Source organism: Ochotona princeps, chromosome 7 (genome assembly GCF_030435755.1).
Source record: "Ochotona princeps isolate mOchPri1 chromosome 7, mOchPri1.hap1, whole genome shotgun sequence".
Taxonomy (NCBI): Eukaryota; Metazoa; Chordata; class Mammalia; order Lagomorpha; family Ochotonidae; genus Ochotona; species Ochotona princeps.
In genome coordinates this window covers 45,050,379-45,194,557 of record NC_080838.1, presented here as the reverse complement: position 1 = coordinate 45,194,557, position 144,179 = coordinate 45,050,379, and the positions used below count along the sequence as shown (strand labels likewise).

The window sequence follows — 144,179 nt, the reverse complement described above, 5'->3', positions numbered from 1 at the left end:
GCGTTAGGTGGCTGTTGTATTTACAGGCTTTAGGAAGTGGTATCCGTATGTGCAGGCCAGGGCCGACCTGCCGTGGGGGCAGCTGAGGTCAGCAGCAGGTGCAGCAAGGATGCCTCAGCCCGAACGCGTGCCAAGGCTGCCCTGTGGGGTCCAGTCTTTGAAAAGGACGGTTAATGAGCATCTGTAACACTGTCTACTCAGGGTTCTTGTTTTATACAAAACAAAACAAATAATACAGTCTTCGCATCTAGAGGTTATGAATCTGCACAAGGCATCCAATATTAGGAAGGACTTCGTTGGGTTGGGAGCATTTCCAGTGTCAGGGAGGCCTTCGGAAACCATGCATGGCGAGTAAGCTGGCAGACGTGCAGCTTGTATTGGGGACATTAAAGCCTATTAGAATGTGTGCTACTAGATTCAGTGGCAGGATGATTTTAGAACAGTGTTTTGTGTACTTGAAGATCCCTATGGTCAACAAATATTTAATCCCTGTTAAAGACAATGAACAGATCTAAAAACACTTTAAGATCTTCCGGGCCCAGCGTGGTCATGTGACAGAAGATCTTCCTCTCTGTCTCTCCTTCTCTCTATATATCTGCCTTTCCAATAAAAATAACTAAATCTTTACAAAAAAAACTTTCATTCAATGATTCACTCCCCAAGTGAGCGCAACAGCCGGAGCTGAGCTGTTCTGAAGCCAGGAGCCAGGAGCTTCTTTCACATCTCCCATGTGGATGCAGGGTCCCAAGGCTTTGGGCCGTCCTTGATTGCATTCCCAGGCCACAAGCAGGGAGCTGACTGGGAAGCGGGGCTACCAGGATTAGAACTGGCACCTATATGGGATTCTGGCAGGCACGTATAAGGCTAGGACTTTAGCTGCTAGGCCACCATGCCAGGCCCATTTCCATCTTAAAAATATACAATAGGTTTTTCTTTGAAGAGATGTTTAGTGTGAGGACTGATTGTCACAAGTGACAGCTGTTCTGTAACAGGCCTGGTTCATAGTGTGTGCATGCCATCGCTGTTCCTGACACAGGAGTCTCCTGTGGTGACTGCTTTGTGAGACTGGTGCCACGGTTGCAGGGTCTCCTGGAGTGCTAAGGAGAAGTCCCTGGGAGTCTCCCCTCGGAATACATAGCCTTCCTAGTCACGGTGGACTTTCTTGAATGAGCTGCTTGTGAAATTGACAGGTAGACTTTTGAAATACAAACCAGTAGGGTAACGCTTTACCAGTGAGTTGAAAAGCACAGGAGGCCTAAAAATGTTTTTCTTCTGTGGAAATGAGACTGAAAAGGTTCTATAGCTCACAATGTTGGCTATATTTCCTTCCTTTTTTAGGCTTTTTTTTTTTTGTTTTTTTCTAAAGCAGTGAACGCTCTCACGATGACTACATCTTATAAATCCATCCAGGTTTTTTCATTACCATACAGTTCTTAAGTGTATTTCTTATCAGGAACAACTTATTTCTGTTTATATCTTCTTTTGAAGAGTCAGCCTTCTAAGATGGGTTAGTCAGCTCTTTGGAAGTATAGTGTATTCTAATACTTGACCTTTGAAAAACCTTTCCCCATCGTCATATAAACTTTAAAATAGAACAGGAGCAACAGACACCTCTGCACTCTGGAGTCGGGGAGCAGGGTGTTTGTGGATGTACAGTGTAGTTAGGAATGTTGCCAGTTTGAATTAGTTTGCTTCTTTTAAAGATGAAGCAACCCCTGGACAGACTTCAATATCTTTTGCAGAGTAACACAGACGTGTCAGAACTGACCGTGTAATGTTATTAACATTGTCCATCCAGAAGCAAGAATTATCCATCTGAAACAAGAATTCAGAAGTGGGACAGAATTGGAAAACAGGCATGTACTGGAAGTAACCACAGTGTCTGCCAGCCAGGGACTAGATAAACACATCATGATATATTCATAATACAGTACTGGTCTGTAGTAGCAAGAAACCAAAGACTGATCTGCTAAATAAATCTCAGAAGCTTTATGCTTAATGGAAGAAGCTTTCATGACCAAGGTCAATAGTGAGAGAGGAATAGTTTAGAAAGGGTCAGGAAAATACTTTGTAATTATTACTTTTATATTTAAAGATTTATTTATTTTGGGCTCTGGTGCGGTAGCGTAGTGGCTGAAGTCCCCACCTTGCACGAGCTGGGATCCCATATGGGCGCTAGTTCTAAACCCAGAGGCCCCGCTTCCCATCCAGCTTCCTGCCTATGGCCTGGGAAAGCAGTCGAGGACGGCCCAAAGCCTTGGAACCCTGCACACAAATGGGAGACCTGGAAGAAGTTCTTGGCTCTTGGCTTCAGGTCAGCTCAGATCTGGCCGTTGCGGCTCACTTGGGGAGTGAATCATCGCATGGAAGATCTTCCTCTCTTTCTCTCCTCTCTGTATATCTGACTTTCCAATAAAAAATAAGTCTTCTTTTAAAAGATGTATTTATTTTTTATTTGAAGGTCAGATTTACAGAGAAGAAAGATAGAAAGATCTTCCATTCCTTGGCTCACTCTGCAAATGAGACACAATGCCAGAGCAGAGTGGCGCTGAGCTAATTGGAAGCTGGGAGTCAGGAGCTTCTTTCCTTGTGGGTGCAGGGTCCCAAGGCTTTGGGCCATCCTCTGCTGCTCTTCCAGGCCTCAAGCAGGGAGCTGGATGCATAAGGAGAGGACTTCAACCACTAGGCCACCACGCCCGGCCCTTACCAGCTATATTTAAAAGCCTCTGTAATTAAGGAATGATTAGCCTTTGCAGTAAACAGTTTGGGTCTATTTATTTAAACTTTTTCTTATATAAGTACTTTGCAATTTAAAACTCAAGTATTGAGTCCCTACTATGTGTCAGCTAATGTTACAGATACCCAAGCTGATTCATAATGGTGAATAGAAAAAGAGATATTTTTGCAAGTTGGTCATGAATACTATTTCATTGACCCATCGGTCCTGAATGCAGTTGATGCTGGGTTTTAGGTGATGATGGTAAAGCCACCCATTGAAAATACCTGACTTTCATGTTTTCAGCAGCTGAGAAATAGAACTTTTGCATCTTAACTGTAGATGGTACATAAGAAAATAGGATATGAAATTAACAGCAAAGACATTTTAAATATTGTTTTTGTGGTGTTATTATACATATTCTTAAAAACATTTTCTGAAGATTTATTTTTTATTGAAAAGGCAGATATACAGAAAGAAAGATGCAGACAGGAGAATCTTCCATCTGCTATTTTACTCCACAAGTGGCCACAACTGCTGGAGCTGAGCTAATCTGAAGCCAGGAACTTCTTCCAAGTCTCCCACGTGGGTGCAGGGTCCCAAGGCTTTGGGCTGTCCTTGACTGTTTTCCCAGGCCACAAGCAGGCAGCTGGATGGGAAGCAGGGCTGCCAGGATACGAACTGGCACCCTTAGGGGATCCTGGCACAGGCAAGGCGAGGACTTTAGCCACTAGGCTACCATGCCATACCCCCTTTTTAAAATCTTGAAAAATTTGCTTTCATCTTCATGTATTGGTCCACTCCCAACTGCTTGCAGCAGTAAGGTTTAGGGAGAGAGAAACTAACTCCAGATTTTCCATGACAATAACTCAAATACCTGAGCCTTCACCTGCAACCTCCAGGGTGTGTCTGTTAGCAGGAAACTGAATTCAGAGTGGAGGAGCTGGGACTTGAACCTGGCATTCTGGTGTCGGGTGTGAGTGTCCCAAGAGATCATTTGGTCTCAGTGTCAAATACCCACTATGTAATCTTTAGCTAAATTGTCCAAATTGTATAAAATAGAATTCCTCCTTGACATCCATGTGTGTCCATGTGTACTTTAAATTTTTTTTACAGAGACTAATGCTGTAGTGGAGCACATCAGGCTGCTACCTGCAGCCACAGTATCCCATCTGGGCCCAGGTTCAAGTGCCCTAGCTGGTCCACTGTCAGTCCAGCTCCCTGCTTATGGTCTGGGAAAACAGCAAAGGATGGCCCAAGTGCTTGGCCCTGCACCTGTGCGGGAGACTCGGGAAGCTCCTGGTTGCAGAAAGCCCTGGCTCTGACCATTGGCACCATATGAAGAGTGAATGAGTGGCTTGAAGATCTCTCTCCCTCTCTGTAAAACTCAGCCTTGAAATTAAAAAAAAAAAAATCTGCTTTTACGTTTATTGTTGGAGTTTTATACATATTTTTCAATGATTCATTTTTTTTTTTAGTGGGAAAACAGAGTGAGTGCTTCTGGTTCACTCCTCAAATGCCTTGGAGCTGGGCATGCATTCCAGGTTTAGCTCTGAGTAGCAGGAATGCAGTTACTGGGAACCTAATTACCTGAGCCCTCACTGTTGCCTGCCTCCCTGCCTGCCTGCCTCCCTGTCTGCCTGCCAGGGTCTATAAGCTGGGAACTGCCACCAGCAACTGTTATAGGAGTTGGTGTCTCAACTGTTTATATGTCTTGATGAAGAATAGCTAGCTGATGGTTGTGGTTAGACTATTTCATGGTGTAGAAAATTGAATCGGCCGTCTCATAAATCCATTTGTTTTAAGGAGTTTTTATTGGAAAGTCAGATATACAGAGAGGAAGAGACAGAAAGAAAGAACTTGCATCCACTGATTCACTCCTCAAGTGGTTACAGTGGCTGCAATGGCTGGAACTGAACGGATCCGAAGCCAGGAGCTTCTTTCAGGTCCTCCATGCAGGTGCAGGGTCCCAAGGCTTTGGGCTGTCTTCTACTGCTTTTCCAGGCCAGAAGCAGGGAGCTAGACAGAAAGTAGGGACTCTGGGTTTGGAAGTGGCACTCATATGGGATCCCGGCATGTGCAAGACAAGGACTTTAGCCACTAGGCTACCACGCTGGGCCCTTAAGGAGATTTTTTTAAAAATGTTTTCTAACCTTTCAGATAATGTTAAAATTTCGTCCTACTCTAAGTTTAAGGTCCTGGTTTTAACCTGGCCCAGCTTGGCCATTCTGGTCATTTGGGGAGTGAATCAGCAGATGGAAGACATGTCTGTGGGGGTGAGTGTGTGTGTGTGTGTGTGTGTGTGTGTGTCTGTCTAACTCTTTCACGTAAATAATCTTAACAACACCAACTCAGGTGGTAATTCACTTACTAACTTAAATATAAAAGGGTTGGTGTCAAGGTCCCAAGTATGTGGGCCACCCCTGCTGCTTCTGGGAGAGTTGGACTGATAGTAGAGCAGCAGCCAGGAGTCAAACCAGCAGTCTTATGGGATGCTGGCATTGCATGCAGTAGCTTAACACACTACACCACAACACTAGCTGCGTGTAGCCTTATCTTTCAAAGACTTGTTTAGGTGCTGTATTTGGCTCATTTGAGCAAAAGTTAATCACTTCTTGCTGTGTGTTGCTTACATATGATTGCTGTGCTGCATTATTCTGTAATCTGTGGGTCTGTATTCTTTGTGATAGGGGTTTTTGTAGCTTTTGTACCAGTCACATCAATCGGCTTGTGTCATGGAGATTTTATAGTCTTTGAAGGCACTGAAGTTTTTCTTAATGATTTTTAAAGTCTTCCTGTATCTGGACTTACGTCTTTATCATTCATGAACCATGAACAAAGGTGAGTCTACATTTCAAAGGAGTTATCTCAAATGTCAGTTTAATGGAGGCCAAACAATTCATCTGAAATTTACTGAAGTCTTAGTTCATGTAGGCCTTTGTGAGCGGGATGGGCATTGGCCCTTTTCATCAGCGAGGGAGGAAGTATGTCCCCGCTGCCTCATGGTGCAGTACAATAGCTTGCTTCTGAATGGCGCTCTGCAGATTTTACCCAGAGGCTTCCTGCTTGGGTCACTTACTCCTCTAAGAGGCTTATGGTGTTGAAAGGTTTTTTGCATGTGTTCTTTATGACTTGGAACTTTTAGTTAAGTCTTTGGCTGTATAACTTCTCTTCATTCTTTTGGTCTCAACTTAAAAGGTGGGGTTTTTTTGTTTTGTTTTGTTTAAGAAACATTCCCTGATCCTTTTACCTAGCTTAGCATCCAACCTACTGTACCTTACTAGGTTAATAATTTTTTTTTTTCTTACACCAATGTCTTTATTTCCTTCAAAGGAGACTGTGTAGTTACCTTTGTTTGCTTGTTCCTGCCTGGCTCTTCTAACACGTGTGCCTTAAGGCAGCATGCACGTCGCTGTCTGCCCGGCTCCCTGTCTGTTGGACATGTCTGGAGTTGGATGATTACTCAAAAATATTGTTGAGCAAATAGGAGTAAATGATTGCAATTCCTGTTTTATGGATAAAACAAACCTGACTCCTCAGGATATGAGAAGTTGGATTTATACCACAGATAAACTGGAAATTACCTGTTCACTGAAACCCTTTTGTGTGCCAGGCACTGCACCTTGGGTACATGGAGACAAATAAGATAGCAGCACGAACATGTGTAGAATAATCATTCTGAGCATGGTACATGTTCTTGAAACAATAATAAAAATTTGCTGTGTGAATATACATCACTTTATATATTGTTGCAATTACTAGATAATATTTTCCCTCCAAAGTAACTGATAGTTCAACACATATCAGACGACAGGTTGATAGAGGGGCTGGCATAGTGTTTTAGTCGGTAAAGGTGCACTCGGAACTCTGGCATCACATATGGACACTGGTGGGCCCAGCACGATAGTGTAGCGGTTAAAGGCCTCCCCTTGAATGCGCCGGGATCCCATATGGGGCTAGTTCTAATCCCGGCAGCGCCGCTTCCCATCCAGTTCCCTGCTTGTGGCCTGGAAAAGCAGTTGAGGATGACCCAAAGCCTTGGGACACTGCACCTGTGTGGGAGACCTGGAAGAAGTTCCTGGCTCCTGGCTTCGGATTGGCTTAGCTCCAGCCGTTGCAGCTGCTTGGGGAGTGCATCATCGGAAGGAAGATCTTCCTCTCTTTCTCTCCAATAAAAATAAATCTTTTTGTTTTTTTATTGTATCTGACTTTCCAATAAAAATAAATATAAATATTTACTAAAAAAAAAATATGGATACTGGTTCCTATCCCAGCCTCTCCCCTTCCGATCCCGTTCCTTGGTAATGCACCTTGGAACATAGCAGAAGATGGCCCATGTTTTTTGGCTCCTCCTTCTCATGTGGGAAACTTGAATGGAGTACTCAGCTTTGGCCTGACCCAACACTGGCTGGTGGGGAGTGAACTAGTGGATAGAAGATATCTCCAAGTCTCTCCCTTTCTCTAACCTCAGCTTTCAGAGGACAAAGACATCTTTTTAAGAAAGTCAAAATGTTTCCTAAGCCTCATAAAATATATCACACATGGGATTATACTGATAATTACGGTGAGCATAGTTCTTAAAAGTAACAACAAACACAAACATACCTATTGAGGACGATGAGATAGGATGTTTGAAATAGAATTTCTTTCTGAGAATTTAGTTTTCTACTTTTTTATGTGTCAGGTTAGCTTGTAAGGTAAGGTGGCTGTGGGCTGAGCTTGCTTAGTTTCATAGAGCAAATAAATATGAAATTAATACATGAAATAAAATGAAAATAAGCTTGCGAATAAACATGAGTGTGCCTTTTTTACCACAGCTTACAGATCCTGACACGACTTCGTATGTTTAGTTTCAGAATGGCTTCGGCTGCTGCCTTTCCTTGGGGTACTTGCACTACTTGGCTACCTTGCAGTTCGGCCATTTTTTCCTAAGAAAAAACAACAGAAGGACAGCTTGATTAATCTCAAAATACAAAAGGAAAATCCGAAAGTGGTGAATGAAATAAACATTGAAGATCTGTGCCTAACGAAGGCAGCTTACTGTCGATGCTGGCGTTCTAAGACGGTAAGGATTCTGTTTCTATGTACACTAACATGCTATGCAGTTATATTCGCTTCCGCATTAATTCCGCAGCTGGAGGGTTCTGGGAGATGATGTTTTCATATTGTTCATACTGTTCTTTTTTTGGAAGTTCATGTGCCTGAGTTAGTTTGCATTTTGTGATTGATACCACGTCCCTACAATGTGATTGAGGTAGCAAGGAAGGCTGGAGACAGATGTTCTCACCCTGCTCAGCGTTTGTCTCAAGTAACGTGTGTTTTAAGATGTGCTTATTTTTTGAGAGAGGGTGTAAAGTTGAGTGGAAAAGGGCTGAAGCTATCAAATCAATGAACAGTGTTCAATCTGATACTTGACTTTGGGCAAGCTGAGTAGTTGCCAGTGTGGGCTGATCCTGTTACTTAATTTTTAATCTCTAATCTTCAGGTTTTTGTTTTTAATCTGCTACTGTATCAACAATGCAGATATTCTTGGGGTCTTGGGTGAGTTGAGCAATGTAAAATGCCTTGCACAATGGGAGCTAGTAAGTGGTGGCATCATTAGAACTGATTTTTAGGGAGAAAGGAGCCCAAAGAGCAGAGTGCTTACTGGAGGTAGTTGAGGAAGTCTCTGTGTTACATTGATTATACCTTGAAGCTGTAATAGGAAATTTAGAACCATTATATTACAAATGGTGGGATCTTAGAAAACCATTACAAATCGTATTGTTAAAGAATATCTAATGACCTGAGAAATTCTGATGTTGTAAAAGAAAGAAAAGCATGTTATAGTATGAGATATTAGTTTTAAAACATGAATGCATGAAATACATGAGGAAAACACAACAAAATGTTGATTGATGTATATCTGGATGGGTTATAAGTGACATTTTAAATTTTTCCAAAACTGTTAGAATATCAATTTTATAGTAGGAAAATTTAAAATAATCAATGGTTTACATTCCATTGTTTTTACAACCAAACAGGCTGAAATGTATGTAAAAGTAATCCAGAATCGAGACTAGTAACTTTTCATGATTTCTTTTTAACTTATTTTAGTCATTCATATGGAATCATCAATGTTTTTACTTAAAATCTAAGCCAAATAGTAAATTAACTTTGAATTGTTACATTTGTTGTGGTATGGGAATATGGCTGGGTAAGATATGTATCTCTTATGGAGGAAGGGTTCCTGATGAATTTTTTGTAAGCACTTGATGCTTTGTGAGAGCCAAGAAATATTTCTACTTAAGTGAAACATTTTAAAGTAACACTTGCAATTCTTTTTTTTCTTTTTAGTTTCCTGCCTGTGATGGCTCACATAATAAACACAATGAATTGACAGGAGATAATGTGGGTCCACTAATACTGAAGAAGAAGGAAGTATGATAGCAATGGATTAGGATTGAAATCTGTTGTGTGCTGTTGAGTCTCACAATGGTATTTTCTCATTCTTTGTGTATAGAAGATATGAAATGGTGGTCTTAATTTTCACTGCTGGTTGAATAATTATTTCTGCCAATTATCTTGCTACACTAGTATTTATATTTGATACTCTATATTTCATTCATTTGTGTTGACATAAAATTGTCAGACCTGATTCTGACTTCCAAGAATTTATGTGTTTTTCAACAATAAAATCAACATTTCTGATCGTAATTACCTGAAAAAAATCTAAATATTGGCAGGGGGTCCAAAGCTATTTCTTTGAATATCAGTATTTTCAAAATAATGTTGCTTCAGTAATTTTTCCCTGTATTCTTTTAAATATATTATTTTTAATACTGCTTTTGTTTTGGTCATTTAAAGTGCTTATATTTTTACCTTTTGGTCTTTCACACTCCATTCTTTTTGGATTAGGTAAAGTGCTACCATTCGAATTATTTGAGTGTTCATTAAGATATATTCTGCTTTATAGAGTATTGTCTATTTAACATGAATATCCTAACTTCAAAAGAAGAAAACTGGATATAGAAAGGTCCATTATATATTTGCATTATAAAAGACTATACAAAAGGCTTATTTGTGTCTGTTAACATAGATTGTGTGTGTGCGCATTTTTATATTTTTAAATATTATTTACATAGTTGAGAGGGATTCACGCCCATGTGGGCCTCTGATTAGGGTGGGAGGTTCGGGTATGGAAGAAGGTGGGTGGAACAAATTTTTTTTTTCTCCTGTGTCTGCAGGGGAGGAGGGGCAGGAGTTACTTGTTGTTGTCTAACTACATCAGCACTTAAGGATGGCAACAGACATTTGATGGTGCCTTAGCGACCCTGATGTGGGGAAGAGTATTCTGAGGGTGTCACCTGAGTGGTTTTGGTAGTTCTTAGAAGTTGCTTCATTGCTGCAAGGTTGCGAAAATCTTTCCAAGGTCTTATTGGTTGACAAAGTCCACCTTAATGAATCCACAGACCTGGGAACATGCTGCAAAGCTTGTCCAGTAGAATTGTCCAACTTGTTCTGTTTTCCATCTTCTGATGAGGCATTCATCATCCTCTGCTGCCCTAGATGAGCTGCCTGTCATGTCCCCTGTATGCATCCAGGCATACTGTCTACCTCATAGGCATTGGCAGCTGAGGAGGCCTAGTCCTAGTACATGCATTCCAAGGTTGGGTCTCACATTTTGTGTTTTTCCTGTGGCCAGGGTCTGAGTCCAAGAGTCTAGTTGGGGAGTCCTCCAAGAAACCTCACCTGGGGTGACCTCTGACTTGATCCTTTTCTGTGCTAGCTAGTGCAAGGTCAGGTCTGATCTGTCACCTTCACCTGACAGAGTACACACTCATGAATGCAGTCTGCTTAGTTAGTTCTGCCCCAGCTCCATATACCATGCAAACTGATGGGTGCTGTGGTCCAGCCCAGCCAGCTAGCTCACCACAGACCTGGTCCTCAGGCATACCAGTGGATGCCACATCCTTGTTGGGACGACTTCCAATAACCCCCACCAGGCCTATCCGCAGTCCTGGTTTTGCAGGCAGCCTCTGCTTTTGATCTAGCCCAACCCAGCCCAATCTGCATCCCATCTGGTTCTTATGTCCACCCATGGATGCCGTGGCTTAGCTCAGCGTGACTTACTCCCAGACACAGTCCTCATGTATGCCAGCAGGAGCTACCACCTTGTCCAGCCTGGCCTGCCCCCAGTCCCAGCCCACACATATGCCAATGAGTGTTGCAGCCCATCCTGGTCTGGCCTGCTCTCAGCCCAGCTCTTGTACCAGTGGGTGCTGCTGCCTAGACTGAGAATGCCAGCCCCCAGTCCTTCACTAGTGGGTACTGTGTCCAGCTTGATTGACCCACACTCATTCCAGCTCTCATTAATGGGTACTACAGCCAGCCTGGTCAGTCTCACATCCATTCTGGCTCTCACAAGTGCCCAGTGTGAGAAACTAGCCCAATCTGGCTTAACCCCAGACTCAGCCCATATGCATGCTGATGGGTGCTAGCCTGGTCCACCCAGAACCCCAGCTCTCACATTCAGCAGTGGGAGCTGTAGCCTAGCAGGGGAGTTCCTAAAGTTCCTCTAAAGGCCTGCTCACAGCCCTAGATCCCATACTTGCTGGCAGCTTCAGTGGCCCTGCTTGGAATGGTCTTAGCTAAGTCCTGGCCTTTACATGTGCCGGCAAATGCTGCAGTCTACCCCACCCAGCCTCCTCCCTTCCCATCTACTGCAGGTATCTGGTTGGTTCCTGTCGGGTGAGTTCTGTGGTCCTTCTTGGCTCAGGCCATCACCACTCCCGGTTTTCTCCATAAAGTGGCAGGTACTGCAGTTCCATAGAGGCAAGTCCACAGTCTCTGATAGAATCTGCCACCAGAGCTAGTTCTGTTGCTTTTTGGTTGGTTCTGTGGTACAGCTCCAGCACTCAAGGGCAGGTATGGTGGCCTAGGCAAGCCGGGCATGCCCTCCAGCTCAAGCTTTTGTGTGCACCAGTGGGTTGCAGGCCTAGCCTTGGTCTCCCATGTGGGCGAATACCTTGCCCTGACCTAGACATGCTCTGTAGTTTGCTCCCTCTAAACCACTCTGTCTCAGCTCCCTCACCGATCTGTTTATGGAAGAACCCAGAAGTCCTCCCTTCGCTGTGAAACACACCCTCAGCTGCTCCCACTCCAATGCAGCCTGTGCTCCCCCACCTCCCGCCTGGGGGCTGAGGTGGCTCGCACGGTGGTCCCCACCTTCCCCATATATCTTTTCTTGCTTGCTTTTTTTTTTTTTTAAAGCAACTGTGCTGGCTTACTGGTATAGTTAATACAAATTTAGCATTAACTAGGCCCAGAATGCCCACCCACCAGTTACTGGCTGCTCTTCTCTCACTGTGTAGCACTGCCTAAGTTTCCTTGTACTTGCTAGTTTGCTTACAGCTAGGACTGTGTGTATATTTTGAGCTGTTTGACTCCGTGACAGCTGGGAGGAGGTGACAAGAATACTTGACAGCTAGATTTCTAGGCTACTACTTTTTGAAGGCCAGTTATATTTAAACATAAAGAATGTCTGAATTGCGATTTAAATGAAAAGTAGTTCAGTGTTCAAAATCATATAGGAACATTGTTCTCCGATCGTATCATCTAAACAAAACATAAAAATATTTCCAAAATAGTTTACAGGAAAATCTTTTCATAGTTTAGAATGGTGAGATTGGCAGCAATTCAGAACTGTTGAACTGGGGATAAAATAACTGTTACTTTAATAACTTTTAGATAAAGTGTTATTACAGTTGCCACCACTTGTGAAGTCTATCCTGTTTACCTTCCAGAAATAACCAAGAGCATCTGAATTGATACAGTGGAAGTAATTTAGCTCTGAGGACACATGTCTTAGATTTCTAGAACTTGAAAGCAACTACCTTGATGTTATACAGTGTCACATGTGTGTGATTGGAGGGCTGCTGCTTTTGCTTATGTGGGGACCTACTCATGTCTTACTCAGCAAATGAGTACCACCATGACATAAATAGCAGGTATACAAGCAGGCTTGAGGTATTAATGATTCATTCCTGTGGATAATTAAGCAAGTTATATTATGAAAAGCATATTACAGTCCGGCTTTGAGTTCAGTTCCTCATATGATGATTCATCACATTGCTTTTGTGTTTCGTAACCTCGTTTGCTATTAAGTGTTTGGGAAACTAAGCCAGCTGCTGATGTATAAGGTGCTGGCTTCCTCACTGTGATTCTAGCAACATGCTGTTGTAGACTGTCTTCCTCTACAAAGACAGTGCGCTCCACTGTTTTAACAGGGGCCTAAAGGAATTCTGTTGGGTATTTTGATACTTTGATACTTTGATTCTCACTGCACCCACCTAGAATTCTTGTGTGGCAGCATCAACGATCTGGAGATGATTCAGTGGGAAGTTGCTAGGGCTTGTACTTCATTCAAAAATGTGTGGTTCAGGTTTCCATCTTCAGTCAGCTAACTTTCACACAGAGTTCTGGTAAGTTTGGTTATCTGATTTCTGTTCCTGAGTTAGTCACAAGTGTGGAAAAGGTCCTGCTAGAAGCAAGAGAACAACAAAATGTGACAGCTGGCAAAAGAGGAAGGGGAAAAAAATAAAGTGAACTTTAAAAACCTGTTAGACTTGACACAGTTCCCCCCACCCCCAAGATTTGTTTTTGTTGGAAAGTCAGATTCACAGAAAGAATGAGAGACAGAAAGATCTGCTGTGTGCTGATTCACTCCTCAAGTGGCTGCAGCGGCCAGAGCTGACCCAAGCTGGAGCCGGGAGTCAGGAGCTTCTTCCGGGTCTCCCATGTGGATGCAAGGTCCTGAGACTTTGGGTCATCCTTTACTGCCTTCCCAGGCCTCAAGCAGGGAATCAGATGGTAAGTGGAGCAGCCCAGAAATTAACCAGAGTCCATATGGGAACCCAGTGCCTGTAAGGTGAGTACTTCAGCCACTAGGCTACCACACCAGGCATGAGACAGTTTTTTATATGGGATTCTGTACACAGTATGCCCTGAGGATATCAGTATAATCAAATTGTGCAAAATGATTTAGAGATGAATTTGAACTGACATAAATAGTGTGTGTTGGCTAAGTAGGAAAGATGTATCTCCATTTGATGATAGGAACTTCCAATTTAGTTCCAAGTTTAGTGCTTGAAATGGTATATCTAGGTGGCAGTTTATGCAGAGTATTATATATACCTTGACTCATCTCTTGATATTTTAAGGCTATCACAACAAGTTTTTCCATTCAACTGAAACTTTATTAACATTTACTTATTTGGGCCCAGCGCAGTGGCCTAGCGGCTAAAGTCCTGACCTTGAACAATCCAGGATCCCTTATGGACACCGGTTCTAATCCCAGCAGCCCCCCTTCCCATCCAGCTCCCTGCTTGTGGCCTGGGAAAGCAGTCAAGGACAGCCCAAAGCCTTGGGACCCTGCATCCGCATGGGAGACCTGGAGGAGGCTCCTGGCTCCTGGCTTCAAATTGGCACAGCTCTGGCCATTGCAGCTGCTTGGGGAGTGAATCATTGGATGAAAGCTCTCCCTCTCCGTCTCTCCTTCTCTCTGTATATCTGACTTTCCAATTACAAATAAATAAATCTTAAAAAAAAAAGAGGAAGTATTACAGACCACATGAGTAGCAGTTTTGTGACTGCCTTCAGGCCTCGGTGACTGTGCGGGCTCTGTGTGGCACACAGGTTCAACTGAAGATGACTCTCAGAGGCTGCTTGGTTTTAGATTTTTCTGAACTATGCTGTTTCATATGAGGCTGACCATAAGTTTGTTATGGTAATTGTACCAAAGCTCACTTTATTATATCATGTTCGGCAAGTCAGCTAGTTTTATCTTCTGCAGGAGTGCAGTCTGGTCAAGTTGTAGCAAGCATCATTTTACTACAGTATAAAAAGTAGGGCCTTTATACTAGCTGTTTGTAATTGTGCAAGTTTTCCATTAGTTGCGGTCTTGAAAGACAGTGAACAGCTGTTGACAAAGAAATCCTTCAGCCAGAGATGACGTCACGCTTTTCCCTGAAGTGCTTGATTATTTGCTTACTAAAAATTTCTGTTTTGAACCATTATGGTGAGGGATGTTCTCTTAGAACATTTGTCAAATCCCTAATTTTCCAAAATAATACATTAAAGGGGAAGTAATAAATTATATAATTATAGAGATGAACCCTGTACTAGTGAGAAAATAAAAACGTCAACAAACAGTCCACTAAAGTTTCAAGTTTTCTGTAACTTTCCATTACGATCATCATACTTTCTCTCTACTATCCACGTGAGCCAGTCCCTTCCATGCAACAAAGTGCAGAAACTGAAAACTCGCCAGGACCAAGCTTCCAGCTCCCTAGAATGATGCTGGAGACGTGACCTGTGATCTGGACGGCTCCTTGAAATTGCTGCATGCAGCATCAGGTAGTGTATCAGAAATGTGGATGAAATGTTTTTCTGGGAAAATCCTGAGTGACCAAAACTGACCCACAAGACATTTAAAATGTTGATAGTAGTCCTATTACAAAGAAGACAATGGAAAGTGGTATTTTTTTCAACTCCATCCTTTAAAAATAGAGTTACAAGAAAGATAATTCCAATATTAAGTGAATTATCTCACACTTTTGAAAAGAAAAGCTTCCCAATTAATTTCATATGGTCAATGTAGTATCACTTTCAAGCTCAATAAACACAGGAGAAACCAGAGACCTATCTCATGGGTGAAAATCCAGCAGTTGGGATAGAGAGCAAGCAATACGCTTTTAATAGAGGGATGTTATTTCACAATTCCCAGCTGTTGCAAAACCAGTTAAAGGAGACAAAACATGATCATTTTAATAGTTGGTGAGTGAAAGAGTCTTAAAAGGGCCTTTACATTTTTATTTACTTGTGAGGCGAGAGTATGGAGCTGATGGCTCCCTTGCCGACTGCCTTAGGGCCCAAGGCTGCAGCAGGGTGGTCAGTCTAGGTCTGCCATGCAGGTGGCAGGGATCCACTAACTGAGCTGTTACCTTCTGCCTTCCTTGGTGCAGAAGCAAAGCTGGAACCGGAACCTAGGCATGCCAGTATGGGATGTGGGCATCCTAAGTGGGCTGTTTTAACCACTAGGACTAGATTCTATAATTATTTGATTATTAAAGATTATGTTAGATGATTTGTGAATATAGAAAGATTAAAATGAAATAATCAAAAACAGGAAAGTGGAAAACTTTGTGGATGTGGTTATTTGCCCGGGAATTATAGAGATTAGGAAAAAGGGATTTTTGTTATGTATTTGGGAATAAATGGAAATATATGGTATTTGTTATTAAGCTGTTTGAAATGCTAATGGGGAAAAAAACCAGCAAAAATAATAAGGGTAAAATAAACTTACCAAAGAAATTAGAAGCCAGAAATAAAAGCAAGATAACCAAGACCTTTAAAGGAAAAATATTGTTACCAAAAAGCAATTTAATAAGATTTAAATACATAAACACTACTTTAAAAGTGCATCTCCTAAAATCAGAAATAAATCCAATAACATTCACTTTATATTCATCAGAGTATTTAACTACTGGATTGGGGTAGGTGTTGAGCAGTTGATCGCTGGTGTGGAAAGCTGCATCCCGTGTTGGAGTATCTACGATAGAGTGTATGCTACCAGCCCAGCATCCTGCCTGGGCAGAGCCTGGGCCTGCGATGACTCCAGCAGCTGAGTCCTTCTCACATACATGGGTGGCCTGGTTTGAGTACTTGGCTTCCAGCTTTGGCCTAGCCCTGGCCACTGGGGACTTTGGAGAGGGCACCAGTGGATGGAGGTCACTCTGTCTCAAAAATAAACAAACTTGGGACCTGGCATGATAGCCTAGTGGCTAAAGTCCTCACCTTGCATGTGCCAGAATCCCGAATGGGTGCCAGTTTATATCCTGGCGGCCCTGCTTCCCATCCAGCTCCCTACTTGTGGCCTGGGAAAGCAGTCGAGGATGGCCCAAAGCCTTGGGACCTTCACCCATGTGGGAGACGCAGAAGAGAAAGCTCCTGGCTCCTGGCTTTGGATCAGCTCAGCTCTGGCCATTGTGGCCACTTGAGGAGTGATTCAGCAAATGGAAGATCCTCCTCTTTTTGTCTCCTCCTCTCTGTGTATCTGACTTTCCAATAAAAATAAATCTTAAAAAATGGATAAACTTGGATTAAGTTATCTTAATATTCAGATAGAATTGTTAGAAAATCATAGGAAAAAAAGTGAGTTTTTTTCCTCATCAGATATCAGCAAGTATTAAAACGTTACTGGAATCAATGTAAGGAAGGAGTTGGCACTATCATGAGTGGGCTGTGCAGGCATCCCATATTGGAGCACTGGTCCTCAATGGCCTGCTTCCAAGCCAGTTCCCTGCCATGTGCCTGAGAATGGAGTGGAGGACGGTCTAAGTGCTTGGGTCCCTGTTGCCACTTGGGAGAATACCCAGCTTCAGCTGTTGGCATTAGAGGAGTGAGCTAGCAAATGGAAGATCTTGCTCTCACTCAGTCCCTCTGTGTTGCTATGCCTTTCAAATAAATAGGAAATAGGGACCAGCACTGTGGAATAGCAGGAAAGATTGCCATGTGTGGTGCATGTATCCCATGTGGGCATGAGTTTGAGTCCCTATTGCTTCATTTCCAGTCCAGCTCCTTGCTAAAATGTCTGGGACAATAGCAGAAGATGGCTCAAGTGGGTCCCTCCACTCACATGGGAGACCCAGAAGCTCCTGCTATGGACTCACCCAACTCTGGCTGTTGCAAGCCATCTGGAGAGTGAACCAGCAGACAGAAGACCTCTCACTGTGTAAACTGGCCTTTCAAGTAACTATTAACATTTTTTTTAAAAAGATTTAATCTTACTACAAAAACACAAAAGGAAAAACAATTGCATTTATTAAGCAAGCATGGTAGAAAATATACCAATACTGAAAATGTACCAATAAATGAGAGCTTGATATGTGACAAATCTGCTCCTTCGATTTACAGAGGAAAAAACTGGGTCCTCAGTTTGTACTAAAGATTTTGGTCTAAAATTATTAAGTAATACACATACACACATTATAGAAGAGAGGGAGAGAGAAATAGATGAAGATGAGAAAAATGTGGCAAAAGGCAATGTATGTGATGACATATTAAGAGATGGCAATGAAAGTTGCAAATATTCAAGTAAAAGGAAAATAAATTCCACGCATGATATGCCACTTGGAAATTATGTAGATTAAATGCACACACACAAGTTAAAATGTTACTTGGATTTGATAACACCTGGGTCACTGAGGACCTCATTCAGAGCCATTTTGGTTAAATAGGGATAAGGAATAAAACAAAATTCCTATTACAGCACAATTTCAATAGTGAAAATGCAGATAGGAGACTATAATATACTAAAATCCTAGCTACCAAATAATATCAGTAAAAAAACAGACCTTTAAAAAATAGGAGTAAAATATGATAAGCAATGTTGAGCAAGAAAGAATAAAGGGAGTCTACGTGTTTTGTAAATGAGTCAGGTTGGTCTTGGTACGTTTACCCCTCAGTTTATTTCTTCCCAAATGTGCTGAGATTAATTGGCTAAACACACACACACAACAATTAAAAAAACCCAGCAGATCCAAGCTCATTTTTACATGCCAGTCGTTTTAAACAGCCCCCCAAAACAAAGTTTTGGCCATTTAGAGCCTACCTGCTTTGTTTTTGCTGTGAATCTGTGTGCATATTGAAGATTTATTTATTTTTATTACAAAGTCAGATATACAGAGGAGGAGAGACAAAGAGGAAGATCTTCCGTCCAATGATTTACTCCCCAAGTGAGCACAACGGCCAGTGCTGTGCCGATCCGATGCCGGGAACCAGGAACCTCTTTCTGGCCTCCCACGTCGGTGCAGGGTCCCAAGGCTTTGGGCCATCCTCAGCTACTTTCCCAGGCCACAAGCAGGGAGCTGGATGGGAAGTGGAGCTGGATGGGAAGTGGAGCTGTCGGGATTAGAACCGGCGCCCATATGGGATCCCGGGGCTTTCAAGACGAGGACTTTAACTGCTAGGCCACGCCACCGGGCCCTGTGTGCATATTGAAAGCTAGCCAAACAGAGTAAGCCTTGAGCTATGAAGACCCTATGCCGCAGCTGCCCCCTAGAGATCTCTGATTGGATTCTTCACCCCCACTCTAATATTTCTCCCCAGCAGGAGGTGGGACACTGGCCTCCCACCTGTGGCTGGTAATTGCGAGAACCTTCCCACTGCAAGCCTGCCAATTGTACACCAAGGGACACTTTACGTGTGCTACTGCCACCTCGTGGTCGCAGGTCATTCCTCTACTGAAATCCTGAAATGCACCCTCTTAGGCAACTATCTAATAACATATCCTCATAAGAAGCTAGTTCAAAATTAATAGACCTGCAGAGAGTCACTGACAAATCTACAAATAGAGAGATTTTAACATTTTTAGTAACTGACTAAATGGACATGAAATTAGAAACTATAGATGGTATAGAACTGTTTCAAAAGTGCTTATTTATTTTCATGTGTTTCAAAGACAGAATAAGAGAGAGAGAAGAAGAGAGAGAGAACAAGCAGTGCTTTCCTTCTCTGGTCCTCTCTCCAAATGCCTACACAGCCAGGGCTAAGCCATGCTAAAAACAGGAGGCCGGAAGTCCAGCTGGGTCTCTCACATGGGTGGCAGGGGCCCAAGCATTTAAGCCATCATCAGTAGCTTAACAGGAAGCTGGATTAGAAGAGCAGTCGGGACCCAAACCCAGGCATTTCAATGCAGGATGTTGGCATTCCAGGAATTTGCTTAATTGGCTGTGCTGGGTGGTATAGAACTCTTTAATGAGCAATTTAAATATCTTTTTTTCATCCCAAATACACCTGAAATAATTGTTAAATTTGACCAGATATTAGACATAAAGGGTAAATATTGAATTTTTACATCAGTGTGCAGAATAAAAGTGCTATTATTAGAAACCAATAACAACAGCTCAAATAAGTCTATACATTCTAGAAATTTAAAAAGTTTTCTAAACAATTCATGGAACCAAGGAGAAATTGTAACAGCTATCAGAATACATTTCAAACTGAATGAATATATAAAGCTCATAGATATGTTGTTCTGGGAGGGATATGTACTAGAAGCAACTGACAATGATTAGAAGGATGACACCATACATTCAGGTCTTGATCAAGATCCATAGCACATAGGAGACTTGAAAAAGTTCATGGAAAAATGGAATGAAAAGATGTTTGCTTTGGTGTAAAATTATTTGAGATCCATGTGTAATTTTTCCATACTATTCATTTTCCATGACCTTTTAGAAGATCCCTAATTTGAGCTATTCTACACTTTGTCACAATACAGTTCAGAGACCCAGCTCTCTGTTCTACAGAGCATACCCTTTGTGTTTTGGGTTTGTTTGTTCCAGCGAGCCTATGAATGGTGGTCAGTAGGCTGGACGGCCTGACGAGGTACTTGCATACTCCACACTAGCAGCAGACCTGTCACATCAGCTAAGGTGGTAGGGATCCCAATATTCCGGGGAAGATTTTAGGGATTCTGGTGTCCTGTTTCATAGTCCTCCTCCACAAAAGAGGAGGCACAATGCGTCAGAGGGCTCTGGGGCTTGGAGGCAGCATCCTCCTTACTTGGGAACGCTGCTCTGATGACATATTTGCTGACTGACACAAAAGGCTTTGGCAGTAAGGGAAGCAAAGCAGATCCAGGATCCAGAGCAAGCAGTGCTGTCTTGTGGATTATGCTGAGGTATACTCAGTGGGAAAAGTCCAGGGAGTCTGTGGCAAGTCTCAAAAGGAGATTCACAGCAGTCTTGTGAGGTTCTCTAGCAAGACCATGCTGTCTGCAAATATTTATTCACTGTCTTATTCTATAGTATATTCATGTATCATAATAGCTTCTGGGTATCACTGGACCCAGGTAGAGAAATGAACTACCCACCTGTCACAGGGTTGAAGTGATCAAATGCCTAGACTGTCCTATAATGGGTTTGGTTTTCTTATACCCACCACCACATCATAAGGACATGCTGGTAAAATGGAGGTAACATACCAAGGATTGGGTGTGAGAAAGATCAAATGGTACAGGCAAGCAACATGAGCAAGTGACCCAGATTCCCATTTCATCAATAGATGAAATTTCATCCCATTGCAATAGATTCTGCCCCTCAGATTGCAATTATGGCTGCAAAGGAATTCTCATATATCCACAGAAGGATAAAAACTAATTTCTGTTCACTGAAAAGTTGTTTCACTATGTGGATAGAAGTTAAAAATAGATGGCTTCCTACCTCATTTTTCCTGGGATGGTTCAACACATTTTTTGATAAATGTGCTATATCACATTAATAGAATTTGCATGGGGCAAGTGCTGTGGCATGGCGGTTAAAGCCATATGGGTGCCACTTTGTGTCCCGGCTGTCTGACTTCTGGTCCAGCTTCCGGAAAATGATCTGGGAAAAGCAGGGGAAGATGACCCAAGTGTTTGGGACGCCTGGAGGAAGCTCCTGCTCCTTCCTTCAGCCTGGCCCAGTGCTGGCTGTGGCGGCTATCTGGGAAGTGAACCACTGAATAGAATATTTCTCTTTTTTGCTGCCTTTCCTTCTCATTCCCTAATTCTTTCAAAAAATTTAAATGCATCTTATAAAGGAAGAAAGGTACAACAATACATTAAAGTCTATAGATGATAAGCCCATGACTAACATACTCATGGGTGAAAAATGGGAACTTTTCCCTTTAGGATCAGGCAAAAGATAAGGAAAGAAGAGAAATTTCTCTTTGCAGATGACTGTTATGCAGAAAATCCTAAAGATTTCACCAGCAAGAACTGATAAACGAATTCAGTTAAGTTACAGGATACAAAGGCAACATACAAAAGCCAGTGGTATTTCTATACCCCAATAAAAACTGACAAAGAAATTAAGAAAATAATCTAATTTACAATAGCCACAATAAAATAAATTTAAATAGAATAAATTTAACCAAGCATATGAAAGATACATACTGTTTTAAAAAAATTATGTATTCGGGCCCGGAGACGTGGCCTAGTGGGTAAGGTCCTCGCCTTGAATGTGCTGGGATCCCATATGGGCGCCGGTTCTAATACCGGCAGCTCCACTTCTTCTCTATCTCTCCTCCTCTCTGTATATCTGACTTTGTAATAAAAATAAAATAAGTCTTTAAAAAATTATGTATGTATTTATTTGAAAGGCAGAGTTATAGAGACAAAGAGGAAGAGACATAAAGAGTGATCTTCCATCTGCTGGTTCACTCCACAAAGAGCTGCAACAGCTGGGTTTGGGCCAAACTGAAGTCAGGAACCAGAATCCAGGAGCATCTTCCAGGTCTCTCACATGGGTACAGGATCCCAAGAACTTGGGCCATCTTCCACTGCGTTCATAGACACATTAGCAGGGAGCTGGATCCCAAGTGAAGCAGCTGGGACTCAAACCAGCACCCATATTAGATGCTGGCATCTCAGGAAGTGGATTTACTTGCTGTGCAGAAAACTGGCCTCGAAAGACTGACATATAGACAGACAGACCAACAGAACAGAATAAAGAATCCAAAAACAAATCTTTATCTTTTATTGATTTTAGACAAAGATGCTGAGAAGACAGTATGCAGAAAGCATAGTCTCTTCAATAAATGATGTTGAGAGAATTAGGTATTCACACAGAAAAATCAAATTAGACCCTTATCTATTATATCAAAATTGACTCAAAATGAACTTTGGTCTTGAAAGTAAGACCCAGAACTGTAAATTATTGAAAGAAAACATGGAGAAAATGATCCACATGTTGGTCTGGGCACTGATTTTCTGGATATATCCCAAAGCATAAGCAAAAAGAATAAAAATAGACAAACATGATCACTTGGAACTAAAAAGTTTCAGCACAACAAAGGGAACAACCAACAGAGTGAAGGGATAACCTATGGAGTGAGAGCAAATATTGGCAAAGACTACATCTGATAAGAAATTAACAAACTATATAAAGAATCAATCCAATAGTAAGAGAACAATCCAGTTTAAAAATAGACAAAGAGGGGCTGGTGTTGTGGTGCATCTAGCTAGGCTGGTGTCTGCGATGTGGACATACCACATAAAGTATCCAGTTCAACTCCCAGCTGCCCCACTTCTAATCCAGTTCCATGCTAATGTTCCTGGGAAGGCCATATGAAGGGCAAAGTAAGACCTTGGGTTAAATCCAGGACACCCCTACTATTCCTGTGGGAGACCAAGATGGAGCCATTTAGGGAGACCACCAGTGGATAATTTCTTCTCTTGAACACTTTCTCTGATTCTGTCACTCTAACCTTCAAATAAACAATTTTAAATTAAAAAAAACTTATCAAATGTTCACATGGTATGAGGATATTTCAAAGATTAATTAGAAAGAAAAATGCACCTTTACAATGTAGAGATCTGTACTCACCACCTCAAAATGGTAATGAAAAGTAGCACCACTCAAACAGGGCATTTTAAAACTTGCCAATGTGCTGTCATCTAAAGACACAACCAAAGCAATTAGGAAAATGAACGGTAGAACTGTTTTCATCAAGGCATTGCAAGATGCAAGAACAAACGAGCGCTAGGCTCACCTCAATGACAGATACTGTAGAGCAGCCAGGGTTGTGCACGGTCAATCAACCTCTATCAGCCAGCACCACCTTCAGGTTACTGCATAACAGCTCTTAGACAATTCACATTGCATTTTTTTCTATGAGCCAGACTGTCAACTAAAACTCCTTACACTTAGGGTGCCAGACCTTGTCCATTCTAATATATGCTTGCCATGTTGAATGCTTTTTTTTTTTTGTAAAGATTTATTCATTTTACTACAGCCAGATATACACAGAGGAGGAGAAACAGAGAGGAAGATCCTCCATCCGATGATCCACTCCCCAAGTGAGCCGCAACTGGCCGATGTGCGCCGATCCGAAGCCGGGAACCCGGAACCTCTTCCAGGTCTCCCACGCGGGTGCAGTGTCCCAATGCATTGGGCCGTCCTCGACTGCTTCCCAGGCCACAAGCAGGGAGCTGGATGGGAAGTGGAGCTGCCGGGACCAGAACCGGCACCCACATGGGATCCCGGGGCTTCCAAGGCGAGGACCTTAGCCGCTAGGCCACGCCGCCGGGCCCAAATGCTTTGGTTTTAAAGTCATTCATATAACATGTTCTTGCACATTAACACAATGGATCTACATTCCCTTAGCTGTGATGCTGCACTCTTACTGTTTGCTCCATTCCATGTTGCAGGAGGTCACGCTCCTTGGCAACATCTCCATGTACAACCCTTAGTATGCAGCACAAGCCTGTTGTTAATATTCAAGATCAGGAACCTTTGAAGCGTCCACGTTTGTTTGACAGAGATATTTCCAAAGATGTGTGTTTTAGCTTGAATATTCTTCTGATTCATTAAATCTATTGTTCAAGGTTTCTGTTGCATTTTTTCACATATTGAATTCTTCATTTCTAATACTGTTTGATATCTTCTTACTGTCTCTATCTCATGGGAAAACTCATCGATGCTGTGTTTGGATTTCTTTAACTCAGGAATTTGCTTCTTACTATTTTTGAGTAATCTTATCATCATTCTTTAGAATTGCTTTTCAGGCATTTCATCTGTCGCTTCATCTTCCCATTCTAATATTGAAGTGTTGCTGTGCCCCGCTGGGTGAGTCATACTGCCTTCTTGGTTCATGTTTCTTGTATCTGCATGTTTGTTTTTATTCTTTTCTGGGACCACTTGTTGGTTTTTCTCCTCTGATGGCTTTTACGTTTGAAATATAAACCTTTTCTGGCTCAGTGCAGTGTCTGCTCCGTCAGTGGATATTCCGAAGTGTGTGCCAGGTTTGGGCAGGGAGCTCCACTCAGTGCTCAGGTGTGGTGTAAGAGTCCATGGTGACATCCACTTTACGTGGTAGATCTCTGTTATCAGCAGCAGGGTCAGCAGCTGGTGTGATCACCTTCTCTCTGGTGTGATCACCTTCTCTCTGCTCAATGCTCGGAGGTAGCCTACGGGAACCTCACAAAGGAGGTGTGGTCCTTATTTGGAGCATGGAAACCTCTGCAGTGAGCCACCCAGGCACTCTGAGGCCCGCCACTGCCCTGTATTGTGCAGTCACAGAATTCCCATAGTCATAGTGTCTAGAGCTCCTGGTCACCAGGGGTAGCAGATCCAGTCAGCCTTGCAAGACTGCTCCCTGGAGAGCGCGGAGACGCTGCCTGTCCCACTCTAGCAGTTTGAGTACAGGATCAGTGATAGACATGGGAGGGGAGCGCCTCGCAGGCTTAAGGGGGCACTCTGCCCTTTTTCAACCTTCCAGGCTAGACTCAGTCAGTGGGGACCACAGATTTATCCTCAGATAAAATGCCCTGGTCACATGCGCAAGCTGTGGCAGCCTGGATAAGATGATGCTTCCTGTCTAATTTGCCAGGAGCCTGTGTGTGTGTGTAGGGGAGGAAACAGATAATACGCTCTCGTTTCACAGGCCTAGTGGGCACCTGCTAGTACTCCAGCCTGGACTCATTTTACAAGGTTCTTTCTCAGGCAAAGGTGATAAAGTTTTTTATGAGTAGAAAATTTTACGTACTGACAGCTGCAGCATTACCTTCAAAATAATATTTTAGTATAATCAATACATAAAACCTTAAAAGTAGTACTTAAAATTCTATAAATAAATAATAAAAGGAATAGGTATAACAAGTTACTTCCTGATTAAAAATACAGTGTTTCATTCTGAAAATGATTTGTCATCTATCTCTAACTTTTTTTAAGGATTTATTATGTTTTATTTTTTATTAGAAAGGTAGGTATACACAGAGAGGGAAAGACAGAAAGAAAGATCTTCCATCCACTGGTTCACTTTTTCCAGGTCTCCCATGCTGGTGCAGAGTCCTAAGGCTTTGGGTCATCCTCTACTGCTTTTCCAGGCCACAAGCAGGGAGCTGGATGGGAAGTGGAGCAGCTGGGACATGAACCGGCACCCATAAAGGATCCCAGCAGTTTCAAGGTGAGGACTTTAGCCACTAGACTACTGTGCTAGTCCCAAATATATTTTTATTATTAGTGACAACATCGTTATGCCATCATGTAAATATTAGTCAAAATACTGTGCAGCTTAGGTTTTTGGGTTTGAGATTTGTACTAGAATAAAATAGTCAAGCTGAGGTAGTAGTGTCTATGTTAATGTTGCAAAAGTGTAAGAGAAAACGACACTAGAACAGTCAGCAGCCATTCCGTCCAACAGTTATCCAGGACCGTGGGCACTTTAGCAATTTTTGTGATACATTTTAAAAAAGATTAATTTATTTTTCTTGTTTAATTTTATGTTTATTGTATAATTATTTTATATAATTTATTGTATAATTTTTATTATACAGAAAGGAGGAGAGAGAGGAAGATCTCCCATCCACTGATTCACTCCTCACGTGTGCCACAACAGCCAAAGCTGAGCTGACCCGAAGCCAGGATCCCGGAGCCTTTTCTGGGTTTCCTACAAGGGCTCAGGGTCCCAAGGCCTTGGGCCCATTCTCTACTGATTTCTCAGGGAACTACATGTGAAGCAGGGTTGCCAGGATTAAAACCAGTGCCCATATGGGATCCTGGTTGTATGCAAGGTGAGGACTTTAGTCACTAGGCTACTGTGCTGGGCCCTTTGTGATATATTTTAAGAAAGGCCTCAGTCTTATTCAAGAATAACACAGTTTTGTTGGCCTCAAATTGCAGCTGCTTTAGGTGGCCAAGATTATGTGTAAATTTGTTTGCTGCTTTGATATTTTGATGTGTGGAAGAGGGAGAAGAGGAACTGGCCCAGTTCTTGCACTGGGCTTTTGCCACTAGGTGTGAAAAGTTTCTAAAAGACCATTCAATAACATCATTTTGACAAGCTTTTGAATGAGTCTTGTAAAGTTAAAATAAGAATCCTGGAACCAACTGAAACAATATTTTACTTGTGATGGGCTTTACATTAGTAAGATTTCATCAGCTAGACTCGAAATGATAAGAGAAAATCCCACACACATACTAATCTATTGATCTTTCATTTCTATAGGCTGTCTTTAATGCCTAGATTCTTTAATATTAACAAAAATGCAATATGGTTCCATGGTGTTTCATGTAAAAACTTCTTAACTAGTCTTCCATCTTAAGAATATTCCAGAATGACTAACCATATAAGACTAACCAGGGTTCTTTATTTCTTATTGTTTTTTAAGCTAGAGAGAGAGAGAGATAGTAAGAGATGCTCATCTTGCCCATCTGATTTACTCTCCCAACGCCCACAGCAGCTGGGAGAAAAGCCAGAAGAAGGGAACTCAATTCAGGTCTTACATTGTGTGTGGTGGGAGGCCAATGACTTGGGCCTTGGAGTGCCTTCCAGGGGCTGCATTGGCACGAAGGTGTGACGCGGAGCCACCTGACCCGGAGGCTCTGACTTGAGCCTGCTAACTGGGGTCAAGCACTCATCCTCTGTGCTTCTTCTGTTTAACCTACTTATTCCGGTTTAATTACTAAGACCAGATTTTAGAGTCTGTCTGCTTGACCCATTTAAAGGTTATTTGTTTACTCTTGTGTGTGTGTGTTTTTATGATCTTTTAAACAGAATTTCTAAAGGAATGGAGGTGTACTCCTCTTATTTTATCAGGCTCAATCTTCCAAGACTTTTATGGCTGTCATTAGGTTCATTTATTTTTCTTATGCTTAGTTTGTATCATGAAATAAAACTCAATCCGGGGCCGGCGGCATGGCCTAGCGGCTAAAGTCCTCGCCTTGAAAGCCCCGGGATCCCATATGGGCGCCGGTTCTGGTCCCGGCGGCTCCACTTCCCATCCAGCTCCCTGCTTGTGGCCTGGGAAGGCAGTTGAGGACGGCCCAATGCATTGGGACACTGCACCTGCGCGGGAGACCCGGAAGAGGTTCCGGGTTCCTGGCTTCGGATCGGCGCGCACCGGCCTGTTGCGGCTCACTTGGGGAGTGAATCATCGGACGGAGGATCTTCCTCTCTGTCTCTCCTCCTCTGTGTATATCTGGCTGTAATAAAATGAATAAATCTTAAAAAAAAAAAAAAAAAAACTCAATCCGATGGATTACTTTACATTTTCATAGGATATATACAGATTTACTTTGTTCTTAAAATATGTAAATACTGAGTGCTTCATTTAATATTGTTTTTAGTAAGTTATCTTTAGAAATAAAAACTCAGAGGAAAGTAATATATAGTCACTAAATCCTGGATTCTACATACAGTTTCCACATATTCCTACAGTTAAATATGTGTCGTGAGGTAATTCATTAAAAGAAGCAGGTCAGTGATGTAGTAAATAAACCTTTTAATGATGTGCTGCTGCTGACAAATGCAATTTTATTTTGTTTGGATCATAATGGCGTGCAAGTATTTTGGGTCCCAGTATGCCAATAAATAGAGCTCCATTAGGAGCTGTGATCAAGATGGCTAAAAATGCTACTGTCATCACATCCTTCGAATATGCTTCCAAGTGGGGTGCGGTGAGTCTTGCTGCTTCTAGAGCCAGAGGACCTAACACAGCCTGGGTTTAGAGGGAAAAATGTTAGAGTTAACATGTAAGAAAAGTAAATGGCTCTGTTAAAATAATAACAAAAAATATACAGTATGGAGCTTGTAGAAAAAAATAAGAGTAAACTTGTTGTGTAATTTTCATAATTACTTATCAGTTCTATGTTCTGCCCAAGTGACTATATCTGTGGAAATAGTGCAAGAAGGGCAATTCAGTGTTTAAATATTTTGGAGCCAATTTTACACCATCTTTCTCTTTTTCCTTTGAAACATCTGAGTGCTCATGTTGCCCTCAGAATGTAAAATGTTTCAGCTGAGCCAGTGTGTTACTTAGTTGCCTTTAAGATATACCAGGGGGTTCTTAGCAGCAATAAGACACAGAAAACCACGGTTTCTGCTATTCCCTAGGATTTGTTGCCCCTCTTATTGTTGTCCTTACTTGGAAAGTGTTGTCAAACGGGACTGATAAGAGGTTTCCTTTCTAGCAAACTGAATTCCTGCTCTGTTTTTGCTGTAACTACAAGTGATCCTGTACAAGTAACTCTATCTTTCTAATTACTTGTTCTAATGAATAACATGGGATTGCTTCAAAAAGTTCTTGGAAAATATATTTTATGAAAAAAATAGGCATGCATTTCAAAGTTTCTGCATCAAAAGTAACTTATTGTTTTGAGCATTTTTTGAAAATTTATTAATTTAATTGGAAAGGCAAATTTACAGAGCTAAGGAGAGACAAAGATCTTCCACCCGCTGGTTCATCCCCAGATGGCCCCAATAGATGGAGCTGAGCCAATCTGAAGCCAGGAGCTTCTTCTGGGTCTTCTATGCAGGTACAGAGTCCCAAGGCTTTGGGCCATTCTCTACTGCTTGCTCAGGCCACAAGCAAGGAGCTGGATGGGAAGTGGAGCAGCTGGGGCTCGCATCATCACCTATATTGGGTGCCAGCACTTGGATGTGGAGGATTTAGCCAACAGAGCCATAGTGCTGGGCCTAAGCCTTTTTTCTTTCTTTCTTTCTTTTTTTAAATAAGCCCTGTACTTGACCACACTGGATAGTTGTGAGGATTAAATAGGAGAACAGAAGAACATCTGTCCCATAGTTGGTATTCAGATAATAATGAGCTTCTCTTCTGATTCATCTTCACCTGCTGCCACTCAGGCGATAAATTCCTTTGAATTCTTTGTTTTAAAATTATCTACGGTGTCACAAATTATTGCTAGGTTTATTCTATTATTTTTATTTGCAATAACATAAGTCAAATTACTTGCTAATCTAGGTATGGACTTGTTTTAACAGTTTTAAGGATTATGTACAAACATACTTTATGGAGTTGCAAAGTGACAATGTAGTGATCAAATCCGACGTGATCGCCTAGCGGCTAAATCCCTGCCTTGCATCTTCTGGGATCCCATGTGGATGTTGGGTTCATGTCCTGGCTGCTCTATTTCCTATCCAGCTGTTTGTGGCCTGGGAAAGCAGTCGAGGATGGCCCAAAGCCTTGGGATCCTGCACCCACATGGCAGACCCAGAAGAAGCTCCTGGCTCTTTGCTTCAAATCAGATCACATCAGCTCTGGCCATTGGGACCACTTGGGGTGTGAATCAGCAGATGGAAGATCTTTCTTTCTGTGTTTCCTTCTCTCTGTATCTGCTTTTCCAGTAAAAAAAAAAAAATCTTTAAGAAAAAAATTATTCTAATATTAGAAATGATGACAAAAGAACTCCCATTTAAGATAAGTATTTATATTCCAGAGCTCTGATTAAAGGTTATTTCATGCTTTTATGACAACGTCTTATTTACTGAACACAAGGCACTATTTAGATTCTAGGGAGAAAAACATAAATCAGCCAGAAACCATTTCTAAAGAACCTTACAGATGGGTCTGGCATGATGACTCAATGGCTAAATCCTCCCCTTGCAAATGCTGGCATCCCATATGGATATTGATTCGTGTCTCAGCTACTCCACTTCCCATCCAGCTCCCTGGGAAAGCAGTAGAGGATGGCCCAAAGTGTTGGAACTCTGCATCCATGTGGGAGACCTGGAAGAGACTCCTGGCTTCAGATCAGATGAGTTCTGGCTGTCACAGCCATTTGGAGAGTGAAGTAGCAGATGGAAGAACTTTCTGTTTCTCTTTTTCCCTGTCCACCTGATCTGTCTTTCCAACCAAAATAAATACATATTTAAAAAAAGGGGGGGGGCTTATAGTTTAGAAAGAATATTGAATCTAAAAGAGCTGCCTAAAATCATTTACCTTTAAGTAATGATGTTGTTAACTGTGAAATTAATAATGATTGTATAGTTAAATGTAATTCTTCATCTGGCAGCTACCATTCTTACAGCTTCACATTTATTAACGCATTTAATTTTCCATAAGGAAGCTATCATTAGATAATAAATCATAAATGATTTCTAGCTAGTAACTGATGTTTAATATTATTTCTTTAGCTTGGAAATTAAACTATTTATCTTCATAATATCTTCCATTTTTAATACTCAAATATCTTTAAAATTTTACTTATTTATATAATGGATACACTTGAATTTATCAGTATCTTTCAGCAGCAGAGAATGGAGGAAGAGAATAAAGGTGAAAATTGAAAATATTTTGTTCATCCTTTCATTTGTCAAATTTTATGTTTTCATTGCTGTTGTGACTAATTAGTAATTAATTTTGCATTTCTTCCTAAACCATGCAACCAGTTTGATATTCAATGAACATGATAGCCTAGACCCAGGAGACAAGATCAGGCAGTAGAGGAATGATTTTGAAGGACTTGAGGAAGTATCTGCTTTTCTTTTTTCACTGCTTTATAAAAATTATTAAATAATAAAAATGGTTACAAAGGTATTATTGGAAGAAGACAAAATAGAGGAATGGACAGATACTCCTTTTGCAGATTTACTATTCCATATAGCAGAGATTAAAATTACAAAAAGCTTTTTTATTTATGGTACCTGAAGTTTAAATGAATGAAATCATGAATTGAGCACCACCATTTGCCTGAGACTGTGCTAAGCACTTTACATGTGTCATGTCATTTAGTCCTCACAACACTGCTTTTGAAGTAGATTCAATCATAGACTCACTGAAAAATGTGGGAATGGCACCACTGAGCGCTTAAGAAGAGATTTGCCTAATGTCACAGACAAGTACCATGGTTTCAGAATAGGCAGTATGGTTCTTTGGGCCTCATTTTCCAATCACGAGAAAAGAAAATTGTGTTGCATAAAAATTTATAAGCATCTGTTTTGGCATAACAGTGGATAAAATGATTCTAAAAAAATGAGGAACTATGTCACCAGGTTAAAAAGTCTAACAATTAGCAATATATTTTGGTAGAGGAGAATATTATTGGATCAAAGGATAAAACTACGAAGTTGCCCTTTTATTCATCACTTAGTAACTCATTCTTGTAGGTGTGCAATTCATATCTATTTTAGGCAACAATGCTTATTTACTCTATGTGTGCCACGTACTATATGCCAAGAACTGTTTTTCCTCTTCCTATACAGTACATTAAAGAAATTCTGAAATTGATTATTCATGGAAACATATACTTTAAAGCAACATAGATGTAGTTTTGTGGTAGAGCAAGTAGCAGGATAGAAGACATTTAAATAATTTAGTCCAGAAAAATATAAAATTATAATTTAGAGATACTTATTTTATAGCTTAGGAAAATAGGAAAAACTCATAAATTTTAAGAAGTATATAATTAAAAGTAAACTTCAAAATTTCAGAATAATTGCTTTCAAAATTCAGTTTTAAAGAAGTTACATTAGTTTTAATAATTATTATCAAACAATTTGAAAGTAAGGTCAGTAAGTCCACATTTTGTGACTGGAGTAACCATTTTCATCTAGAATTTAAAAAAATAATAAAAATTAATAGAATGATTTAATATTCTCTTACTTGGACTGTAGCTTTGGGCATCCATGATAAAGCAATAAATATTTTCTCCTTAAAACTAAAACCAGCAAAACACATCAACAGAAATGTGATTAAAATTCGAACACATAATGCCAAACTGAGGGTAGCAACACAAATGCCTGCAACAGATAAAAACAAGTATAACTAAAAAAATATTTGGGAAGAAAGCTTATGTCTAGAGATAGTTTTCTATAAATTTTGAAGACAATATAAAAAGATTTATTTATTTTGGAAGGCAGAGTTATACCATCCACTTGTTTACTCCCCAAATGTCTGCAACAGTGCTGGGCACTCTGAAGCCGGCAGCTGGGAGCTTCTTCCCATGTGGGTGCAGAGGCTCAAAGACTTGGGTCATCCTCCACTACTTTCCCAGGAATATTAGCAGAGAGCTGGATCAAAAGTGGAACAGCCAGGACTCTAACCAGCATTCTCTCTTTTTTTTTTTTTTTCTGTTTAATTTTTAATAATTTTTTTGTTATTCTTTTTTAAACTTTATTTTTGATATGTTTACATAGTTGATTAGGGTTGGAAGGGTCCAGGATTAGGGAAAAGTGGGTGAGACCATTGTTTCTATACTTTATTTTTCCTATTCCTGTATCTGGGGGAGGGGAGCAGACAAGGGGAGAAACCACACCCAGCCTTCCAATTACCTCAGTACCCAGGGATGGAGAACGGCCACCCGATGTCGTCCCAGGGTCCCCAATGTGCAGCATATTCTGAGGCTTCTGCTCATGTGTTTTGATAGTTCTGTGATGCTGTTGATCTTTCAGATTTAAGGATGAGGAAATCCTTCTAAGGTCAATTGGCTGACATGTTCCACCTCACAGTCTCCATTTGCCCAAACATTTGCTGTCAAGCTTCACTGGGGAAGTAGATCAACTTGTTCTGCCCTCCTTCCTCTGTTTATTTTATGCAAACCAATGGGTGCTGAGGCTCAGCCCAACCCTGCCCACCAAACACTTGGCCCTCATGTACATCACGGGGAGCTGTAGCCCAGTTAGAGTGACTCCCAATAACACCCACCGGGCTGGCCCCCATCCCTGGTTCTGTTTCTGTGCCTGCCAGTATGTGCAACAGACTGGCCCAGTCTGTCCCACATCCCATTCAGATCTTATACACATCATTGGGCACTGAAGTCTAACTCAGCCCAACTGATTTAACCCTCCAGCTCACACTTACGCTGTCTAGCCAGCCCTGCCCTCAGTCCTGGTTCTCATGCTCCCCAGTGGTAGTTGCAGTCCTTCAGAGAGGTGCCCACAATTTCCCTACTGGGCCCACTCTGTACCCCAGATCTTGAACTCTCAATGTGGTTCTGCAGTCTAGCTTGACAGAATTTTCCTTCCGTCCCAGCACTTGCCAGCTGATGCTACAACAAAGCCCAACCTGCACCAGTGGATATAATCAGCGCAGTTTGGCTTTTTCACTAACCCAATTCACATGCAGGCCAACAGGTGTGGTAGTCCTGCCCAGCCTGGTCTGCCCCCAGTCCCAGCTCTCACACTCACCAGCAGGAGCAGTTACCAAGCAGGGGTGTACCTACTTCTCCTCCCACCACCCTGACTCGTGCTTCGGGTCTTACATGTGCTAGTGAGTACTGCAGTGCAGTATGGCATGGCCTGCCTCACCTCAGCCTTTGTTGGCAGGTGCTGTAACCTGGCTCAGCCTGCTCTGTCCCCTGTTCCAGCTCATGCTGGTGGGTGCTACTGCCCACTCCGGCCCAGCCAGCCCCCAGTCCCAATCCTAATGTGAACTGGCTGGTGCTATGGCCCAAGCTGGTCTGTTCTGCATCCTGTCCTTGTTTTCACATCTGCTGGTGGGCATTTTGAATTGACCTAGCTTGGCTCATCGCCAGACCTGAGCTACAAGTATTCTGGTGCCTACTGTAACCTAATTTGGTCTGGGATGTTCCGTGCCTTGGTGTATATATATATATACCTTGGTATATATATATAAATATATATAAATATATATACCTTGGTATATATATATATATAAATATATATAAATATATACAAATATATTTATAATATATATATAAATATGTATATTTATATTTATATTCCGTGCCTTGGTATATATATATATATATGTATATATATATTTATTTATTTATATTTAAGGCAGATATACAGAGAAGAGGAGGGACAGAGAGAAAAATCTTCTGTCCACTGATTCACTACCCAAGTGGCTGTAACGGCTGGAGCTGAGCCAATAAAAGCCAGGAGCCAGGAACTTCTTCCAGGTCTCCCATGCGGGTGCAAGGTCCCAAAGCCTTGGGCCATCCAGGTCACAAGCAGGGAGCTGGATGGGAAGTGGGGTTGCTGGGATTATACTGGCAACCATATGGGATCCCGGCATGTTCAAGGCGAGGACTTTAACTGCTACGCTCTTGCACTGGGCCTCATGCCTTGGTTCTTGTGCTCATCTGTAGGCACTGCACCTTGACAAAGGAGTTCCCAAAGCTCCTCTATCAGGGCTCCTCCCAGTGGCAGACCTCAGGCACACTGGTGCATCCTTGGCCGAGGCTGACTTAGTCCACAATCTGTGGTCTTGCCCAACCGGCCCACACCCAATCCAGTTCTTACTGTTGGGTGTTACAGCCCAGCCATACCTGGTCACACCCAGACACAGCTCTCACATAGTTCAGTGGGAGCTGAGACCTAGCTCAGCCCAATCTACACCCACTCTCAACTAGCACTCTAATGGGATTCTGGCACTGCCCATCCCTTACCACATTGGGAGTAGCAAGGTTAAAAACCAGAATGGGGTGAAAACCAGCCAGGAAAAACCACTGTTCCTGCTAGGACAGGAGGTGAACTGAGTAGGGTTGGCTCAAGAACCCCCTGGCAAGCGCAAAATCTGGCATTGGGAGGGGTTCTGATGGAGGAGCCTGGGCAACTCCTCTGGCAGGACACAGTCCCTGCAGGTAAGCGCAAGAAGCATGATAGGAAACAGCCCAGAATAGGCCATGGAAAGTTTCCCACTGGCATACATTCAGCATGGGTCAGGAGCAGACCAGGCTGAATCAGTTCATGTCAACCACTGGCAAATCCGATCGCCAGACCAGAGTGTGGGATGGGCCGGGTTTGGTTGCGACAAAACCAGTACACATTATGGAATGCCAGGGCGTGGTTGCCTGTACTGGATATGAATGCAGCACCCATCCAGCACACTTGAGATCCAGGAAGGAAGGGGCAGAGCTGGCGGGGGGATTAAGGGGCTGGTCCCCTCGCCGGTCAGCTACTCCCACTGGAGAATGTTGGCTGGGATAGAGACAGACCCGACTAAGGAAGGCTATAACACCTGTGCGCTGCATGTGGACTAGATCAGGGCCGCAGCATCAGCTGGCAGAAGCTGGCACTGGGGACTAATTCTGTCGAGTCAAATCACAGGACCACCTAAAGAGTGCATAAACCGGGACAGAGAGACCTGGGAGGAAAAAGTGGGTTCCCCCTTCCTGGATCACTATTCCCGTGGGAGGGCATGAAAACTAGGACGGGGGCTGGGATGGCTAGATAGAGAGGCACTCAACAACATCTGTGAGGGCTGGATGGTTGAGTTGATTAGATAGAGCTAAGCTTTAATACCCATTGACAAGTACCAGAGCCAAAATGGGATGGGGGACAGACTGGTCTTCTGCTACACATACTGGCAAACCAGGGTAGGGGGCGGGCTTGGTGGGGGTTATTGTGGGTCGCCCCAACTAGGCTGCAGCTCCCACTGGTTGATGTAAGGGCCGAACCAGACTGGACTGCAACACCCATTGGTTCCAGTGCAACTCGGGACTGAAAACAGAATCAACACAGCAATTGCAACCACCAGCTGATCGGGGTGATGGACTGTGCCGGGCCCTGTGCTTGCTAGAACATATAAGAATCTGGTCTGGGAATACCTCAAAGTATCTTTGGAGATCTCCCCAATCGAACTGCTGGACTCAGAATTCTAACCAAGAAAAGGCAGAAGACAGGACCGGTCAATCATTCATCTCAGCTATATGTTGGCAGCAAATTATGGGGCAAACGGAGACTTTATAATGGACCATGTCAATCAGTGGACGACCTCATCGAGCGAAACTGGCAGCGATTCATAACTGGAGAACTATTAACACCACTTGGGCACATATCTCAGAGCATGCCCCACATCCGGGACTTGGGGTGGGCGGGAAACCGGGTGGGGCTTTACCCCTTTACCTCAGATGCATGATGGAAACAATATGGACATAATGGCATTACCCACTTTCCTATCCCCCTGAACCTTTTTTTCTTTTTTTTTTTTTCTTTTCTTCTTTTTCCTTTAACTGTAATTAACTATGTAAAGATTGTCAACAACAATACAATAAAAAGAAAAAAAAATTTTAAAAAAAATCCTAGCTTGTCTCCTGATTTTAGTTCCCTGCTAACAGGCACTCTGAGAGGCAGCAACGATGGCTTCTCTAAAAGCCACAGAGAAAACCTGGTTGAGCTCCTGGTTCCTGCTTGGCATGGCTAAGCCACAACTGTTATGACATTTGGAGAATGAACTAGCAGATGAGAGATCTCTGTCTGTGTCTCTTTCTTTCAAATAAATAAAAATTTTAAAATGCAAGACAGATGATGTTCAGTTCTGAACTAACAAATTTTAAATTTAATTTATTCAATTCTGAACAAATACACTTTCTGAAAACACTTTTAAATGAAAGTATTATTTAAAAGCTCTTGATGGTATCAAGTATTTCCATACAGAAAAGGAAAGTTAATCTCTATTTCCTGCTACCACCCAGGGAAGATATTTAAGGCTATCTTTGAAGAAAAAAAAAAAAAAAAGGGCCCGGCACCATCGCATAGCGGCTAAAGTCCTCGCCTTGAACACCCCAGGATCCCATATGGGCGCCGGTTCTAATCCCGGTGGCCCTGCTTCCCATCCAGCTCCCTGCTTGTGGCCTGGGAAAGCAGTCGAGGATGGCCCAAAGCTTTGGGACCCTGCACCCGCGTGGGAGACCTGGAAGAAGTTCCTGGCTCCTGGCTTTGATTGGCTCAGCTCCAGTCATTGTGGCCGCTTGGGTAGTGTACCATTGGATGGAAGATCTTCCTCTCTGTCCTTCCTCCTATCTGTATATCCGCCTTTACAATAAAAATAAATAAATCTTTAAAAAGAAACACGCACAGAAAAGGGAAGAGCAAATACATGTATATTACATAGCACCTATATGAGTTCTTTTTTTTTTAAAGATTTATTTATTTTTATTGCAAAGTCAGATATACAGAGAGGAGGAGAGAAAGACAGGAAGATCTTCCGTCCGATGATTCACTCCCCAAGTGAGCCGCAACGGCCGGTGCTGCGCCGATCCGAAGCTGGGAACCAGGAACCTCCTCCGGGTCTCCCACTGGCACCCATATGGGATCCTGGCACGTTCAAGGCAAGGACTTCAGCTGCTAGGCCATGCTGCCAGGCCCAATATTTGTGATTTTACTATTACTGTTCCCTAATTATTCTTACCAATCTTATTTGCTTCAAGAGTTGACATAGATATTTCTGATCCAACTAAACCAAAAAGAAGAGGTTGAAAAACATCCCATGTAGCTTTAATAAAAGTTTGGACTCTAACCTGTGGAAAATAGAAACATATTTATAATTATTGTGGCACATAATAGATAATTACATTTACAGCTTTAATTACATTTAATAAATATGCTTTCTTTTTGGAAGAAATGTTAAAACCTACTTAAAAGTGAGGAGTATAATTCTTGTTTTCATAAAAACTTGTTTATTTTTACTGGAAAGGTAGATTTACCTTTCAAACAGAGAAACACACAGTGAGATTTTTCCATCTGCTGTTTCACTCTGCAAATGGCCAAAATGGTCGCAGCTGAGCCAATCCAAGGCCAGGAGACAAGAACTTCTTCCGGCTATCCCACGTGGATGCAGGGTCGCAAGGCTTTGCACCATCCTCTGCTACTTTCCCAGTCATCATTAGCAGGGAGCTGGATGGGAAGTGGAGCAGCCAGGACATGAACCGGCACCCAAATGTGATCCTGGCGCATGCAAGGTGAGAACTTCAGCCACTAGGCTGCTGAGCTGGGCCAATTACAGTTAATCTTTAAAAGCTATTTATTCTTGTTTATTGTCTATATAATATGAAAAATAATTCTATAATTTTGGGAAAAACTGAGTTTATTTATTTTTTTCAAAATTATGTTTATCTATTTGAAGAACAGAGACAGACAGGCAATTCCTTTCAGTCACTGGTTAATTCTGCAAATACAAGAGTCTACATACACACATACAAAAGATCTTTAACCCTCAGCATTCACAAGATAAAGTTTAGAGCACTAAATATAAATACAAAATGAGCAAAAATTACCAGAGTATTAGAAGATAATATAGAAAGTATATCTTTATAAAGTTTATACTCTTATAATCTTGGATGTAGAAGTCCTTCTTAAATAGGATGTAGAATCCATGGGGCAGGCATCTAACACAGCATTTAAGACTGATTATGATGCCTGCATCCCACAGTAGGGTACCCGAATTCACTTCCCAGCTCCAGCTTTCTGAGGTTGTGGGAAGCAGCAGTGAATTAGATCAAGTAATTGGATTCCTGCCACATTCCTGGGAGATCTGGAATGAGTTCTAAGCTCCTGGCTTTGAGTTCCCATGTGCTGGGACAGCATTTGGGGGACTGATCTAACATGTGGAAGCTGCTTCTCTCTTAAGTAAGGGTGACAGAGACAATGTCTATACGTCTCCAAGTATATAAAATCTCAAGTTTAACGAAACAAACAAAACATGAAGATGCAGAACCCCAAACTAAAAGGAAAAACTGATTAAGTTTGGCAGCAGCAGACTTTAAAAAAATATTTATTTTTTTTGCAATGTTAGATACACATAGAGGAGGAGAGACAGAGAGGAAGATCTTCCATCTGATGATTCACTCCCCAAGCAGCTGCAACAGCTGGAGCTGAGCCAATCTGAAGCCAGGGGCCTAGAGTCTCTTCCAGGTCTCCCAGGCGAGTGCAGGGTCCCAACCAAGGCTTTGAGCCATCCTTTACTGCTTTTCCAGGCTACAAGCAGGGAGCTGGATGGGAAGCGGGGCTACCGGGCTAAGAACTGGTGCCCATATGGGATCCCGGTGCATGCAAGAAGGCAAGGACTTTAGCCATTATGCTATCGCACTGGGCGTAGCAGAAGATTTTATTTTTACACAAAGATGCCATAAATGAAGCAAAAGGTAAGCAAAAATTATATGCAATAAATATATAACAAAGAGTTGGAAGCCTTAACACATCAACTGTATAACAGAAACAGGTAAATAATTCAATAAAGGTGTACAAAGGATCAGTAAGTAGCAAAAAGGAACATATGAGAAGACTCTTGCTCTGCTACTAGACAGAAATGTAAACAAAAATAACAATTACATAGTTTATTGACCATCTGGTGGTTTAAAAAAAAAGAACTACTGGGCTCGGCAGCGTGGCCTAGTGGCTAAGGTCCTCGCCTTGATCCCATATGGCTGCTGGTTCTAATCCCGGCAGCTCCACTTCCTCTCTATCTCTCCTCCTCTCAGTATATCTGACTTTGTAATAAAAATAAAATAAATCTTTAAAAAAAAACAAACAAACAAACAAAAAAAATTAAAAAAAAAAAAAAAAAAAAAAAAAAGAACTACTGAGTGTATCCAACACCACTGGTGGTTTTCAGTATTTGCGTCCCTGTGGCACTGTTGGCAGGGGTATAAATAGCTAAAATATTTTGCAGTGGCAATTCTGCAGTTCTCATCAAAATTAAACCTGATCATTTTCTAACTCTAAAGTCCATTTCTGGGAGTCTAAGCTTATGGAAGCCCTCATCCAGATGCAAGAGTAGATAAAGACACATCGGCAGGACTGTTGCTGGTGGTATTGTTGGAAATACAAGAGAGTTAAACATCTGCATAGCGGATTGCTTGGATGAAATAATTGTGGGAAGCGCGTATTATATTTAGAAGTGTTGGGGGGGAAAGGACCTTTTGCATTTAATTTATATGTTTCATTCATGGATTTCTTATGTGACTAAATTGTTTTTTTTTCTATTCTTACTGTACTCTTTATTTAAAAATAAATAAAAATATATCACTGTGTTGCTTGCATTTCACAGTTCTGTTCTTGGTCCTTGGTGACTAAATTGTTAACAAGGTAATTAAATTAATAAAAGTTACATGATAATTAAGTGTAATTTGAGAAAAGGCCTGAAGTGATAAGTCAACTTCTGATTCATTATGTGTATTTATACATGTTTTCTCCAAATATTTTATTTCCTTATTGTTTCATACACTTCTTGTGGACACAATAATTGGACACAAATAATTGGGAACATCTTCTAGCTAAGATGAGGAGATCTGTTAATTATTCGCTATGGATAAAAATTCAGTAATTTTGTTACTTATTTAGGGTTTTTTGTTTTTTTTTTTTTAAAAAAAAAAAGATTTTTAAAGATTTTTTCATTATTATTGTAAAGCCGGATATACAGAGAGGAGGAGAGACAGAGAGGAAGATCTTCCATCCGATGTTTCGCTCCCCAAGTGAACGCAACAGGCCGGTGCGCGCCAATCCGATGCCAGGAACCAGGAACCTCCTCCGGGTCTCCCACGCGGGCGCAGTGTCCCAAAGCTTTGGGCTGTCCTCTCCTGCTTTCCCAGGCCACAAGCAGGGAGCTGGATGGGAAGTGGAGCTGCTGGGATTAGAACCAGCACCCATATGGGATCCCGGGGCTTTCAAGGCGAGGACTCTAGCCACTAGGCCATGCTGCCGGTCCCAACTTATTTAGTTTTAAAAATGCTTCTTCATTTTAATTTGAAAGATATATATAGAAAAAGACACATGGGAGAAATCTTTCACTGATTCACCCTCCCAAAGGGCCACAACAGCTGGGCCAGTCCTGGCTGAAGCCAGGAGCCAGGAGCTCCCTCAGGGTCTCCCAGTACCCGAGTCATAACCTGCTGCCTCCAGGGTGACCAGTAGGAAGGTGGGCCGGAAGCAGAGGTAGAGGCAGAAATCAATCCTAGCTGCTCAGCATTCGATGTCAGCCTCCCAGGTGGTAGCTCAAATAGTCGTGCCCCAACATGTTCCTATATTTTGTCTTAACAAATCATTATGTGGAGGCTAATATGTTGATTTCACAGAAGAACAAAACAGTGGTTGTCAGAGCTTGGGAAGCATGTGTGGGAGGGAAGATGGATAGAGGATGAGTACCGGTTATAGAAGTACAGTGGGATAGGAGAAATAACTTCTGGTGAGTGTTCTAAAGCATAGTAGGATAATTTTGGTTGGCAACAATTACCTGAATATTTTAAAATGGGCAGTAAAGAGGACATTGAAGAATTCCAACACAAAGAGATAGTAATTATCTGAAGGTGCTGGATGTGCCAATTACCTTGATCTCATCATTACACATGGTGTACAAATACTGAAATGCCATACTGTACTTCATAGATGTGCATAATTGGTAAGTGGTGAATAAAAATAAAATATATTTTAAAATGGTATATTAAGAATAGTCACCTTTTCTTTAGACCATGATGTCCCAGCAATGAAAGACATTGTTAGTGTGCATAATCCTCCAGTTGTATGTAAACCAATACGGTGGCTGCCTAAGACAGCAGAAATACACATACTCAAAATAAGCATTGCTCTCTTCAGTGGGAGGTTTGACTAGAATTAGACAGACATTTAGGAATTAATTTACAATAAATACAAAATTAATGACAATATCATTTACTTTTGATCCTGTGGTGTCATATTACAGAATATCATATTAAACAATGTTTAAAATGTTGATTTCCTTCCTAACCAAGTATTTTAGCAGGCTTACTAGAAAAACAACAGAACTTTTGATTATTAAAGATTCTGATATATCTGATACAAATATTAAAATGGTTATAATAAGGTAGCTGTAATTGAAGACAAAAGGAGAGACTCCTATTACCTTTAGTTTCATATAATATCCAATTAATTATTAAAACTAAAGTGTGAATGTCTCTTTAGCTAAAATAATTGTTATGGGCCAATGAGGATGGAGGTCTCAGAAATACAGGGGAATGAGCGATCCGTTAGGAAGGTTTAGGGGTAAATTTAAAGTGTTGCCTCTGTCAAAGGAGAATAGGAACCATTTATGTCAGAATGTCCAAGGGAAAGTTTTGTGGATGAAAAGATTAGGAACCATCATTAAACATCAATAAGCAATGTGTGGGGTGAAATGAAAGTGATATGCTATTTCCTATCTGCCAAATCAGGAAACAAGGCTTCAGTCAGAGCCACTGACCCGTTTCAGTCACTACAGGTTTTTTGTTTTGTTTTGTTTTCAGCAGAGTAGGCATGAGATTACTTTTTGGGAAAGGGAGTTGAATACAAAGGTTAATATTCATGGGTCTATCCAGAGTTTGGATTTTTAAATAAATATCTAATATAACACTTGTATAGGATAGGTTAGTTTTTAATTTACCTGATCTTTACTTGGAAAAAAATGAACAAAAATTCCCAGAATAGTTCCTATCAGCACACCAATAAGTACATCCCGGATGGAGGATATGATATTAAAAAGGACACCACCTGCAAAGGCACACAGTAAAGGAAACATTTCAGAGGGAATCATTTTCACATATATTACACATCAGAAAAACATATCTAAATGATTCATGAAGACAGATAAGCATTTTACCAAACAAATATGATAATGAAGCTCTAATAGTGATGTATATATGAAAAGATGTGGCTCTACTAGGAAATTAAATATGTACTTACAAAGAATGTAATATGGATTCAGAAATTTCCATTGTCTAAAGGCCAAAAAGGTAAAGGACTAGTGAGCTACAACATGGTTCCCTTCTATAATCAAACCTGCAGGATCAGGTGGAGCACAGGAATAGAGAACAAGTAACCAAGGAGCCCTTGTACCACTTAGCAGATGGCCAATATGATTCCAGTAATGGTTCTTCTCTGATGTTCTGCTATGAAACAGAACAAACAGTTTAAAAGTAAAAATAACAATTTAGCAACGACATAAACAATTTCGTTCCTGGGATCAGCTCTTGCAATATGTGAATCAACTGAATTTTCAGTATATTTTGTATCCATGGAAATTATATATGTATATTTCATCATAATAAGTAAAAACCAAAATAAACAATGAGAAAACTGGTCCTGTCTCAAAAAAATCTTCCATTCTGTTCTTGTATTGGACTCAGTAAACTATGTAAATATATATCTTTGAAAATTTTTGTATTAAAAATAATAGGGGCCCGGCGGCGTGGTCTAGTGGCTAAAGTCCTCACCTTGAACACACCGGGATCCCATGTGGTTGCCGGTTCTAATCCCGGCAGTTCCACTTCCCATCCAGCTCCCTGCTTGTGGCCTGGGAAAGCAGTTGAGGAGGGCCCAAAGCTTTGGGGCCCTGCACCTGCGTGAGAGACCTGGAAAGAAGTTCCTGGTACATGGCTTCGGATCAGGGCCGGCCGTTGCGCTCACTTGGGGAGCGAATCATCGGACAGAAGATCTTCCTCTCTGTCTCTCCTCTCTGTATATCTGACTTTGTAATAAAAATAAATAAATCTTTAAAAAAAATAAGAGTCCAGTGCTGTGGCACAGCAAGATAGGCCACTGCCTGAGACACAAGCATTCCATACTGGCGCTGATTTTACTCTGGGTTGCTTGACTTCCTGCTAATGGCCTGGCAAAGCTGAAGACATGGCCCAAGAGCTTGGGCCTCTGCCACGTCCACCCAAGTGGGAAATCCAGATACAGCTCCTGACTTTGGCCTGGCCCAGCCTCAACCATTGTGAACATTTTGGGAGTCAACCAACAAATGGAAGATCTCTTTCTCTCTATCTTGCTCTGTTTTCTATCTGTAACTCTTCCTTCAAACAAATCTTAAAAAAATTCAACAAAAATAATGACATCAGCAAATGATAGAACAGGAAGTGCCAACCTTATATGTTCCACAAAGATGCTCTTTGAACAGACAAAGAAAAAACCTTTATGGAACTCCAAAAACCAATTAAAAAGTTTCAGTAAATCAGACAAATGCAACATATAAAGCAGTGGTATGGAAACAGAAAAACTGCTGCTTTATATCCATAATAGCTCTTTACTAAGTGGCACATGTTAGCAGGACTGTGAAAAAACACCCAGCTCTGATTTCTCTATCAGGAGGGAAAGAGAAGAGTAGAATATTTTTGGAAAGGTTTCCTGGGGGGTACTGCTCTTTGCTTCCCTTGGCTCCCAATTTGTGTGTTTTAGATGCTTGAGAACAAAAGTCACAAGAAACACGGTACAGAACTACAATCAAACACTAGAGGGAGCAAGAACTCCAGAAGAAGAAACTGGCAAATCTAAAGTCAGAATGGAGGGCTTGGTGCGATGATGGAAGAGTGGCTAAATCCCCACCTTGCACATGGGAGGATCCCATATGGGCACCAGTTTGTGTTCTGGCTGCCTCACTTCCCATCCAGCTCCCTGTTTGTGGCCTGGGAAAGCAGTAGAGGATGGCCCATGTGCTTAGGCCATTAAACCCATGTGGGAGACTTGGAAGAAGCTCCTGGCTTCAGATCAGATCAGCTCAGCTCTGGCCATTGCAGCCACTAGGCAGTGAATCAGCAGACAGGATGATCTTTCTCTCTGTCTCTCCATCTCTCTGTAAATCTGCCTTTCCAATAAAAAGAAATAAAATCTTAGAAAAAAATGTCAGAATTGATGCAGGCCCAGAAGTTTAAGAGCTCTTAGAATCCATTGCCAAGATTATTGGTGAAACTCTTCTACATGGAGCAGTCAATACAGACTGGGAAAGGGGGCAGTCAATCCAAACGCCCTAATCCCTACAGCAATACCAAACAAGACATACGCAGATATGGACAAGTAGGGTCAAAGCAAATAAACTAAATACATCTCCAGAAACTGATCTCAAAGAAACAGAAAGCTATGAATTACATGGCAAAGAATAAAAAGTAACTGTCTTAAAGAAGCTCAATGATAAAATGGGATAAACAACTAAGGGAATCAGGAAGCAAGGTATGAACAAAATGAGGCTATCAAGAAGAGACAGATACTAGAAAAAGGGGGCTGGTATTGTGGCACAGTAGGTTAAGCAACCGTTTACTCATCCTGTATGAGTATTGGTTTGAATCATGGCAGCTCTACTTCCAATTCAGTTTCCTACCAATGCACCTGAGAAAGCGGTGAAAGATGTTCCATGTGCTTAGATTCCTGCCGTCCACATGAGAGACCTGGATGAAGTTCTTGGCTCCTGGCTTTGATCTGGCCAAGCTCTACTATTTTGGCCATTTAGGGAGTGAATCAACAGATGGATACTCACTCCCTTGTTCCCTCTCTCTTCATAGGTAAGCCTTTAAAATAAATAATAATTTTTTGAAGAAAATTAAAAATTATAAAAAGAACCACCCAGACACTCTGGAACTGAGAATACTGTAACTGAATTTTAAAAAATCCACTAGACTGGATCTATAGTAGCCTGCATAAAGCAGAATAAAGAATCTGTGAAGATGAAGACAGGCCATTTGAAATTATTAAGTCAGAGGTGCAAAAAAAAAATAAATGAATGAATGAAAGAGCTTTCAAGCCATCAAGTAGACTAATTTGCACATTATGGAATTTCTAGAAGGAGGAGATATAAAAGGGCAGAGAATCAGTAGAAGAAACAGCTAAAATTTTCTCAAATTTGAGGAAGGAAAAATGACTGTACAAATTCAACAAGGTCGAAGAATTTCAACAAACCCAAAGAGACCCTCAGTGAGACATACTGTACTCAAACTATCAAAAAAAAAAAAAAAAGAAAGAAAGAAAAAAAACACCCAACCAACCAACCAAACAAAAAAAATAAAAAAGCCCCAAAACCAGAATCTTGGAAACAGCAAGAAAAAGCATCTAGTTACATCTAAGGGAGCTGCTGTAAGATTAGGGACCTTGTCAGATGCTGATACCTGTTCAATATTGAACATACCCAGATGCACATGAAAGACACGACAGCCATCCTATTGAGGCCAACAGAGGCCACGGAGTGCCTTATCAGAAGATGGAAAGCAGAAGAGGTTAAACAGCTCTCCTGGCCTGTGGATACACCAAGGTAGATCTGGTCTGCTAATAGTCCTTAGAAAGATTTTCTCAAGTAAGGTGCAATAATGTCTCAGAACTTTCAGGATCATTCAAGCAGCACCCATGGAACATTCTTCCCCATACTGGGGTATTTAAGGTGACATCAAATGAATATTCTCCACCCATGGATACTGATGTCATTTAACAGCAAGGAGCAAGGTGACTGTCTTCTCCCCCAATTCCCAACAGACATAAGAGGAAGAAAAAGAAAAAAAAAACCCGAAACATGCACCTCATTCACCTTCCTCCATACCATGACTTTCCCCATAAAAAATAAAAACTTAAAAAAAGATTATCAGTGAAATTCTAATTACAAGGTTTATAAAGCCAGAGATAGGTAGGATGGAGTACTGAAGTGCTGAAAGAAAAAGGCTTACCAACACAGAAGAGTATACCTAACAAAATGATTAAAATCAGAAACAAACAGAGATGTCCCCAGGTAAGTAAAGTCGAGAGAACACATTACCACCAGATCTTCCTTACAGGAACTATTAGGGAGAACACTTCAGGCAGAGATGAAAAAGGTGTAATAAAATAAAACAGAGGCATATAAACTTGCACATTTAGAAAATGTGTAATTAAAAGGCAGAGTGACAAGAGCTCTATTGTTTGCTAGTTCAACACCCAAACACCTGCAACCGCGGAGCTCAACCAAGTCAAAACCAGCTGGATGGATCAGCAGGGCAGCAGATGGGACCCATACAAGACACTCTGATTTGGTATGCAGATAACCCAAGTTGTGCCACAATGCTCACCCCTAAACTTCCATGTTAAAGGTAAATACAGGGGCTGTGCTGTGGCAGAGTGAGCTAAGTTGTTGCCTGCAGTACTGGCATTACTTATGGGCAGTGGTTGTCTCAGCTGCTCTAACTCCCTTCTAGTCCACTGCTAATGTCCTGGGAAAGCAGTGGAGGAGGGACCAAGTCCTTGGGTCCCTGTAATCATGTGGAAACTCAGATGAAGCTCTAGGCAGTGACTTCAGCCTGGCCCAGCCTCAGCCACTGCAGCCATTTTGAGGGGTGAACCAGTGAATGGAAGACCTCTCTCCTCTCTGTCTTTCCCTGTGTAATTTGCTTTTCAAATAAATCTAAAAAAATAAAGATTTACAAAAGATAAGTATATAGACAAATACAGAATCCTGTAATACTGTAATAACAGTGTGTAAGTAATTTTAAATTCAAATATGGGATTAAATATGAAACTTAGAAATAATTCCATTAAACTATATGAATGGATATATAATAAAAATAATGTAATTTATGACATCAGCAACATAAAGTATGGAGAAAGAGATGTAGAGAGGTAAAGTTTTTAGCTCCTCTGTCAGGATGCAGTTGCTGCAGGTGAGTGTAAGCACTGAGTTTGGGAGCAGCCCAGGCCAGGGCCATTATAATACTTGCTGGCATACATGAGGGCAGGCCAGGCTGGGTCAGTTCATAGCACTCACTAGCAGATGTGAAAACCAGGAAAGGGTGCAGGACAAGCCAAGGTGGGTCACAACATCACCCAGTCACAGTAGGGTTGGCACTGTGGGCAAGGCTACAGTACCTGCAGCAGGAGCTGGAACTTGGGGCAGGCTGAGTATAGCTAATCTGTAGCATATGCCAGAATGATGAGGTGAGGCGGGTCACACCAGATTGAGCTGTGGCACGCATCAGCACATGCAAGACTCCTGGGGAGGGGCAAGACTTGTAGCGGGGCTGTGGTGGGCTTCTCTGTTGGCCCACTGCTTTGACTGGTAAGCACGAGAGCTTGAGACCAAGGGCAGACCAGACTGGGCAGGGATACAACATCTGTTCACCTGAATATGAGCTGAGTTTGGGGATTGCCAGTCTGGGCTAACTGACTTTATCTGCTGGCACATGCATGAGCCAGACTAAGTGCAGGTTGGTTGGGTTCTGCCGCAGTATCAGCTAGCAAGCGTTGGGATTAGGGGCAAACTCTGTCAGGCTAGACAGCAGTAGCATCTGCAAAGTACAAGATCTGGGACTGGAAGTGGGCCTATTAGAGAAACTTTGGGTACACCTCTGATGGGCTGCAGCTCCCACTGGTGAGCATGAGAACCAGGGCTAGTGGCAGGCTTGGCTAGACAGGTAGCAATTCCTGCTGGCATAAGTGTGAACTGGATAATGGGGTGAGTCACGCTGAGCAAGGCTACAGCATCCATTGGTGTGTACAAAAACCAAATAGGATGAGGGACAGACTGGACCGCTCTGTTGCACATACCAGCATAAACAGGAACCGGGGCTGGGGGTGGACCTAGTGGGTGTTACTGGGGAATCTCCAACTAGGTTGCAGCTCCTACTGGTGTACATGAGGGTTGAGTGTGTGGTGGGTAGGGTTTGGCTGAACTGCAGCATCCATTGGTTTGCAAATGAGATGGAGTTGGAAAAAGAACTGGACAGATGATGGAATCTTCCAGTGTGTGCGTAGACTAATGCAGGTGACAGACTGAGCTGGACCCTGCATAAGCTGGCACATACAGGAGCAAGATCTGGGGTCACCTCAGACAGGGATTTTTGAGGACCCTCCCAGCTGTACTACCAGCTCAAAACTCTGACCACAGGGAAAATCACAGGTTCTGTGGTCTGATGGTGAAGTGCACATGTCAGAACTGGGCCTCCTCAGTAGCTGAAGCCTGTGCAGTGGATGGACATGACAGCTCACTGAGTCCTGTAGAGGATGTTTAGTACTGCGCAAAGGATGGAGGGCAGAATAAAGTGGACAACTCTTCTGGCCAAGCTTTGATAGCTAGCATCTGGGCTAGACTCTGAAGAGGACTATGTCACCCAATTGACATTGGAGGAATTTCCTTAATCTTGGAGCCACAGCACCTCAGAACTATTGAAACCGTTCAAACAGTACTAGTGGAACTTGCTCCACCAGGGGGATCCTGGAAGGACAACGAGTGGTTGTCCTACATCCCTGGATACAGACGTGGTTAGGCTGCTGGGAACAGTGCTATCTCTTCTCTCCCCTTCCTCCAGACACAGGAAGAAAAAAAATTTGGAAGCTCCCCAAAAGTTTTATATGGAACTGAAGTTACCTGTTTAAAGTAGGTTGCCATAACTATAAGATGCTCACAAAAAAACAGATCTTAGAAGATACATAAATGAAAATGAAAAGGGAATCAAAGCACACCATTAAAACCCAATCAACAGGGGCCCGGCGGTGTGGCCTAGCAGCTAAAGTCCTCGCCTTGAACGCGCCGGGATCTAATGGCGCGGTTCTAATCCCAGCAGCTCCACTTCCCATCCAGTTCCCTACTTGTGGCCTGGGAAAGCAGTGGAGGATGGCCCAATGCTTTGGGATCCTGCCCCCGTGTGGGAGACCTGGAGGAGGTTCCTGGTTCCCGGCTTCGGATAGGCGCAGCACCGGCCGTTGCAGTCACTTGGGGAGTGAATCATTGGACGGAAGATCTTCCTATCTCTCTAGCTCTCTGTATATCTGACTTTGTAATAAAAATAAAATAAATCTTTAAAAAAAACCTAATCAACAAAACACAAAGAGAGGCAGCAAGAGACAAAAAGAAACAAAAAGAGTCTGAAGACACAGAAAACAATAAACAATGTGACAATAGTTGGTCTCTAACAGTTAATCCTTCAAAGGTTTATTTATTTTTATTGGAAAGGCAGAGTCACAAAGAAGCAAAACAGATTAAGATTTTCTGTCCTGTTTATTCCCCAAATGACTGCAATGGTTGAGCTGAGCTGATCTGAAGCCAGGATCCAGGAACTTCTTCTGGGTTCCCACATGAATCCAGTGTCCCAAGGATTTGGGCCATCCTCTGCTGCTCTCCCAGGCCATAAGCAGGGAACTGGATTGCAAGGAACATGAATGGCACCCATATAGGATGCTGGTGCTTCAAAGTGGAAGATTAGCCTGCTGAGCCATGGCGCTAAGCCCAAATGTTGATTAATTCTTCAATCAAAAGATTTGTTGAATGAATTAAAAATGAAAGCTCCAATTATACAACATCTGTAAGAGACACACTTTAGCTATAGGGATACATATAGGCTGAAAGTGAAAGAACAGAAAAATGTATTCTACATAAATGTTGATCAGAAGACAGTGGGTGCAGCTGTATTTACAACAGATAAAATAGACTTTAAGTCAAATACTGTCACAGAGAGAAGAGCCTTATATAATGACAGAAGGCCTAATCTATCAGGAAAGTAGAATTGTGGCACAGTGGGCAAAGCTGTTATCTGTGATGCTAGCATAGAATATGATCAGTGAATTGAGTCCCAACTGCTCCACGTCTGATCCAGTTCCCTGCTAATGGAAATGGAAAGCTCTAAGCTTGCCCTTGAGCTAGATTAAGCTCCTAACTCCTTGCTTTGGCCTGGCCTAGCCCTACCTATTGCCAGCCACTTGGGGAGTAAACTAGTGAATGAAAGATCTCTCTCCATCTAACTCTGATGTCTAAATAAATAAATATTTAAAAGTTATAAAATTATAAATACATATTTGAAGTAAACATTGACAAAATTGATGGAAGAAATAGACAGCAATGCCCTTATAGTAGGAAGCTTCAACACTCACTTGCAATAACAAAATAACCACATAGACACTTAGCTAGAAAAACAGAGGACTTGAAACATGCACCAACTGGACCTGACATGTCTAGAACACTTCACCCTATAGCAGAAAAATATACTTTCTTCTTAAGTGCATAAAAAAAACCTCCGCAAGGACACATTATATGTTAGCTCACAAGACATAACACATTTAAGAAGACTGAAGTCCTATCAAGCATTGTTTCTGGCAAAATAGAATGAAACTAGAAATACACAACAGGAAAGCAGGAAAAGTAATGCATGTATGGAAATTAAATGTACAGTACTAAGCCACAAAGTGGTTATAGACGAAACCCCAAGGATATCAGAAAATGTTTTGATACAAAGAAAAATGAAATTATACTAAAACTCATGGGTTACAGTGGAAACAATACTAAAAGGAAGTACATAGGGATTTAAAAACCAACATTAAAAATATGTCAAATCAATAACCTAACTTTATATCTCAAAGAACTAGAAAAAGAATAAACTCAACATTATGTTAGCAGAAAAGATGAAGTAACATATACTAAGGAAGAAAGAAACAAATAGAGATTAGAAAAAAGCAAATTAAGAATTCTTTGAAAGTTCAGTAGCTGATAAATCCTTGGCTAGACTACCTAAGAAAGCTATTATAGTTAAAAAAAATAAAAAATGAAAGAAGAGACATATGGAATGTCATAGGAATTAAAGCATTATAACAGCCTAGCATGAATAAATTACACCTTGAAAAATGTGTAATCTAGGAAAAGTGAACAAATTCTTGGTAAATAAAATCTGTCGTGAGAAAATATGGCAAATGTTCAATGAACTAATACAAGTCTTTCTTTAAATTTTTGAAAACTGAAGAAAAACATTTTAAAATTACTTTTATAGACTAGTATTACTCTAAAACTAAAGCCAAGTATACTACAAGAAAATTATAGATCAGTATCTTGATAATTATGCAAGACTCCTCAACACAATGCCAGCAAATTGAATTCAACAGTGCATAAAAAGGATGATACACTATGGCAAAAGTGAGATCTATTCCTGGAATTCAAAGGGATCAAAAATTATTCAATGTAACACAGCAAACTAACAACATGAAGGAAAACAAAATACCCAACCATTGCATTTGTTATGAAAAAGAACTACACAGATCAAACACCTTTTCATGAAAAATAATTCAACAAACTAATAATAGGAGCAAATTGTTTAAACACTAGATATCAGTTTGTATTTCATACATTAACAATGTGAAAACAGAGGACACAATAAATCAGGGGGCTCAAATACAATCCCTTTGAAAATGCACAATTATAGCAGAGAAGAAAGAAATAAAAAAGTGATTGAAAAAGCTTATGAGAACTCTGGAAAAGCATGAAGAGAGAAAATTCAGAAAAGAGTTAATAGAATTTAGGAGAACGCCAAAGGGTTAGGAAATATATTCAGAGATAACAGAAAGATACAACTATTCAGAAAGAGCAAGGCCAAAGTCAATCAGTCAGATTCAACACAACCAACACTAACCACAAAACATATTATAATCAAACTTTACATATTTAGAAACTAATATTTTTCTAAGTAATCAGATATAATAAACAACTCATAAAAGGGTCCCAATTTTACTGGCTTTGGACTTATCAGCAACCTTAAAGGAAAGGAAGGAGTGGGAAAAGATTTTCACAATACTGAAGGACAAAAATTGCTAGCCAAGTATACTGGTAAAGCCAGTCAATTTTCTCAAAGAAAGACAGATATACCTAGAGAAAGAAACACTAAGAGAATTCTATAACCCCAGACCCATCATACAAGAAATGCTAATGTGGCTCTCTAGCCGTCAGGGATATACAAATGAAAACCACATTGAGGTTCCACCTAACTCCAATGAGGTTGGCCTACATGTAGAACTCTAGCTGGCGTGGATGAGGGGAGAAAGGTACCCACCTTTACAGTTGGTGGGAGTGTAGGCTAGTAAAACTATAGGAGTTAGTATGGAGAGTGCTCAGAGAACTGCAAACAAAGCAGCCATATGACCCAGCTATCCCGCTGCTAGGAATATAGCTGAAGGAAATGAAATCTGCAAATGAAAAGGGCATATGTAATCTTATAATCATAGCAACACAATCTACAATAGCAAAGATATGAAAACAACACAGATGCCTGTCCAAAGAGGACTGGATAAAGAAAATGTGGTACATCTACTCCATGGAATACTATTCAGCCATTAAAAAGAATGAAATTATACCATTTGCAACTAGATGTTCCCAACTAGAGACCATTATGCTCAGTGAAAAAAGTCAACCTCAAAAGGACAAATATCATATGTTCTCTCTGACATGAGGCAACCTTCATGCAAATTATAAGATCAACAGCCCTTTCCATACTGTTTTTGCTGAATCCCATGTGTGTTTTGGTAATTTTGTTTTTATTTTCACTTATTCAAAATAGTTTCTTTTCTCATTAAATTCTTCACAGACTTATAAATCATAGAGTAGCAACATTTTCTCCAAGAAGGGTATTTTTTTTTCCATTTCTTCATTGACACATTGGTTATTCCATAGCATGTTATTTAACTCCATGATGTTGTAAATTTTTCAAACTTTATTCTTGTCGTTGATTTTGTTTTCAGGTTTTTTCATTTAAGGGAATGTATATTAACTGTGTAACAGAGACTACCATATCCATAAGTGAAGAAACAATGCAGTATGCATTTCTACATCCAAATTGAAGATGGATTCCAAATGAAATTGTTGGATATATCTTGACAATAGGATGTTGGACTATCTAGCAATCTTTACCAGCAATGTCAGGATACATTTAAATAGCAGAATTATGGACTTATGACAGCTTATGAAGGACTATGCTATTGTAATAATATGGGGGAAATCAGTAAGGGGCAGGAAATTTGGGGAGAGGGTAACAGAAATCCCAGAGCCTATAGAATTGAATCATAAAATCAACACTAAAATAGGAGAGAGAGAGAAAAAGAGAGAGAGAAAATGCTAAAGTAGTTCTGGTGCAATAGCCTAGTCACTAAATCCTTGCCTTGCATCTGCCAGGATCCTACTTGGGCGCTGATTCATTACCTGGATGCTCCACTTCTCATCCAGCTCCCTGCTTGTGGCCTGGGAAAGCAGTAGAGGATGGCCCAAAGCCTTGGGATCCTGCAGTCTTGTGGGAGACCTGGAAGAAGCTCCTGGCTCCTGGTTTCAGATTATCTCAGCTCTGGCCTTTGCAGCCACTTCTCTATGGATCTCCTTTCTGTACATCTGCCTTTCCAACAATAAAACAACTCTTAAAAATGCTAAAGAAAGTTCTTTATGCTGAAGAACAGACACTATGGGCCAGCATGATGGCTCAAATGGCTAATCCTCCACCTGCAAGTACCAACATCTTGGCTGCTCCACTTCTGATCCAACTCCCTGAATATAGCTTGGGAAAGCAGCACAGGATGGCCCAAGTCCTTTGGACCCTGAACCCACATGGGAGACACAGAAGAAGCCCCTGTCCCCTGTCTTGGGCTTCAGATTGGCTCAGCTTTGATTGTTGAGGTCATCTGGGGAGTGAACCAGCAGAAGAGAAGACCTTTCTCTCTCTGTCTCTCCTTATCTCTGTAATCTGCATTTCCAATACAAATAAATAAATCTTAAAAAAGCAAAAGTTAAGAAATGTTAAGACATAGGTAATGTAGAAAGAGGTAAAAAGGGACATAAAAATCCAAAATGTTGTCAATAATAGAGTGGAAGTAAGACTTTGTTATAGGTTTTTTCCCCTATAATTATAATCAATGCCAATTTGTTTTAAATTTTCAATTGCCTATTATAACAAAAAGCTGTTTTTGGTAAGCCTTATGGCAAACACAAAATTGATTTTTTTAAGCACCTGATGCTATGAAGGTCCTTTTAAATACTGCTTTTGCTACATCTCATGGGTTTTGATACTTTTGTTTTTATATTCATTTCTTCATACAATTTTTTTTCTTATTAATTTCTTCAGTGACACATCGGTCATATGGTAGCATCGTTTTTTTTTTTCAAGAAGTTTTTTGATTTTCTTTTTCATTTTTTCAGTGACATATTGGTAATTCTGTAGCAAGTTATTTAACTTCATGTTGCTGTAAATTTTCTATTTTTGTTCCTGTTTTGTTTCATGGCTTTTCATTTACAGGATATATAGTAACTGTGTAATACAGAGTATCATACCCAGATGTGAAGATACAATGCAGTATGCCTGGCTACATCCAAAGGTGGATTTCCTATGAAACTGTTACATATAAACTGCTGTTTACAGCCTTCTACTGAAATTTTTGATTAAAAAAAATCCCAAACAGCATTAGTAGATAAACAGTAATAATATGGATATCTAAATTATTTGAAATATATGAGCATTAAGGTTAAATAGTTGGTGTTAGTATTAGTTTCTTAATTTGTTCAACTTGTTTCCCTACTCTAGAATGAACTTTTCATGATGAATAAGAATGTTAAACTAAATGAAGAAGCAAAGTCAGAAACCTTGTTTAAAAACCTGACAAAAAGGCCATGAATGGAATGGTAGCTGAATTTTTTATGTACCTGGAGAGAAGACTATGCTCAGGCACGTGTTGAATCCAGTGATGGCCAAGATGTCATCCAAGCTGCTCGCAGCTACCAGGAGGGTAGGGATGCCTTTCTCAACACCATATCCATTTTCCTGCAGAAGCAGCATGGAAGGAACAACAACAGCAGGAGAGACCGCACCTAGCACAAAGCTGAAAGAAAGATGTGGAAAGCCAATTGGAAAACACCCTTTTACCAATGAGTGTTTCTTTGTAAACTGTACAATAAATACATTTATGTTTACACTAATTTCCTGTGCAAAGATTTGCTCTGAGTACATGCCATCTAATGGTGCTAAAACTTTCCAGGCATTCTTTAGTACTGGCTAAAATTTTACAAATATATGGTTCAGGATGTTAGGCTGAACACAACTGCAGCCTCTTTCACTGTCCTGAAATCCTTTAACATAAAGGGTGTAACAATACTACAAAAAGTAGTAAACTAAATACATAACAAAAAAGGGAAGCTTCAATGGAGTAGAAACAGGTAGATCATAGGAATACAAGAGGAAAACAGTCTAGTATTGGAAAAAGAACCATAAGTCAAAATGCATGTAAGTAAAGTTCACTACAAAAGATATGGTATATTCCTGAAAGTGCTCAAAGCTTAGTATTCATGGATGCTGGGAGCAAGAAAACCAAACCGGTGACTACTGGGAGGGCCAGTGTTAAACCGGCCACACATCTGTTCACTGCCGCCATGTTGGTGGGTGGAGTCCAGGTAAGTCTGAGCAGTGGCACAGGTATCTGGATCCCCCAGACACATGACTGTGGCTAGGGGCACCCGTGCCAGCCCAGGCTTTTTTCTGGGGATCCTAGCTACCCATCCACTACTGCTAGGCAGGAGGAGGGTCCTGGGTTTGTGGCTGGCCATAGTGTCTACTGGTACTGGGCTTTGCCCGCTGGCCACCTGGTGCTGAGCTCTGGGTTCTTGGGGGTATGGGAATTACTGCCTAGGGACATTTATGGATAAGGCCATGGTACATGTAGGTGAGGAACGAATCCTGAGGGACACCCAATGACAGGGCCACTGTACTTGCAGGTAAGCAAGGGGACTGAGACCTGGTGGTTGGAGGGGAGAGACCTGAAGATCTTTATGCAAGAGCCCACATGGAAGTCCTGGGTTGGGATTGTTAGCATGGAACATGGTTAACCACCACACACCAGCGCACATGCAAGCTATGGCTGGGGGCTTGTTGGGCAAGGCTAGATTCCAATGCATGATAGTGAATGTTGGATCAGGGGATGGGTCACATTAGACTGGTTGACAACAACCAGCATGCAAGAGAATCAGGTCTGGACTTGGATTCTGTGGGGGATGTATGGGCCCAAACAAAGAGAAATACAAGTCTCGCTGATTAGCTTGGGAGTTGGGACGGTGATGGGCTGAGCTAGGTGTGTCCACGGAACTCACTGATGCTCACTGATGCTCACTAGTACTGGGGCCTGGAACAAGTGGGGCAGGTCCTGGCTGCAGCACCTGCATGAGCACTCTAAAACAGGGTATGGGGCAGGCCAGGATGCACCAACTCATATAAAGGCCAGGGTAGATGGGGCAGGCCATGTTGCGTAAGGGCAAAGCACCTGCTAGCATGCATGAGATCTGGGAGTCTTGGAGTGGCCTAATGGGTAATAGCTACTGCTGATGAGTACATGGTCCAGGCCTGGGTGTTGGGCAGGCTGGGCAGGATAGCTCATCTGTCAGCAAGTGTGGGAGTTGGTTTTGGAAGGGGGTGGACTGAGTGGGGTCAAGCAAATCTTAGCCCTCTGGCAAGTGTAGAAACCAGGATGGAGTGTAGGTCATGCTGGGCTAGGCTGCCACACCTACTGGTCTGCATGAGCCAGGGATGACAGCAAATTGAGCAGAGCCAGGTTGTAGCATCTGCCAGAGAGAGCTGGGACTGGGAGCCAGCTGCACCAGGCCTGGTTGCAACATCTGAAGACAAAGGCCAAAACAGGGAGAGACCATGCCAAGCTGGTCAGGGCAACCACTGGCACACATGAGATCTGTGGCTGGGATCAAGCCTAGGTGGCGAGCTAAGGGGACACTCTGGCTGGACTGTGGTTCCCACTGGTGAATGCAGGGGCCAGAATGGGGGCTGCGGTCTGGTCTGGACATGGCTGCAGTGTCCTTCAGCATGGGTGTGGACTGGGTCTGGTGTGCAAGACTGGGCTAGTCTCCAGCACCCATTGAAGCTCATGAGAATTGGAGCCATTGGAGATAGGTGTAGGATGGCCTGTGCTAGGTCTCTGTCCCTGCTGAGCCATGTGCGGGCTGTGTCTGTGTATAGACCAGGCTTGGCTGGGCTGTAGCGTCCAACAGTAAGAACCAAAATGGGTGAAGGCTGGTCAGGAAAGGCCACTGTTCCTGCTAGGACAGGAGGTGGACTAAATAGGGCTGGCCCATGGACCCACTGGTGTGCGCGAGATCTGGCATTGGGAGGGGTTCTGATGGAGGAGCTTGGGGAACTCCTTTGTTGGGACACAGTTCCTGTAGGTGAACATAACAACCAAGAAAGAGAGTGGCCCAGACCAGGCAGCGAGTGGTACCTATGGGCTTACCTTTGGTTCAGGTCAGGGGTGAGCCAGTCTGGACCAGTTCATATCACCTGCTGGCAAATCTGAGCACCAGAATGGTGTGTGGGTGATGCCAGGTCAGGCTGCAATACCAGCCAGTTCACATTAGGGCCAGGACTGGGAGCTGGTTGGGCTAACTAGGCTGTAGGCCCCATCAGCGTGAGCTGGAACTGGGAGTGGGCTGTGTTGGGCCAGGCTACAGCAACCCACTGGCAAATGCCGAGGTGAGGTGGGCCAGACTTGGGGGAGAGTGGGTGAACCCAGTAGGAGGGCTGGCAGGGAACTCCCCTGCTTGGCCACTATTCTCACTGGTGAGTATGAGAGCTGGGATTGGGGGTAGACCAGGACGAGCAGAGCTGCAACACTTGCTGGCCTCCTTGTAAGCTGGACTGAGGACAAGTCAGGCTGGGTGGACTGTACCTACCGGTACATGCAAAAGCCAGAGGGGTGATGGTTGGTTGAGCTTTGCTGCAGCATCAGCTAGCAGATGTTGGCACAGGTGGGAAACTCTGTTGAGCTTAACTGCAGTACCACCTGGAGAGTGCAAGATCCGGGAGTGGGAACAGACCCAGTAGGGAAACAGTGGGCACCTCCATTTTGGGTGCCACCCCCACTGGTATGAGAACCAGGACTGGAACAGGCATGGCTAGACAGAGAGTGGCACCATCAGCACATGTGTGGGCTAGATAGTGGGGCTGGCTGGGTTGGGATAGTGGGGCTGGTTGGGTTGAACTATGCTTCTGTCCACTGAATATATATAAGAGCTGAACGGGATGTGAGAAAGACAGGACCAGTCTGCTGTACATACTGGCAAGCACAGGAACCAGGGCAGGAGGTGGGCCTGGTGCGGATTATTGTGGGTTGCTCTGACTAGGCTTCAGTTCTCAGTCGTTTGCCAAGTGGATCCTGGTGGGCAGGATCGGGATGGACTGTTAACACCCATTAGTTTGGGTAGAAGACAGGGCTGCAGACAACTGACCCAGCAATTAACAACTATCAGTGTGCACAGGCCAGTTTGGGTGATGGATTGTGGCAGACCCTGTATTGTCATACACACTTAAGAATCAGGTCTGGGATCACCTCAGATGAAGTTTATTTGGGAATCCCCCCAATTGAACCGTTGGACTCAAAACTCCGACTATGGAGGAAATTGCAGGTTCCATGGTCTGACCATGGAATGCATGTATCAGAGCTGGGCCTCCTTAGTGGCTTGGACAGAGCATATCCAGATGCATATGGAGGATATGGTAGCACAGTGGAGCCTGCAGAGAACACCTGGTACCATAACAGAGGATGGAGACAGAACAAATTGATTAACTACTGCAGTCAAGCGTTGCCCGTGAATGTCTGGGCAAGTGGAGACTCCAACATCGACTATGTCAGCCAATGGAGTCTGGAGAGATTTCATCGTGATTGGAGTGGCAAGATGGACAGCAATACAGAACTGTTGATCTAACAAAACCACTTGAGCAGAACCCTCGGTGCATGCCCCACATCAGGGACTCAGGGATGTTTGGGAGGCTGGGTGTGGCTTCTCCCCTTGTCTTTCCCCTTCCCCCAGATACAGGAATGAAAGAAGAGAATGTAAAAACAATGCTATCATCCACTTTCCTCCAGCCCTTGACCCTACACACTCAAATCAAATATGTAAAAATTATCAAAAACTAAAAAAAAAAAAAAAAATCCAGGCAGGACAAGAAGTAAAAACAAAAAACAAACAAACAGACAGGAAAACCAAAAACAGCCACACAAATCTACATGACATACTACTAATTATCTCTTGAATAAGTCAAAAGGTATAGAAGTGTCTGTACAAAATCAGGAAAAATCAATAATATCTCTTAATTTACAGATAAAGAAGAAAATTCCTAGGAATAGTTGATAATACATACAAGGAACGGAAAAACTACTGCTATGGCCACCATCTGTTGGCATTTCTTATCAAGAACTTTGCCTCAATTCTTTCACATTTACTTTTATTTAAACATTTTAGTATTTTAAAAATATTTATTTTTACTGCAAAGTCAAATATACAGAGAGCAGGAGAGACAGAGAGGAAGATCTTCTGTCTGATGATTCACTCCCTAAGTAGCCACAATGGCTGGAACTAAGCCAATCCTAAGCCAGGAGCCTGGAGCCTCCTCTGCATCTCCCATGCAGGTGCAGGGTCCCAAGACTTTGGGCTGTCCTCTACTGCTTTCCCAAGAGGGAGCTGGATGGAAAGTGGGGATGCTGGGATTAGAACCAGTGCCCATATGGGATCCTGGTGTGTTCCAGGTGAAGACTTGAGCCGCTAGGCTACCGCGCCTGGCCCAAAATTTCAGTATTTTTATATTAGTCTTAATTAAAGACAGGGTAAGAGACAATGAAAACTCTTCCATCTTCTGATTCATTCCCCACATGCTGAAATAGCCAGGGATATACCAGGCCAAAATCAGGGGCCTTAACTCCATCTAGGTCTCCCATATGGTGTGGCAAGGATTCAGGTATGTGGTCCATCTACCACTGCCTTCCCAGGTACATTAGCAGGAGCTGGATCAGAAAAAGAGCAGCCAGGACTAAAACTTTTGCTCCAAGGTGGGACGCTGGCAATGAAGCGTAACCTGTGCCACAACATTGGCGCCCTCTAACACGTTTACTTTTTTTTTTTTTTGAAAGGCAGATTTACAGATGGAAGGAGAGACAGAAAGAGAAAGATCTTCCATCTGCTGGTTCACTCCCTAAATGGTTGCAACAGCCAGAGCTAAGCTGACCTGAAGCCAGGATCCAAGAGTTTCTTCTGGGTCTCCTACCCAGGTACAGGGTCCCAAGGTTTTGGATCATGCTCCAGTGCCCTTCTAGGCCCTAGCAGAGGGCTAGATCAAAAGTGGAACAGCCAGGACATGAACAGGCACTTGTATGGGATGTGGCACTTGCAGGCTAAAGACTAGCCAGTTGAGCCGTCACGCTGCCCCCCCCCCCCATGTTTACCTCTTTTGAAATGTTCTCTGGGTAAAGATGGTCTTGCTGACTCCACCATAACTCACGGACCAGGTCAGAGAACATACCCTTCTTCATAGCTGTCACCTACTGACACCTGTAGGACTCTAAGAGCTTTGCCCTGCTGGTAAGAGTCTTCCTGGGATCCTGGAGAGGTTTCTCCTTACTCTGTTCCTTCAGATCACTTCTGTCAGCGACTGATGATGAAAATCTAAGAGTTCAATTCATTTTTTTCTGGATATACAACCTCTATTGTACAATATATGTTTTGAATTTCCCTGTGAGTTCAAGAACAGACCAGACTTTCTTGAAACTACTTGTTTTTCTAGTTCAGTGGTTGCTGAAATCTGTTGCACATTGGGATTGCCTACCATATTATTTATTTATTCTTTTCCACCCAGCAAATCACCTCCCAAGATAGGATCTTTTAAAAAAAGTTTTAAAAAAGATTAATTTATTTTTATTGGAAAGACAGATATACAGAAAGGAGAGACAGAGAGGAAGATCTTCCGTCTGATGGTTCACTCCCCAAGCAGCCGCAATGGCTGGAACTGAGCTGATCCGAAGGCAGGAGCCTGGAGCTCTTCTGGGTCTCCCACACAGGTGCAGGGTCCCAAAGCTTTGGGCCACCCTCGACTGCTTTCCCAGGTCACAGGCAGTGAGCTGGATGGGAAGCGGGGCTACCGGGCTAAGAACTGGCGCCCATATGGGATCCTGGAGTTCAAGGCGAGGACCTTAAACACTATGCTACTGCACCGGGCCCATGTCTTTTTAAATTTTTAAATTTTCTTTTTAATTTTGTTTATATAGTTGGGAGGAATGCACACCCAAGTAGGCCTCTGATTAGGGTGGGGAGAATCAAGGTATGGAGGAAGGTGGGTGGGATAAATGTTTCAATTTTTTCTCCTGTGTCTGCATGGCAGGGAGTGGAGGTGGCCACACCTCATTGCCAAACTGTATCAACACTCGTGGATGGGACATGGTCATTGGAAGATGTCTTAGAGATCCTGGTGTGGGGAGGAGACAGTGTTATGAGGGTGTTACCTGAATATTTTGATAGTTATAAGAAGTTATGAAATGTTGTTGGCTTCATTGCACCAGGGTTAAGAAAGTCTTTCCAAGGTCTATTGACTGACAAAGTCCACCTTAGCATATCCACAAACCCAGCAACATCCTGTAAAACTTGGCCAGAATTGTCCAACCTATTCTGCTGTCCATGGTCTGACGAGGCACTCTACATCCTCTGCTGGCCTAGATTAGCTGGCTGTCATGTCCCCTGTGTGCATCTAGGCATACTGTCCACTGCATAGGCATCAGAAACTGAGGAGGCCCACTCCTGACACATGCACTCCAAGGTGAGATCATACATACTGTGATTTTCCCTGTGGTCAGCATTTGGGTCTAGTGATCTAGTTGGAGAGTCCCCCAACCTCACCTGGGGTGACCTCAGACCTGACTCTTGTGCGCACTAGTCAGTGCAGGGTCAGGACTGGTCTGTCACCTCATTAGACAAGGTTTACACTAGTGGATGCAGGTTGCCTAGTCAGTTCCACCTCCAGCCTCATCTCTCATGTGAACTGATGAGTGATACGGCCTAGTCCAGCCTAGTCCACCATAGGCCCACTCTTCATGCACACCAGTGGGTGCTATGGCCTAATTGCAGCTATTGGTTGACTTCAGTCTCTAGCCACAGCGGCTTCTCTGCAGGACTTTGGCAGGGAGTGACAGCTAGCTTTCCACAAGCCATCAAAAAGAAGGCAAGAGAACATGCAAGACAGCACCACACTCTTCTTGTAGGCTAACCTTGCAGTGACATCCTATTTGAGCATCAGAAGCAGCACAATGAGTCTAGCCCACCCTCAAGAACAAGGAGCAGAAGGCAGATGCCACTGATGCTTAGAGACTTAGAGGCTTAGTAAGTGTGCCTGCTCCCTATACTAAAACATTCTGAACTAGTAAGTCTGGAGTGTAATCTGAAAGTTGGGTAACTTTTTTGGAGTTGCAGTAAAAGATACATAATATAAAAGTTGCTTGTTCAGCTATTTTTCAGTATATACTCAGCAGTGCTAACTATATTACATTGTTGTACAAGAGATTGGCAGAACTTTTTCACCTTGTATGTTCCACATCCATCAAGCAATTCCCCTATTTTCTTTAGTTACAAAACCATGATAAGTTATGTTATGATTCTGATTACTCTAAGCCATTCATAGAACTGGAGCCACACAGTATTTGTCCTTTTGTATTTAGCTCATTTCCATCAGCGTCATGTTGTAAGGTGCATATTCACGCTGCAGCATATTTCAGGATTTCTGTTTTTAATTTTGTTTGTAGGATTTCTCTTTTTTTGTTTTCTAATTTTGTTTTTAGGATTTCTCTTTTCATATGGCTGAATCATGGTCCACTGATGCTCATGTTGATGGTTTTCATCCTTTTATTACTGTGAATCATTCTGCAATAACATGTGTGCAAATATTTTTTAAAGAAATTACTTTCAAATTATTTTGAATATATACCCAGAAGTGGGATTCATGGACCATGTGCTAATTCTATTTTAGTTTATGAGGAACCCCAAAACTATTTGCCTTCAATATTTTACATTTCTACAAATAGTGTCCATGGGTTTCATATTCTCCATATCTTAGGCAACACTTGCTATTTTGTGTAAGTTGGCTAGCCTAATGGATGTGAGGTGGTATATCAATGTTTGTTTTTTAATAAACTTTTATTTCACTATTTTTAATTTTTCTATTTTCAGTTTTATTTTACAATTTTATTTTATTATTTTACTTGAGAGGCAGAAAGAGACAGAGATGGGAGTCATCTGCTGGGTCACTCTTCAAATGGCTGCAACAGCTGAGGTTAAGCCAGGCTAAATTTGGAAACTAGTAACTCAAGGCAGGTCTCCCATGTGGGTTGAGAGACCAAAGTTGTGCCTTCACTGGGGTTAAATTATGTTAGTAAACCATTCTACTTGAATATTTTACTAGTTTAGTAGTTTATGTTTAGTTACAACTAACATTTATTAAATTGTACTATTTGCAAACATTCAAAGCTTCAAAAGATTTGTCATATAAAGACCCATTTCATGAAACATAAAAAATGATAAGCAAACTAAAATAATTGCAGAAAGGACAAAAAAAAGATATAATGGAAAAATTGAAGCTAAGTAATAAATGCTAGATTTAAATTGAACAGTACTGATAATTATGTTAAATATAAGTGGCTTAGATATTCTAATTAAAAGAACTTGTCAGACTTAATAAGAAAGCCTAATCACATACTGGCTATAAGAATTTTAAACATATAAATACAAATCATATTTTTAGGTAAAATCATTTAGTAATTGGAAATTAAGCTAAAAATAGAACTTTAGACAACTTAAGAAACAAAGAATTCAAAGGAATATATATACGATAACAAAACAAACTCTGACAATTGTAAAATATTAATGAGATAAATTATAAAAAATGTGAATAAGTTGATAGATCAAATCATGGTCAGAAATGGTAAAACTCAATATTATGTGTCAATTATTTCTGAATATATCTATAGATTTAACCTAAAAACAATAAAAACCCATGAGGGGGATTTTGTCTTTTATCTTGGTAAAAAAAAGCATATGTACAGAAATAAATTTATTTTACTATGGATTTACATATAATATGGGGGTCCTTCAAAAAGTTCACGGATATTGTATATTATGAAAAACTCATGCAGATTTAAAAATTTTCTTGCATCAAAGTAAACTTACATTTTAATTTCATTTTCACAAATGTCTTTAAGTTCCCTGTACATATGTTTGTGGAAGTCCAGAATGTTATTTTTAAATACCTACAATGCATGAAAATGATGACTTGTCACTTTGGGGAGGGAACAGGCAGTAGGATTTGAAGATACAGTCAAAGGACATTTCACTTTTTTATTTCCTAAAATGTATTTGTTTGAAAGGTAGAGTTACAGAGAGAGGGAGGGGGAGGGAGGAAGAGAGAGAGAGAGGGGAAAAGAGAAAGAGAGAGAGAGAAACAAAGAGAGAGAAAATCTTCCATCCACTGGTTCACTTCCCAAATGGCTGCACTGGCCATAACTTGACTGTCCTAAACCAGGAGCCGGGAGTTTCTTATGGGTCTACCATGTGCGTGGCAGGAAATCTAGGACCTGGGCCATCTTCTATTGCCTTTCATGGCACATTAACAGGGAACTAAATCTGAAGTGTAATAGCAGGGCGTTGAACTGGTATCCATGTGAATTCCAGCACTGCTGGTGGAAGCTTAAACCACTAAGTCACAGAGCTGGCCTGGGCACTTCACTTTTACCTATAAAGGCCTGATTTCATAATAAAATTAATTTTAAAAATCTATTGGATTTGGCATTAAGTATGCGATAGGTGACCTTTGCCATAAGTTTCACTGGAATGGATATTTTCAGGCAGAAGTTACTAAATTAAAAATGAAGAGGAATCAGGATATATAGAAATAATTAAACTCATTTTGAGGAACCTGGATGTAAGAGAATTGGATGGTGGGTAAAGACAGATGGGCAGTGAATCCAGGAAAAGAGTTTTCACTTTTGTTTTTAAACAGAAGTATTTTACTTAATGTATTTAACAAATAAATTAAGCTTTAATTAATTAATTAACATATATTAGATTATATGCATTATTTAATAAATACATTAAATCTTTCTCACAGGGTATATGAGGAAGAGGCCATTGACAGGTTACAATATACAGCTATATTACTAATATGACAATATACTAATGAAGCGAATTTTCTTAGCACTATACATTTAGGGACCATGACTGCTTGTCAAAGATATGACAGATTTTAGATATTGCTCTTTACCTTTGATTCAGTGATATCCATGACTCTGCTAATGTAAAAACAATTTTAACAAAGAGTTTGTCTATGTAATATTTGAATAGTTCCATACTTTAAATTAGAATCCTTGACTGAATATTTTCATAAGTAAAAATGAGAAAAGTTTACCCTAATAGAAATCCCCACTCCCAGGGAAATTTCATAATGAGGCGGGCAAAAACAGCAGCTGAACAGGCCTCCATGATACACGGACCCACAGACAGTCTCAGACAAACTCCCTTCAAATTCTTCAAAGCCTGAAATACAAAAAATTTCACATTTCAATAGATTTTACAATGGCCAACAAGAAAACTTCTTAAGCAAATATGGAATATAGACTCTTTCTTGAGAAATAGGCTTTTGCTAAACTAAATCTCATTGGGCTGGGCTGTCCCTTGATCTTGAACTTAATTCTCAAACATGGTTTGATTATAAACACTTAATTTGTTTTATTCATTAATTACATTGTATTACATGACACAATTTCATAGGTACTGGGATTCTCCCCCCGTCACCCCAAACCCTTCCCCCATGGTGAATTCCTTCACCTTGATGCATAACCACAGCTCAGGTTCCGTTGGGATTCCTTAATTACAAGCTCACACCATACAGAGTCCAGCATCCCACTGTCCAGTCAAGTTCAATGGCCTCTTAGGGAGGCCCACTCAGGTTTGAAGGCAGAGCCAGCAGAGCGTCACCTTGATCAATTAGAAGCTCCAACATATTCCAGAACTTACTGGCCGGGCGGCCGGCAGGCACAGCCTGGTGCCAAATGGTGCACTGGCCGCCCGGGAGCCGCTCACCCCATGTACGTACGTATGTGGTGGTAAGCTTGGCTGTGCTAGGCTGGAATCGTGGTGGGGGACCTGAGCCCTCCGGGCAGCATGGCTGCCCCGGGGAATAAACACTTAATTTAATTATTTTAAAGATTCACTTTGGGGTTAGCACTGTGGTATAGAAGATTAAAGCTTTCTCTGCAGTGATGGCAACCTGCCTGAGCACCAATTCAAATTCGGGCTGTTCCACTTCTGACCAGCTTCCTGCTAATGTGTCAAGGAAAGCAGATGGCCCGAGTGCTTTGGCCTCCATACCCACAGGAGAGAAGCAGAACAAGTTCCTGGCTCTTGGCTTCAGACTGGCTCAGTTCTGTGGGTGTGGGTGCTGGCATAGCTATCTATATCAGCCTCTTTCAAATGGACTTTACTACTATTATGTCATGGAATTGGCCTTCTATTGGTCTCTTATGTTCTCTCAATTTATAGACATTAAAAGAAAGGACTTCCTGCTTATGTTTGTGCATCATCTGGCCACTATTGGGCTTTTCACCTTCTCCTATATCAACAACATGGTCCGGGTGGGAACTCTGGTCATGTGTCTGCATGATGCCTCAGACTTCTTGATGGAGCCAGCTAAGCTGGCAAATTATGCCAAGTATCAGTGGCTGTGTGACACCCTCTTCGTGATCTTTGGTGCTGTTTTTGTGGTCACTCGTCTAGCAATCTATCCAGTCTGGATTCTGAACACGACCCTCTTTGAGAGTTGGGAGATGTTCGGGCCCTATCCTTCCTGGTGGCTCTTCAATGGCCTTCTCCTGGTCCTACAGGTTCTGCATATCGTCTGGTCCTACCTAATTGCACGAATTGCTTTCAAAGCCTTTATCCGAGGAAAGGTGTCCAAGGATGACCACAGTGACGTGGAGAGCAGCTCCGAAGAGGAGGACGTGACCACACGCACAAAGGGCCCCTGTGGCAGCAGCTCCAGCAACGGGGCCAACTGTGTGAGCAGTCACATGGGAGGCAGCCACTGGGCTGAAGAGTAAAGTGGCTGGTATGGGTGCTCGAGCACACGTGGACTAGGTAGGCCACCAGCAGCCCACACTGTTGGGGCCTCCCCACATCTGCACTCCTGTGGGACTGCAAGGCACTGAGGAGAATCAAACAAGCAAATATTTTCACTTTTTTTTTTAAATGACTGCCATTTTGTATTTAATAGCCTTCAGGTCCTTAAATAATGTTATTTGCTCTGTGTGTGTGTGTGTGAGTGTGTGTGCGTGTGTGTGTGTGAGAGAGAGAGAGAGAGATCATCTGAGTTGACACAGTTTGGGACTGGGGCCACTAGGCCTTACCTGGTCTTCTCTGACCACCTCTGAAATTGCGCTGGCCCGGGACTGTCCCCCTCACTGCCCTGGGCTCTTGAGAGCCTCTGGACTGCCAGAATGGAGCCGTCAAGTTCAGTCCCAGGTTTCTGCACTGTTCTTCTCTTGGAGCTGGAATCTCTTGCATTGATGAAGTTGTGTAGAAACAGAGAGCCATGGGTGGACAGCCAGGACTGCTGTAGCCTCCAGCCAGATCCCCTTCCTACCACCTGATGCTGACAGGGACGGCCACCAGCTCCCTGCTCTTTGCTCAACGGTACGCAGGGAGGGGTGGAGAGGGGAGCTGAGGGCTGCGGGACAGCAGCCGTCGGAGGAGCCGCTCTTGGTTGGATGTTGATGTTTACTCTTCCCACAGGAGAGAACCAGAACAAGTTCCTGGCTCTTGGCTTCAGACTGGCTCAGTTCTTGTTACTGTGGCCATCTGAGGAGCGAACCAGTGGATGAACGGTCTGTCTCTGACTCTCAAACTCTCTGACTCTCTCTCTCTCCGCCCCCCCCTACTGTCTTTCTCTCCCTCTAACTCTTCCTTTCAAATAGATACTCATTTCTTCGTGATTAAATAATTATGTCTACATTCCCTAATTTTCCTAATACATGATAATGTTCTGTAGATTTTTCTCCTATTAGTTAACTTTTGGAAATGGACTGTTTGGTTAGCTTAATAAACAGCAAATATCAGTGTGCTAAGAAGAAAATCACTTAAAATATGCACAATTGGAAACAGTGTGTTAACCTAGTGGCTAAATCCGCGGCTTGTATCTGCCAGGATGCCATATAAATTCCGTTTGTGTCCTGGCTGCTCCACTTCCCATCCAGCTCCCTGCTTGTGACCTGGGAAAGTAGTCAAAAGTGGTCCAAAGCCTTGGGACCCTGCACCAGCGTGGAAGACCCAAAAGAAACTCCTGGTTCCTGGCTTCGGATCAGCTCAGATCTGGCCTTTGTGGCCACTTGGGGATTAAACCAGTGTACAGAAACTCTTTCTCTGTATATCTACCTTTCCAATAAAACTAAAACAACAAAACAATAAAACCACATACAATGAACTTAAAAAGGGGGAGTTCTTCCATTTTTTTCAAGGCTCAAATTTTCTACTCAAAAATATAATAATTTATCACTTGGTATGATTATTTATGCTTTTGAGATTGTATTTCCATTAAGTTCATACACTTGCCACTTTTATTTGGATAGCTCTAACATTTATGAACAATTATCTTGAAACTCAGATTTATGATACCTAGATTGTGATATTTCAAAACACTGTTCAAAGATAATCAAGATCATGGATGAAGAAAAAGTAATGAAACAAAAATGTTTGAAATTCTTAATTACCCTAAATATTAAGAAAAAAAATGCCTCTTCCAGGGAGAACTAAATATTTAACTGAAAAGTACTCTATAAAACAGTATCCCAGGGCCTGGCATGGCAGCCTAGTGGTTAAAGTCCTCGCCTTCTGTACGCTGGGATCCCATATAGGTGCAGGTTCTAATCCCGGTAGCTCCGCTTCTCATCCAGCTCCATGCTTGTGGCCTGGGAAAGCAGTCAAGGATGGCCCAAAGCCTTGGGACCCTGCACCAGCGTGGAAGGCCCAAAAGAAGCTCCTGGCTCCTGGCTTCGGATCAGCTCAGGTCTGACTGTTGCGGCTGCTTCGGGAGTGAATCATTGGACAGAAGATCTCCCTTTTTGTCTCTCTTCCTCCTGTATGTCTGACTTTCCAATAAAAATAAACATTTTTTAAAAAAGGAATATCCCAATAATAAAGACATTATTAGAGACATTTGTGTTTGGACAGCAGTTTTTCAGAAATAATCTTGGTGGCCAGTGTTGTAGTGTATTGTGCTAGGCTGCTTCCTGTAATGCTGGCATCCCATATATATGCTAGTTCAAGTTCCAGTTGCTCCACTTTCTATCAAGCTTCCTGCTACTTGCCTAAGAAAAATAGCAGAAGATAGCCCAAGTGCTTGTGCCCCTGTACCATGTGAAAGACGAGCATGAAGCTCCTGGCTCCTGACTTTGGCTGGGCCACCCCTGGCCACTGTAGCTCTTTCAGGAGTGAACCACTGGATGAAAGATCTCTCTGTCTCTTTCAAATGAGGAAATAAATTCTTTTTTTTAAAAAAAAGATGAGTTCAAGTAAAGACCTTCCTTCACACTAATTGCTCTTCATATCAGTAGTAAAATGGCTAGAAATAAAACTAAGGTACAATAGTTCTGAAAAGTTCTTTTCCTTAATATATTTTGCCTATAGATTTCAACTAGAATGGTTATAATAAAAATTCTGTCTCTTTTCCCACCTCCTAATATTTGAAATAACTTTACTCAAGTTACAATTGGCAATATACCTGTGGATCGAGTCCAAGCCCAGCTCGTATTAGGATAATGGTAAGGGCAGTGTTTCTTAAAGTTGAAGACCATGTGGTATGAATGCGGACATGCTTACTGATGAATGGAACATTTCTGATGAGAAAACCAGCCAATAGCATCCCTTAAAAGAAAGAAGGCAAAATATGACTGACTTAGTTCATTTTTGCAAGAAAAAAAAAATCTTTAATTTTTTTTCTCTTTCAACATTCTTTCTCTCATTGCTTTGGAAAAAGACAGATTTATATGAAAGTAGAGGAGATGAAATGAATAAGGATTGGATATAGAAATAACAAATGTAGGACCCGGCACGATAACTTGGCTGAATCTTCATCCTGCATGGGATGGGATTCCCCTATGGGCGCAGGTTCTAATCCCGGTGGCCCCGCTTCCCATCCAGCTCCCTGCTTTTGGCCCAGGGAAGTAGTCAAGGATGGCCCAAAGCCCTGGGACCCTGCACCCACATGGGAGACTGGAAAGGAACCCCTGGCTTCAAACTGGCTCAGTTCTGGCCATTGCGGTCACTAGGCAGTGAATTAGTAGACGGGAAGATCTTTCTCTCTGTTTCTCCTTCTCTCTGTAAATCTGCCTTTCCAATAAAAATAAATAAATCTTTAAAAAAATTCTAAATTGAAATCTAAATCTAAGCACAGAATGGGCAAGGATGGGAAGGAGAGAATGAGCTGGAGTGGCCAGGTCACTGAACTTCCCCTCCCTTTGCCACAGTAAGGCACGGGCAGGTTTTAGGCAGCAAGTGGCCTATTGAGCCTTACATTTTCTTTGTGATTACCTCATCAGTTAAATATAACACTTGAGACAGACCAGATATAATGTTCTGCCATAGTCAATTCAAAAGCTAGAAACAGGCTAAGCTGCAGCAAATGCGGAAATTTGGAGAAGAGGAAAAAGATTTGATAAATACTTAGGAGCTGCTCCTAGCAGGATATTATGGACACAAAAAGAACGTTAGAAATAACAGAGATTATTGTTACTGACTGTATATTGGATAATTTAAATGTATTTTTATTTAGAAGATATGCGGCACTACTTCTCACAAAAATTTTTCTACTAATTTTCCTTTGTTTAGTGAACACCTACGGAATAGCAGTGATGAAGAAATAGGTTATAATGTTGGTGAGGCATGTGGTGTATCCATGAATATACACAGTGGAGATGTGCAAACAATTCAGGCTTCTAAAAATTTGACTCTTGTAATTGTATTTTAGCTTATATACAAAGCCTTTTGCAATTCTTTTCCAGATTATACTTAAAATCAAGAAAAACATCCTAATAAATGATACAGCAAAAAGAATCATACATTGAAGATATACAAATAATTGCAAAAATAGATTTGGAAAAAAATTTGAAAAAAAAAAACCCACAAATATAAGAGTCCTCTTGGGGTGAGTATTGTGGCACGGCAAGCGGAGTCAGTGTCCACGGTGCCAGCATCCTATGGCAGCACTGGTTTGAGCCCCAGCTGCTTCACTTCCATTTTACCTGCCCACTGATCCACCAGAGAAAGAGGTAGAAGATGGTCCAAGCTTCTGGGCCCCTACCACCCTGTGGAGTTCCAGGCTCATGCTGCAGCCATTGAGACAATGAATCAGTGAAGGGAAGATCTCTGTCTACACACACACACACACACACACACACACACACACACACACATACACACATACACTGAATGCACAAAGAAGTTATATAAATCACATAACAAAATATTCTAAATTATATCCAGTCCAACTAGAAAAATTTCCACAATTTACACACAGTAACAAAGAGAACTATGTACTTACCAAGAAGAGGTGGGAGTGGAGGCACTGAACGTATTCTAATAAGTTGTAAAAGTTTTCCCCCAATAACAGCACTATAAAAAATAACTAACAGTCCAAATAAACTTCCACCAGGGAGTACTAAAGAGCCTATGAGTGACCAAGATATACACCATATCATAAAAAGTAGAACTCCTGAAACAGAAAACAAAGGTATTTATTATATCAACATATACACATAGTAATGTATGTTATATATTTATATATTAATTGCCAGCGCTATATAATGTACATAGTATAGACTAACATTGCTTACTCATGTGGCTGAAGACATATCTGCTTAACATATTTCAAGTTTCCTGTAAATTCACTGAAATTTTTAAACAAAGCACATTAAGAAAATTGTGTAAAAGAATATATATTCATTCTTTAAAGTGGTAATATTTCGCAATGCCAACATTGTGGTATAGCACGTATAGCTGCTGCCTATAGTGCTAGCATCTCATATGGGCTCTTATTCATGTTCCGGCTATTCCACTTCATCCTGCTAATGGCCTGGGAATATCAGTGGAAATGACCCAAGTGTTTGGACCCCTGCTACCCATATGGAAATCTGGATGAAGCTTCTGGCTCATGGCTTTGGCCTGGCCTATCCCTAGCTGTGGCAGTTGTATGGGAAGTGAATCAGCAGAAAGAGCATCTTTCTCTCTAGCCATTTCCCTAGTTGGGCATTTCAGGGGTGAACCAGCACACAGCAGATCCCTCTATCTGTTGCCTTTCAGAAAAGTATTTTATGCCTTGAATTGTAATTGCCAATATTGATTTGTTTAGGACTTTGAGTTTGAAAACAAGAACTAAACTATCTTGGAAAATACAAATATTTCCTAACAGTCACCAACAGTTTGCATGATGCCTTGGTCTGATGCATTAACCTACATTCAAGCAATTTAAGGTTTTCTATATTTTTAAATTCATTAATTAAAAACACAGATTTCATGAATTTTATAGAAACCAAAAACCACAGTGATATTTTCCTTTTTTCCTCCTGCCCTTTTTCTTCCTTTTTTTTTAAACTTATTTTTATTATAAATGCAGATTTACAGAAAGGAGAGACACAGATAACGATCTTCCGCCTACTGTTTCACTCCCCAGGTGGCCACAGCAGGTAGAGCTGAGCTGATCGGAAGCCAGGAGCTACAAGCTTCTTCAGGGTCTCCCATGTGGGTGCAAGGTCTCCCATGTGGGTGCAAGGTCCCAAGGACTTTTGCTGCTTTCCCAGGTCCACAAGCAAGAAGCTGGAAGGGAAAAATGGAGAAGCTGGGATACAATCTAGTGCCCATATGGGATCCCAGCACTTGGAGGTGGAAAATTAGCCAGTTGAACCAATGAGAATGATTTCTTACTCATAATTATTATTGCCATAATATATTATTTCACATAATATAGCAAAACAATGTATATGGGACAGCTGGATTTCTTTCCTGGTATAATTTGTGAGAAGTTTCAGATTTTAAAAAACATGCACTTTTTTTTTTAAAGATTTATTTATTTTTATTGGAAAGGCGGATATACATAGAGGAGGAGAAACAGAGAGGAAGATCTTCCTTCCGATGGTTCACTCCCCAAGTGAGCCGCAACGGCTGGAGCTGAGCCAATCCGAAGGCAGGAGCCAGGAGCCCTTCCGGGTCTCCCATGCGGGTGCAGGGTCCAAAGATTTGGGCCATCCTCGACTGCTGTCCCAGGCCACAAGCAGGGAGCTAGATGGGAAGCAGGGCCGCCAGGATTAGAACCGGTGCCCATATGGGATCCCGGGGTGTTCAAGGCAAGGACCTTAACCACTGTGCCACCGTGCCGGGCCCAAACATGCACATTTTTTAAAAAGAATTTTAAATTTTTATTGAAGGATTTATAGAAACAAGGACAGACAGAAAGATCTTCCATCCACTGGTTTACTACAAATGGCCATAACACCCAGAGTAAAGCTGATCCAAAGCCAACAGCCAGGAGCTTCTTCTAGGTTTCCCATGTGGGTGGAGGGACCCAAGGACTTAAACCATCTTCTGCTTACTTCCTAGGCCATACGCAGGAACTGGATCGGAACTGGAGGAGCCAGGACATGAGCCGAGTGCCCTTATGGGATGTCAGCACTGTAAGGTGGAGGATTAGTCTGTTAAGCCACTTTTCTGACCTCCAAAGCACATATACCTCTCTTTTACGCTTAAGACAAAGCTGGGGCCCAGCGCAGTAGTCTAGTAGCTAAAATTCTTGCCTTGCAACTTCTGAGATCCCTTATGGGTGCCAGTTCATGTTCTGGCTGCTCCACTTCCCATCTAGCTCCTAGCTTGTGGCCTGGGAAAGCAGTCAAGGATGGCCCAAAGTCTTGGGACCCAGCACCCACATGGGAGACCTGGAAGTAGCTCCAGGCTCCTGGCTTCGGATTGGCTCAGCTCCCTGCTTGTGGCCACTTGGGGAGTGAACCAGTAGATGAAAGACCTTGCTCTCTGTCTCTTTCTGTAAATCTGTCATTCTAACAAACAAACAAACAAAAAACACAAAGCTACAGGGTCTGCCACAATAGCCTAGTTGCTAAATTCCCGCCTTGACATGCCAGGATCCTATATGGGTACCAGTTTGTGTCCTGGCTGCTCCGCTTCCCATCCAGCTCCCTGTTTATGGCCTGGGAAAGTAGAGAACAGCCCAAAGCCTTGGGACACTGTACCCACATGGGAGCCCTGGAAGAGGTTCCTGGCTCCTGGTTTCAGATCAGCTTAGGTCTGGCCATTTCAGCCACTTGAGGAGTGAATAAGCAGGCAGAAGATCCTTCTCTGTATTTCTCTCTGCATTTCTGCTTTCAAAAAAAAAAAGAAAAAAAGACAAAGCTACAAAAATTTGTTAAAACAGATGCTCTAAAACTTTCATTTGCTCTTTAACATTTATTGATATGGTTACCTTTCTAGTTTAATTTTAAGTGCACTCTTTATAAAAAATATTTATTGATTTTTTACAATTGAAAATTCAGATATACAGAGGGGAGGAGAGACAGGAAGATCTTCCATCCATTGATTCACTTCCCAAGTGGCCACAACGGCCGGAGCTGAGCCCATCTCGAGCCAGGAGCCAGGAGCCTCTTCCAGGTCTCCCATGCAAAATCAGGGTTCCAAGTCTTTGAGCCATCCTTTACTGCTTTTCTAGGCCACAGGCAGGGAGCTGGATGGGAAGTGGGGCCCCAGCATACAAACTGGCACCCATATGGGATCCTGGAGTGTACCAGGTGAGCACTTTAGCTGCTTGGCTACTGTGCCAGGCTGAAGTGCGTTCTTATTCTTTTTATCAAAAATTCTTTAAAGTATAATGCTATGAAATGCATTATAAAGAGCAATTACATAACTAGTTCTACTTTTGACAGGTGAAGCCATTGAGGAAACACATTTAGTTGAAGGGACAACTTTCTGCAATAAAAAGAGCAATATGAAGTGGATGTGTAGGGGTGAAACACTCCCCTGGGTCACTGGGTTACACACAACATTTTGAACTCTTTCCACCAGTGACTTGCTTTTTGCCACACTGAACAGTAAGCAGGCAGCCTGATCAGTGAGCACATCATAGCTACTGAGCAATGAACTAGTAGGTAGAAATCCTTTGTCTCAGAAGGGAAAAAATACATTCCTCTCTGGAATAAATAATGCTTTTCACTTGTTCTTCCCAGTAGTAAATAGGTGGGTCAAGACCTTCTAAAAGGCAAGGCTGTCAGTCCATTTCTCTCCTTTCCTCTTGGGGAACTCAAGTTGATTATGCTAGGATTTGTGAAAATTCTTTTAGTTAAGAGGGTGCTCAAAGTCTACCTCAAAAAATATCTTTCCAAGTAGCTTACTTATTAGGAAATGTCTTTGGGGAACTCACATCTTCAGTTTTGTAAGTAGACCTGTGCTTCAGGAAGAATTGGGCCTTATCTGGCTCATAGAAGCAATTTCTCTATGGTTTATAACTCAGAAAAAATGGGGCTTTTTTGTTTTAATAGACCTTATTTTTAGAACAATTTCAGAAAGTAAATAGAGATCCCACGTATTCCTGGTCCCAGGCACACATGCGTTCACTATCAATATTTTGCACTAGAATAGTATATTTGACACGACTGACACTTCATGATCACACAAAGTCTATAACTGGTATCAGGGCTCACTCTTGTTTGGTATATTGTACAGGTTTTGACAAATAAGTGATAGGCATTCACCATTATAGTAGCATACAGGATGGTTTTACTACCCTAACAAAGCTCTGGACTCCAACAATATTGTTCCCTCTCACTCAACCTCATCTTTTTCCTGAGTCTATCATTTTGAGTTTTACAGATGTCATTAGTTGAAATCACACAGAATGTAGCCTTTCCAGAATGGCTTCTTTCACTTTGGAATGTGCATTTCAGTTTACCCCAAGATTTAGTGTTTTAAATTTTGGTTTTATGGTAGGGATTTGGTCACCTTTGCCGTTTTAATTTGCAGTTCCATAATGACACAATGTTGGACATCTTTACATGCGCTCACTTGCCATTCGCATATCTTATTTTGCAAGCTGCCTGTTTCCGTGCCTTATTAAGTGGAGTGTCTTCTTATTGATGAGATTTAAGTGCTCACTGTGTACAAAAACTAATCAATTTTGTTTGTTTGAAAGTCAAAGAGACCAAGGTAAATCTCCATCCACTGTTTTGCTTCCCAAATGCAGCTAGAGAGGCACAGGCCCAAGCATAATCCAAAACTCCAGCCAGGAGTCCCAAGCATAATCCAAACCATCCAGGTTCGTGGCAGGGACTCAGAGTACTTGACTCATCACATGCGTCCCAAAGTGCGGATGAAGCTGGAACTGAAAGCAAACCTAGAACTTGAACCACAGAAATCTGGTATGGAATGCGGGAATCCTAAGAAGCTGTGTCAAATGCCTGACCCCCCCTTAGGTATTTTATATGGTAGTCTTTATCACAAATGTCTTTTTAAAATATTTTCTCCTACTCTGTGGTTTGTCCTTACTGGTATATTCCACAGAGAAGTTTCTAACATATTGAAGCTCAGCTTATCAATTATCACTTTATTTTTAAATTATTATTTCATGGAGTGTGTTTGGTGTTGTTCTAGTCACTGCCACACCCAAGATCATCTACATTTTATCCTATGTTACTTTATGTTAATCTGTGGCTTTCACACTCTACATTCAGGTCTACTATCCACTTTGAGTAAAGTTAATTTCTTTAAACTTTAATTTAAAAAATTCTTTTTTATACTGAGTAAATTTTTGTGGCAGGTGTAGCTTTTTCCTTTTTTTTTTTTTTTTAAGATTTATTCATTTTATTACATCCAGATACACACAGAGGAGGAGAGACAGCGAGGAAGATCTTCCGTCCAATGATTCACTCCCCAAGTGAGCCGCATCGGGCCGGTGCTGTGCCGATCCGAAGCCGGGAACCTGGAAACTCCTCCGGGTCTCCCACGCGGGTGCAGTGTCCCATAGCTTTGGGCCGTCCTCGAATGCTTTCCCAGGCCACAAGCAGGGAGCTGGATGGGAAGTGGAGCTGCCGGGATTAGAACCGGCGCCCATATGGGATCCCGGGGCTTTCAAGGCGAGGACTTTAGCCGCTAGGCCACGCCGCCGGGCCCTTTTTTTCCTTTTAAATGTGAATGTTCATTTGTTCCAGCACCATCTGTTGAGAGACCATCTTTTGCTCCATTTTACTGCCTTTACCCTTATATCAAAGATCAGTGATGACACTGTATTTATGTACGTCTTTCTGGGCACCTATTCTGTTCCACGGATCTATTTGTACAGTCTTTCCCCAACGTCAGCTTTGATGACTATAACTTTATGGTAGGCCTTGAAGTTGAATAAGTCAGTTCTGTTTGTTCTTCAAAATTCCATTAGCTTCAGGATCTTTTGCCTGCCTACACTAACTTTAGGAGCAGTCTGTTGATATCCATAAGGAAAAACTCAGCGGTATTTTTATTGGAGTTGCTTTGATCTATTGATCATGGTAGGAAGACAATATCTATTTAAATTTTTGATTCCTTATTTAAGCAGAGGTTTATAATTTTCTTATGTATATGTATATGTGTATATATGTAAATATATATATATATATTTCATTTTGGGTGGTACCAGTATAAATGGTGTTGTTCTTAATTTCAAATTACAGATATTCACCAATATATATGAAAAAATAACTTATCCACCAACCTTTTGTCCTAACACATTACCTTTCTTTGATTCTTCTATTACACCCTCTATGAAAAGTTTTATTTTTCCCTTCCTAATATGTCTTTTTGTTTCTCTCCTCTGATTTATTTTATTGGACATAGTGAGTACAGTGTTGAAACAGAGTGGTAGCCTTGCACCTGATCTTAAAGGCAAATTTTTGTATATCTCTAGTCTTCCCATTTAGAAAGTTTTTTTTTTTAAGATTTATTTTATTTGAAGGGCGGGTTTACAGAGCAAAGAGACAGAGAGAAAGATTGTCCATCCATTGGTTCACTTCCCAGATGGGTGTAACAGTTAGAGTTTAGCGAATCCCAAAGTGAAGAGCCAGGAGCTTCTTCCGGGTCTCAAGTGTTCTTATTCTTTCTCTCCTCATAACTTGTTCTCTTTTCATAATGATCTGTTTTTACATCCCAAAGTTTTGATAAGTTTTCATTGAACTAAAAATATTCTTCTCATAAGATTTCTTTGAACCAGTGTTATTTAGAAGTATATTTCATTTTTTAATTATTTTTATTGGAAAGTTGGATATACAGAGAGGAAAAGAGACAGAGTGGAAGATCTTCCATCTGTTGATTCATTCCCCAAGTGGCCACAACGGCCTGAGCCAATCCAATCCGATGCCAGGAGCCTCTTCTGGGTCTCCCACGTGGGTGCAGGGTCCCAAGGCTTTGGTCCATTCTCAACTGCTTTCCCAGACCACCTGCAGGGAGCTGGATGGGAAGTGGGACCACCGGGATTAGAACTGGCACCCATATAGGATCCCTGTGTGTGCAAGATGACGATTTTAGGCAGCAAACTGTGCCGGGACCAGTACATTTCATGTTTTTTTTTTTTTTTTTAAGATGTATTCATGGAGAAAGAGAGAGAGAGAGAAATGGAGATACTTTTATTCTGCTGGTTCCATTCTCCAGATGGCCTTAAAAGCCAGGGTTAGGGGGAGAGGTGGGGGGATTCCCAGAGCCTATGAAACTGTCACATAATGCAAAATAATTAATAAAAAAAAAAAGCCAGGGTTAGGACAGGCCAAAGCAGGAGCCAGAGCTTCATTCAGGGCTCCCATGTGGTGGCAGGGACCCAAGAACTTGAGGCATCTCCTGATGCTTTTACCAGGCATTAACAGGGAACTTGATCAGAGATGGCACATCCAGGATTCAAACTGGCACCCAAATGGGAAGTCAGCACTGCAGGAGGCAGCTTTACCCACTATGCCACAATGCCAGTCCCTATTTTGGTACTTTTCAGACTTTGTTATTAATTTCTCATTTAAACTACTCGTCATTTCAGAGTTCAATTTGTGATTTCTATTTTAAATTCATCCAGATACATTTGTTGATTCAGAATATGGTCTAGCTTGGTGAATGTTTTATGTGAGCTTGGAAGAATCTGTATTTGGCCATTGTTGGATGAAGTATTCTATAAATGTCAATTGTATCCAGATGACTGATGGGGCTGCTGAGATCAACCATGCTTTTACTGAAACTGTCAGCTAGATCTGTTTATTACGTTAGAGATTGAGGTTTCCAACTTGGAAAGCAGAGTTTTTAAATACCTATTTTCATTGGAAAGGCAGTGCTACAGAGACAGAGAGAGAGAGAGAGAGAGAGAGACCTTTCATCTGTTGGTTCACTCCTCAAATGGTTGCAATGGCCTGAGCTGGGATGGTCTGAAGCCAACAGCCAGGAGCTTCTTTAGGCCTCCTGTGTGGGTGAAGGGGTCCAAAGGCTTGGACTAACCTCTGTTTCTCAGGTCATAAGTAGGGAGCTGTATCAGAAATGGAGCGGCTGGGACTTGAACTGACATCCGTATGAGATAGTGGCGTTTCAGGTAGAGGCTTAGCTTGCTATATCACCATACTGGCCCCTATAATGACGCTCTTAATCCCTAGTAACTTTCAAGGTTCAGAAATCTACTCTGAAATTAACATAACTATTTTACATTTTTTAAATTAATATTAGAATGGCATATCTTTCGCCATTCCTTTTCTTAATCAATGTGTAATTCACTTAACCTATAATTAGATATTGGTTTTTGTTTTGCTAGGACATATATTTGATTTTCTAAAGTTTGAGTAGTACATTCCTACAAGTAGATCATTTATTTGTTTTATATTTATCCTACTGGGTGTGTTTCTGAGTTCCTGAACTTCTGATGTGGTATCTGACATTAATTTAATCAGTAATACCTCAAAAAATACTTGAGGTTTATTTCTGTTTTTCTTCCCCTTCAGGTTTTCCCAGTTTGTGTATGTTCTACCTTTTGCAGCTGTCCCACAGTTTTGGGATATTTTTATTAATTTCTCATCTTTTTTTTCTCTCATTGCTATTCCCATCTGGAAGTTGCTTTTGACTTACTGTTAATCTTGAGACATTTTCAGCTGCATGCCTTCCATTAATGAAATCCAAATACATCTGTCATTTCTATGTTTTTTACTTTTAGTATTTTTCATCCTATAACTTCTCTCTATGCATAATACCAATATAGTTTCATATGTTGTCTACTTTATTGGCTTAGCATATCAAATATAATGTGATAATTTTAACATACATACTCTGTTCATTCTAACACCCCTGACATTATGTGAGTTTTTCCCTTTTAATTTATCTTTTAAAGTTTAATTGAATAGTGACATAACACATTGAGTAAAATGGATTTTGCGGGCCCGACGGCATGGCCTAGCGGCTAAAGTCCTCGCCTTGAAAGCCCCGGGAACCCATATGGGTGCCGGTTCTAATCCCGGCAGCTCCACTTCCCATCCAGCTCCCTGCTTGTGGCCTGGGAAAGCAGTTCAGGACGGCCCAATGCATTAGGACCCTGCACCCGTGTGGGAGACCTGGAAGAGGTTCCAGGTTCCCGGCTTTGGATCGGCAAAGCACCGGCCGTTGCGGCTCACTTGGGGAGTGAATCATCGGACGGAAGATCTTCCTCTCTGTCTCTCCTCCTCTCTGTATATCTGACTGTAATAAAATAAATAAATCTTTAAAAAAATGGACTTTGCTTAATAGACTTTTAGTAATGTGGCTTAAGGGAGAGGGGTAGAGGGATATTCTACAGCTCTTGAATAGGTCTGTGCCACATGTATGTGAAACTCATAGCCATTTCACTTAGTTGGTACAGGATGGTCAGAGTGGGCTAGAGGTAATTCTCTACTCCTGTGTGGAAGACTAGAGGGGGACTGGAGTTAGGTATTTCCCTTCTCCTAGGCTGATCAGGTTCTGATAAAAATTTTTATAAGTTAGAGCCTCTTCAGAGATGACCTTGTGAAGCACAGATCACTGTGCTTTCACAGTGACTGTTGCTCTCCTTCTGCAGGTTGGCTGCAGGGGTTAAAACACCAAAGTGTGGACCTCTCCCAGCCCGAAACAGGCTCTCCTCCGCAGTTTACCAGTTCTCAGATTTGTTCATACAGAGCTTTAGCTTACTTGTAAATTACAACTCAGATTTTCCTACTCAGTCATTCACTCCCATAGGAGTTTTTGATCCTGTACCTGAGGACTCTCTGTGTCCACCCACTTGTTTTCCAAGTTTTAGGAGTGTCTTTTGCCCTAACAGAAGTTTCTCTTAAGGATTAAGAAGTGTTCCATTTCCAGCCTTTGTTGTTGAACAGTAATGTCTCCTGAGTTCTTTACATGTAGAACCAGAAACCAGAAGTCTCTAGAATATAATTTTAGAATCCTAAATTCCCTGTATACTGTTAACTTAAGCTGACATTACATTTTGAGAAGTTTTGCTCCATTAAATATCAATAAAATAATGGTGAGATAATTTGAAAAATCATAGTTGGTTGTATAACAAAGCTTTTCTTTGTTTAAAGAAAAAATTTCAAGAAAAAATTAGTTCTTTGGCTGGAAGTCAACTAAAAAGAAAAATAATACGAATAATGGCTTAAAATCTGACTCTACCATCCTTTTCTTTCTAAGTAGGCATACCATTCCCCAACTTAGGCACAGATATAATATAATCAAATGTGTTGAGAGGGACCCAGCATGGTAGCCTAGCAGCTAAAGTCCTCGTCTTGCACATACTAGGATCCCATATGGGTGCCGGTTCTAATCCTGGTGGCCCCGTTTCTCTTCTGGCTCCATCCTTGTGGCCTGGGAAAGTAGTAAAGGATGGTCCAAAGCCTTGGGATTTTGTACCCGCGTGGAAGGCCTGGAAGAGGCCCCAGGCTCCTGGCTCCTGACTTCGGACTGGATTGGCTCTGGCCATTGCTGCTGCTTGGGGAGTGAATCAATGGATGGAAGATCTTCCTCCTATCTCTCCTCTCTGTATGTCTGACTTTCCAATAAAAATAAAATAAAAATCTTAAAAAAATGTGTTGAGAGATTGATTGTTGTGTGCAGGTGAAAGTTAAGATTTCGGGCCCGGTGGCGTGGCCCAGCGGCTAAAGTCCTTGCCTTGAACGCCCCAGGATCCCATATGGGCGCCGGTTCTAATCCTGGCAGCTCCACTTCCCATCCAGCTCCCTGCCTGTAGCCTGGGAGAGCAGTTGAGGATGGCCCAAAGCTTTGGGACCCTGTACCCGTGTGGGAGACCTGGAAGAGGTTCCTGGTTCCCGGCTTCGGATCGGTGCGCATCGGCCCGTTGCGGCTCACTTGGGGAGTGAATCATTGGACGGAAGATCTTCCTCTCTGTCTCTCCTCCTCTCTGTATATCTGGCTTTCCAATAATAATAAATCTTAAAAAAAAAAAAAAAAGAAAGTTAAGATTTCTAATTCAAAATTGTATCTAGAGTGGTAATGATGAACAGTATTCATAACAGAGAAATGTCTGTTTAATTTTACTTAAAGGCAGTTATATATCACTTATTCCAGGATGAACAGAGCGGGGTTCCAAACAGTGACATGTTCTAAGCTCATCTAGAGATTACGATTCTATACTTGCATATACATGAGCCAGTGTGAACGGAACACATGTTGTGTGTATGAAAGACACAAAACCTCCTGAATCAAATACGGGACATATGAAAATCTCCATTTCCAATAAGTTTCTCTAAAACTGCAAAACTGAAAATGAAAGGAAACAAAAGGGGAAACAAGCGAAGTTTTAAAACTGATGTCTGTAACTTCTCATTTATTTTCTGAATGTCAGTCAGCTGGACGTTAGGGGAAAACTTTTGGTGACCAATACATATCTTCCTCATCCACAGGCTCCAGCCCTACTCCTGACAACTGCTCTACAGAAACCACCCACTAAGTAGACAGGAACAAGAGAACATACATGTAAGACCCAAATGTAGAAAGTCTTTTTACAAAGAAATCTAACCTTTCATGCAAGATGAGAATCATTGGAGTTCACAGAAAAGTTTGATTGAGGGTCTTCAAAATAGTATTTTTTTAAAAAGGATTTATTTAGTTATTTGAAAGAGTTATAGGGAAATGGAAGAGAATAAGAGAGGGACAGGTGAGAGAGGGAGAGAGGAAGGGAGAGGGGGAGCGAAGGAGAGGGAAATGAGAGGGAGAGAGGAAAAGTGGGAAGAAGGGAGAGACAAGGAGAGATCTTCAGTCTGTCGGTTCATCTCCCAGCCAAGATGGCCACAATGGCCAGTGCTGGGCCAGGCTAAAATCTAGAACCAGGAGCTAGAAGCTACATCTAGATCTCCCCTGTGGGTAGCAGGGGTCCAAACACTTGGACGATCAACCTTCACCCAATATGAGACGTTGGCATCACAGGCAGTGGCCTTATCTACTATGTCACAATGCTGGTCCCTCAAAATAGTATTTCACATTAACTAGAAAGTAGTCTTGATTGTTGAAAAGTCAGTGAATAAAACTAGCTTTCAGAATTGAAGTTAGCAAGAAAAAACTGATAAAATGTAATTAAAATATAACTATCCTTTTTGTTTTTTAGAAAACGTGTTACTTCCTTCATCATATTTAGTTTTTGTTCTCTATAAGCTTGAAACTTCTGGAGGTCAAAATCTCTTTACTTTCTTAAATTTAATCAAATACAATAATTATTTCTAAAAAAAGAAAATGTTAAAAAAGTTTTGTGACAATGAAAGGCTTTAAAACTTGAGGCCTAATTTTAAAAGAACTTTCATATGATCAGGTGGATAATGTTCTTCCTAGCTAACTTAAAAGTAAGTGTCAGAGTGGGCTGCAATAAAATCTTTATAATTTATGCTGCTTCTAATCTCAAACATTTAACATAAAAAGGCATGAAAAAGGCTAAAATATTTTAAGGATTGCTACTTTTGATTTTGAAAAACTCAAGAGAATATTTTGTCCATATAGAGCTCCATATAAATATGCTATTTCACATACCATTTGTAATAATTTTATTCAGTCTTCCTTGTGGAGGACAACAGGGGCATATTCTCGTTTTTTTCTGTGGTTTTGTTTCTTCTTTTCCTGACAGGTAGTTTTCTTCATATACATTAGTAATCTGAAGTACAACAAGGAGATATTTCAACAGGCATATTTTCCATATGATTTTAAGAGTATATTAAGCCACTAAATTCCATAACTAAACGTAGGTAGTTGCTGCTAACATGGAGGATTTTGCATTCATGACCTGTATATGAATCTGTGACAGCAGCTCAGTTTACATCTCCCCTTGATTTAGCATTTTATAGACTGGAGTTCCCACCATTTTCATTTAAAAAGCTTTGAAAAGCTCACAGAAAAAGGAACTGGGAACTGAGGGGTCATTTTGGCCCACATGCATGGTGGGAGCTGGCCTGTGAGCCCCAGCAGAAGTCAGGTGCGGCTCAAATCTGGTGGCCCATGGCACCAATGGTGCCAGGCTAGGCCCCCAGGCCATCAGCCGTGCCCTTTGGGAGTCCAGGGGTGTGGGCTTGCAAGGGAACCTGGGGACTTACGTCCAGATGAGAAATGACCTCTGAAGGACTTGCATCAACAAGGCTATTGTGCTTGCAGAACTGTGCCCCGTCAGTGGCTGAGAAGGAGCAATGGATGACATACCCAAATGCACATGGAGGATATGGTAGTCCACTGGGGCCTGCAGAGGACCCTATGATACCATAGCAGAGGATGCAGGGCACGTTGCCCAGGGAAAAGGGTAAGAGGATGTGTGGGAGGGAGGACCACTGAGGGAGTATGTTGCAGGTGAGGAATGACTACTAAGGGACTTTCATCGACAAGGTCACTAAACTTGCATGTAAGTAAGGGAACTGAGACTGAGTGGTTTGGAGGAGGGAATTGGAGGACCTCTAAGGGTCTGACTGATGCACCAGCTCAAATGGGAAACCTGAGCTGTGCTAGTTAGCACTGATCATGGCCAACTACTACTCACTGGGACACACTAAAGCTGTGGCTGAGGGCCTACCTTGTTGGCTAGTATCTGATACTGAGAGTCAGAACAGAGGATAATGTTAGGTTGGATCATGACACTAACCGGAAGCAGGCTAATAAGGTCTGGGGGCAGATTCCATGGGGGCTATATGGGTCCACCCATGTGGAACTGCATTCTCTGCTGATTTGCTTAAAAGCTGGGGCTAGTGACGGGCTGAGCTAGGCATGTCCATGGAACCTTCCAACACTCATGGGTACAGGGGTTGGGATCAGGCTGTGCTGGTCCAGGCTGCAGCACCCACAGGCATACCCAAGGATGGGTTGTGGTGCGGCCCAGGCCGCAACATCCACCAGTTCCTACATGGGCTGGAATGCAGTGGAGGCTATGCCAAGTAAGGGCTTAACATCCATTGGCACATGTGTGATTTGGGTCTGTGCGTGGACCTGAAGCAGGCACTTGGGAAACTCCTCTGGTGTGCCACTGCTCCCAGTGGTGAGCATGGGATTCAGGGCAAGGCCAAACCTAAGTACATTGGCATGGGCAGGAGCCAGGCTGCAGTGTGAGTCATGGCAAGCTAGGCTATCACAACTGCTGGTTTGTGTGAGCCAGGGAAGGCAGCAGACTGAGCAGGGTTAGGCTGCAATACCTGCCAGTGAGGGTTGGGACTGGGGGCAGGCTGGGACAGGTCAGGCTGAAACATTTGATGGCATGGGCCAAGACAGGGGATGGGCTATGCTGAGCTGGGCCACAACAACCACTGGCATGTGCAAGATCTGTGGCTGGGAACAGGTCTGGTTGGGCAGATAGGGAGATGCCTCAGCTGGATTGTGGTTCCCACTGGTGAGCAAGAGAGTCAGAAGAGGGGTGGTGATCTGGGCTGGACATGGCTGCAGTGTCCCTCAGCATGGTTGTGCACTGGGTAGGGGTTGCGCCAGACTGGGCTAGACTCTGGCACCCAATGGAGTGGTCAGAGTCAGGGTAGGTGTAGGATGGACTGGACTAGGTCTTGGCTCTCACTGAACCATGTGAGGTGTCTGGGCATGGACCATGTGTGGCTGGGCTGTATCACTCAACAGTAAGAACTGGAATGGTGTGGGCCAGAGGGCAAGGCCACTGTTCCCACAGGATAGGAGGTGGACTAAGTCTGGGCCAAGGACTCGCCAGTGTGCTTGAGATCCACTACTGGAAGGAGACCTGCTAGAGGAGCTTGAGGAACTACTCTGTGAGGATGCAGTTCTTGCAGATGAGTGCAAGAACCAATGCTGGAAGCAGCCCAGACCAAGCCAAGTTACAATACCCGGCAGCATATATGCAACTCTAACAACAAAAATCTGATTTAACCCCTGGAAGAGGTTATCTTCAAATCTTGTGCCTTCACACCAGTATTTTGAGTGTACTGATAATATTTTCAGCACAGTGGGAGACAGAAAATCATACTGACATAGCAAATAATAATAATAGACTGGAGTCCATGGACAGATTAAGGCAGGGGAAAGCTAACTGTAACTAGTGTGATAAAGAAACCATAGCAGCTGATGGCTAGCAGTGAATTCACCCTCCAAGGTCAAAGTTTTTCATACCTGATCATCACTAAGATGTTGGATCTCTGGTTTAGAGACTTCTGAATATTGTGTCACTGTATAAAAGGGCTAAAGAAAAAATGGCAAGTTTTATTAGAGGAAGTAAAAGATAATATAAAGATTTCAAGTTTTATTTCACAATTCATAGTAAGCTGACACATACTAAAATGAATTTTTCACAGGTGAATAAAATAACTTTAGGCAATACTGAATATTTAAGCACTTTAAAAAAGAACTTATTTTGCTCTTAAGAATTATAAATATCAATTTTATAAAAATAGGCAATTTGGATTTCTAAATATGAGCAATTAATATTAAAACTAGAACAAAGCTTTGCTAAGTTAATTTAAACATGAAAATAAAAAACTTAAGTTTCCTCAAAATACACAGAACATTTTAATAAATTTGGACTAGTCTTCACATCTATTAGTTTAAATGCCTGAGTTTTTTTCCTAGACACATCAAGAATAAGCATATTTTGTGGATTTATAACAGCTGACCACAAAGCTCCAAATACCGTGCATTCAACCCTTTCACCTCTGTTCCTTGTGCTCATTTCCCAGAACTCACTAAAACTAGCTATTTCATACTACTACTTTACATAATTAAGACATATAAAAGAAACGTAACTAATAGCAAATGTTACAAATAACATTTAGGATCAGACAGTTTTAATTTTCTCTGTCTCTCATCTGCTGGTTCACTCTCCAGATGCCACCAAGGGCCATGACTGTGCCCGACTGAAGCTAGGGGCAAGAGAACTCACTCTCAGCTTCCCACGTGAGTGGCAGAATCATCACATGCTGACACTCATACTCTCCTGGCACTTGGATACAGAAAGTGGATTTGTCTTGATTGGTGTCTTAACCACTAGTTCAAGTGTCCACTCACAGACCCACTTTTATATGAGATAAAACAGTTTCCAGATTTTTACCTCACTGGATACAATTGTTTCAAAGTCTTTATCCTCTGAAGTTTGACTTTCTGATTCTGTGGCATGCATGCTAAGATCTAGAAGGAAACAATTTCAAAGTTAAAAAAAAAAAAAGGGCGGTAAATGCACATGAAAATAAATACGGTTAGGTGACCTTAATTTTAAATTGATTTTATCCTAAATTTTTATCACAGATAAGTCTGATAAGGTTACAGAAAGCATAGCTTCAGATATTCATTTAAAAGCTATTAACCCAGGGCCTGGCACAATGGATCAAGGCTAAATCCTCGCCTTGACCCAGAAGAAGCTCCTGGCTCCTGGCTTTGGACTGGCTCAGCTCCAGCTATTATGGTCATTTGGAGAGCGAAACAGTGGATAGGAGATCTCTCTGTGGTGCCCACCTCTCTGTAACTCTGCCTTTCAAATAAATAAACATATCTTTCAAAAAAAATGTTTAGAAACCATATCAACAAAGTACAGAAAATCTGTCACCTCAATAGATGCAGAAAAATCATTAAATAAAATTCAGCAATCACTTACTTCATGAGAAAAAGCTCTCAACAAATTAAATATAGAAGATCTATATAACAACAAAATAGAGGTAGGTGGTCCATGAGAAACTACAGCCAAGACGTTAAATACTGAAGAGCTGAAAGTGCTTCCTCTAAGATCTTTAATAACATATGAATGTCCATTTCCACCATTTAAAAAAATTTATTTTTTATTTGAAAGAGGTACAGAGAGAGAGAGAGAGAGAGACAGACAGACAGACAGACAGACAGGCAGAGGTCTTCTACCCACTCCCTAAATAGCCACAATAGCCAGAGACGAGCTGGTCCAAAGCTGGGAGTTAAGCACTTCTGGGTCTCCCAACATGGGTTTGGGAGCCTAAGGCCTAGAACCTCCACTGCTTTCCCAGGATATTTGTAGGAAGGTGGATTGGAAGTGGAGCAGCCAGGACTAGATTCAGTGCCTCTATGGGAGGTAGTACTGGAGGTGGAGTACTATTCTAGGCAACCACTCCTATTACATGTGGTAATGGAGTTTTATCCTGAGCAATAATTAAGGGGGAAAAAGCATTCAAACAGGAAGAGTGAAAGTAAAATTGCATTTATTTACAAATGTCATAACTATATATATAGGACATCTTTTTTAAAAACATTAATGGTACAATTCCACAGGGTCTTGGATTCCCTCCCTCCTCCCTTCCTGCCAATTCCCACCCCGAATGATTTTCCTCATATTATTACAACAGTATAGTCCTTGATAAGGAGTCATAATTCCATCCGTCTGTTATTTAAGTGTGCTCTAACATTGCTGGTGCAGGCAATGTCAGACAGTCCAGCATCCTATTGTCTAGATATGCTCAACAGTTTCTTTGGGAGTCTATCTTTGATGTTGAAGTAGGGATGCATATTGCATTGTATCTTCACATCTGAATATGATAGTCTATATTACGTCATCATTACACACTCCCTTAAATGAGAAGCCATGAAATAAAGTCAACAACAGGTATTAAGTTAAAACAACAACAACAACAACAAACTACAGCACCATGGAATCAAAAACCACACCACTGTATAACCAATGCATGGGTGATACAAAAAAAAAAAAAACACAAAGCCTCTTGGGTAAAATGATGCTACCATGTGATCCATGAGACAGCGATGAATTCAACAAGAGAAAAGAACTATTTGGAAGAAACGAAAATGAAATAAAAACATCAACACACATGAGATGCAGCAAAAATAGTATGAAAAGGGTTACTGAACTTATAATTTACATGATGGCTTCCTTATATTAGAAAGAACATATGGTATTTCTCTTTTTGTGATTGACTTATTTCACTGAGCATAATGGTTTCTAGTTGGGATCATCTAGTTGCAAATGGTATAATTTCATTCTTTTTACTGGATGAGTAATATTCCATGGAGTAGATGTAGCACAGTTTTTTTACCCACTCCTCTGAGATGGGCATCTGGATTGTTCTCACGTCTTTGCTATTGTAGGTTGTGCTACTGTAAATATAGGATTACAGAGCTCCGTTTTATATGCAGTTTTCATTTCCTTCGGGTATATTCCCAGGAGTGGGATAGCTGGGTCATATGGCAGGTTTATTTGCAATTTTCTAAGCACTCTCGATTCTGAATTCCATAGTAGTTGCACTAGCCTGCACTCCCACCAGCAGTGAAGGAGGGTAACTTTCTCCTGACACTCACACCAGTACCTGCTATTTGTAGAGTTCTGAATGTGGGCAACCTCACTGGAGTTTGGTGGAACCTCAATGTGGTTTTCATTTGTATCTCCCTAATGCCTAGGGAGCCTGAATACCTTTTCGTATGTCTGTTAGCCATTTGAGTATTTGAGTCTGTTCTTTTGAAAAATGTCTGTTTGTTTCCCTTGCCCTTTTTTGTTTACAGGTTTTTTTTTTTAACTGTCCCTGGGTTTCTGAAGCTCTTTTGTAAATCCTGGATATTAGTCTCCTATCACTAATAGTGTCCAAGAGGTTTTAGGACATAAAAGCAACATGCAAAAATCAGCTGTGTTTATTTTAAAAAATATTTACTTATTATTTGAAACGCAGAGATAAAGAGAGAAAGAGGAAGACAGAGTGCTCTTCCTTCCCCTGGTTCACTCCACAAACAACCACAATGGCCAGAGCTGAGCCAATCTGAAGCCAGAAGCCAGGAGGTTCTTCTGGATCTCCCATGTGGTATTGTGGTCCAAGCACTTGCATCATCTTTAACTGCTTTCCTAGGTGCATTAGCTGGGAGCTAGATCAGAAGCGCAACAGGAAAATCTCAAAACAACAGCTATATAGGTACAGCTTTACCTGCTATGCCATGGTGCTGGCCCTAGTTGTGTTGTTGAAAAAGAAAGCAAACTATATATTATATTCATAATAGCTGCCCAGGAAATACAAAACAATCTAGGAAATTCTAACCGTGGATGTAAATGATATCTTTACTGAAAATCACAAAAATACTGACAGAAGATGGAAAAATAGGAGATCTCCCATGTTCAGATATTGTCAGAATGTCTGTACTACTACCCAAAGCAATTTTTTAAAAGATTTATTTATTTTTATTGGAAAGGCAGACATACAGAGAGAGGGAGAGACAGAGAGGAAGATCTTTTCTCCAATGGTTCACTCCCCAAGAGGCCACAACGGCCAGAGCTAAGCCAATCTGAAGCCAAGAACCAGGAACTTCCTCCAGGTCTCCCACACGGGTGCAGTGTCCCAAAGCTTTTGGCCATCCTTGACTGCTTTTCCAGGCCACAGGCAAGGAGCTGATGGGAGGTGGGGCTGCTGGGAGTAGAACCAGTGCCGATGTGGGATCCTGGTGTGTTCAAGGCGAGGACTTTAGCTGCTAGGCTATTGAGCCGGGCCCCATCCAAAGCAATTAACAAATCAAGTGCAATCAAAATGTCAATGAAATTATTCACAGAAACAGAAATAATAGAATTTATATAGCAAAATACCTAAAATTGCTACCCAGGTTTCAGCCAGTTGGTCCTGGAGGTATCACAATACTTTATCTCAAAATCTATTATATAAAGCTACAGTAAACAAAATAGCATGAAACTGGCATAAACAGACTATAGGTTAACAGGTAAAAAAACTACAGAGAATTCTGAAATAAATCCAAGCATCTACAGAAATTTATTTTTGAAAAAGGCCAAAAACATTTGTTGGAGAAAGTATAGCCTCTGTAATAAATGAGCAGGGAAACCTGGATATCCATGGGCAGAATTAAAGCTGAACTAAATTGCTCACAAAGTAGATACAAATCAAGTGAAAAGGGATTAAAGAGCTAAATGTAAGACTTGAAATTAAGAAATTACTAGAAGAAAACAGGACAACATTTAACAGCATTGGTATGGGTAATGATTTTTAAAATAAGATTCCCAAAGCTCAGGAAACAAAAGCAAGAAATAGATACATGTGATAACATAGGACTAAAATGCCTCTGCACAGCAAAGGGAATAATCACCGAAGTGAAGAGATAACTTACAGAATGGGATAAAATACGTGCCAACCACTAATCTGACTAGGGATTTTTAACCAGAATATACTAGCAACACCACAAACTCAACTATGCAACAAATAAACAAAAATCTGGGGCTGACGTTGTGGCATAGTAAGCCAGTCCTTCACTTGTGGAGCCAACATGCACATGGGCACTGATTAGAGTCTCAGGGGCTGTACATGTGTGTTGGTTCATATCCTGCTGGCTCCACTTCCCACCCAGCTCCCTGCTTGTGGCCTGGGAAAGCAGTTGAGGATGGCCCAAAGCCTTAGGAACCTGTACCTGCATGGGAGACCTGGAGGAGGCCCCTGGCTCCAAAGTTCAGACTGGCACAGCTTTGGCTATTATGACCATTTGTTCAGTGAACCAGCCGATGTGAAGGTTCTCTCTTCCATCCTCTTCTTTCCCCCCCCTTTTTTAAGATTTATTTATTTTATTACAAAATCAGTTATACAGAGAGGAGGAGAGACAGAGAGGAAGATCTTCCATCCGATGGTTCACTCCCCAAGTGACCGCAACGGCCGGTGCTCGCTGATCTGAAGCCAGGAACCAGGAACCTCTTCCAGGTCTCCCACACGGGTGCAGGGTCCCAAAGCTTTGGGCCGTACTCAACTGCTTTCCCAGGCCACAAACAGGGAGCTGGATGGGAAGTAGGGGTGCTCTGTTTAGAACCGGCGCCCATATGGGATCCTGGGGCATTCAAGGCAAGGACTTTAGCCACTGGGCCACAGCCTCCGGGCCATCCTTTCCCCTTCTTGATCTTATCTATAACCCTTTCAAGTAAAATAAAAACATCTCAAACAACAAAACAACATGATTTATAAATTATAAAGATTTGAATATATAATTTCTAAAATAAGATAAAAAATGGCCAAGAAGTATATGGGAAAAATGCTCAACATCACTAATTATTTGGGAAATGCAAGTGAAAACCACGATAACATATCATCTCACTTTAGTCAGAATGGTTACTATCAAAAAGGCAAACAAAGAAGTTCTGGTGAGGATGCAGAGAAAGGGGAAATCTCACATACTTGACAATGATGGCGATTCCTCACAAGACTAAAACTATAACACAGTGATCCCTCCTCTGCTTAGATCTTTGAGGGAAATGGAATTATCAAAGGATTGCCTGTACCCCCGTGTTTTTTTTGAAGCACTATTTACAATTGCCAAAAAACCTAATATACCAAGTGTCCATCAGCAGATGAATGGAAAAGGAAAATGTGATATATTCAAAATAAAATATTATACAGAATGAAAAACAAATGATATCCCAGAGTTCTAAGATTACAAACACAAAAGCATAGTATTTGGATCACTGCACCTGACCACTGTACACCATATGCACGTATCACATTGTCTTATAGTTCCCTCTAAATATGTCCTATCACTAGGTATCAAGTAAAATTTTAAAAGATAAAATGAAATCTGATGGATCAATCATATTAATACCTCCTTCGGGCCTGGCGGCATGGCCTAGCGGCTAAAGTCCTCGCCTTGAAAGCCCCAGGATCCCATATGGGTGCCGGTTCTAATCCCGGCAGCTCCACTTCCCATCCAGCTCCCTGCTTATGGCCTGGGAAAGCAGTCCAGGACGGCCCAAAGCTTTGGGACACTGCACCCGTGTGGGAGACCCGGAAGAGGTTCCAGGTTCCCGGCTTCGGATCGGCTCAGCACTGGCCCGTTGCGGCTCACTTGGGGAGTGAATCATTAGACGGAAGATCTTCCTCTCTGTCTCTCCTCCTCTCTGTATATCTGACTGTAATGAAATAAATAAATCTTTAAAAAAAAAATACCTCCTTCTATATTACTGATATAGGCTATCTTTTTATAAGGTCCACTTGGAAGCTTTGTAGATCCAATACTTAAAGGTATCTGTTAAAAGTTTTCTTTAGAATAAGAATGGACATCTGGGAACTTTGTTTACTTTCTATTTTTTAAAGATTTATTTCTTTTTATTTGAAAGGCAGATTTACAGAGAGGATAGACAGAGTCAGGTCTTCCATCACTCCCCAAATGGCTGCCATAGCATGAGCTGAGCTGTTTCGAAGCTAGGTTCTTCCGGGTCACTCACATGGGTACAGGGGCCCTCGGGCTTGAGCCACCCTCTGTCGCTTTCCCGGACATGTTATCAAGGAGTTGGATTAGAAGTGGAGCAGCCAAGTCACGAACTAGCACCCATATGGGACGCCAGCACTAGCAGATAGAAAAAAATTAGCCTGTTGAGCCACAGCAATGCCTCTCCCCTCTGGTAACTTTTATTTTAAAATATTTGTTATTTCCATTTTTTTCTGTAATTTCTGCTGGCCGTTAAGTGTAGATTTATTTTTAAAAATATTTTTCTCTCAATTTTTGAGTTGTTGAGGATAAAGTTTTCAATTTACCATACCTCACAGTGTTCCAAATATTTTTAAAGAGTAAGCATTTTTAAAAATAAAAAAAATTTAAATATTTTTATTTGTTCAAAAGGCAGAGAAATAATCAAGACAGAGAGAGAACTTCTATTGCTGGTTTATTCTTTAAATGTTAACAGCTGCTGTTAGGCCAGGCGGAATGCAGGAGACGAGAACTCAATCCAAGTTTTCCATGTGGATGGCAAGGACCCAGGTAAGTGGACCTGAGTAACTTGTTGCTGCACAGGGTGCAGTATCACGTAGCTGGATGTGCGAGTGGAGCCACATCATTTGAGCCTAAGGATTCTGATGTGGGATGCTGATGTCACAAGAAGTGTCTTATCTACTGTACCAAACATTTCTGCTGATAATAAGTTTTTAACATGAAAAGACATGAAAAGAAATGTTAACATTTGAGTATCTAGTATATGTGAAGTATGTTGTATTTACAGTCTTATTTCAATGAAATAAAATATTACTATGTACAATCCTATAAGGAATAACTATGATTTTATTAAAGCAGAAAATAGCATTTGTTCTTAAAATCTGACTTTAAAAATTAGATATAAAGTGCTTCCAACTGGAATTCCATTTTAATTAGTGTGATGGTCAAAACTGCTACCGTATTTTAGAGTGACTGCCTTGTCATTAGCTCTTGGATCAGGGGAGTGCTAGTAAGCTCCAAGAACAAGGAGGGGATAAGTCAGTCACATAAACTGTGTCAAGTTCTGACGAGATAGGCTGAAGTTTAGAACGAAAATGAGCTCTAGTGCATGTGAGTTGGGAGTTCAGGACATAAAGTTATTAATAATCCAATCAATTAATTTTTTGAATATGACAAAACAGAAATAAAGACTTCTGCTTGCATAAAGCTTATATTCTTGTTGGATGGAGGGAGACTAACAATATTTTTAGGCTGTGATAAGTACTAACAAAAATAAATGAGGACATCACACAGTGATCAAGGTGACATCTGGACTGCGCCTGAAATGAGAAGCTGTGAGTCATACAAGGCAGATGAGTGAGACAGCAGGCATTTATATAACACCAAGTACCATACAAGCAGAGCTATCTAAAAACCAGGCAGCCTATTTTGAGATCTACAAACATGCAATTATTAGGAGGGCAGGGCAGGAAATCCAGGCCAGCAGAATATACATTATAATTTCAAAGAAAACCTAGGTAAGGAATCTCTAAAATAAATGTATAGGTTAGCAGCTAGAAGAGAAGTTTCTTATTGAGTCACACAATCTTTGTGACTTGTAGTCACTCAGGTCTTAGTAAGTTTTATTCCTGGCAACTAAAAGCAAGAACTTTGAAACTGAGGTAAAATGCATTCCATTGTCCCATTTATGGCTTTGTAACTGTGGGAAGTGATTTAACTTCATAGACCTCAAGCTACTTATCTAAAAATAATAATAAGCATTTACTTTATGATTAACATGATTAAAGATACAACAGCTGAGCTATGTATGCTAAGCATTTAACACAAATTATATAATTAAATTCTTGGAACTCTGAAATATTTAATGTTAATATCCTTATTTTTATAGAAGTTAAAACTGAGATACAGGAAAGTTACATAATTTTCTATCACTATTCTTCCCTCATTCTCTTCCATGTTGTCATTGAACCGATCCAGGGAATTTTTAATTTCAGATATTATATTTTTATTTCAATATTATGCTGTTTCTTAAAGTTCCTATTTTCTGCTATACATTATTTTTTTAAAAAGATTTATTTATTTTTATTGGAAAGTCTTATAGACACAGAGGAGCAGAGAAAGAAAGGAAGATTTCCGTCCGATGATTCACTCCCCAAGTGGCAGCAATGGCTAGAGCTGAGCCAATCCTAAGCCAGGAGCCAGGAGCCAGGAGCCACTTCTGAATCTCTCACGGAGGTGCAGGGTCCAAAGGCTTTGGACCATCTTCAACTGTATTCCCAGGACACAGGCAGATAGCTGGGTGGGAAGTGGGGCTGCTGGGATTAGAACTGGCGTTCATATGGGATTCCGGCACATGCAAGGTGAGGACTCTAGCTACTAGGCTACCATGCCAGGCCCTATAAATGAGTATCTTATCTTTCTTAACATCATGCTTACATTTTTTTTATTACATTTGATTTTATAACACAGTTTCATATGCTCTGGGATTCCCCCAACCCCTCCCTGTACGCCCCCCACGGTGAATTCCTCCACCTCATTGTTGCAGTATTACAGTTCAAATCCAATCATAATTCTTTCTTTGCAAGCAGTATTTTGATTAGTGTCTAGCCTCTTATTGTCCAGATAAATTCAACAGTTTCCTTGGGGAGACCATCTCTGGTCTGAAGGCAGAGCTGGCAGAATATCATCCCGACCAATTAAAAGCCAGAACATAACATCAACAACTGTTTACCCCCTTATGGAGTTAAATGACATGGTACTGAGTGACCAATATGTTACAAAATGCAAGTTCTTAACCACATCCTGTGACTACTTCATTGACATTTCAATTTTAGTTTATACACAACTGGCTGCTATACACCTTAAAATGGCTATAGGGTACTATTCAGCTGTCTCGTGTCTATTATCATTTTAGTATTTAGTAGTTTATAGTGTTGAAGCATAATTTTTACTGAACTTGGTGGATTTTGGTATAGTCCATGTTGGCTTACAACTCTAAAAAGGCATATGTCAACAGTTGAGCTGCAGAACAGTTTTAGGAGGGGTGTGCAGAGAGATCTTCAATACCTTAGTGAGGAATAACTTAAGTTCGTGTCCTACCTAGTAAGGTATATGTGAGTCCAGGCTAACCATTTCCTGTTTAGTACTAAGCTTTCCTTGTTGTTCTCTATCTAATCTAATTTTTTGGGGGAGTGGCTTCGGAGCGACCCTGATGGTCATTGCAAGAGAGGATGGGCATACAAAGTTGGAACTAAGTAAGGACCAGAGAAAGCTCCTCTCCCGATTCTAGAAGAAAGAGTACTGTTCTGTTTCTGAGGACTGCTCAGGGCTCCTGGCTGTTGTTTCGATGACATTGGCTCCTGCAGGGTTTGGGCCTCTTCCATCCCATGTGGGATATCTAAACAGGAGTGGATGACTTCAGAGTTCTCGGCCTCCAAAGGCACTCCAATTCCCTGTGGCCTCCTTGGAGGTTGGGATATAGTCCTTGGGGCCCTTACTGATAGTCCTTGGTGGGGATCCAGGAATCTCCAGGGTTGGGATACAAGCCTCCTCCTGTTCCCCTGCTCCACTCTGGACCACTCCCCTGCTCTGTGCACATGACTTCCTGTTAAGAGACTGTCAATCCTGCTTATTTTTACCACATGAAACAGTTGTAGTGGCTTCTTTAAAGTCTGACAGTTCCAACATCCATGTCATCTTGGGTTCACATCTGATCATTTTCTTTTTCATTAGGCAATCATTTCCTAGGTTCTTTATATATCTACTGCTTGAAGTATATTCCAGGCATTTTATTGTCTGGGATCTGGATCTTGTTGAAATTCTCTAAAGACTATATAAAATTTTTGCTTCAACAGGTAGTCAGCTTGCTTGGGTATGGCAGTTATCAGTTCTCTGCTCTCTGTGGACATTCGTTCCAGTCTCAGCTGTTTTCAAAGCCTTTGCTGTGCTGCTTCGGGCTAAACTCATGCAAGCACAACTGGGGGTGACTCAAGGGGTGGGCTCATACAGAGACTTGAGGAAAGCCCCCTTCTCCACCTTTCCCCTCTCCTGAAGGAGTCCCCAACTCCCACACCCACCACAGCACACAGACTGCTTCTCCTTCATGGCTTGCTTTCTTGGTTTTCCTCTGAATTTTAACTGCCCATAATGCCATAGATAGAGCTTCTCCATGAGGGAAAGCCCTAAAATGGGAGAAACAAAAAACCAAAACCTACCATTAGGAAGATTTCTGCTACTGTTTTTGTTCCACTGCACAGGTCTTCAAACCACAAAAATAGGCTTTCTACTATGGTTTTGGTCCGCGAATTGCCCTGGCACAACTTCAGGAATGGGTCCTGCCTTCAGGTGACAGTCTTGGAGTAAGAAAAATTCACCTAAAGTAGTTTGATTTTCCTTCACAATTCATCTGCTTTTGTTTGTTTTTCGGTGACCTAAGGTGGTTGCTATTTACATTTTATCCAAAGGTTCAGGTTGTAAGCGGCATTAAGGATCAGCTGTGGTGAGCCTATTCCATCGAGGATGGAAGCAGAAGCCCGTCGGCTCAATGAGAAGAGGGACTATAATTGGAATTACTTGATCTACATAGTGCCCAGCACATGATAGGCACTAGGTACATAATTGTAGAATAAATACTAATAGAACTGAGAATTTTTAAATGCCAGATGCACATAATAATTCAGTCATTTCTGCCTTATTAATAAAAAAGATATCTGGGGTAGAAGAATAACAGATTTCAAACCCCAAAAGAGTTTAAGGAAAACAAATTTGAAGAAAAAAAAAATCAGAATAACATATCTAACAATTGTGTGTAAAAGCAATCCAGGAATCAACAAAGTTTCCTAGAAAAAAATGTCTGCTTCCACAAAATAAAAACCCCAAAAGCAGAAATTTTTGAAGAATTAGGATTAGGCTTGCTTATGATTTTGGCACAACTTTAAAAGCAGGAAACTGAAGAGGAAAACCAGCAGTCTAAGTAACCAGATGAAGAGCAGTTTCAGTATTCACACTTTGCTTCTGCTTCCACTGTCCCCCATTCCCTCTTTTTTAATACCATGATTGGCCCCTTTCTTTGCTCTATAAAGCTCTTACTGCTATTTTTCTTTGGATTTATCTTTTCCCCTGGAAATCCTTTTTTTAATCATCAACATTTAAAATGTTTATTTCCTTAATATAATTTTTATAATCTAAAATGTCATATAAGCACCACGCTAACCGATTGTGCCACTGGAGCCCCAAATTTTTGTAATCTAAAATGCAAAGTAAGGACTTGCATGGTAGGTGGGCTACTGCTGCCTGCAACCCAGCATCCTATATGTGCACCGGCATGAGTTCCTGCTGTTCCACTTCTGATCCAGCTTCCTAATATGTCTGGGAAAGCAGTGGAGGATGGCTCCTGTTCTTGGCTCCTGCACTCAGGTGAGAGGCCTGGATGTAGTTCCAGGCCCTTGGCTTTGGCTTGGCTCACCTTTGGCCACTATGGCCACTTGGGAAGTGAAGCAGCAGATGGAAGATCTCTTTCTCCTTTCTGTAACTCTTTCAAATACATAAACCTTTAAAAAGACAAACTAATTTTATTTTTAAACATTACTATTATTATTATTTAGGAATTTGATCTCTTGAGGAAACACTATCTTGCCAACTGCGCAACTGTTTAAGGTAATTTTGATGTAAACAAAAGCCTACCTGATTAATTCAGATGCAACTCCTGCAATCCCAGAGTACAAGGTTTCTAGGGACTGAGTTTTGCTAGGATTTCTCACATTGCATGTTTGGATGGCTAGCAAAATGGAAAGAGGGCTTAGAAATCAGACACATACTAACTATATGACTTTGGGTAAATGATACATCATTCATATCCTGTGTACCGTAGTACTGTAGGCTTTTCTCAGAGCTCAGAAAAACAAGCTGAAATTGGAGACATGCCTACCAATTATAACTATACTGGCTAAGCTTATGGGAAATCATGACATACCTTTGTTTACTTTTTTAAAGATTTGTTTATTTTTATTGGAAAGGCGGATATACAGAGAGGAGGAGAGACAGAGAGGAAGATCTTCCATCCGATGATTCACTCTCCCTGAGTGACCGCAATGGCTGGAGCTGAGCTGATCCAAAGCCAGGAGCCTGGAGCCTCTTCCGGGTCTCCCACATGGGTGCAGGGTCCCAAAGCTTTGGCCCGTCCTGGACTGCTTTCCCAGGCCATAAGCAGGGAGCTGGATGGGAAGCGGTGCTGCTGGGATTAGAACCGGCGCCCATATGGGATCCTGGCACTTCCAAGGCGAGGACTTTAACCACTATGCTATCGCGCTGGGCCCTGTTTACTAAAAAAAAAAAAAAAAAGGAATTCTAGGACGCAGCACAGTGTCTTAGTGGCTAAAGTCCTGACCTTGCATGCACCGGGATCTCATATGGGTGCCAGTTCTAATCCCAGTGGTCCTGCTTCATATCCAGCTCCCAGCTTATGGCCTGGGAAAGCAGTCGCAGACGGTCCAAAGCCTTGGGTCCCTGCACCTAGATGAGAGACCCAGATGAAGCTCCTGGTTCCTGGCTTTGGATCAGCTCAGATCTGGCTATTGCGGCTGTTTGGGGGAGTGAATCAGCAGACAGAAGATCTTTCTCTCTGTTTCTCCTCCTTTCTGTACATCAGACTTTCCAATAAAAATAAATAAAAATCTTTTTAAAAAATAAAAAAGGAATTCCATATTAGCATGCCATTTTGTACTATAATGTTTTACAGTTTTGATCACCACAGTTTTAAAAATTTTACATAAAATTTATACAGGTACAAGCTTCTTAATCTTTTTGGGGGGTGGAAGGATGGGGCAGAGTATAAATATATACATATCTTGCTATTATAGGGACTGATATTTATACAACTTACAGCAGAGGCTATGATACTCAAACTTTTTATTAGAAATATGCAGTGTTATTACCATGCTGCTAGGCTTTGCTTTCAAAACAGTAGAAAATTATGATGACTTCAGAAGTCCTACTTTTATGATTAGAATATCTATTAGACTATATTAAATATGGATACAGTGTAGCATTGTAGACAGAACTAAACAACCTAAATTATCTGCTTTTCACTTGCTACATAATGCTGAGTAGATTTTTTTTTGCCATTTTACATCTATGTATCTCAATTCCCCATCTATAAAATGAAGCAGAGATGGGGAATGTTAGATGCCCTTAGGACTATCTCAGTTTTAAGTCTGCAATTTTTTTATTCAGTGAACCTATTAGGAAAAACAAGGTGAAAGAATAATAATGCCAGCTACTTGAGAATTTTGTTTCCTAGACAAATACCATACGTGTACATCAGTTCATATAAACAGCTCCTTGTCTTTCCAGGGTGTGATCATGCACACGCCCAAAGGGTTATCCTTTGGTTCAATGTTGCACAAGAGTGACACCTAGTGGTACACCATAGGGTAATCATTAAGCAAAAATATGACCATCTCGGATTTCCAAAATGTGGACAATTCATTGTGTGGCTTAGCTAAATACTCTGAAAACATCCCTCACTTCTCCACTCTTCAGATTTTAAGAAATGCCAATTAAATTTAACATAGCATTGATAATTAAGAACTGAAATTTCCTTCAAAACCCATAACGTACAAAATTCGATGTAAGTTATTCTCAATGAAAGTGCAAACCTTTGGAATTCTGGTATTTTTTTTAAAGATTTTTTTTTAAAAGATTTATTCATTTTATTACAGCCAGATATACACAGAGGAGGAGAGACAGAGAGGAAGATCTTCCATCCGATGATTCACTCCCCAAGTGAGCGCAACAACTGGTGCTGAGCCAATCCGAAGCTGGGAACCAGGAACCTCTTCCAGGTCTCCCACGCGGGTGCAGGGTCCCAATGCATTGGGCCGTCCTCGACTGCTTTCCCAGGCCACAAGCAGGGAGCTGGATGGGAAGTGGAGCTGCCAGGATTAGAACCGGCGCCCATATGGGATCCCGGGGCTTTCAAGACGAGGACTTTAGCCGCTAGGCCACGCCGCCAGGCCCAGAATTCTGGTATGTTTTAATATTTAGTCTGTACCCTTAGCTATTGCACATCACTGACAAATAATTGTCATTTAAATATGTTTACACAAATCTCTGAACTATTGTTGCCTTTCAAAGGACACTTCTGAGGTTTGATCAAGGACCATCCAAAAAGAACAGGCACAGTACAAGACTTCTGAACTAATGAATTTATAAATCTATCTCCATAAAAAATTACCCTTTATAAAAAGCATTCAAACTAGCTTAGCTTTTTAAAAGATAAATATTAGCTGGCATTATTATTTAATCAGGGCAATACAAAACTGGGATAAGCTACTACTATTACAATTTAAATTTACTGTCACTGTCAAAAATTTCTATGCAGGTCAAGTTTTCCTTTACCCAAATAACTATTCATTTATCCAAAATACTTGGGGCTAGAAGTATTTCAAATTTTAGATTTTTCAGAGTTTATAGTATTCCCATATTCATAACCAGATAAGTTGGAAAGGACATCCAAGCCTAAGCACTAAATTCATTTATGTCTCAGGTGTGTCATATACACTTAGCTAAAAGTAATTGTATACAATATTTTTAGTGCACCTGCATCTTGATTGATTTGTCACATGAGATTAGAACGTTTAAGATTTTTGGAATACTGAAGACTATAAGTTTTGGATTTTCTGATTAGGGATGCTCAACCTGCAGTATCTAGCATTTGTCCTCATCAGATATTAACTTGAATTTTACCAGGTTCCCAGCCCTTGTTACCACAATAAAATGATAAAGTTCCTGTCATGTGCTGTTTTAACAAAATACCACTGATTGAGTGATTTTATAACAAACTGAAATTTATTTCTTGCAGTTCTAGAAAATAGAGGGTACAAATTCAAGACACTGGCATCAGGGACGTCCTACTACAGCTCCCACAGTGAGGAATGTTGTGTTCTCTTACAGTTGAAGGCATAGGGAAAGAGAGAAACGAAGAGGCAGAACTACTTTTATAAAGACATTAATTTCATCCACAAAGATGGGAGGCTCATGGCTTAACCTGCTCTTCAAGGTCCCACTTCTTTTTTGTTTTTATTTTTTTTATTTTTTAAATTTTTTATTTTTTTATTTTTTTAAAGATTTATTTATTTTATTACAAAGTCAGATATACTGAGAGGAGGAGAGACAGAGAGGAAAATCTTCCATCCGCTGATTAACTCCCCAAGTGAGCTGCAACGGCCGGTAAAGTCCCACTTCTTAATATTGTTACTATGGCAATTAAACTTCAAAGTGAGTTTGAGAGAGGACATTTAAACCATAGTAATGTTGTCCTTCATTTATACTGCTACATAAAATATCTAAGAGTAGATAATCTATAAAGTACCACGATTTATTTTCTCAAGGTTCTTGGGACTAAGAAGCCCAGGATCAAAGCAAGAGCAGGTGCCTTGTCCTATGAGGTTTCTGTATCCATAATGGCCTCCAGAGGAAACAAATACTTTGTTTCACACAGCAAAGATGGAAAAACAAATAGGGGTTTAGGGGTTCATTCTAGCCCATTTATAGCAGCTTTTATAACCCACTGAGGAGGGCTACGTCCTTGCTCATGGCCTAATCATCTCCCGAAGGCTCTGCCTCTTAATACTGTTGAATTGGGGATTAAGCTTCAACAGAAGTTTTCATGGGACACAAACATTCAACCCAAAACATTCTGAATCTTGCCTCCAAAATTTTATGACCCAAAATACACACACACACACACACACACACACACACACACACACACACACACAATGCATTCACTAAGGTAGCTCTTCAAATCTTAACCTGCTCTAGCATCAACTAAAACTCTATAGAGTTCCGTCTTACACAAATCAGATATGGATGAGACTTAAGGTACTATTCATCATGAGGCAACTGCTCTCCACTGTGAGCCTATGAAATTGCTTCTAAAATACAAGGGTGGACAGAGAAGGAACAAACATTTCTACTCCAAAGGAAAGAATTAGGAAAAAAAAACCTGGGGTAGAGAGGGGCTAGATATGTGCTTCCAAGTTAAGTCCACACACTAACAAGGGAAACATGATAAATATTTAAGCTTTATATCAATCTGCTTGGATCCTGTGTCTGTCTCTCAACGCAGTAGGACAGTGGTTGAGCCAAGTTTCTTGGAAGTCTTGTTCCTACGGCTATCTTAGGCTGGCAGTGCCTGGTGGTATTTGTACTGGTCTAGGATCTTGAGGGAAGCCTTGCACCAAAGGCTGAAGTGTGGAGCTTCTCCATGGTAACCTCAACCCTACAGTCTGTTATCTATGACTTTGGATGCCACCAGAGTTTACTGCTTATGTCCCGAGGAGCAACTGGGTCCACTTCAGCCCACAGCTAGGGTGGGTAAAGAGTGCTATACAGGAAGTGTAGAGAAGAAATCAGAGACAAGTCCCATAATCCCAGTGGTATGATGGTCCTGCCTTTGAAGCCATTCTGCAACACTGGGCCTGCGAACAGAATGACAGCCTCAGAGAGCTCTGAAAAATGCCCTCAGGGGTGCTTGTCCTTGATCCTTAAGAATAGCACTGGGCATCCTTCTTGCCCTATTAAAAATTTCACTTGACTAGATCTTTGGTATCTTCACAAACTTCCTTTTCAAGTCTTTACAACAAGTCCAGAGTGATAATTTTCCAGCTCTTTAAATTCAGTTTCCTCTTGTTATACATTCCATTTTAATTCATTTTTCAATCTCACATTTTATGGTAAGCAGTCAAATGAAACCCATGAAACACCGTTAACACTCCCCTGTTGATAGCAAGCCTTACAACAAGTTTTAAAAATTCTTTATTTCCCTGATGTCTTCCTGTGAAGTTGACAAAGGCTTTTGCTCCTCTGCCGGGGAGGCATTAGTAATATTCATTGTGCCTCTGTCTCTTCTTTCGCTCTTGGCCATTGCTATTCTGGTTAGGAGATTCCTCTCCTTAGATCCCGTTTCTAAACTGTGGTGCCCATTGGTCTCCACAGGTTGAATTTACTGATTATGTTCAGTACCTGCTTCTTCATTTACATTGCCACTCCCTCCAGCAAGGTTCAGTCCCAGGCTCTTGTGCTCGGCTTCCACCATGGTTTCCACAGCCCCAACTCCTGGCTCACCATTTTCCAACCCTTGTGATCCTGTGCTGTGGTCGCACAATTGCCTGCACAGCCTTTCTTCCTCTTCTGGTTCAAGCAGTGTCCTGAATTAGGGAGACATTAGCTGTCCTAAATCACTGGATTGTCAGTGGTGCTGGTCTTGCCAGAACCTGCTGGCCATTAGGTCTAAAGGTCACCCAGACCTATTTTGAGTAAACCTGTAGGATGCCAAGTCGGTATTATTTTCCCTGTGAGATCAGTGCAATGCATTGAGCCAGAAGTGAGTTCTCTCCTGGCTCAGCATCTGTGTAACTTGCTGTTCTTTCAGCCCCATAGCCTTTTCCTCAGTACACAAAAACATGCCCGATGTGGCATTGGTGGGGGGTCTGAGTAGTGAAATCCATCCTGTTCCTGCACCTGCCTGCTTGGGCTCTGCCACTCTACATCTTCTCATGGTTGAATCAAACAAATAAGCAGGACGGGCAGTTCTAGCCTGGGTTCACCCCCTGAGCTCCCAGTGAACTCTCCTTCCCACATGGCCGCTGGTAGAGCTCTGATCATTGACCACCGCTGGGGTATGTGCTCAGTGCAACTCTGCTCTGCTCTCCCTGCTGCTTCCCCATGTCCACAGGTCTCCAGGTGTCCCTCTGCCACCGGCCTGTCCTCTCCTATTTCCTGGGATCATGGCCTCTCTGCTTCACCCTGGCCTATGAGTCTCTGTTTAAATGTGTCCTTATTCTATTATGCCATCCTGTTCTCCCTTCTTCCTGTTTTTCTTTTTCCAGATTTTATTTTCCGTAGCTCTAAGCCTAATAATTTTTCTCAATTCAGAAGTCTAACATATCCAATGCACTGAATATTGTTTTTAAGCTTAGTAAATGCACAACTGAATCCAAACTTTTTTGCAACCAAATCTATTCGTAAAAGAATTTCCTGTCTCAGAGATGAAGCCACTGTTTGCTCAGGTTAGAAACAGGTAAGCCATACTTTTGCCCTCTACTTTTCCCCTGATATACAGAAAGTTACTAACTCATGTTTAAAAAAATGTAACTAAATACTAACAAAAGAGTGTTCATCTCTCACCAGATAAATTACCATAAACCCCAGGTCAGGCAATAGGTGCTTTCCTCCCCTAAACACTGTTTTGCATACTTCTACTCTTGTTTCTCTTCAATTTAATTTCTATAAAGGAGAAAAATCTTACGTGAAAGTTTGATTATGCCACTTCTTTACCTAATATTCTTCAATTACTTTCCATATAAGTGAAATGTCAAAACTTAAACTCTGCATGTGGGACCTTGACTTGTTCAGGGTTATCTTCTTATTCTTTTTTTTTTTTTTTAATATTTATTTACTTATTTGAGGGCCAGGCACAGTAGCCTAGTGGCTAGAATCCTCCCCTTGCACGTGCTTGGATCCCATATGGGCATTGGTTCTAACCCTGGTGGCCCCACTTCTCATCCAGCTCCCTGCTTCTGGCCTGCAAAAGCAGTTGAGGACAGTCCAAAGCCTTGGGACCCTGCACCCATGTGGGAGACCTGGAAGAGGCTCCAGGCTCCTGGCTTCAGATCGTCACAGCTCCAGCTGTTGTGGCTACTTGGGAGTGAATCATCGGATGGAAGATCTTCTTCTCTGTCTCTCCTCCTCTCTGTATATCTGACTTTCCAACAAAAATAAGTAAATATTAAAGATTTATTTACTTATTTGAAAGTCAGAGTTGTTGGGGTAGGGAACAGAGGGAGAAAAACAGAGAAATTGTCCATCTGCTGGTTCACTTCCCAGATGCCCTCAGTGGTCAGGGCTGGGCTACCGTACCTGCTGGGCTACCGTACCTGCTGCTGTATATATGAGCTGGGGCTGGCTAGATCTAACCACTGTACCCACCAACACTTACAGGAACTGGTGCTAGGGGCTGACTTTGTAGGGGTTCTGGGCTGTGTTGAGCTGACAAACCCACAGATACATATAGGAAAACAGGGCAGGTGGCAGTCTGGATCAGACTGGGCTGGGAGTAGGCTGAGTAGGTGACCTGATCAGAAGTGGGCCTCCTGAAAGGCATGAATGCCTTGGACCAATGGGATCCCTGATCTCAGGGAACATTCCATGAGCATGTGGTCTGACATGTTGTAGGCCCAGGCCCCCCACACACACAGAGAGAAAGGATGAGGAGCATACCCAGATGCATAAGGACAACCAGATTCTCTAAACTTGAGTACCTCTTCAAAGGGTGGAAGAAAGGCAAGTGGCACAACATTCCGGGCCAAGTTTTGTCCACCTAGGCCTGTGGCCACTGCAGAGGACATGGACAAGCAACAGGCATTAGAATTTACACAGAGAGAACAATGAAGAGGCCCTGTAAGGACAGATGCACTGTGTCATCTCTAATACAGTGACCACTCAAGTAACTCCCCCAGGTCATTCCCCCCACCCTCCTCCCCGCCCCACCACAAACACATCTTTCTCACTCCTCCTCTCCCCTCTATCCCTCTCTATCCATACTAGGGGCCCATAGGAGTCTGTAATTCCAAACCCTTCCCTTTTGTAGTGCTGGAAAAAAAATAATAACAAAGGGTGGTCTTTGCGGCCATCACAGTGGTGTGGCAACTAATGCTGCTTCCTACAACGGCAGCATCTTAGGCGCCGGTTTGAGCCCCAGCTGTATCTCTTCCAATCCAGTTCCTTGATAATGGCCTAGGAAAGGCAGCAGAGAATGGTCCAAGTACTTAAAATAAACTCCAAATTCTAGGGATAGATCTTCCTGGCGCAATTAAAATCTACATAACGTAGTCCCAACTTCTCTCTTGACACTCATTTTTAATAACTTTTTCTATATCCCAACAGTCTTTATCAGGTTCCTTTAAAGAGCTAAACTTCTTATCTTGGGGCTTTCACAATTGAAGTTATCCCAACTTGTAAATATTTCCAGGGTTGGCTTTTTTTTTTAATCACTTCAGTCTCAGCAGCTTTTCAGAACCAATTACTCCACAGTATTCCCCTCCCCCAGCCTCACTTCACAGTAATTTACCTTGCTGCATTTACCAGTATCCAAATTCCTTCTTTGTATGTTTTTTAATATATTTTCTACCTTTTCTTACTAGAATGCTACCTTAGGGATGTTGTTGGTCTGGCTTACCACTGTGGGTATTTACAATGCCTAAAAAATGCAAGCAAAGGGATTTCTTAAAAATATTATACTGTTGCCTGTCGCTAAGTCATTTGATGTCTCTGTTGAATGCACATTTGTGAATTTAACCCTGCTAAGACATAAGTCTGGGTCCAAAGAACACAAAGCATATACTGAACTTCCTTCAAAAACATATCCATTCACTCCTTCAACAAATATTTACTGAATGTATATTATACCATTTTTCCCATACTGATCACAATGTTGAGTTTCCTCCCCAGGAAAACGGGCTTTTGTGAGACAACTTTATTTTATAGATCTGTAAAAATAACAGGAGCAGGAAAATAACATACACATCAAAAACTTTTATACACATATTACTTTACAATGCATTTGACTCTTTTCTTTAGTCTTATAATGGTTAAGAACTTATGACAAGAGCCAAGTAAAAAAACAGCATATAAACACAAGGCAACAAACATGAATGTGCCTTTAACAGGCACATGATGACTAAAAACTTGAAGAATGAATTAACTGGGTGTTGGAAGGAGTTAATTTTCACACATCTGTTGCACGAAAAGTCAGGGAGTAGGGGCGTGGAGGCGAGCACCCCTGACCACCTCCCAGTCTGATCCTGCACAGGCTCTGCACACCACCAAGGCACTGCTATGGGTGGTCCTGTAGGGCCAGCGAGGCCCCCTGCAGGATGTGTCCACTACCTCAGTGTGTGCAGCAGAATCGTCCTCTGTAGCACTGACCTAACAAGCTTGTCCGCCATGATCAACCAACAGCAGTGGGGTTCGGTGGTGAGAGCACCTCCCCAGGAGCAGCAACCCATCCCAGTCACAGGAGCCTAAGGCATGGTTCCTCTGCAGGGACGTACTGTGTGTACAGCAGCCTTTACAACTCTGGTTGTTTCCGATAGGAAAATACATATTTTTTTCCTACCTGTGATTTACCCGTCAAATGTGAGACATGGGAGGAGAAAAAGAAGAGACACGTGCTGAGAGACTCAAGAACGGAGTCAGGAAGAGGAAAGAGGCCTACGCTGGCTTCCCCCGCGCCTGGGAAAGCAAGCCTCATGTGAAGGAGGTGGAAAGGCGCTCCTGGCACTACAGAGAGGAAAAACCTGAGCGACCACGGGCCTGGAAGGCAAGAGCAATGGGCCGTAGCTACGTACCTACGATTCCTTTGGCAGCCCTCTCCTGCGTGTCCCAGGCGCCCAGCAACCGTCGCACAAAGCACGCGCCACTCCGCACGGCTTGGGGCGCGGGGTGTCGCGGTGCGGCTGGGGAGCCCCAAGCCGCGAGGGTGGTCGGGAACGGGGCGGGGGGCGCGCGGGGTGGCGCGGCCTACCCAGCAGGCACCTCTCCCGCGAGGGCTGTCGGGAACGGGGCAGTGGGCGCCCTTTCCTGCGAGGGCGGCCGGAAGTGGGAGTTGTGGGCGCCCTTTACATGGAGGGTGGTCAGGAACAGGGAATGCGGGGTGTCATGGCCCGGCCCTCAGGCGCCCTCTACCTCGGCCTTTCCTGAGAGGGCGGCCGGGAAGGGGGCGCGGGGTGCCATGGCCCGGCCCTCAGGCGCCTTCTGCTTCGAGGTCAGCCGGGAACGGGAACGGGAACGGGAACGGGAACGGGAACTCGGGGAGTCGCGGCCTACCCAGCAGGTACCTCTACCGTGAGGGCGGTTGGCCAGTGGAGGTGCGGCTGAGGTGGACGCAAGGACCGTTGATGTACTGAGGACGCTGCCTACAGGGGAGAAAGTTCTGGATCCCTGGGGTCCCTGGCATGTTTTTGATCAGTTCCATGCCTTCCTTTCATCTGCCTCTTGGGATAGTTGACCTAAAGGATTGTAGGAGTGTACAGGGGCCCCGGGTGTTTGTGCCAGGAATCCACGGCAGGGGTTGCATGTGCAGGAAGTAAATTAGACTAACTCAGATCACGTATCAGCCGAAGTGCATGGTTTAAAAAAAAAGTGGCGGCTAGCCGTGGAACATAGGCAAATTCATAATGTCCCCGACCTTGTTTGCTCAGCTAGAAAGGCTGTCGATGAGAAGTGGGAAGTGTCTGGGGGCGAGGCTGGGCACAAAGCAATGAATTTCACTCATCAGGTGCCCTCATGCTCTCGTGGGGACAGGGTGGGGACTTTCCCGTGAAACAAACAAAGAGATCCACTCTGCTTGGAGGTGGGCCCAGAGGCCTTGGGTGTTGGGTCCCGAAGGTGGCACATCAAGCTCCTCTAATGAAAGCTCCAGCTGCCCCGAATTAGACAAAAAACAATTGCTATTGGCAAAAGCCCAAACTTCTTGGAAAACAGACTGTCCTCTCCTAGTTTACTTTCCTTTGGAGATGCAGAACAATGTTTACTGCTGAACAAAGTCATGCTTTATTGCTTCAGTGTTTTCTTCCTCAAATTATTTCCTCTGCGAGGAGTGTACCCTTTCTGCTTTTCATATTGGTCACCTAGTTCTGGTTGCAGTTACAGCTCTTTGTTGGGTAGTTGAATAAGAAATTATCTTTTTATTGTTTAACACTTTCCTAACAAGTGTGGTTCCGTTTTTCAGGAAGAACTGAAAGTTATTTTCTTCCTTGTTTTAGGAGCATTCACATGATCTTTGTGATTCCAGTGCTAAGGAATCAGCTTTGTTCTTATGTGAGAAAAGCAGGTGGATTACCCAGGTTACTGCAAAGAGGAATGAATGCTAGAGCTGGGAAGGTGTCCTCCAGGGCATTGTTCTGTGCTCCATATGCACAGACTCAGAGACTCAAAATACTTAGAGCCCATCTAAGGAGAATGGGGGTGGGAAGGAGGAACACATTAACAAAAACGATTTTGCAATTCTCATTGGTCTGATGAAATAGGCTAGATTTAATAGGAAATAAACATCGCAATTCCTTGCTTTTCATTTTTCATTGCACAGGCAGGTATACAGAGAGGAGAGACAGAGAAAGATCTTTATTTGCTGGTTCACTCCCCAAGTGGCCACAAAAGCTGTGGATGAGCTGATCCGAAGACAGGAGAAAGGAGCTTCTTTCAGATCTCCCATGTGGGTGCAGAGTCCCAAGGCTTTGGGCCATCTCCACTGCTTTCCCAGGCCCGCAAGCATGGAGCGGAAATGGAAGTGGAGCAGCTGGGACACGAACTGGCACCCATATGGAATTCTGGTGGATGCAAGATAGGGAATTAGCCACTAGGCTATTACGCTGAGTTTAATTCCTTGCTTTTAAAATGACAGGAAGCAGTCCCCATCTGTTACAGAGAACTACACAAATGTCATACAGGAATGTAATGTTCTGGGGAGGGTGTTTTGCCTTAAGACGGTAACACTAGCCTCTGTGAAGCCCTCATTGCACTGCGGCACCTGTTTGTATTGCGTTTGCTCCACTTGCAATCTCTACAGATAACCCAGGAAAAGCACAAGTACTTGTGCTTTTCAAATACCTGTACTAGTACAAGTACCTGGCCCCCGGCTACTCAGGCGAGAGACCTAAAATAAGCACCTTGCTTCTGTCTTCAGCGTAGCCCAGCACTGGCCATTGAGGTCATCTGGAGGGTGAACCTAGGAATGAAAGATTCTGTGTCTCTTTGACGCTGTTTTTCAAATAAAAAAAATCTTTTAAAAATGTACAACTTTTAAACTGAGGTGTGACTAGTATATTAAATGTGAACTGTTCTACAAAGGCATCTAAGTGTTGAATGGTAGAAGGTTGTGTTGGAGGGTAAGCTAAACAATGAGAACTTGAAATTTGGAGAACAGATCTAGCTATTAAAGTCTGTTCCTGTAAACTCTGATGGTAGAAAAGATTCTGTTAAATAGGAAAGATGCCCTGGGAGTGTCGTTTTAGACTCATCCTTTCTCCAAATGCATTTACTGGTCTCAGGTGTCTCACAGTGCCTTGTATGCAAAGGTGCTCAATAAATATTTAAATTGATGAAAAAAAAGCCTACAACATTTAAAAATAATATCCATTTATTTAAGGGTAACATAATGACAATTTAACAGTGATTTACAAAATTACACAAGTACCTGATACCTTTTCTTATATAAATACTTATAGATAATTTAAAATATCTATATATATATAATATAATACAAGAACCTTAATCATGACAATTCTCCCACTATGTTAGATAGATTATAAACTATCTTCTAAATTAATGATTTCATTCTAAAATCACTCCAATAATAATTTGGCCAATGAACTATTTAGTTTTAATGCCAACCTTCTTTTCTACTTTTCTCAATATTGTTCTTTATGAATCTCAAGTACAAACTGCCTGCTATGCTCAAGGCCCACTAACCCAAATCCTCTGCCTTCGGAAAGGTCCAGTTCAACTGTTACCTTGTCTAAGTTTCATCAAGCCCCGCCCCCCCAAGAACACTTCTGGATTCATTTGGATGACAATTATTTGTACGTATTTGCTTGTAAGTTCTTGAAGTCAGGATCCATGTCTTATTCATGTTTGTATTCCCTGACAGCAGAGTTCAAGTTTCATTAAATGAGGAGCCCTTGAATATCTTGTGATTACTGTATCCCTCATATGTAGCACAGTGCCTGACACACAGGAGGTAATAAGTGCACTTTAAGTGAAGGAATGGGTGGATTTAAAAATATAAACTCCACGAAGGCATAGATTTGTCTGTTTTGTTCGTTGCAAGATCTAAATGCTACCAGATGAGTAAATGATTTGTTGCAGGCTTAGCATTCTTTATACACAACAAAGTCAGATATACAGAGAGGAGGAGAGACAGAGAGGAAGATCTTCCGTCCGATGATTCACTCCCCAAGTGAGCCGCAACGGGCCAATGCGCGCCAATACGAAGCCGGGAACCAGGAACCTCTTCCAGATCTCCCACGCGGGCACAGGGTCCCAAAGCTTTGGGCCGTCCTCCACTGCTTTCCCAGGCCACAGCAGGGAGCTGGATGGGAAATGGAGTTGCCGGGATTAGAACCAGCACCCATATGGGATCCCGGCGCGTTCAAGGCGAGGACTTTAGCCGCTAGGCCACCGCGCCGGGCCCCAAAAACTTTTATTTTGATGTAAATAATTCTGAAATCTATGCATGGTTTTGGAATAATAGACATTTTTCATGAACTTTAGGAAAATCCCTCTTATGCATGTATTTCAAAAACATTTGCAACAAAATGAAGTTACCTATAAAGTCAATCTTTCCATAAGCTTATTAAGTACCTTTATGTATCTTCACATAAGTAAAATATAATGCATTTGTGTTGTTTTTTTTTTTCAGCCAATTTATCTGATATACTCCAGCACGGCAGTAATAAAATGTAAATAATCAAAACAAAAAGGTGTTTCTATTATTTTCCATGTTGTAAATGTTTTGCAATGAAACCATATTATTTTACAACACAAACTCTGTTGTTAAAACAATGTAATAAAATAATTCTGTTTCTCTTTTTTAAAGATTTATTCATTTATTTTTTTATAGGAAAGTCAGATTTACAGAGAAGCAGAGACAGCGAGAAGGATCTCTGTCTACTGGATCACTCTCCAGGTGGCCACAAAGGCTGGAGCTGAGCTGATCGAAAGCCAGGAGCCAGGAGTTTCTTCTGGGTTTCCCACATAGGTGCACAATCCCAAGGCTTTGGGCCATCTTTGACTGCTATTTCAGGCCACAAGCATGGAGCTGGATAGGATGTAGAGCAGCCAGAATTAGAATCAGTGCCCATATGCCTGGCACTGCCAAGGCGAGAATTTAGCCACTAGGCTATGGCACCGGGCCTGATAATTCTGTTTTTTAAAACAATGTTGTGGTGTAGCAGGTAAGGCCTGTCTTGCAGGTCTTTAGGTGCTAGTTTATGTACTGGCTACTCCACCTCCAATTCATAAGCTGCTAATGCCCTGAGAAAATCAACAGAAGGTGCACCATGCCCTTGGGCCCCTGCAGTGCTTGTGGGAGAGCCTGGGTCTTCAGCCTATCCCAGCTTTGGGCTTTGTGGGCATTTGGGGGAATAAACCACAGATGGAAGATTTCTCTGTCTGTGTGCTGGTCTCTCTCTTTCTGTCTCCCTCTAACTCTTTCAAATCAACAAATCTTTTTAAAAAGAACACAGGACCAGCTTGTCTTAAAAATAAAACAATATAATGAATGAGACTATGTGCAAATGAACAGCTGAGGAAAATGTGAGGACATAAAAATACTGGAATGTGACAAAATGTAAAGAGCTAAAGCCTAAACAATCTGCCTAACAAAAAATATTTCTCAGAATGGAGACGGGTTGTGCCAATCCTAGAGAAAAAAAAAAAAGAGCATTGGTTAACAGGAGTTTTGCTGACTAAATCCTAATCATTGCTTAGCCAAAGCCTCATTTTCTCTGGGAACTGCCTACATTGTAACCCATTCCTCTACTCCCCATAGACTTCGAGGTGATCCTGCCTTGAGCTCCCTGTAATAAACACTATAGTTACTGAATAATGGCACTTGCAATTATTTATTATCTCTCTTTTAATCACCTGCTTCCTTTATCAGTTTTTAAAAATTTATTTGAAAGGTGGGATGGGGAAAGGAGAGAGAGAGAGAGAGAAAGAAAAGAGAATGAATCTTCCTTTCGCTGGTTCATTCCCCAAATGGCTGCAATGGCCAGAGTAAGCCATCTGAAACAAGACAGAGGAACTTTTCCAGGTCTCCCACAAGTGTTCAGGGGCTGAAACAAGTGGGCTACCCTCCACTGCTTTCCTAGGCTATAAGCAGGGAGCTGGACAGAAAGTTGAGCAGTGGGCCCAGCATAGTAGCCTAGCGACTGAAGTCCTCACCTTGACACACCCAGATCTCATGTGGGCACTGGTTCTAATCCTGGTGGCCCCACATCCCATCCAGCTCCCAGCTTATGGCCTGGGAAAGCAGTAGAGGACAGTGCCAAGCCTTGGGACGCTGCACCCCCGTGGGGGACTTGGAAGAGGCTCCAGGCTTCTGGCTTTGGATCGGCGCAGCTCTAGCCACTTGGGGAGTGAATCAGTGAACAGAAGATGTTCCTCTCTGTCTCTCCTCTTCTCTGTATATCTGACTTTCCAAGAAAAAATAAAAGAAAATCTTTAAAAAAAGAAAGTAGGACTGAAAGAAAGAAAGAAAGAAAGAAAGAAAGAAAGAAAGAAAGAAAGAAAGAAAGAAAGAGGAGCATCCAGGATTCAAACAGGTGCCCATAATGGATGCCAGCACCGCAGGTAGCAGCTTTATTTACTATGATACAGTACTGGTCCCTATCAAATTCTTAAGGCCAGGAACAATGTTAGTCTTGATAAAATGCCTGAGTCACCAATGGTTTGCAGCAAATACAATTGGCCCTCTGTATCTGTGGGTCCTACAACCACAGGTTCTACAATCATGGATTCAATGAATTGTGGTTTAATTATATTATGAAAAATGTTCCAGAAAGTTCCAAATAGAAAAGCTGGAATTTGTTAGTGCACTGAAGTCACACAATTGGATACTTCTGTGAAATTCAAAGAATGTACAGGTGTTTTATTAGGTATTATGAGTGATATACAGATGACTTACAGTACATGGGAGGATGTGTTTAGGTTATTTTATGTAAACACTACATGATTTTGAATGAAGGTGTTGACTATCCATGGAATGACCTTGGAACCAGTTTCCCATTGATATTGTGGGATGATTGTATTTGTTGAATGAATCTAAGTCCAGGACATGCAAATATAGAGGGAGAGATGGGCATTACATTTATGGTGCTTCCACTGATGTGCATGTAACTAGTGACGTTCAGTATGAAATCTGTAACACATTGATTCAGCCCAAATTGAAAACAAATACACTACGGGAATACATTATCACAGAACAACCACAGTGAGGCTGATACATAAAGCCTGTTTAGAAGAGGTGAAGATTAAGCCAGAGTTGAACAGAACTGCCTTGGTGGAAGAGCCCAAGATGGGAGTCTAATGCAGAGAGAAGCCTTGTGTGGGTTTTTAATATTCATGACTCATTTGTTTAATAATATTTAATAGCTACTTCAAGATTAAATTGAATTTTGAACTTTAGGCTAAAAAAATTAGATGGGATAAGACAAGTATCAATTAACACTTCAAGTACACAGATAACATAATAAAAGCCATAAGCTCTATGTGAACATGATCCTTCTCAAAACAGGGAAGAGAGGAGTAATAAAAAAAAAAAGCAGAAATGGCTTGTTAAAAAGTGGCATAAAATGTACTCCTTCCAGAGAAGCCCTTCTTTTCATGTTTTCTCTGCTTGCATGTCATAAGATTTAAGACTCCTGCCTTAGAAGTCATCTTTGGACTAAGGTATTCTTTCAATAATATGGTAACCAAACTATGGTAACATCCTACAACAATGTTATTGTCTGGCCCCTCAAATTGACTTTCTATTCCTCTCAGCAACACTGCCGCCTAGCGATGCAGCTCAGCCTCTGCACAGCTGGAACTAGAGATGGGCCCAACTTTCACTTCAGGTCCTTTAAGCTAAATTGCTTTTTATATGTTTTTCCTTGTTCCCTTCATCCAGAAAGCTAGAAGGAAGCATGGAAGGAAGTCTACTTTTCACCCACATGCTGAGCTAGGGCACAGAAGAGCTTCATGATACAAAGACTTGTTAGCATCAACCAAGCAGCTACTTTCCTTTCAAGCACTATGTTTTTTCTTTTCTATCTTCCTTCAAGCACTATATATTTTTGGCACTACAGCAGCTTGTCTAATCCTAATTAACGCAACTTTCATGAACCTGACACAGATTTGAAGATAAGCTGTCTTTTACCTAGAGAAGCCGGATATGAATCACTAGAAACAAATAAGGGCTGGATCAGGGCACTCCCACAGGGACGCTAGATTCGATGGGCCACCTGAGCACTCTGTGGTCAGCTAAGGACAGGACAAAAGCCTTTTGACTGGACAGGGCAATAAGAAGCAGTGAAAATACTTCAAGTCCTTTAAAATTTGGGGGGAACAAGTTATAATAATTCACAGTAAGGTAGTAAGGTACAAACGGAGAAGATTCACAGGGAAAGTGAGGATAAAACCAATTGTGGGGGGCGGCGATTGTGTTGGCATTGTAGTAGAGCAAGTAAAACTACTTTTTTTTTGCTATACCCGCAACCTGTCTGGGCACCAGTTCCTATTCTGGCTGCTATAATTCCAACCCAGATCCCTGCTGACGGCCTGGGAAGAGTACCAGAGGATGGCTCAAAGCCTTGGGAGCCTGTCACCCATGTGGGAGACTCAGATGAAGTTCCTGGCTCCTAGCTTCAGCCTGGCCCAGCCATCTGAGGAGGGAACCAGCAAATGGAAGATTTCTCTCTCACCCTCTGTAGAACTCTGACTTTCAAGTAAATAAATAAACAAACAAACATTCTTTTAAAAAGAAATTGATGGGGGACTGCATTATATTGTTAAAAAGACAAAACGGATGAGTAGTCAAAAACAGTTGAAGGCATCGGAGCCTATTGGATCATGAACCAAGAAAATACGAATTAACAGTCAGTCAGAGCAAGCTGTTGGCTAGCTGAAGAGGATGTTGAACTGGGTTTTCTTACAAGTTAATTTTTAAAAGATTTGCGTATTTATATTAAAAAGGCAGGTTTATGGAGAGAAGGATATTTATGGAGAGAAAAAGATGTTTTTTTAAATTTTATTTACTTTTATTGGAAAGACAGATTCACAGAGAGGAGAAACAGAAAGATCTTCCATCCACTAGTTCACTCTGGAAGTGGCTGCAACAGCCGAAGCTGAGCCTATCTGGAGCCAGGAGCTGCAAGCTTCTTCCAAGTCTCCCAAGGTCCCAAGGCTTTGGGCCATCCTCGACTGCTTTCCTAGGCCACAAGCAGGGAGCTGGAAGGGAAGTGGAACAGCCAGGACATGAACCAGCACCCATACAGGATGCTGGCACTTGAAGATAGAGGATTAGATAGATGAGCCTTGCGCCAGGCCCTACAAGTTAATTTTAAATTGTGATAGAATGTGAATGTAAATATGAGTATATCCTTAAAAACTAAGACAAGCGGTGAAAAGTATATGTGAAAAAACAAAATAGAGAGATTAAAGATACATGGATTGGAGGTACATGATAGGGGCTTATAGGTGCAAAATATAAATTCCCACATAGCAATGGGAAAGGATAAAATTGAAATAATCACACTTTTGGTTCATTATATTTTAAGCTTAAACATTATTACATATTTGAATATCCATCTTGATAGAAGCAGCCTCTGGTAGCTGCTTTCTAATCATCATGTCTGGCATTCTCTTTTCACCTCTAAGCTTGCGTAGAAGTTTCTCTTTCAGCTTCATCTCTGTTTTGATGTTCAAGTTTCTGAAGAAGTCTAGGGCCCAGCAAACCAATGAGTAGACTTCCAATTGGGGCTGTGATGAGGATGGCCAAAAAGGCCACTGTCAACACATCCATTCCATAATCTTCTAACTGTTTGTCTCCAGTTGATCTTGCTGTGTCCAAAGCCACAGATCCTATTGCAGCCTATAAAAGTTTAGAGGTAAAGTAAAAAACTTGATACAGCATGCATATATAAAATAGTGAAATAAATTGCTTGCTCATTTACCCAACCAAAGAAGTTCTGCTAGTCTTCTTCCAATGCATACTATAGGTATTTTTGATTATCTGGAAACTACCCATGTGCCTTCATGGAGACAAACTGACGATTCAAATGGACCTGTTCTCGCAGGACAGGACCATATAAATACAAAGCAAACATATTTCTGACTGCAAGGAAAATACAGACTCACAATGTCAATTAAATAACGCAAGATGTTTCTATGTTCTAAATTTCTTCTGACTTAAGATGAAACTTAGTCATTGTCTCATTATTTTATCTTTAGGAATCTGAAATTAAGACAAAAAGATTAAGTGACACTTATTGGGAGATAATAAAGTTTTAAGTGAATATGTATTCTTTTTAAAGAATATTTATTTATTTTTATTGGAAAGGCAGGCTTACAGAGAAAAGGAGAGATACAGAAACATCTTCCCTCTGCTGATTCACTCCCCAAGTTGCGCAACAACCAGAACCGAGCTGATAAGTTAGGAGCCAGAAGCCTTTTCCAGGTTTCCCCTGAGTTTGCAGGGTCCCAAGATTTTGGGCTGTCCTCGACTGCTTTCCCAGGCCATAAGCAGGGAGCTGGATGGGAAGCGGAGCAACTGGAACACAAACTAGCATCATATGGGATACTGGTGATTGGAAGTGGAGGATTAGCTATTTAAGCCATCATGTTGGGCTCATGAATCTGTATTCTTTTAGAGCCTAAATGGTCACATATGAAATTGGTGGGTACCTTTAAATCTTGAGGTTAACTTTTTGACATTTGGCTTTACCTGTGCTTTAGGAGTTGGTGAAATTTATATTTAAAATAGAAGGGTGGGGCCCGGCAGCATGGCCTAGTGGCTAAAGTCCTTGCCTTGAACGCCCCGGGATCCCATATGGGCGACGGTTCTAATCTCGGCAGCTCCACTTCCCATCCTGCTCCCTGCTTGTGGCCTGGGAAGGCAGTCGAGGACAGCCCAATGCTTTGGGACCCTACACCCGCGTGGGAGACCCGGAAGAGGTTCCAGGTTCCCGGCTTTGGATCGGCGCAGCACTGGCCGTTGCGTCACTTGGGGAGTGAATCATCGAATGGAAGATCTTCCTCTCTGTCTCTCCTCTCTGTATATCTGACTTTGTAATAAAAATAAATAAATCTTAAAAAAAAAAATAGAAGGGTGGGTGCTCAGTCTAGCTAATGGCATACTGGTATAGCATTGTAGCACAGTAGATCAAGCTGCTTCTTGCAGTGGTGGCAACCCATATGGGCATCAATTCGAGCCGGCTGCTCCACTTCCCATCTCACTCCCTGATAATGTGTCTAGGAAAGCAGTAGATGACCCAAGTGCTTTGATCCCTGTACCCATGTTGGGGAGACGCAAATGAAGTTCCAGGTTCCAGCTTCAGAGTGGCCCATCCCTGGCCATGACTGTCATTTGGGAAGTGAACCAGCAGATCTCTCTGTCTCTCTTTCCCTGTGTGTCTTACCTTCTCTGTAAGTCAACCTTTACAATAAATACACCATAAAAATAAAACAAAACAAAACAAAAAGCTACCCATGGCCCATAATGGAGTGCCTGGGTTTGACAGCTGGCTCTGACTTCTGACCAGCTGCCTTCTAATACAGACCCTGGAAGGCACAAGGCAACAGTGATGACAGGTAACAGGATTCCTGATTTCCATGTGGGAGACCTCGACTGAGTTCTGGGCTCCTAGCACTGCGACTGAGATAGCCTCAGCCATTGCATTCATCTGCGCAGTACAGCAGCACGTGGGCTCTCTCCACCTCTGCCGCTCAAATGAGTCACTTGAAATGATATCTCTTGGACAATATGTGATGGAAAATTCTCATTGTAGAGGTGAAATATAACACTACCAGTGCACACATGAGGGAAAATGTATTAATCTGGTTATCCCTTTAGTTTACTAAGCAAAACACTGTGGCCTGTCACAGTGAAACAGAGAGGAAAATATCAATGCACTTTGGATGCAATGGTAGAGGCTATTAGCTGCCATTAGTTATTTAAATGCCCTTTTTGCTTCTTTAATAAAGCTCCTGAGTTTTAGCAGCACACTGAAGTCCAGAGATCCTCTGGTGGTCTCTTTTTTTCCCAGCACCCCCCCTTTTTTCTTTACTCAAATACATAGGGAAGTGAGGGAGATAAACAGTACTTGTAATACCCCAAACAGCAATAGACACAATGATTGTACTTCCTTTCTTGCTTCCCACTGCATGAGAGGTGAAGACATCAGAGCTGGGCATGGAAGGCTCCTGCTGAGACTGTTTTTCACCCTGCCAGGTCTGGAGTGCCTATGCTAGACTGCTGATGAGAGAGAAATAAAAATCTCTCTCATTTCATCTCTGTATTTGGAGGTTCTGCGTTATTGCTGATAACCTCCTGCCAAAGTGAATTCAACATTTTATGAACTTGTGATAAGTGTTTGTGTGCATGCTAAATTGTGATTTAAAGTATACCTCTTAGAGCAGCTCATGGATAAAAAATTTTGAGCAACACTAATAGAAAGTTTATATGTGTGTGTATATGTATGTAAAGTGCTATCTTCCAGACTTCAACACTTAGAATCAAGTGTTTACACATAAGCTTTCATTATTATTTTGATATTTACTGATTGATGTTATCAAACATGGAACTGAAAACACTGTGAGATTTAAGTTATCCCATTTATTACACTGTATTTACTATCCTCAATACTCCCGTTATTTCCCCAGACAGTTGTGAAAGTATGGTGCAATAATTTTCCAGAATAATGCTCAAGGCCACAGAAAATATGGAATACAGCATAAACTTCGCTCAACACCTCCTAAATTAACAACACCTAGTTTCTCATTTCATAAACCATAAGTTTGCATATTTAGGTAATTGCAAAATAATCAGAGATAGAACACTTCAATCTCGTTTGCTGTAATTTGCCTCAAAATATACAATACAATCAGGGTTAAGCAAGTATTACCTTCGCAATGAGTCATAATCTGTACAGTTCTAATTTAATCAGCAATTTTGGGTATCCCACTAAATGCACAGTAAATAACTTCACGCACCTATGTGCAAGTGCTTTATCACTTGTTCACTGGTATATACAGATTTTGGGTCAAGTGACAGACAGCTGCCTAGAGGGTCAGCTGGTTCCCCCAACCCCCATATCCATGGAGATGTTTCAATATGCTCTGTGGATGCCTGAAACCCAGGATAGTGCTATAGCTCAAAATATACCATGTTTTTTTCCTTATTAGGTTGCGAGTTGGGAGCTTTTACTTTTTATTTGCTAAAGAAAACACTGTAGCTTCTTTTTGTTTGTTTGTTTTTGGTCATTGCCATTAACACTACCCTTCTACTTAACAGCCATTATCAAATGAAATAAGTGTTACTTAGACACAAACACTGGTGATTGAAACAGTTGATCTATTAACAGAGGTAGGTGCTGTTAAATTCTCAAAATAATTTTTCAAGAAACAGATTCTTCTCTATTATATGTATGACTCTGCTCAAGCATAATTATTAATGGCATTGACATTGAAGTATTTTCAAATATTAAGATAAATCATGGTAATTTGTTTTATTCTGTTCTTGGAAGACACTGAAAAGCGTCATCAACTCTCTCTTGGGGTGTTTCAGAGAGTGCTGGCAAAATATGAAAGCTTCCTTCCTCCTACTAGTACTTTCTAGTAAATCAGGAATTTATTGAATGGTTAGTTGTACCTGGTGTGCTAAAGAAATTGAAGCACCCCACCATATTTAAGGAACCTATATACACAAAACACAATTTTATAGAATAGTTTAGTACACATTCTCTTTATAAATTCAATTTCAATGATCAGCAGTCATTAAATTTAAATAAGCTCTTTTGTTCAATATTTTAAGGCGTCACACAGGAGCAGCAGTTAAAGTGCTAAGCATTCCTATTCATAATTACCTGGACTGTGGCCTTCGGAAGCCATGCAAAAGAAATAAATAACTTTTCTTTTATGTTAAAACCAGCAAAGCACACCATCAGAAATGTGGCCAAAATTCGTATCAAAACTGCAAAGCCCAGGGTGGCAACACAAAGCCCTGTAAAAAAAATACTCAATTTTAGAAATAGTTAAGAACGAGGAAAGCAACCACATCTCATAACTGATTCAAAATAGTATCAACAGAAATAATGACAAGATAAAAAATTAAAACATAAAAATTAGACAACAATTAAATATTTGAATTTTTACAAAGATGACTGCATGTTATCTCTTTTATGCTTTAAGGCAAGGACCATACTTTCTTCCACTTAACAGGAGTTTATTAAATGCTACAATGTATGACTAGTGTTAAGCTAAGTATGAGGTGCACTAAAATGTAAACCGTGCTGAAGAGAATGAGAACTGAAGTAGAAAAGGAGAGTGGGCAGAAGTCAAATGAAGTAAGGGGACTGCATTAAATTTCTCACATCCTATTTTAACTTTAATACATACTACTTCTCATTGTGGTAAAACGTACAGAGCATTTAGCATCTTGGCCATTTGTAAGTTCAGTAGCATTAAGTATTTTCAGACTACTGTACAAACCATCTCAGAACGTTCCATTTGCAAAGCAAAACTTCTGTTGACTATTAAACAACCACTACATGGGCCTGACGGCGTGGCCTAGTGGCTAAAGTCCTTGCCTTGAACGCCCCGGGATCCCATATGGGCGCTGGTTCTAATCCCAGCACCTCCACTTTCCATCCAGCTCCCTGCTTGTGGCCTGGTTAAGCAGTCGAAGACGGCCCAAGGCTTTGGGACCCTGCACCCATGTGGGAGACCCGGAACAGGTTCCTGGTTCCCAGCTTCGGACTGGCACAGCACCGGCCGTTGCGCTCACTTGGGGAGTGAATCATCGGATGGAAGATCTTCCTCTCTGTCTCTCCTCCTCTCTGTATATCTGACTTTGTAATAAAAATAAATAAATCTTAAAAAAAATTGTTTAAAACAACCACTACACACATCCCCCTACTGCTGTCCTGGGAACCACCATTTTACTCTCTCTCTGTCCGTACGATTATATAAGACACCTCATCTAAGTGGACTCACACAGGGTCAGCCTTTTGGCGACTGGCCTCTTTTCATAGACTCTATGTCCTCAAGGCTCATTCATGTATATTGCAGCTCATGTCAGACTGGAATAAAAATTATTTACTTATTTATGATAAGAGATTAGAGACTTAACATTCTGAAGAGAAATATTTCTGAAGGGGGATATGTAAAGATGTGGGAGAGAAAGGGAAGTGTTTGAGTATGGGATTCAGAAGGAGGCAGCACACAGAAAGGTTTCTAGTAAAGACTGAAAAATACGATGCAAGGCAAGGAAGAAATAATGAAGGTATGCAGAACATGAATTTAAGTGCAGTGCTCTAAATCAAGACAGTTTTAATATAACATTTTTAATGTATAAACAGATAAGAGAATGAATGAACACATAAATATTTTTATTCTGTGGGCACCTATCACAGAACTAATTATTTTTACAATTCTGATGCTTCATCAGTAGCAGACTTCGTGAACATTCATATCCTTGGGATTTTTTTTTTAAGAACTGACTTGTCTGCATAGAGGTACTACATAGATAACTATGTTGCTTTTCTTTACAAGGAACAATATTACAAGCACAGAATTTATTGTCTTACATGAAACAATTATTTTAAATCATCTCCTGTGAAATATTCAGATAATAATTAACTTTTTGTATCATGGAGTCAGTGGGGGGGGCACTGAACACATACGTAATAAGATATTTTAAGTGAATATAAAAAGAGTTGATCTTAGCAAAAACACCTCTTTGAAATTCTTACCAACAGTTCCTGGTTTAAGAGATGCTATAGATACTTCTGCTCCAATCAATCCAAAAAGAAGGGGCTGAAAAATATCCCAGGCAACAGCCACAATCTTTTCAACGTCTTCCTAAAAAAAACAAAATCAAGCAGACAAACAGCAAAACATACACGATTTTTAATAGATGGTATTACAACCCAAGCATCTTACTATATTAAAATTTGAGTCATTTGACTTAAGACAAGCTCTATTTTTGAGGCCTCTATATAGAAGAGATTACCTGAAACAAAGCAAAAAATTCCCTGAAGATACATAATGCACATTAGTATATTAAGTATTGGTTGCAAATGACTGTTATTTATGAAGATTCTTTTGTGGTATGTTAATTATAAAGATTCTTGCATAAATATGTACCTTATTATGCTGCAGATTAATCTACAACATGTAAGTACTACAGTACTTACTGGATAGCTTTTAAGTTGTTTCAAATTTTGCTTTATCTTTACAAAAAAAAAGTTATCTCAACTCATGCACAAAAATAAAATCCAGGAATAGTAAACCACTGAGCCAGCCAGAAATTTTTTTGTCCCCTGGCTCCAACTGTTTTTGACTGAGCTGTGCCTTTTTCAGGATTTCTTTTTGTCTGTGAGCATGAGGTCGCTAAGGAGATAGTATAAGCAAGAAGTGCTTTGCTTTTCTGGTTTCTGGAGCTACTCCCAATGGGATCCTACAGCAAGCTCTGGTGTCTTCAGGTTACCATCTCCAGTGTCAGTCTCCTACAGTGCAAGGTGGCCAGCAGCACTTGTTGGCCGGCAACTTCCCCTAGCACGCACGAACTTTTTAACCCATACCACATGTTATTCTTGTGCTGGAAGACTGACATGAAGGCTATAGTAAACTCAGGATGTCTTACAGAAATAAAAAACAAATAGTAACAATTTGAAGTTTTGTGGTATCAAATCTATTTTTGCTATAAATTTTACCTTTTGTACTTCATAATTATTTGTATCTACTTCAGTAAGTTCTTGTGATTCATTTCTGGATCGTCCATAAGAAATGATTTGAATTTTTGTAAACACCTGAGATTGCAAATGTCCTTTTCAACTCTGTTTTTGCTACATCTCAGAGGTAATGATGTTCTAGTTTTAATTGTAATTTCTCCAGAGCCACATGGGTCATGCATCAATTTCTATAAGAAGCTTTTTTATTTTATTTTTATTTGCAACACATTGGCATTTTTGTAGCATGTTTGTTAAATTTACGTTGATGAAAATTTACTCTTTTTCTCTCTGTTGTGGTCTGTGTTCACTGGCTCTGTATTTAAGGGGTTGTATAACAGAAGTGTAGCAGAGACTGACATGTTCAGATGTGGAGAAAAAGTGCAATGTGTCTCTACGCACACAGACCAAAGACAGACTCCCAGTGAAACAGTCGAACTTGTCCTAACAGTAGGAAGATGGACTGTCCGACATTGTCCATGCCCACAATGTTGGGAAACACTTCAATAACAGCAAGATGGACTTACGACTGTTCATGAAGGACATCCATTGTAATACTAGAGAGGAAATCAGTGTGAGGTGGGGGAAGGGAACTTGGGGAGGTGGACAGGAAATCCCAGTGCCTATGGAACTGTATCATAAAACAATTAAAAAAGACAAAGATCCTCACAGAAAAATGGGCAACGAAAACGCAAAATAATTCGCAAAAGGAAGACAAAAGGCAGGAAAACTCAAGATGCTGAAATTTAGTCAGCAGAGAAACACAAAGTAAAATGAAAATCTTTTTGGGGGAGAGGCAATCGCATTAGAAACATACTAAAATGTTTTAACAATATCAAGTATTTCTGAGATTGTAATGGACTTCTAATTGGTGGGACAGAAATGGACAATGCCTTTTTCATGGAAAATTTAGTAGGATCTTTTACACTGTCTAGGAATATACATTGAACACAAATAAATGGAAATTAGTCAATTTCTATCATAAATATTAAGACAACAAATATTAATAATCTTAAAACAGTAAAAATGAACAACCTTATAAAATATGGACAAAGACTTTTGAATAAATTAGTTAATCATCATATGAAAAGCTGATTACCTTCATTCAAATCAAATAGCATGTCAGGTCAATTTCAGTATTTCTAAAATGAAGATTTATATCATAGCACATTTGTAGTATTTTTTTTTTCTTTCTTGGGGCATGTACAAGAACAGCTTCTTTTACAACTAACCATGTCTTAGAGCTGGTGAATTATTATGTAAGGATATTGTATTGAAGCACTGCTTGTTTTGATAGAAAACTGGAAACAACATAAATAGTGAAAATTATACAGTGCAATACTCTGCAGCTGTTAAAATAACAGAGAAGGCGTCGTAGTAATACACCTATATTGTATTTTAAGTAAAAACATCTCATTATAAATTGGTATACAAGAGTGAAAATGATATGCAGTTGTGCATTGGGAGCATAGTTGTATATATAAAGAAAATAGACTTGAGTTAAAAATTGTGTTAATTTGATGTTAAGAAAGTATCTGGGCTGGGCCCGGCGGCGTGGCCTAGCGGATAAAGTCCTCGCCTTGAAAGCCCCGGGATCCCATATGGGCGCCGGTTCTAATCCCGGCAGCTCCACTTCCCATCCAGCTCCCTGCTTGTGGCCTGGGAAAGCAGTTGAGGACGGCCCAATGCATTGGGACCCTGCACCCACGTGGGAGACCTGGAAGAGGTTCCAGGTTCCCGGCATCGGATCGGCGCGCACCGGCCCGTTGCGGCTCACTTGGGGAGTGAAACATCGGATGGAAGATCTTCCTCTCTGTCTCTCCTCCTCTCTGTATATCCGGCTTTCCAATAATAATAAAATCTTTAAAAAAAAAAAAAGTATCTGGGAAGAAAAAAACCATATAATTAGAATAGAGTCAAAAGGAGAAAAATTTTAAATAACATTTACCTTCTGGTTCCATCTCAGGCCTGCTAGAAATGCCATGACTAATGTGCACAGTCCTCCTGATCCAGGGAAACCAAAGTACACACTGCTGAACACGGCGAACACAGAGAATCCCAAAACAAGGAATGCTCTCTTCCACACAAGGTTCTCCTTTAGTGAGAAAAAGTGATTAGCTCACTCATTTCAAATAATTGGTTTTTTTGATGCTTAACTTTTCCACATCGGGAGTTAGTGGTGAAACCATCTTTGTCACAAACATTGCTGATTTTCTTAGCCGAAGCAGAGCAAGCACATGCACAAAGGTAGCCTTCCCTTCCAGGAGTGCCGGTTCTCTCCCTGCAGCTGTCAGGCAGGAGTTGACAAAGCTCAGAGGAGGGCTTATTGGTCGGCTTTGGTGCCAGACAGACCCAGGATAAAACTTTAGCTTTGGTACGTCATTACAGACACCTCTCCCAGGTCTGTCTTCTCATCCCTGAAAGCATCACTAGCATGTTACAGAGATTTTGTTAAGGTTAATGAAAACCTCTATTAGTTTCAAGGGTTCATGTTTACTATTGCATTTGAGGCTCCTTGACTTTTCCTTCTAAATGCTTGAATACTTTAAGATGCTCTAGACTGAGTATTGTGATGGTTTTTAAAAGTTTAAGACCTTGTATATCCTTCCTTCACTTTCCTTGTCCAATTTTTAATAACTTTTTGATCATAATTAGAAAGCAGGGTTTTAAAAGTGCTTAGTTTGGAGGCAGGCAAGCTCTGGAAGTAGAGTTCATTAGTTTATGCTCAAGCTCCATTGCTTCCTAGCTACACAACCTAGTTCAAACTACTCACCCTGCCTAAGCCTCAATTTCCTTATCCTTTAAGTGGTTGTATTAATAGTATTCTCTGTATGGATTGCTAGGCGGATTACACTAGGTGCACTAGATCAGCAGCTGCCAACAGAATGTTCAGTGATAAAGAACATGTTCTGTGCCCGTACATGGAAATGTTTTATGTTTGCTGTAGGCAACTTGCAGCTGGGCACTGCCCTACTGAACAGAGCTGTGGGAGGTGATAATGCATCTAAAGTATTTACCACATCATTTAGTACACAGTAACAAACAAGACACAGCTACCATTTTTCTATTTTGATGCATAATTGAAATAATCCTTAGAACTTTAAGGCATTCATGCAATTTTCTTCAAAGTTTTTTAGAGTACAATAGAAATTCAAATCACCATATACAATGACAATTGTATATGAAATGTTACTTCCTTTTTTAAAAAAAGAGTTAATTACTTTTATTGGAAAGGCAGATTTACAGACAAGAAGGAGAGACAGAAAACCAGAGGAAGAGATCTTTCACCTACTGGCTCACTCCGCAAATGGCCAGCCAGCTGGAGTGGGGCCAATCCAAAGCCAGGAGTCTGGAGCTTCTCTTATGTGGACACCAGGGTCCAAGCACTTGGGCCACCTTTCACTATCCTCCCAGACACAACAGCACGGAGCTGGATCCGAAGTTTATTAGCTGAGACTCGACTGGTACTCAAGTGGGATGATGGCACCACAGGCACAGGCTTAACTTGTCATGCCATTGTGCTGGCTTCTAATTTCCTTAATTAAGATTCTTCTTTAGTTACATCTCCAATTCTATTAAAAACGCTCTGAGTTCTCAAAATAATTTCAATATTAGAGACAGAAGAGGTTTATGTATCTTATCTACCCTAAGAGATGCAGAAACATGAAGGCAAACAAGCAAACCTTCATCTCCATTAAGAAATCAGTGCATAAATGAAGAATTTAGATCTTGAAGTGACTATATTATATTGAGATGATAAATCTATTTTATAGCATTAGTAATTTAATATAATTTTAATACTAAAAAAGACATCCCATAAGAGCTATTACATATCCCAATTTATCTGAGAATTATAAAATTTTTAAAAACACATATCCTCATTTTTTGGAACTGATACTATTTGTCTTACAGTCAATTTGAAGTATGCATAATATAAATTAGAGGAAAAATTGCAAGATTTCATTAAAATCTTATAGATTCAATCATCTTCATAAATCTCATGGACATAACTGAGAAAGCAGTTAACAATTTAAAAATGGGAACCATTTTCTCAAACACAGCCTTCACATCCAACTTGAGGAAATATTTCAGTGACATCTCAGAGCAAACTTGCACACAGAATATTTCTTTTACCTGGTCACTGCTTGGAAAATACTGAATAAAAAATCCAAGAAGACATCCAGCTAATACACCAATGACCACTTCCAAAACTCCTCTGAGGACATTAAAAACTGTAGACCCTGAAAATACATTTCAAAAAAAAAAACTTCAGGCAAAACTCCAAGTCCAGAGGTATAATCAGCTTTACCCAACAACCATCAACGCAATGCACCTGCTACCACAGAGGACCTGCCACAGCTGTTGCCTACTTTCCACATTCTGAAATGTATGTGATTTAAAACATTTAACAAAATTGAATATGCATATTATTGGACACAAAATTAAAAACAGGCATAAGGAATGAACTATATAATTTTTTGCATGCTTACTACAATTATTTTTTAAACTTATTACAAGGTATATCATTAAATTCAAGTTACTATAGTAACTCATTTATTATCAACGTGCACAATACAGCAGATCCTTTTCCATCTTTGGTACAGTTGTTTTTAAAAAAAAAAAAAACAGCAACAATTTGGCTGCACCTCCTGAAAATTCTAATTCAGTGAATCTGGGCAGATCTGATACAGAAGTTCTAACGACAATAGAATGTACTAGCAAGATCCTCTACATTCCTCTCTACCCCTTCCCATAATCTCCACAGAGGGTGACCCCGGTCTGGACCCTCCCTCCCAGGCCCTCTGCCCTGGGTTTCCTCCTTCCATTCAATCCTGATTCTTTCAAAAATATATATATTTATTTTTATTGGAAAGACAGATTTACAGAGAGAAGGAGATATGGAAAATCTTCTGTCTGCTGGTTCACTCCCCAGGTGGCAGCAACAGCTGGAGCTGAGTTGATGCAAAACCAGGAGCCAGGAGCTCTTCCAAGTTTCCCATGTATAGGAACCCAAGGCTTTGGGCTTTCCTTGACTGCTTTCCCAGGCCATAAGCAGGGAGCAGGATCTTAGTGGAGCAGCTGGGACACGAACCAACGCCCACATGAGATCCCTGAGCATGCAAGGCGAGGATTTAGCCGCTGAGCCATCACACCCCTGACCCCAACCTCAATTCTAGCAAACTGTTATTCTGATGCTGTAGCTCCTAATCCTGCCTGCACTGGTTTCTAATCCTAAAGGTTCAGATTTAATTTGCCTTAGGCAGAGTATGCATAAACATATTTAAAAACAAAGCAAAACAAAATAAAATCTTCCCAGGCAGTTTCAGCGTGCAGCAAAAGATAAGACCTTTGGTTTAAAGGAATATACCAGGAAAGCCGTGAGAACATGAATTTGAATACAGAGTTAAGAAACAGCTGATTGATTTGACCTAACAGAAACAGGGTATCTTCATTGGCTTGTGAACAAGAAAATAATGCTATGGAAACTATTTTGAGAAGATCACTTTACCAGCGACTGGCTAGAAGGTAAACTCTGGGACAATGAGAAGAGGTGTGGTTCTAGGTGCTCACAACTAATCATAACATGGGAAAGGAACCCAGCGGCTTTCCTGGGGACCGGAGAGCATATAACATTAGCAGATGTGTTTCCACTGAGGAATCTTAAACTAGGCTTCAGCCACAATGATACAATGATACTTCTTCGATGACATAAAGTTGGAAGCTTTATTTCTCAATTTTAGACACAGAGTAAGAAGTGAACGTTAACTTGTGCTATGTCAAAGAATAATAAAAGTATCAAACTGCTTCTCCACCTTTGGGCTAAGATCTAGTGTAGTATCTGTTATAAGTTTCTGTTTTTTAGCCACTTCAAACAAGATGTCCATTCCAGACACTTATGAAACATCGCTAAGACACCCATTAAAAGCACTACTGTGACCCACAAAAGGTGACAGATGACAGAACAGGAATGGTTCCTGCTTTAGAGCCATGCTGTTCCTTTCACATGGATACTCTGTGCATTTATGCTGACTGAGAACCCTATTCACCCTTTGTGTGAAATCTAAGATTAAACATTCTCAGATCATTCCAGGCAGACGCTGTTGTCCCTATTTAGAACTTCCCAACCTCAAATCCACAGTCTGAGCTAAATTTGAGCCATCTATGGAGAAAAGGGAGTGAAGAACTTAAATTTGTCTTTCTTATTTCTTTTATTTTAAGATTTATTTTATTTTTATTGCAAAGTCAGATATACAGAGAGAAGGAGAGACAGAGAGGAAGATCTTCCATCCGATGATTCACTCCCCAACTGACCACAATGGCTGGTGCTGCGCTGACCTGAAGCCGGGAGCCTGGAGCTCTTCCAGGTCTCCCACATGGGTGCAGGGTCCCAATGCTTTTGGCTGTCCTCGACTGCTTTTCCAGGCCCCAAGCAAGGAGCTGGATGGGAAGTGGAGGTGCTGGGATTAGAACCAGAGCCCATATGGGATCCCGGTGCACTGAAGGCGAAGACTTTGGCCATCAGGCCACCGCGCCAGGCCCAGTCTTTCTTATTTCTAAATGGCATTAAGGTTACCAAGCAAATATTCCACAGCTCTTATGATTTTAAAAAATGAATTTATTCAGGGGTCTGGCGCGGTAGCCTAGTGGCCAAAGACCTCGCCTTGCACACGCCAGGATCCCATATGGGTGTCTATTCATGTCCCGGTGCCCTGCTTCTCATCCTGTTCCCTGCTTGTGGCCTGGGAAAGCAGTAGAGGATGGCCCAAAGCCTTGGGACCCTATGGGAGACCTGGAAGAGGCTCCCAGCTCCTGACTTTGGATCGGCTCAGCACCGGCCGTTGAGGCCACTTGGAGAGAGAACTGGTAAGCAGAAAATCTTCCTCTCTGTCTCTCCTTCTCTGTATATCTCACTTTCCAGTAAAAATAAATAAATCTTTCAAAAAACAGATATATTCAGGGTCCAGCGCAATGGCTCAGTGACTAAATCCTCATCTTGCGCAGGCTGGGATCTCATATGGGCGCTGGTTCATGTCTCGGCTGCTCCAGTTCCCATCCAGCTCCCTGCTGGTGGGCTGGGAATGCAGTACAGGATGACCAAGAGGCTTGGGACCCTGCACTCATGTGGGAGACCTGGAAGAGACTCCTGGCTTCTGACTTCAGATTGGCTCAGCCGTGACCATTGTGGCCACTTGGGGAGTGAACCAACAGATGAAAGAGCTTCCTCTCTCTCTCCCCTTCTCTCTGTAAATAAGCATTTCCAATAAAAATAAATAAATCTTAAAAAATAAAAGATTTATTTGAAAGTCATAGTTACAGTGAGAAAGAGAGAGGGAAAGCGAGCTCTTCCATTCGCTAGTTTTATTTCCTAAATGCTGCTGAGCCAGGCCAATACCAGAAGCCTGGAAATCTATCTGGGTCTCCTACATGGGTGGCAGGTGCCAAGCACATGGGCCATTTTCTGCTGCCTTCCCAGGCGTGTCACCAGGGAGCTGGGTCAGAAACAGAGCAGCTGAACCATGAATCAACATTCATGTGGGATGCAAACTAGTGCTTATATGGGATGTTGACATCATAGTTGGTGTCTTGCTGGATTACCATGGTTGCCCCAGTTATTCCATTTTATTATTATTATATTTTTAATGAGGAGGTCTCCCAGGGTGGGGGAGATTGCCCCTGGATCTCTGCCTGCTCAGCCTACATGGGACGTCAGAAGCATGTGGTGCACCCTGTCCCCAAGGGAACCCCCCGACAATGGTCTTGGTTCACCGAGACCTCAAACTGGCCTGATCACTGGCCATACAGGCAAGAGCGGTAGACTGCTCCTTAGATGAGCTGTGCTGGGACTTCCTTGATAAGCAAGCAGAAGAAATCGGGTGCGGTCCATGTTACCTGCCAGCTTACCTGGTATACGTGACTCACAGCCTACCTGCCAGCCGTGAGTGTTGTCCATGACCTGTGACATGACTGGAGGGTCCAGAGAAACAGACATGCCTTCCAGCCAATTCCAGTGCCGTTTTTGGGTCAGAGGACTGTTGGGAGATGTCCCTCTGCCTTCCCACCTTGCTTAATCTATATAAGTTTGTTTGTGCTTTACAGTAAGTGGATATGCTTGATCAGACTGTCTCTGCTGGTTCGTGCTGAAGAACACCGCTGCTGCCTCATTCCCTCAGTGGTTTTGGGGACCTGCTGGTCAGGAAACCCCTGAGAACTGGTTCCTGAACAGGGATCGGAAGATATCAGGCAAGCACGGATGAGGCCCCTCTCTTCCTAGTGAGAGGCGAAAGCTGCCCCTGTTGTCGGGGCCCCTCACTTTCTCATCAGGGATCCCAGCTCGCAGCACCCATCAGCTGCTCTCTCCTCGCAGGTGCCATGGCGCCAACCACACTTCCTGTGCTTCTATCATTTTCAACTGTGTCGCCAGGGTGCATGAGAACGCACGTTGTGAACTGATAAGTTTACCTGTGAAAAAGGCCATGCCTAAGCACGTGTTGAAGCCAGTGATGGCCAGGATATCATCGAAGCTGCCAGCAGCCATGAGTAAAGTGGGGACGCCCTTTTCAACGCCATAGCCTCCCTTCTGCAAAAGCAGCATGGAAGGTACCACGACAGCCGGGGAGACGGCACCTAGAACAAAACTGAGCACGTGGAACCTCAGCTCTTGCTGACAGCAGTTCACTCATTCTTTTTTTATGATAACATCTACTCTTGTCAAGATTTAAATTTCTCCACTACAGTCGTTCAAATGGCAGAGAAGCAGCAAAGCAAGAACAGATACACACACACTATTGTTCAAAGCATAACCATGGACAACTTGCTATGGAACTATTTATGTTGCCTAAAATATCTATTTATGGATAATAAAGAAAGTTCTAATGGGTTCCCAGGAAGCTGCCATTTGCGCAACAAAATGTTCGTGCTCTGAAGTCTGCAAGTTTATCAGAAACACACTAGATTGGAGTCCAATATTAGAGGCCATCTATCAGGACTTGACATGTAATGGAATAGATTTACTATGTGCCAAATATCATCCTGGGACTCTACATTCATGAACTAGTCTATTCACATGGCCCCTAACCACGGAGTGCGTTAGCAGGGGGAACCCCGTGGTAGGGGCTGACCACTGCTTCTGCGCTCCTCATTCTCTGCACACTCTGAGGTGAGACCCAGCGAGTCTTCCCCAGGCATGGAATCAGATGTAGGCAAGACAGCATGACTTCCTCTAGAGTTTGAATTGTTATAATCACTGGAAAAGCCCCTCAAAGAACACTGACTCTGTTTCAAAGTCAGACAGTGGCGATGAGGTTAGACTATCTTCTGTTTCCTGCTGTCCTTAAGGAAATGGCATTGTGACTTTTCTTGAGTGGAATCAGAGAGAGCCCTAAACACCCTTGCACATTCTCACATGACAAAGAAAAAAAAACCATTACCCCAGAATGAATCCCCACTGCCATGGCAAGCCCAGCAGGAAGTGGGCAAGAACAGCAGCCGTGCAAGCCTCCACTAGACAGGGACCCAGCGAGAGTCTTACACAAACACCTTTCAATTTCTTCAGGGCCTGAAATGCAAGAGGAAACATGCTCACACAATCCCCTGCAGGCGTGCAGATGCGCTTACTAAGGCTTTCTCTTCAGTATTCAGGTCACATCTGGGTCATGTGAGTTTCCCAGGCATTGAGTTCTACTTAACAAGCATCAACGTCCTAGAGGAGCTGTAGAGTGAGTTTACTTAGTCCTCACAGCAAGCTTGTGAGATAGGTAATATTTCTATATTTTTCTAGATATACTGATCTAAAAAGCTATACATTTAAGTCATTTGCCCAACATTATCAAACTGGTGAATGGTTGGGCCAAATGTGAACCCAGATTGGCTGCTTTCATGGTCTATGCTCATAATCCTCCTCCTAGATGACTTGGTCTCTGAGGACTGATTTACTTAGAATCTGTAAATCTGGGGTCAGGCTAGAGACTGAGAAGCTCGCTCCTCAAGAACACTCATTCTTGCATTTGAAAACAGTTGCAGGACCACCAGTGTTCTACCGCAGCAGGATATGCTCCTGCCAGCAATGCCAGAGTCCCATGCAGGCACTGGTTTGACTCCCGGATGCTCTACTGCTGATCCAACCTCCTCCAAACACATCTGCAAAAAACAGTACAGGATGGGTCCCCACTATTGACGTGAAGGCCCAGGATGGAGCTCCTGGCTCCCAGCTTTGGCCTGGCCCAGTGCTAGCCACTGTGAACATTGAGGGTAGTAAGCCAGAGATCGAAGGTCTCTGTCTGTCTATCTCTCTCTCTGTGTGGGTTTCTTTCAATATTAACAAATTACTCTTAAAAAAAAAAACCACACATACGAGAAAAAGCAATAACAAAGAATTCCTGGGATTTGTTCCATGCATTGGGCAATTTACTAAGCCAGTATAGCTAGCCCTACATACTTGTATAAGGATTTGTATGCCAAAAATATGTTTTATTTCCTACAGCTAGTATCTATAACTAGCGCATAGATCTCTCTCAGCAGAGTGTCACCAGGGAGCTGGATCAGAAACAGAGCAGCTGAACCATGAATCAACATTCATGTGGGATACAAACTAGTGCTTATATGGGATGTATACTTACTCTCTGTATACAGTGCTTACTCTCTGCTGTCCTCATACACAGTGATCCAACCTTCCTCCAAGACCCAGTGTGGAAATAGCTCCTGGGTTCCTCTGAAGCACAAGGCCTTCCTTGCATGAACTAATTTGGCTCTTTGCTTACAATATCAAGCAAAGTGTTCACAACTGTTTTCTAAAGCTAAGTATTGGGGGACCCAAATCCTCAATCTATAAGCAACAGCTTATACTCCATACCTTTGAATCCAGACCCAGGCCAGCACGAACCAGTATCACAGATAAGGCTATGCTTCTCAAAGAGGAAGACCACTTGTGTTGGATCTGCACATTGTGACTAACATCTGGGATATTTCTGATGAGAAATCCAGCAAGCAGCATGCCTGAATGAAGAAGTTAAACTTTTACAAATACAGAAAATAATAGAACAAATTGGAGGAATGAAGAAAAAACTTAAATGTATCAACATCCCCACCCCCCTAACGCGCCATGAACTTAAAAGATAGAAAGAAGCATTTGGATGGAGTCTGGTTAAATTCTACACATAAATTGTTTTACATGATGCTGGTTTAGTCATCCCTTTGCAAGCAATAGTCCCTGAAATTATCTGCTGTGATCAATTACCTAAAATATCAATAAATGATTACATACAAATGATTGGAAAGCTTTTAAAAAGTGCAATACCCAAGCCAATTTCCATACAAATTAATTCAGAGTCTCCCGAGTGGGACCTGGGCCATCTCCTTTTTGAAACATCTCCTAGCCAATGCCCACATGCAGTTATAATGATCTTGCCCTTCAAACAGTTCTTCAGTTCTACCAGTAGCAAGAAGCCACTGCAAATATACAAATAGATAACATGAGTTTCTTCAGAAAAAGAGGTGGTCTGTCAGCTTTGTATCATAGCATACAATCAATCCATTTTAGTAATAATGTAATAACCTCAACAACAAAAGCATCCATGAAAAAGAATATGAACTACATGAAATGTTTTTACTTAAAATAAAAATATATATTGAGAACAGTAGAATAAGATGTAAATAATTTTACTTCTTTTTATATTTAGCTTCCACTGTGAACCATAAATTCAAAAACAACTAAATTTGGTCTATTGTCCTCACTAAAATACACCAGTAGAAAAAATGTGTGTTTCAGTGCAAGTTAATGAATGCATATAACTGTACAGAGGTATAATTAGCTTTTGAATAAAACTGAGTAATATTTTAGAAGTAGAACATAAAATACCTTTGCGATACACTAAAATTATGTAATGCTGAATTTAAAACAATGTATTTACTTTTATTTGAAATGCAGATTTACAGAGAGAAAGAGAGAGAGAGAGAGATCTCCCAAACTCCCATCCACTGGTTCACTCTCCAATCAGCTGCAATTGCCAGAGTGGAGCTGAGCTCATCTGAAGCCAAGAGTAAGAAGCTTCTTCCAGGTCTCCTACATAGGTGCAGGGGTCCAAGGACTTGAGCCATCCCTGGCTGCTTTCCCCGGTTTTAAAAAGAGAGCTCGGTTGTAAGTGGATTAGCCAGGACATGCATCAGCACCTGTATGCAATGCCATCACCGCAGATAGATTAGTCTGAAACGCTACCTTGCCAGCTCCATAAGGTAGAATTTTAGAAGAAACATTAGATGTGATGTTTCAGGCTAATCCTCCACTTGTACAGGCAGTTCTCACTGTATTGTTTAGGCAATTCTCACTGCCTCTGGAAACACTATTTTTGGCGATGCGTTTTACATTTTAGAAATGCTCCATGTTGAGCTGGTAAATGCTTAACAAATGGCTCTCCAAAAATATGCATTTTCTATATGTACATATGTTTACTGTAAATTTCACTGATAGAGAATGTGCAGAGATTACAGATTTGTATATAACAATTTATAAATTCTATGCCCAGGAGAAACTATTGTTGCAGTTCAATCAGGATTCCAGAGACCTCAAATAAATGTCTGACAGCTTTGCAATTAGGTAAAGAAGCCACTCATCTCTGATGAGTGAGTGTAGTGTCACCATGAAGGTGGGATGATACCACGTTTATGTCTTTGTCACTGATCTGGGTTTCTTACAACAAGCCCTGTTGGCAGGATTTCTATGTTACATAGAAACTTCCACTATGGTCAATTGTGAGTTCTCAACAAGGGTTGGAAACAGAGGGGAAGCGGCACATAATTATATAATATTCCATAAATTCAGCAGCATAGATCAGGAAAATGCGGTAAAATAATGAAGAAGTTATCAGTTCTGAGTGGTGATTGCTCTTGTTACTTAATTGCAAATATATATGTATATACATCCATGTATACATACATATATGTATATAGCTACATGTATGTATATATGTGCATGTATGTGTAGGTATACATATTGCATGTGTATACATATATACATATGTGTATATATGCATGTTAAACTGTAAAATGTATAACTATAAAATATATTTACATATAAATATAAAATACATATATACACACATATATAAAATTTCCATGTTTAACAATTAGTTCACAAAACTTAAAATTCAACAAGTAGCTTTAACCTCTGCATAGTAAATATGGACTTTTCTGAGTTCTTTGTTCTCCAAAGCTATCCAAGTCCAAATCATTCTATAAAATAAATGTGAGTCACTCTTAAGGAAATAAGAGGTGTTCAGTACGTACCAAGAAGAGGGGGTAGTGGAGGCAGTGTAGGTAACTTGATGAGACTGAAGAGTTTTCCTCCAATGACTGCACAATAGAACAGGATTAAAATTCCAAACAGGTTTCCTCCAGGCAGGCATTCACTGCCTGTAATGGACCAGACCACAGCCCACAGCAGAACAATGATGGTTACTGAAACAAACCAGAACAGCCTGTTATTATCAATATGTTCTCATTTGCAGAGTTGACGAAATCTAAAATACATTTTAAAATCAACATTGGATACATATACAAGTATTTACAACCATGCATTAACTTTGAAGGAAATCAGAAGTAACAACTGGGTGATTAAGCAATTAAGAAATAGGATCCTTCCAGTTCCTTCAAACGCATATCCATGCTCTTCCAATCAAATTCCCTGCTTTCCTCCCTTTGCCAGAAGAAACCACCATCTTGATTTTTTATGATTCCCAAAGTGTTATTTCAAACATAATCTTAGCATAGTATATCAGTAGCTAATGTTACACAAGTGTTCTGTTTACATTGATCATAGGAACATAAAGATATCCAAACTCTAATCAAGTCAGCATTTCAGTGCTGCCTTGAGCATTAATTTTGTTTAGAATCACCCACTTACTTTTTGTTGTTATTCATTATGAAACCTCAAACCTTTCATCTGAGACCCTGATTCTGCTATCTGAAGTATTTCCTTTCACAAGGACACTTCTATTAGAATGTAAATAACTGGGCCTGGCGGCTAAGCCTAGCAGCTAAAGTCCTCGCCTTGAATGCCCCAGGATCCCACATGGGCGCTGGTTCTAATCCCGGCAGCTCCACTTCCCATCCAGCTCCCTGCTTGTGGCCTGGGAAAGCAGTTGAGGATGGCCCAGAGCTTTGGGACCCTGCACCCGCGTGGGAGACCCGGAAGAGGTTCCTGGTTCCCAGCATCAGATTGGCGCGCACCGGCCCGTTGCGGCTCACTTGGGGAGTGAACCATCGGATGGAAGATCTTCCTCTCTGTCTCTCCTCCTCTCTCTATATCCGGCTTTCCAATAATAATAATAAAATCTTTAAAAAAAAATAACTGTGTTCACTTTTGCTTTTCAAATAGCTTTGTCTTCACTTGTTATTGCTTAATGCCATAAAAATATTAAAGTGCCAGGAAAACATATGGACAAAAATGCAAATTCCATGTTACATTGTCACAAATTACCACGGCAAACAAGCAAATCTGTGGTGTAGAAACACAATGTATCAAAGTCGTTATATTTCTCATGAGGATCTGCTGCAGTAAATTCTTTCTTTTACTGCCTCAAAGTATCCTTATTCTCATTCTTAAAAGATAGTTTTCCTGGGTGTACCTCAGGTTTACCTCAGATTCTAGTTTGAGATTTCTTTTCCCTCAGTTTCTTGAAAATTATTCTTTGGTTTCTGGGTTTCTTGCATTAATGAACTCCTTTTCTGTGACTGCTTTAAGACCTCTTTTTTAGTTATAGAATGGCATATTTAGGTGTGGCTTCCTTGTAGTTTGCCTAAGACTTATGTTTATGGCCTCCATGCTTATGGCCTGGGAAAGCGGTGGAGGGTGATCCAAGGCCTTAGGCCCCTGCGCCTACACGGGAGAGCAAGGAATGCCTTGCTACTGCTTCGGACTGGCCCAATCAGCTGTTTTGGTCATCTGGGGAGTAAGGCAAGGCATGGAAGATCTCTCTCTGTCTCTCCCATTCTCTAACTCTGCCTTTGCAATAAAAAAAAAAAAAACTTTAAAAAAACAAACGTTCATAAAGTTTTTCTAAGTTGTATTTATGTCACTAATTTATTTTCTATCTATGATTTTGGAAAATCATGCTTTTACATCTAAGAGTTGCTTGTTAAGAATGCATCCATGTAAGAATACACACAGGAAGAAATAAAGGATAAAAGGAATCTTGTAAACCTAAGGAACAGAATTAACTTTAGAAAATCAAGCAGAAAAATCATGTATTGTGAATGAAATAAATTTTTCAGGCAGTTTTATAAAATAAGGATCATAAATGTTTAAAAAACAGATCTCAGAATCACATCATTCATTTTACCCTTTCCTTACATTAACCTGTCTCCTGTTTTAAATCCATTTTTATTAGAAAGGCAGATTTACAGAAAGAAGGAAAGACAGAGGGAAAGATCTTCCATCCATTGGTTCATTCCCCAAGTAGCTGCAATGACCAGAGCTGAGTTGATCCAAAGCCAGGATTCAGGAGCTTCTTCCAGGTCTCTCACGTGGGTGTAGGGTGCCAAGGCTTTGGGTTATCCTTAACTGCTTTCCCAGGCCACAAGCAGGAAGTGGGATTGGAAGTGGAGCAGCTGGGATATGAACCAGTGCCCATATGAGATCCGAGCACATGCAAGGTGAGACCACTGAGCCATCACACCAGGCCTGATTTGTATCATTCTTTGTAAATATTTTAACTAGAAATGTGCCATATTTTAATGGGAAAAGTTTTAAAAAATAACATAAAGGATAAAAAAGCATTATATTATCAGTAGCTTTATCAGTTAGTGCATATTTTGAAACATGATGCTCTCTGGATACTGATTTCATTTTCTGTAAATAAAGATGGATTTCATGAAAACACATCTAGAGCCTAAAGCACCACATATACATATTATATTTGGCTTTCATTGCCTCGGATAAAAATGACAAAAAATATATTTCATAGTTTACAAATTAAGTATTATTAGGACTAAGTTATATTTTTCAGTATGCATAACATAACAAAAATACTTCAAAATGTTTGTGGAAATGGAATGAAAATTTATCTTTTTTGACTCCAAAAAACCTGAAATCCATTCATATGAAATGTATTCACAAATTCAGTAGAAAAAATGCATTATGAAAAGAAATATGTGAACTAAAAAAACCACTTTTTTGCATAAAGATAAACTAATCTTTTCATTCCTTTTTCCATGAGCTTTTTTTTTTTTTTTTAAAGACTTTATTATTATTGGAAAGCCGGATATAGAGAGAGGAGGAGAGACAGAGAGGAAGATCTTCCATCCGATGTTTCACTCCCCAAGTGAGCCGCAACGGGCCGGTATGCGCCGATCCGAAGCCGGGACCAGGAACCTCTTCCGGGTCTCCCATGCGGGTGCAGTGTCCCAATGCATTGGGCCGTCCTCAACTGCTTTCCCAGGCCACAAGCAGGGAGCTGGATGGGAAGTGGAGCTGCCGGGATTAGAACCAGCGCCCATGTGGGATCCTGGGGCATTCAAGGCGAGGACTTTAGCTGCTAGGCCACGCCACCGGGCCCTTCCATGAGCTTTTTGAGGTACCATCCAGATATTGATTTCAATGACATTGTGATTCCTCAATATAAACTGGTAATTTGTCTTCAGTTTTGTCAGTTTAGACAATTCTTCAACCGCTTTGCTACAGTTGCAATATCACTTTAGATGTTGGATGCCCCTCAGAGGCTCCTGTGCTAAAGATTCACATCTTTTCAGTGGTACTAAGAGGGTGGAACGGAATCTACTTTAATATTAAGGAGTGAAGTCTTTGTTTGGGTTGTTAGGGGAGGGCTCCATCCTAGCGACATTAAGGGAAGAGACAGACACATATGTGATGCTCCAAGCCACTTGGGGACTCTCAGCAAGAACAGCCACGGCAGACACCCATGCAATGGGTGCCTCATCTTAGGCTTGCTTCTCCAAAGCTATAAGCTAAATCAGCCTCTTTCTTCTATAACATTCAGCTTCCGCAGGTACTTCACTACAGTGATGGAAAGCCGGCTGATACACCCTTTTTCCTAATACACTGTACGTTCTCCACCATACCCTGCTTACACATTTCCTTTCTGAGCAACAAGCAGCATTACTGCAGCAGAAAAAACTAATCACAGAATAACATTTCGTTAACCAAATCCATTCTTAGAAGACATAAATATCCCTATCCTAACAATATTCAAAATAGTGCTGGCATAAACTACCAAAGAAAAGTTCTCAAAATATTTCAGGTTGTAAGCAGCAGCCCTTCAACAGTAGTCCCAAGCCACATTTATGTAGTACTTTCCTATTTAGAAGCGATTTCTCAAACAATTCTTTTTGGACCCTAACTGGAGCTCTACCATAACACTATGAAGCTCCAAAAAAAAAAAAAGCAAAGGTCTTTTCTCTCTTTCCCCTTTCTGCCTTAGGGCTCTTGCACACCTGGGCTGCAGGTGGATCTCTTTCAGCCCGGGTCTTTGTGTGGGACAGTGGCACTCAGCATTGTGTACTGTTCACTTAGGAGTCTTTCTATGGGAGAAAAATGGGACTTCTTCTGTCTTTCCAACCACGTTATTTGGAATATTCCATTATGTCTTCCACTTTTACCCTCTCTATCTAAATACACCCTTATCATGTACATACCATTTGTTACTGCTTTGACAAGCAAACCACGCGGAGGGCAAGCCAATCTCTCTCTCAGTCTTTGTAAACCATTTCTCTCAGTTGGTGTTTCTTGTAGCTTTTTTTCATCACTATTCAATAGGATGCTTCCTTCTGTTGGTTCGTTTCCTTTGAAGTTCACAACTGCCTCATCCTGTATTTAAAATAATTTATTTATTTACTAGACACACACACACACATGGGGGAGTAAGAGGGTGAACGCTCCAATTGCTAGCATCCGTTGAGTCATTCCCCAGGTGTCCACGGTGACCAATCCAGCTCTTGTATGGGGTAGCAGAGCCGTCACTGTTGCCTCCTGGGGTCTGTGCTGGCAGGAATCTGGAGGTAAGAGCCAGAGCTGAGTTCTGAATGCAGGCACTAAGGAGGGCATCTTTACTGGTAACTTAACTGCTAGGTTAAGCACCTTTCCTTAAAGCAGGTTTTTCTTTATTTTAAAGTTTATATCTCTATACATTTTTACTTATTTATTTTTAAAATATTTATTTATTTTTATTGGGAAGACAGATATACAGAGAGGAGGAGAGACAGAGAGGAAGATCTTCCAGCCGATGATTCACTTCCCAAGCAGTTGTCATGGTTGGAGCTTAGCTGATCTGAAGCTAGGAGCCTGGAGCCTCTTCCAGGTCTCTCACATGGGTACAGGGTTCCAAGGCTTTGGGCTGTCCTCGACTGCTTTCCCAGGCCACAAGCAAGGAGCTAGGTGGGAAGTGGGGCCACGGGGACACGA

The 144,179-nt window shown here is 41.5% G+C and overlaps 4 protein-coding genes across 6 annotated transcripts in view; 2 read left to right on the top strand and 2 right to left on the bottom strand.

Moving 5' to 3' along the window:
• The window catches only part of CISD2 (CDGSH iron sulfur domain 2), a 10,281-nt gene extending 486 nt beyond the window's left edge, over window positions 1–9,795 (top strand). The window contains exons 2-3 of the mRNA XM_004594286.4: window positions 7,567–7,781; window positions 9,053–9,795. Of these exons, the coding sequence (XP_004594343.1) occupies window positions 7,567–7,781; window positions 9,053–9,142 (305 nt within the window). The 3' untranslated portion in view covers window positions 9,143–9,795. The remainder of the gene's footprint in view (window positions 1–7,566; window positions 7,782–9,052) is intronic.
• Window positions 9,796–28,010: 18,215 nt separating this feature from the next.
• Window positions 28,011–109,771, bottom strand: SLC9B1 (solute carrier family 9 member B1). 3 transcript variants are annotated; one of them, XM_012929554.2, is made up of 13 exons: window positions 109,631–109,771; window positions 88,129–88,205; window positions 87,195–87,263; window positions 84,624–84,744; window positions 72,145–72,315; window positions 70,327–70,469; window positions 65,962–66,089; window positions 55,395–55,570; window positions 42,618–42,724; window positions 41,678–41,827; window positions 37,638–37,746; window positions 32,145–32,281; window positions 28,011–28,241 (listed from the first exon to the last, which is right to left on the bottom strand). In XM_012929554.2, exons 2-13 carry the CDS (start codon window positions 88,195–88,197, stop codon window positions 28,026–28,028), a joined length of 1,596 nt encoding a protein of 531 aa, XP_012785008.2. In that variant the 5' UTR covers window positions 88,198–88,205; window positions 109,631–109,771; the 3' UTR covers window positions 28,011–28,025. The 3 variants fall into 3 exon arrangements, with proteins under 3 accessions (XP_012785008.2, XP_058522964.1, XP_058522965.1); XM_058666981.1 differs by having other exon boundaries at window positions 109,635–109,752; XM_058666982.1 differs by lacking the exons at window positions 84,624–84,744; window positions 87,195–87,263; window positions 88,129–88,205; window positions 109,631–109,771 and adding an exon at window positions 81,871–81,939.
• On the top strand, window positions 66,815–68,314 carry LOC105942315 (ceramide synthase 5-like). Its single transcript, XM_058667324.1, has one exon. It carries the CDS (start codon window positions 66,815–66,817, stop codon window positions 67,649–67,651), a length of 837 nt encoding a protein of 278 aa, XP_058523307.1. The 3' UTR covers window positions 67,652–68,314.
• An 8,816-nt stretch (window positions 109,772–118,587) lies between the features above and the next one.
• On the bottom strand, window positions 118,588–143,591 carry SLC9B2 (solute carrier family 9 member B2; the record flags this gene model as incomplete). The annotated part of the gene is made up of 10 exons (XM_004594285.4): window positions 118,588–118,914; window positions 122,906–123,042; window positions 124,793–124,901; window positions 127,719–127,865; window positions 129,905–130,011; window positions 134,231–134,406; window positions 135,199–135,326; window positions 136,620–136,762; window positions 139,049–139,219; window positions 143,414–143,591. Coding segments are annotated over 10 exons (1,515 nt in total), but the record flags the coding sequence as incomplete, so codon positions are not given.
• Between the last annotated feature and the right edge of the window lie 588 nt (window positions 143,592–144,179).

Coding starts and splice junctions, on each gene's coding strand:
- SLC9B1 (XM_012929554.2), bottom strand. CDS start 88,197: ATGCATGCCACAGAATCAGAAAGTCAAACTTCAGAGGATAAAGACTTT. Junction 55,571..65,961: donor GAGTGGGGATTTCTATTAGG/GTAAACTTTTCT, acceptor TCTTTCTTTCAG/CTTTGTGCTAGGTGCGGTCT. Junction 37,747..41,677: donor CATCATGGTCTAAAGAAAAG/GTGACTATTCTT, acceptor TATTTTCCACAG/GTTAGAGTCCAAACTTTTAT.
- LOC105942315 (XM_058667324.1), top strand. CDS start 66,815: ATGGCAACCTGCCTGAGCACCAATTCAAATTCGGGCTGTTCCACTTCT.